The sequence below is a fragment of the Macaca fascicularis genome, chromosome 7 (genome assembly GCF_037993035.2).
Source record: "Macaca fascicularis isolate 582-1 chromosome 7, T2T-MFA8v1.1".
NCBI lineage: Eukaryota > Metazoa > Chordata > Mammalia > Primates > Cercopithecidae > Macaca > Macaca fascicularis.
In genome coordinates, this window is record NC_088381.1 from 145,457,074 (window position 1) to 145,601,252 (window position 144,179).

The 144,179-nt window shown below is 42.4% G+C and overlaps 1 protein-coding gene across 1 annotated transcript; it reads right to left on the reverse strand.

Annotated features, from left to right (window-relative positions):
• Positions 1-3,223: 3,223 nt before the first annotated feature.
• SPTLC2 (serine palmitoyltransferase long chain base subunit 2) lies at positions 3,224-115,118 on the reverse strand. The gene is made up of 13 exons (XM_073997960.1): positions 114,786-115,118; positions 96,093-96,287; positions 77,160-77,314; positions 74,613-74,761; positions 69,245-69,369; positions 62,000-62,093; positions 56,298-56,403; positions 54,259-54,478; positions 51,013-51,139; positions 18,940-19,075; positions 15,767-15,896; positions 6,368-9,922; positions 3,224-6,047 (listed from the first exon to the last, which is right to left on the reverse strand). The coding sequence occupies exons 1-12, from the start codon at positions 114,909-114,911 to the stop codon at positions 9,803-9,805; spliced, it is 1,683 nt and encodes a 560-aa protein (XP_073854061.1). The 5' UTR covers positions 114,912-115,118; the 3' UTR covers positions 3,224-6,047; positions 6,368-9,802.
• Between the last annotated feature and the right edge of the window lie 29,061 nt (positions 115,119-144,179).

Genomic DNA, 144,179 nt, shown 5'->3' on the forward strand with positions numbered 1-144,179 from the left:
TCTGTCATCCATGCTGGAGTGCAGTGACTTGATCTCGGCTAACTACAACCTCCACCTCCAGGGTTCAAGTGATTCTCCTGTCTCAGCCTCCCAGGTAGCTGGGACTATAGGCACACGTCACCATGCCTAGCTAATTTTTATTATTTTTAGTAGATTTAGTTTCACCATATTGGTCAGGCTGGTCTTGAACTCCTGAACTCAGGTGACTCACCTGCCTCGGCCTGCCAAAGCACTGACATTACAGGTGTGAGCCACTGTGCCCTGCTGACTTCATGCTTTTTGGAAAATTATGTTTTAATAGTCCCTTTGTATAGTTAATCCCTACCTCCTTCTATCCTTGGCTCCTGGCAACCACTGATCCTGCTGTTACCATAGAATATTTTTGCCTTTTGTAGAATTTCGTATCAATGGAATAATATTTATGTATTCTTTTCTTTGGCTTCTTTCTCTTATCTTGTTTCTTTCCCCCTTACACCACGTGCACTAGCATCAGCATGTGGCTGAGATTCGTCCATCTCGTAGGTATCAGTAATTTGTTCCTTTTCATTGCTGAGTAATATCCATTATATGCACATACTACAATGTGTTTATCCATTCACCATTGTGATTTTTGAATTGTTTCTGGTTATGACTAGTGACTATATTCAAGTGTAAGTCCTCATGCAGACATGCTTTCATTTCTCTTAACTATCTATAAGTGGGCTGGGTGTGGTGGCTCACGCCTGTAATCCCAGCACTTTTGGAGGCTGAGGCAGGCAGACTGCTTGAGCCTGGTAGTTCAAGAGCAGCATGGCCAACATGGTGAAACCCTGTCTCTACCAAAAATACAAAAATTAGCCAGTCTTATAACTCAGTCTCAAAATAAATAAATATTTTAAAATAAAAAATTTAAATTTATCTATGAGTGGAATTGCTGTCTCAAACCTGCCAAATTATTTTCTTACGTGGATGTACCATTTGCATTCCCACCAGCAACCGGTGAGAGCTCCAGTTGCTCTACATCTTTGCCAACACTTGATATTGTAATTCTTTTCAATTTTAGCCATTCTGGTGGGAGTGGTAGCAGAATTTTTTTTTTTTTTTTTGAGACGGAGTCTCGCTCTGTTGCCCAGGCTGGAGTGCAGTGGCCGCAATCTTGGCTCACTGCAAGCTCCACCTCCTGGGTTCATGCCATTCTCCTGCCTCAGCCTTCCGAGCAGCTGGGACGACAGGCGCCCGCCACCAGGCCCGGCTAATTTTTTGTATTTTTTTCATAGAGATGGAGTTTCACTGTGTTAGTCAGGATGGTCTCGATCTCCTGACCTCATGATCTGCCCACCTCGGCCTTCCAAAGTGCTGAGATTACAGGCGTGAGTCACTGCACCTGGCCTTTTTTTTTTTTTTTTTTTTTGAGACAGTGTCTTGCTGTCTCCCAGGTTGGAGTGCAGTGGTGTGATCATATCTCACTGTAGCCTTCAACTCTTGGGTTCAAGGGATCCTCCCACCTCAGACTCCCGAGTAACTAGGACTCCAGGCATGCACCACCATGCTCGGCTAATTTTTCAAATTTTTAGTAGAGACGGGGTCTTGCTATGTTGCCCAGACTGGGGTGGTAGAATCTTATTGTAGTTTTTATTTGCACTTCCCTGACGACTAATTATGTTAAGCATTTTTTCATGTGCTTATGGGACTTTAGTATACCTCTTTTGTGAAATGTCGTTTCCATCTTTTACCTATTTTTATGAATAGATTACTAAGTGTTAAGGGTTCTTTAGATGTTCTGTATAGAGAGCCTTTATGGAATACCTGTATTCTGAATATCTTAATCCAGCCTGGCGTTTGCTTTTCATTTTCAGTCTTTCGAAATTTTCATTTTGATCAAGTCCAACTTACCAATAATAATGCTTTTTTTTCCTCAGAAATCATTCCTAAAGTCACAGATTTTCTTTTCTGTTTTCTTCTAGAGGTTTTATAGTTTTAATTTTTGTGTTCAGATGTATCATTTATTTTGAATTATTGTATATCTGTGAGTTAAGGGTTGAAATTCATTTCTGCCCATATGGATATTTAGTTGTTCTGGGACCATTAGTTGAAGTAACTGTACTTTCCTCACTGGAACTACTTTGGCAACTCTGTTGAAAATCAACCAGCCTTCTACGTGTGGGTCTGTCTATTTCTGGACTCTAGTATGTTTTACTGTCTACACGACTATCCTAATGCCATTGACAGTGTCTTGATCACTGCAGCTTTACAGAAAGTCTTCAAATCAGGCAGTGTAAATTCTTTTTCAAAATTGTTTTGACTATTCTAGGTCCTTTAGATTTCCATATAAACTTTATCAAATTGTCCATGTCTACAAAAAAAGATGCTAAGAGTTACCCGTTTCCATACTTTAAATTCCTCACTGGGCTGGGTATCGCAGTTCATGCCTGTAATCCCAGCATGTCAGGAAGCTGAGATGGGAGGATTGTTTGAGGCCAGGAATTTGAGACCAGCCTGAGCAACACAGTGAAATCCTGTCTCCACTTTTAAGTAATAATGAAAAAAAATTTTAAAAACCCAACCCTTTCACTGGTCTGACCCCCACCCCCTGCATAAGAGAAAGACCTCACCAAGACCTACAAAGCCCAGTGAGTCTGCCTCTACACCCTCCCCACTACCTCACCTCACCATAGAGTTTTTAATTAAGCTCCAACTATACTTTATTTCAGATCCTCCACTGATGGTTTCTCTCTCATCCCTGTCTAAACCAGATAGTGGTTACTGTTGTTTTTTTTTTTTTTTTTTTTTTTTTGAGACAGTCTTGCTCTGTTGCCCAGGCTGGAGTGCAGTGGTGCAATCTTGGCTCACTACAACTCTGCCTCCAGGTTCAAGCGATTCTCGTGCCTCAACCTCCCAAATAGCTGGAAGTATAGGCACGCACCACCATGCCTGGTTAATTTTTGTATTTTTAGTAGAGATGGGATTTCGCCATGTTGGCCAGGCTGGTCTCAAACTCCTGACCACAAGTGATCCACCTGTCTCAGCCTCACAAAGTGCTAGGATTATAGGCGTGAACCACCGCGCCCAGCCTGGTTACTTTTACCAAGCTCTTTACTTTTCCTCCACAGCACTTAACAGTTTGTAAAATGACATGTATGTTCATGTGCTTGTTTACTAGCAAGTAGGAACCACAAAGCTCAGTGTGCTGCCCGGCAGAGAGAGACCACTCAATATGTATTGGTTGAATGAATAAAGGCAGATGTATCTTTCTGAATATTTTATTAGGGCAAAACAAGATATTTGCATGGGATGCTTCTTAAGTCATCTCAAGTAGTTAGTTCCCCTTCAGTTCTTAACATGCACTCTCAAAATCAACACACCTACCCCAACCCAATACTCATCGCTTCAGTCATCCAATAAAGTACAAAATAAAAATAAAAAAAATCATCATCTGGCAAAAAAGGGAAAAGGGAGAGAGTGGCATTTTAACACATTACTAAAATGTTTAAGCTTTTATTTACACATCCCCTTCTCTCAGTTTCCCAGGTTATATGAACATTACAGCAATAGAAAGCGGTTATCATCACAGCACCCCCTTGCAAATTCCCGTTTACAGGTAACTTGGTCAGGGGAAAATATGGGCCAATGAAATAAGATCTCAGCTCTCCTATAAGCTACTGCTTTCTTCTCTTTCCCCCTTCTCTTAATGTTAGCTGGCTATTACAGAGAGGGATCATCAAGACTGTGTGGGCCTACTGGCTGAAGCGACAGGGTGGCTTCCAGTGTCCTGTGAAGAACCAGCAAGGATGCTTTTTATAACTCCAATCATCGACTTCACATCACTGAGATAACAAGACTTAAGGGTAAAGACACCACGCCACCCTAGTCAGTGACGTGTACTCCACTTTCCAGGAAGACCTGGGCCAAATGACAAGTTTTGCACAAGAAACCTGGGAATAGTGTTGGAAAAAGTCTCCTCGTGCATGGAAGCATTCACTCATCCATGCAGATGGCAACAAGGCAGGACACTCAGAAAGCGTAAGATCAAGGTACTGCTCTTATGTGCACCTTTCATTTAACTTCCCCTCAAGTGCTCCAAAAGAACAGAGCTTTGGGTATTGCTTCATTAAGAATACAGTAACTGCAGCATAAAAGCCATTGCATTCTTTAGGGTCAGTTTATTATAACCTATCCTACCAGAAAGAATCACAGTTTAAGGCCATTTATCATGTGTACTATGTAGTAAACAAAACCTTGTCCACAGTTCCACCACCAAGCCACTCCCAAGGGTGGACTGTGAATGTGACACTTCCACACTCACCAGAGATTAGAAAAAACATTTCTATTAGGGGCTGAAACTAGCCCCTTGGTTTCCTCCCTAGAAAAGAGCTGCTTGGAAAACGGATGTCACTGGAAATGACAAAAGGAACAACAGCATTTTCTATACAGTTAAAAGCAAAGGGATCATTGGCTAGCACTAGCATTTCTTCTGTGTGATAAGGGAAGCCAGCCCTCTAATTTGGCTCTCTGGCTGGGCACATGGCAATGGCTAGGGGCCTGGGCACACATTTTTTTTTTTTTTTTTTGAGACAGATTCTCCCTCTGTCACCAAGGCTGGAGTGCAGTGGCACGATCTTGGCTCATTGCATCCTCTGCCTCTTGGGTTCAAGCAATTCCTGTGCCTCAGCCTGCCGACATAGCTGGGATTACAGGCATGTGCCACCACGCCCGGCTAATTTTTGTAATTTTAGTAGAGATGAGGTCTCGCCATGTTGGCCAGACTGTTCTTGAACTCCTGGCCTCAAGCAATCTGCCCGCCTCAGCCTCCCAAAGTGTTGGGATTATAGGCATGAGCCACTGCGCCCAGCCACGGGCACATATTTCATGTGGATAAAGTCGAGGCAAGAAAAAGACATGCTTTTCTCCACGTAGAAGGTATTTTTTAAACTGGCTTAATGGATTAAGATGGCTGCTGGGCCCTGAGCATCCACATGAAGCAAATAGCAGTCTATCTGTAGGTTCTGGGACTGAAAAAAAAAATCCCTTTAAGTTCCCTTTAAGTTCTTTTTGGCTTAGTAGCCAAAAAATAATCTTTGCTTTTTATACCTCCCCCATTCACAACCCCTTTGGGCTAAGCTGATTTTAAAAACATTTTTTTTTTTGAGATGGGGTCTTGCTATGTTGCCCAGGCTAGGCTCAAATTCCTGGGCTTAAGCAAGCCTCCTGCCTCAGCCTCTCGAGTAGCTGGGATTGCAGGCTGCATGTGCACCCAGCTCCTAACAATTCTTCTTCTTTTTTCCCCCTCTTATTGAGCCAGGGTCTCACTCTGTCACCCAGGCTGGAATGCAGCGGTGCAATCATGGCTCACTGCAGCCTTGACCTTCCCAGGCTCAAGTGATTCTCCCACATAGGTGGGACTATAGGCAGGCACCACCGTGCCCGGTTAATTTAGAAAAAAATGTTTGTAGAGACAGGGTCTATCATGAAGATTCATAATCTTCATGAATGTGGACAGTTTGAAGGAAAACCACTACTCTCATCTCTTTTTCTAAGCACAAGTAGAGATTATAGCAAGTAGAGATTAAAACTCATTGGCTTACTGAGAACACCAAGAGAGGAAAGACACCTTGGGAATTAGGTCATAGCAATGCTTCAAACAAGACAACAACTGCCCATAACCCTACAAATTCTTGCAAAACAACAGTTACCCTTATTCAACAGTTACCCATATTCTTTCTCCATGGCCTACGGCATGACCGGCAGTTCTGCACTGTTACCCAATCCTGGATCACTAGGAACCGGAAATCCTTATCAATTTGGAAAAAGGGGAAAAACAGAAAAGTAGTGGTAAATGTCATCACTTTTTCCTCCCTGAGAAATCAGGAAATCTCTCCATGGAAGCCACTCATCCCCCTGGTTTTCACCAATAAGAAGGAAGCAAAGGGTATTACACACTAGAACTTTCAGCTAGGCTGAACTAGTTGAGGAATTTAGATGCAGGCTCCCTCAGGTAATGAAGAAATTTGAAAAAAAAAAAAAATTTTTTTTAAAGCCAAAGGAGCTAGCTTAAGCCCCTAATGAAAAGCCTCCTCCTGCTGGGCGCGGTGGCTCAAGCCTGTAATCCCAGCACTTTGGGAGGCCGAGACGGGCGGATCACAAGGTCAGGAGATCGAGACCATCCTGGCTAACCCGGTGAAACCCCGTCTCTACTAAAAAATACAAAAAACTAGCCGGGCGAGGTGGCGGGCGCCTGTAGTCCCAGCTACTCGGGAGGCTGAGGCAGGAGAATGGCGTGAACCCGGGAGGCGGAGCTTGCAGTGAGCTGAGATCCGGCCACTGCACTCCAGCCTGGGCGGCAGAGCGAGACTCTGTCTCAAAAAAAAAAAAAAAAAAAAAAAAGAAAAGCCTCCTCCTGAAATGTAAGGCTAAGTGTACAAACAGAACCAAGGCGTCTGATATGCTATCTTCAAAGCCCAGCACCACCATATATTGGTTTTCTCTAGAGTTGGAATTTTAAAAATCAAGAACTTGAAGGTACAGAAAGAATGAAAGGCCAAGTAAAGGAGGAAGGCATTACGGAGACAAATCACTGGAAACATGTTCAACTCCTTGGTGTCTGAAGAGGCATGACACAAACATAGAGCCCTTAGTAGTTGTGTAGGATGCTTCTGTTCACCTTGACTACAGAAGCAAGAATCCTGTTTTAAAATCCTCGGCCTATCATGAATGTTTAAGATAGTGACTAAAGCACTATGATGGCTGGATTCTTCAAACAAATAAGCAGTACTTTGGGGGTTCTGGAGACTAGAAGCTGTTTTTTAAAGGTAAGGATGTCTTATCCAAAGCAAAGCAAAAAGTTGAAAAAGTGCTATAAAGTCCATTCCCCTGCTAAGTTAAAGCTTTTTAAAAAAAAGATGCAAGAAGAAACCGCCACTGCTGCTTGGCCCACTCTTCATGTGGGCTTTTGATGTCTCCTAGCTATACATTTCCTGGCTTCTGATGTGATCTGCTGAAAGAGGTCTTATAAACCTGAAATAGGTAACAGCAATGCTGAATTAAAAGAGGAATGAGAAAAAGTGCTAAGAACTAGTCACACCTCTATAATCGACTCAGATGATCGGTTTTGGTAGTTATGGTTAACAGACATCTGTTTGAATCCTACCAGAGTCTTGAATCAGGCCATGTTAAACTGTGTATGAAACTATTCTTGTATGCCCCAAATCTCGACTTATTCTCAATGACTGTATTTATATATACACTTGTATTCCTCCAAGTACTTGGATAAACGATGATACCTAGGATATGACTGGACCCTAGATTTATATTACAGTTTCAAGAAAAGACAACCAACCATGTATAATGTATACATAACATTTTGTTCTTTAGAAAGTACAGAGGTCCTGGATAGATCACAGGAGGTTTGTCTCTTCAAAATAAACTTGTAACAAAATCACACTTATCTTGAAGTAACTTTGTACCAACAAAGTTTTGCAGTGACTTCATGCAAGCCAAAATAAAAAGACCAGCAGGTAAGTTCATTGCTTATAAGTCTGTGACTTTTAAAAACCCTACATTTACATTATTAAATAGTAACTGCAGTGCAAAGGCTATCTGGTATTCCAGAGGGATTCTATGCTAGGAAATTAGATGTGCAGGAACGGTTGACAATGTATTTGATTTTATAGTACTCCTTATTTAGTTACCACGACCTCCTTCTTACTTTAACCTATACATGCTAAATATAGTCTCTGCATCTCTCCTTGGTTCTTTCATTCATCTTTTTCTGTTCTTTAAAAAAGTAAAATAAAACTTTGGAATATCTCAGGGGCTTATTAAAGCTCGCGGATGCTGACAGTGAATAAATTTATACTCAAGACATTAAAAACAAAACTTCACAAACAATAATATTGCTTACATCCTCTGCTACATGTAATGTACACAAACATACCACAGCTGATGACAAGACACCCAGGAGAATTTGGATTGATAATCTTTACCAATAAAAGGAGCAATTTCAAAAACTAAAATGTGTAACATGACTTTTACTTTGAGACACAGTTTCACTCTGTCACCCAGGCTAGAGTGCAGTGGCATGATCTCATCTCACTGCAATCTCCGCCTACTGGGTTCAAGCGATTCTCCTGCCTCAGCCTACCGAGTAGCTGGGATTACAGGCACCTGCCACCATGCCTGGCTAATTTTTTTGTATTTTTAGTAGAGACGGGGTTTCACCATGTTGGCCAGGCTGGTCTCGATTCTCCTGACCTCAAGTGAGCCACCTGCCTCAGCCTCCCAAAGTGCTAGGATTACAGGCGTGAGCCACCGCACCCAGCCTGTATGTAACATGACTTTCATACACTGCTTTTCCATTCTGTTCCCAATCCTTCTCCTGTAACACTTGATGGATACAAAAGGACAAGCGGATCCTGGGTATAACCATGCCAAAAGTCCGCTTCACTTACACTTTGGTTCAACTAAAAAAGAACTTTAAAATGGTGATTTTCAGATTTGTTCTTTGGTCAGGCAGTATAAAGCTCTCTGAAAAAAGTCCCTTTACCTGGTTATAATATGAAAACAGTCAAAATAGAAAATGTCAGTTTAGGAAAGAGATCTATGTGTTCAGAATTTCTCAGAAAAAAAAGAAAAAAAATGTAGACAGGCAGACCCTAGCCCCAGATGCCAGATTCAATTGTCTTAGGACATCAAGAATAAAAGAGAACTAGCATTCAGAAGAGTAATATTTAAGTGGGTTAGCTTCCAAAAGGCCTAAATTAATAAATCTAATCCTTAAATAGGAACATGATAAATGATTTCTGAGCAGAGGATTTACCACCATTTTCCTTTATCAGTTTAAATCCTAATCTGGACCCAGACCCAGCCAGAGACTGTCATAATTTTCAAACGTAGAAATCAGTAGGAAATGCAAGCCACAGACTCTGCAAGGAGTAATCAATTCTTTCCACACTGCCCCTGCCCCTCACCCACCGGGAGTGCACATCACTCTACGGAGCGGCTTTGTACCCAACACTCAGATGTGAGAGTGGCCTTCTAACCAGCGGGGCATGTGGGTGCTTTGAAAACAGTAAGTGCTTTAAAAAAAACGGGGTGGGACGTGTTATGGCTGGAGCTTGGCAAGAACCAGAATTTGCGCACATCCTCAGACTGTGACCATTATGAAGAAATATTTGATGGTAAAGGAAGAAATCATCTGGTGACCAGAACAAAATGGATTAAGACCAAACCCTTGGGAGATTACACAATAAGTCTTTCAGCAGTCATCGCTTACTGTTTTTCTTAAAAGGCTAAACTTAAGATTAAAGGGTGAATACTTCTATTGATTACTTGAATGGTTAAATAAGGATTTCAAGGCTGGCCACCTCTGAGACCTGGATGGGAAGTAAGTGGAAGGCACTTGCTCCCTAGGGAGGAGGGCCAGGTAAGTCTCCAGGCTGTGGAGACAGCGCCAGCAGTAGCTCTTGATGGGCCCAAGTCTGCGAGGTGCTGGGAGGGGGGAGTGGCCTGTGTGGTTAGCCAGAGACAGGCTAGGGTCAGTGTGATTTCACAAGTAGAATGGTTACAAAATAAAATGTTTTTTTAATGGACCGAAAAAGCAAAGTGAGTCACCTTCGTTTTTAAAGGTGAGACTTAGCAAAGGAAGGATTTGAAGCAGTTTTTTACTATTTACAAAATGTCATTTAGAGTGGAGGTGGCCACCTTCAGTAGTTGAGGCAATGTCTTTCACATGAGATGGCCATAGAAGTGTGGTTCCTGGAGCTGGCTCACAAAGGCCACAGGCTGTCCTGGGTGAGGAAGAGTTCCTCTGAGGGAGCACCAAAAAGGCTCAGTCTTCTGTTTCTTCATATGTTGTCTCGTCAAAGGGCCTGTCCAGTAGAGGTACCAACCGATGGCGGGAATACTTCAGCTGCAAAAGGTCCCCAACTTCATCTATCTCCTTTAAAGCCTAAAATATGCAAGACAAAGTAGAGGTCTGTCAGAGCCAGTAGGATGCAGGCATGCCTGGTGTTTTACTTTGCTAAAAACAATCATGGCAAGATTATCCTTCAGCAGGACTTAGGTCTAGTGCATTTACACGATCAGACTACAATACAGCTGTGGAAGGACCTGCTTTCTGAACAAGGCTTTCAAGCTCACCATGAATAATGGGTTGTGAATAGCCAGGTATGCAGAATAAAGGCTATAATTCAAAGTATGATATGCTTGGTAGAAAAAGTTATATGCACTCTGAACACACAAAACCGACTAAAATTTGTCATCTCTCCCTTTTGTTTTTGAGATGGAGTCTCGCTCTGTTGCTCAGGCTGGAGTGCTGTGGCATCATCCAAGCTCACTGCAACCTCCACTTCCCACGTTCAAGTGATTCTCCTGCCTCAGCCTCCAAAGTAGCCAGGACTACAGGTGCCCACCACCATGCTCAGATAAATTTTGTATTTTTAGTAGAGATGGGGTTTCACCATGTTGACCCGGCCGGTCTCAAACTCCCAACCTCAAGTGATCCACCACCTTGGCCTCCCAAAGTGCTGAGATTACAGGTGTGAGCAAATGAGCCCAGCAACTTTTTTTTCTTTTTGAGACAGAGTCTTGCTCTATTACCTGGGCTGGAATACAGTGGCACCATCTCAGCTCACTGCAACCTCTGCCTCCTGCGTTCAAGAGATTCTCTGCCTCAGCCTCCTGAGTAGCTGGGACTATAGGCATGTGCTATCACGCCCAGCTAATTTTTGTAGAGACAGGGTTTTGCCTTGTTGGCCAGGCTAGACTCGAACTCCTGGCATCAAGTTACCCACCCACCTCTGCCTCCCAAGGTGTTAGGATTACAGGCGTAAGTCACTACACTGGGCGTCTTAAACCTCATTTTTTAAAAAAATCAGTATTTGGAGAGAGAAAACCACCAACAGTATTACTGATATATTCCAGCACAAGAAAAAATATTCTTCATTTCGAAATGTGAAAAATATAAAGCAAATAAGAACTGAACTTCAATGCGCTATCACAACAGCGGCACCACTGAGAAGAGGTGTAAGTGAAAGCTCCATATGGAAACAATTTAAGTCTGAAATTAAGCTGGGAAAACCCACTGACCATTTATTCACCTGACCTCTGTGATAAGATTTATTAATTTAAGACAAAAGTCAAAGCTGGCCGGGCCTAGTGGCTTATGTCAGTACCCAGCACTTTGGGAGGCCCATGTGGGCGGATCACCTGAGGTCGGGAGTTTGAGACCAGCCTGACCAACATGGAGAAACCCCGTCTCTACTAAAAATACAAAATTAGCTGGGTGTGGTGGTGCATGCCTGTAATCCCAGCTACTCAGGAGGCTGAGGCAGGAGAATCGCTTGAACTCAGGAGGCGGAGGTTGCAGTGAGCCGAGATCATGCCATTGCACTCCAGCCTGGGCAACAAGAGCAAAACTCTGTAAAAAAAAAAAAAAAAAAAAAAAGTCAAGGCTGAACACACTGACTCAAGCCTGTAATCACAGCACTTTGGGAGGCCAAGGCAGGCAGATCGCTTGAGCCCAGGAGTTTGAGACTAGCCTGGGCAACATAGCAAGACCCCATCTATTAAAAAAAAAAAAAAGCCAGGCATAGTCCCAGCTACTCTGGAGGCTGAGGTGGGAAGATACCTTGAGGCCGGGAGGTGGAGGCTGCAGTGAGCCAAGATCATTATCACTGTACTCCAGTCTGGGTGACTGAGCGAGACCCTACCTCAAAATCATAATAAGACAAAAGTGCACATGACTAAGATCACAAAGGAATGGGCATTTATAAACTCTGACTTCAGAAGAATCTAGAATTTTTTCATCAATGTAGAAAAGTAATCATTAGAAAAAAAAATTCCTCAGTAGCCCAAGGGGATCTAGATTACAAGATTTCCTCTGATCCCACACCAAATATTTCAGACAAATCAGTATCATGTGAATAAAAGATGCCATTCTAGTAAGTGCTGACTCTTGTGTGGGGTGTGTGGGTATGTTAGGGACAGGGAGCCTGTACATGTATCACCATTCATTAACAAATAATCTACACAGAACCTCTAGATCACAGGTAAGGTGGGTTCCTAGGAGAAAAACATGTATTCATTATAGAGCTGAGTAACCCAATCCTCTAGGATAGCCATCCTGCCGCTCCCCTGAGCCAATATCCTTGCACTTCCCATTTTAAAAAATAACAAAATTACAGCTTTGAGATACAATTTACATTCAACAAAATTCATTTTTTTTTTTTTTTTTTTTTTGAGACGGAGTCTCGCTCTGCCGCACAGGCTGGAGTGCAGTGGCCGGATCTCAGCTCACTGCAAGCTCCGCCTCCCGGGTTCACGCCATTCTCCTGCCTCAGCCTCCCGAGTACCTGGGACTACAGGCGCCCGCCACTGCGCCCGGCTAGTTTTTTGTATTTTTTAGTAGAGACGGGGTTTCACCGTGTTAGCCAGGATGGTCTCGATCTCCTGACCTCGTGATCCGCCCGTCTCGGCCTCCCAAAGTGCTGGGATTACAGGCTTGAGCCACCGCGCCTGGCCCAAAATTCACTTTTAAAGTATACGATTCATTGCTTCTAAGTATATTCCGAGAGTTGTGCAACTTTTGTCACTATCTAGTTTTAGAGTATTTTTATCACCCTAAAAAGCAACCCCATACTCACTCCTCCCTCCTCTCAGGCTGGCTGCCACCAATCTATTGTCTGACCCTATGGATTTGCCTGTTCTGGACATCTCTCATAAATGGAATCGTAAGTTACGTGGTCTTTGTTTTGGCTTCTTTCATTTGGCCTAATGTTTTCAAGGTTTATCCATGCTATAAGGTCAAAGCTTCCTTCTTCTGCATCCAGCTGACCTAGTACTGTTTGTTGAAGAGACTGTTCTTTTCTCATTGACTGGTCTTGGCTCCCTTGTTGAAAATAAAGGGAGATGGCCATAGATGCTTGTACTTTATTTCTGAAATCTCAATTCTACTTCACTGGTCTATATGTCCATCCTTATGCTAGTACTCGACTGTTGTAATTACTGTAGCTTTGTAGTAATTAGCTTTGTTTTAAAATTAAGAAGTGTGAGACCTCCCACTTTGGTTTCCCTTTTCAATACTATTTTAGCTATTCCCTCCCAGTTCCATATGAATTTGAGGATCAGCCTTTTAATTTCTGCAAAAAAGGGCCAGTGGCTTAGGGTCTCCCAGTCCATTTTTTTCTGAGAAATGCTGAACACTGGATCTGCAGGTTGCTATACTGCCATCTTAACAATATTAAATCTTCCAATCCATGAACACAGGATGTCATTCCATTTCTTTAAGTCTTCTTTAATTTCTTTCAGCAAAGTTTTATAGTTTTCAATATACACATCTAAACATACAGTGTGCAAGTGTAAATTAGCCAGTGGACAAGAGAAGGGCTTTCTTTTTCTTTTTTGAGACAGAGTCTCGCACTGTTGCCCGGGCTATAGTGCAATGGCACAATCTTGGCTCACTGCAACCTCCGCCTCCCAGGTTCAAGCGGTTCTTCTGCCTCAGCCTCCCGAGTAGCTGGAATTACAGGCGCCCGCCACCACGCCCGGCTAATTTTTTGTATTTTTAGTAGAGATGAGGTTTCACTACGTTGGCCAGGCTGAACTCAAATGCCTGACCTCCCAAAGTGCTGGGATCACAGGCGTGAGCCACAGCACCCAGCCCGGAAAGGCTTTCTTGATTAAGTTTATTACTAGGTATTTTATTCTTTTGAGTGTTACTGTAAAAGAAATTTTCATTTCTTCATTGCTGGTGCACAAAATCACTAATTTTTTGTGTGCTGATCTTTTACCATGCAACTTTGCTGAATTCATTTATTAGCTCTAGCTGTGCGTGCGTGTGTGTGTGCGCGTGCGTGTGTATTTTATAGCACTTTCTATATACAGAATCATGTCATGGGGCCCATTATTAAATGAAAATTAATTTGTATTTCATAATGGTCTAGTTCATGTTAGTTCCATGAAACATCATAAGACAAAATAACTTTAACAAATCCATGGTTTCAAAAAATGCACTTTATGCTTTAAAAACTAAATGGGAGGCAAAGCCCAACAATCCCTCAAGTGAATCTTACGAAAAGGATTAGAACTCTCAGTTGGCAAACATATTTGTTGGCAACAGAAATCTCCTTAGATATCCTAAGGAGATATCCTGGTTCCATCTAAATTCCTTCATGAATGTGTACAGTTCTCAGGAGTCAAAGTTGTTGTCAGAAGGCATGGATTACTGCCATAGACGCTGCTCATAGTTACATGAACTTTTTTTTTAAAGGCATGTTGAAACTCTGAGTTAACAGGTGAACATGAGAAAGAAAAAAGAAAACTCTTAAAACATCAATAGAGTAGGAGGGAAAGAAAAGCTGAAACCTCTAAGTTAAAAAAAAAAAAAGCAGAAATTCACCAGTAACATTTCTGAGAAATGAGAAAAATCTATTGGAAAAATCTGACAGGCATAATCAAAATAAAGAAAAAAAGAAACGATATCAAAAAGCCAAATCTAATTGGATATTGTCAGAATGTGATTAAGAATAGGCTCACAACACTGTGCCTATAGTTAACAATACTGTATTCTACATGGAAAAATTTGACAAGAGGATAGATCTCATGTTAAGTGTTCTTAGCACAATTCTGTTTTTTAAAAGGGAATACACTTATAGTCGTAGAAATTTTGCTGTGTAGAAATAGAGAAAAAGTCAAAAGTCTTCGGCTATTCAGGAATATAAAATGTCCATCAAACTGTTATAATGAACTTTTATAAAGAAGCATTCATAATGTTCTTTATTAGTAGCTCTTGCCAGGCGGTGGCTCACGCCTGCAATCCCAGCACTTTGGGAGGCCGAGGCAGGCTGATCACCTGCGGTCGGGAGAATCCCAGCTACTCGGGAGGCTGAGGCAGGAGAATTGCTTGAACCCAGGAGGTGGAGGATGTAGTGAGCTGAAATCGCACCATTGTACTCCAGCCTGGGCAACAAGAGTGAAACTTTGTCTCAAAAAAGAAAAAAAAGAAAAAAAAAAGTAGTAGTTTTCTAACTCATTAATAGATATTTCTAGCAACCAATTTTATGCAAATGTCATGTTCTAAAACTTTGTAAACTCCCAGAGGGCAATACTGATTTAAACTCTGCAATCTTAGATTTGAAACAATAACATATTAAGAGAATATACAGCGATGAGAATATATTGAGATCATAAATAATTAAGCTCACTAATAATGATCCCCAACTAGATGCCTGGCAGTGTGGTGGGTGCTGGGATATAGAATGAGTAAAACAGATTTGTTCCTATCCTCAATATTTATCTAATGGAGAAGACTGCTATTAAGTCATTATAGGTGTGAAGAATTTAGTCAGGAAGACTCTCAGGATTCCAAGGGAACACAGAGCAAGAAGTGTAGGGCATCCCTGAGCAATTTTCCTTTACGTGGAGATTGAAGAATGAGTGGCAGTCAGCCAGGCAGAGGGGAGAGAAAGCTCAAGAGAGAAAATTTTAGACAGAACAACATACGAGAAAGCTTCGTGTAGAAATAGGTAGAGTGGAAAGAGAACTGTGGAGTCCACAGTGGGGGAGACAGTGGAGCAAGACACAGCCGGAAAATTCTCCAGAGCTCTGATGATTCCGGTGACAGTGTTTTTGTAAATGCCAACGTTTTCAGTAGCACTGTCACCTCCTTTGTCTTACTAGTAAATATCTTAGGTGCTCACAAGAACATCAAGGTCAATATATTATGAATTTCATCTAATATACAGGCCCTTTTAATAAAAGGCATATTTCTATCAAGGTGAAAGTGCCTACTTACAGTATCAAGTATTTCTTTGGTGTGAGCTGCTGACAGGCAAAACCTGGCTCTGGACTCAATAATCGGGGTGGCAGGAAATCCAACCACAACGACACCGATGTTCCGCTTCAGCATCTCCCGTCCAAAGGCGCTGCAAAGGGGAAAACGAGAAACAGAAGCCAGGAGGAGTAAGAAAGCACTCATTGCAGACGACTTGCTGTCCCCAATGATTTCAACTTTTTGGTGATGCAGGCATTGGAGACTTCTAATAAGAGCTTCTTTTAACTTCTTTTAAAGTTAAAATGGATAGCTCACAAATACGTTTAAAGTCAATCCTGAGGCAGTCTTCTCCTATATGGTGTCCTTCACAAAACTGAAATAACCAGCCTGGGCAACATGGCAAAATCCCGTCTCTACCAAAAATACAAAAATTAGCTGAGTGCGGTGGCATGCACCTGTAGTCCCAGCTACTCAGGAGGCTGAGGCATGAGAATCTCTTGAAGCCAGGAGGCGGAAGCTGTAGTGAGCCATGATCACACCACTGAGCCTGAGCGATAGCCTGAGCAACAGAGCAAGATTCTGTCTCAAAAAAAAAACGTATCCCTGATATATATAATAGTGGTTCAGAGGCTTCAAAATGAACCTGTATTTAATTAAAATCTGGTCCTTGAAATGTTAAGCTTGGCAGTTTAACATGAGTCCTCAAATTCTGAGGATTCTGCAGCTGTGGGGGATCTGCTATAACATGGCACATCTTTTCTTCTAGCAGAATGGCTGACTGGCATGAGCTCTCCAGATCACGCACTTCTTTGATTGTCTTGGGAATAACACTGCTTCAGAATTCAGGGCTTCCTTTGGTGTCTGTAAGGCCAGTTCACCTGCTGGCTTCAACCGATTACTCAGACCACACAATTCGTGTTTCACAATCCCCCACCCCTACCAGAAGCCAAACTGGAGGCCTGTGGCCTTACTCCACATCTGTGTCTTGTCTAAATAACACATTCTAACTTTTATTTAATTTTGTCTACTAAATTATTTTATTTTATTATTTTTTTTTTAGTCTCTCACTGTCGCCAGGCTGGAGTGCAATGGTGCGATCTTGGCTCACCACAACCTCCACCTCCCGGGTTCTAGCAATTCTCCTGCCTCAGCTTCCCGAGTAGCTGGGATTACAGGTATGCGCCACCACACCCAGATAATTTTTGTATTTTTAGTAGAGACGGGGTTTCACCATGTTGGCCAAGATGCTCTTGATCTCCTGACCTTGTGAGCCACTGCACCAGACCCAAATTACGTTGTTCTTTGTCTTTTCCTCTTGTTGACCTCCCTTATGTTTTAACTTCTCCTTTAAGCTATTTACAGCATTTGTTTGAGAATTAAAAAATCTGGCCGGGCCAGTGGCTCATACCTGTAATCCCAGCATTTTGGGAGGCCGAGCTGGGCAGATCACCTGAGGTCAGGAGTTGGAGACTGGCCTGGCCAACATGGTGAAACTCCATCTCCACTAAAAAATACAAAGATTAGCCAGGTGTGGTGGCACACATCTGTAACCCAGCTACTGGGGAGGCTGAAGCACAAGATTTGCTTGAACCCAGGAGGTGGAGGTTACAGGAAGCCGAGATCACGCCATTGCACTCCAGCCTGGGCAATATAGATCCTGCACATTTGGCATTACATTAATGCCAGCCTTTTCAGCCTTTTCCCACTCTCTGTAGTACTGGTACATCTTCCTCAACATACCTCCGTTGTGTCAGCATGAACCTGGGTGCCCTGTAACTTCAGCACAGGCTCCCAAACTGTCTAGTGCCTTATTCTAATTCTTCTTCACCTTCTCTAAATCTTTCCTAATTAAAGTATACACAGTCAGTTGCACCTATATAGAATAAAGGAGACACAGCCTTCTTTAAAGAGAGAGCTCTAGACTGAGTCCTTTGGATCTGATAACTCTTCGTGTTTGTTTATGAGAATTCCACTTAAAGAAGAATGAAGAAAATCCTTCCCCATATCCCCTCTGAAGCCATAATACTAACTACCCATATGACTTCATGTTGAAACCCGAATTCCTCTTTTTCTCTCAGGGAGGACCTTTTCCTTACTTCCCTTTCATTTTCTTTGAATCACATTACTTCCAGGCTCCCTGATTTAATTTCCTCCCCCTTTTCATTTCAGTAAACACTTACTGAGTGTTGGAGACTGTGGTGGACACGGGGGATTAAAAAATTTTTAAAAATTGCTCCTTCAATGAGTTCAAACTGGAGAAATGCTTTAAGATCCAGCTCAAAACTCACCCATCCAACGAGATGTGCCTTTCTTACTGAGCCTGTACTCAGCAGGTCGCTCCTTTATTCTGCATCTGCAGGGCCACTTTGCATATAATAAAATTTGTTCAGTATAATTACTGTTCATTTGCTTTTCAAATGTCTTCTGGTTTCATTATATATCTGGACTTCTCAAATACATTGAAAGCTATCGTAGGGCAAGACTTTCCATTATGTATGCCTCGTACAAACCAAAGAAGCTGGTGTAATCTGCACACCTGGCAAGTATCCAGTAACAAACACACTCTGATAAAATCTCTCTGACCTCATGGCCCATTGCTCCCCCTGGGACACTGTGCTGCAATTCTAGGGACCTCTCTGCTACTCTTAGGTCACCTAAGCAAGCGCGCTCCTGCACTGTGGCCTTTGCACAGATGCTTCTTTCTCCAATGGTTAACTGTCAGCTCCTTCAAATCATTTTTCCTTCCCATGGAGGCTTACTTACCCTGACCACGCTATTTAATAGTGTTATCTGCCCGCCCACAGGGCACTCTCAACTCCCCATATAGGTCCTGCTCTATTTTTTTCCATAGCACTTGACACCTTCTAACATAGTACACAGTTCATTTATTACGTCTGTCTGACTGTTGCCCCTACTAGACTGTAAGCTCTACAAGGACAGAGATGTTTGTATTTTATTCACTGATCTATCCCAGGCCCCTAGAGAGTACATGAAACTCAAATGTTTAATGAAAGAACAACAAATTAACATACCTAACAATTTGGAATTCACTATTTGATCTATGTCATATGTACCAAATGAAGGTTAACACAATAAGGACAAGACCGTTTTCCCTAACGAAATACATAAGCCCTAGTCTCACATCACAGATAAGTATAAGGACAGACTAGTCTGTGATCTGCAACAAAACATACCCAATTTTGGCAGGCATGTAGAGCATCAAAGGCACTACTGGAGAGTCTTCATTTCCATAGATGATGAAGCCCATCTCCTTCAGGCGTCTCCTGAAATACCTGGTGTTTTCGGCTAACTGCTGTACACACTCTTTACCTGCAAAGTCGTGGTGAGAGAAAACAAAATAATATTAAGTAAAAAGGAATGGAAAAAAAGACAGCAATCTCCTCTATCTCCATTCTACCTAATCAGTTCTGTTTCGTTTTTTCCCATTTCACCATAAAATATTTTACACAGTAAACTGAAAGGACTATAAATGTAAAATGTCTCATTTTGTATTCTGTCATTCTACCTGTTAACAGCAGAAGTTATAATAATGTAAAAAACGTTTAATGGAGCGTTAGCATCCTCAAAGAATTTCAGCCATACCCCCTCACTGAGCACTCCACAAATCCCTTGACAGTAGGCAGGGTATTTATGATTATCTTCATATGATAGGTCAAGAGACTCTCACCAAGGTGGTGACATGCCTACAGTTGCACAACAGTAGGTGCCACATTACAAGTAGCAAGTGGCACAGCTTCAACTAGAATTTACGTCTTCTAACTTTAAGATTCATTCCAATCAACTGTGATGCAAATAAATTTTACACATGAGACCAGAGATGAAGCAATTTAGTCCCTCAAATTTTCATCTTCTGAGTTTCATTTTGTTGTTTCCTTACAATTTTTTTTTTTTTTTTTTTTTTTTTTGAGACGGCATCTCGCTCTGTTGCCCAGGCTGGAGTGCAACGACACGATCTCAGCTCACTGCAATCTCTGCTTCCCGGCTTCAAGCAATTCTCCTGTCTCAGCTTCCTGAATAGCTGGGGTTACAGGCGCACACCACCACTTCCAGCTAATTTTTGTATTTTTAGTAGAGACAGGGTTACGCCATGTTGGCCAGGCTGGTCTCGAACGCTTAACCTCAAGTGATCCGCCCACCTTGGCCTCCCAAAGTGCTGGGATTACAGACGTGAGCCACTGCACCCTGCCTGTTTCCTTAAAACTCTAATCAGACAGCAGTAGCATATTTGTAACAGTATAAAGTCGTATCTTTAATCCTATTGTGCTCATCTTCCCTAAAACACAAATGGATTAAAACGCACATTTCTGTAACTGCGAACTGACTAAATAATTGGGCAGGTTTTGACATTATGGTAAATTGATCTTTGAAAAGATATCCAAATAATTGTTCTGTTATACAGAGCAATGCAATAAATTTAAAAGATCCACTTGTAAAAGGCTAAGAACTATTTTAGAATCTTCTCAACCATAAATACTCATGAATAAAAAAGGCTGCAGTAATTTTCATATATAGATTATAAAATCAGCAATTTTTTTTTCTTTTTTCTTTTTTTTGAGATGGAGTCTTGCTCTGTCGCCCAGGCTGGAGTGCAGTGGCGTAATCTTGGCTCACTGCAAGCTCCGCCTCCCAGGTTCACGCCATTCTCCTGCCTCAGCCTCCCAAGTAGCTGGGACTACAGGCGCCCACCACCTCGCCCGGCTAATTTTTTGTATTTTTAGTAGAGACGGGGTTTTACCGTGTTAGCCAGGATGGTCTCGATCTCCTGACCTTGTGATCTGCCCACCTCGGCCTCCCAAAGTGCTAGGATTACAGGCGTGAGCCACCATGCCCAGCCAAAGTTCTTATTTTTAAAAATCCAAACATGATACATAAGTTCTTATGACAAATTAGCCAGACATACAGATAGCTAACAAATGTCCTTAGAATTGGAATACTAACATATCCATCATTCATGGGAAGCTACTCTAGATAAGTTGGCCACAAATAAGTCAAAATTAATACTCTTTATGCAGATAATTTCAAGTTGATCAGAGAAAAACACTCAAGCTTAGATTAGCCTCGTGTGAACACTGAAGAGCATCATTTATGTCATCATTTAAGTTACAAAGAAGAAAGCAGATATTAAAGTGTGTTATATTTAAGTATGTTGGGAACTGATGAGCCAAGTACCCTAATTTCCCCCTAGAAATATCAATACCTGCTTAATCTACATTTAGAAGATGAGACTTCTTTCAGTCATGGAGTACTAGAGACTGGATTTACCTTCCTGCTGTAAACAATAGGAAACTGGACAAAGTACATAAACAATGACTTTTAGACACTGAGCCACGGGGAGTGCCAGACTGCGTTGCCTGAAGGCAGGCCACAGGCTGCTGCACAGGGAAGGAGGGCCCAGTCTTGCCAGCTGAGGACATCTGAGATTGGAGTGGAGAGCTGTCCGTTGAGATCAGAGCTGGGGAGGCTGCGGGGGCTAGAATTTGCTGGGCAGTGTACAGGAGCAGGGAGCGGGGGTGTGATGAGAGCACTTTAGGGATCTGCAGAGGGGTCCCTTTGAACTTTGGGAAGAGTACTGATTTGTATACACACGAAGGGAAGCTAGCAGAGGCTGGGGAAAAGATCCATCAGAAAGCAATAGGCCAAACAATCCTGCACTCACATGGAGCTGGGAATAGTTTGTATTTTTATCCACCAAAATGTAAAGATCTTATAATATGTGGGTTATCTAACAGAGTCCTCAGAAGGGGACTCCACTCCTATCACCTTAGTAGTGGAGACAAATTAACCCTAGACTAAAAATTGGTCTGAACCCACCCTAACCTTAAAAGCAAGCCTTGCAAGGATCCTGTTGATTCCAGGAACAAAGTCCAACATTACCTAAAGGAAAACAACAAGATATAGAACCTACCAATGTAAAATTAACAATGTCCAACATATAATTTTAAAATTCTAGGCATTCAAAGAAACAGGAAAATATGATGTACAACCAGCGGAAAAGTCAGTTAATAAAAACTGACCAGAAATAACAGAGTGTTAGCAGATACGGATGTTAAAGGCCATTATAAATATGATCTATATGTTCAAAAAGGTAGAAGAAACATGAGGAGAGAAATATATAAAAAGGAACAAATGATTACTAAGGCAATAATGCTGATGAATCTCAAAACTTATATAACGTTCATTGAAATAACCCAGACATGAGACTGCATACTGTATGAATTTGTTTGTATGAAACTCTAAAAAGACATACTATAATGACAGAAAACAGATTCATGGTTGCCAGAAAGTATGGGAAGGGGGCTAATAGCAAAGGGGCAGGAGGGAACTTTCAGGAGAGGCGATGAAAATATTCTAACTTTGATTGTGGCATGGTTATAAGATTGGATACATGGGGCTGGGCGTGGTGGCTCACGCCTGTAATCCCAGCACTTTGGGAGGCCGAGGCAGGTGGATCATCTGAGCTCAGGACTTCGAGACCAGCCTGGCCAACGTGGCGAAACCCCATCTCTACTAAAAATACAAAAATTAGCCAGGCGTGGTGGCGGGCGCCTGTAATCCCAGCTACTAGGGAGGTTGAGGCAGGAGAATTGCTTGAACCTGGGAGGTGGAGGTTGCAGTAAGCTGAGATCGCCCCACTGCACTCCAGTCTGGGTGACAGAGGGAGACTCTGTCTCTAACATAACATAACATAACATAACATAACATAACATAACATAACATAACATAACTAAAATAAAATAAAATATAAAAAGACTGGATATATGTCAAAACTCAGGGAATTTATTAGTTGAGTGTACATTAATTTTTTCTGCATCCAATTTACCATTTTACAACTCACCACCCTTTTTTTTTTTTCCTTTTCTTTTTTGAGACAGGGTCTTACCATGTCACCCAGGCTGGAGGGCAGTGGCACAATCTTGACTCACTGCAACCTCTGTCTCCCGGGCTCAAGGGATCCTTCTGCTTTATTCTCCCGAAGCTAAGACTACAGGTGTGTATCAACACGCCCGGCTAATTTTTTGTTTTATTTTTTGTAGAAATGAAATTTCACCATTGTTACCCAGGCTGGTCTGGATGTCCTGGGCTCAAGTGATCCACCTGCCTGACCTCCCAAAGTGCTGGGATTACAGGTGTGAGCCACCATGCCGCCCAGCCATCACCTTTTAAAAAAATCACAAACCTTTTAGCTATCTAATCACAAATTAACTAGCCTCTGTTAAAAAAAAAAAAAAAGTTTTTTCAAACTAAAAATGGAACTACCATACAATCCAGCAATCCCACTACTGCTGTTTATCCAAATAAAAGGAAATCAGTGTATCAAAAGGATATGTGCACAGCTGTATTTACTGCAACACTATTCACAATAGCCACGATACGGAATCAATCTAAGTATCAGCAGATGAATGGATAAAGAAAATGTGGCAGATACACACAATGGAATACTATCCAGCCATGAAAAGAATGAAATGCTGCCATTTGGCCGGGCGCGGTGGCTCAAGCCTGTAATCCCAGCACTTTGGGAGGCTGAGACGGGCGGATCACAAGGTCAGGAGATCGAGACCATCCTGGCTAACACGGTGGAACCCCGTCTCTACTAAAAAATACAAAAAAAAAACTAGCCAGGCGAGGTGGCAGGCGCCTGTAGTCCCAGCTACTCGGGAGGCTGAGGCAGGAGAATGGCGTGAACCCGGGAGGAGGAGCTTGCAGTGAGCCGAGATCTGGCCACTGCACTCCAGCCTGGGCGACAGAGCAAGACTCTGTCTCAAAAAAAAAAAAAAAAAAAAAAAGAAATGCTGCCATTTGCGCAACATGGATGGCACTGAAGGTCATGATGTTAAGTGAAATGAGCCAGGCACGGAAAGACACATGTCGCATGTTCTGACTCATGTGGGAGCTAAGAAAGTTGATCTCGCGGAGGTAGAGAGTAGAACAGTGGTTACCAGAGTCTGGGAAGGGTAGGGAAAGGAGGATTGAAGAGAGGTTGGTTAATGGGTACAAACATATAGTTAAATAGGAGGAATAAATTATAGCATTTGATAGCACAGGATGACTACAGTTAACAGTAGTTTATCGTGTATTTCAAAATAGCTAGAAGAGCTGAAATGTTCTAAACACAAAGAAATAACAAATGTTTGAGGTGATGCATATCCTAAATACTAGATTTGATCAGAGTATTTGATACTGTATGCATGTATCAAAATATCATACGTACCCCATAAATATTATTATGTATCAATTTTTACAAAAAGGAAAGCCAGGCACAGTGGTGTGATTCTGGCTACTTGGGTGGCTGAGGCAGGAGGATCTCTGGAGTCCGCAGTTCGGTGCTGTAGTGAGCTATGATTGCACCTGTAAACAGCCACTGCACTCCAGCCTTGGTAACATAGTGAGACTCTTGTCACTTACGAAAAATTAGCCAGGCACAGTGGCTCATGTCTGTAATCCCAGTACTTTGGGAGGCCAAGGTGGGTGGATCACCTGAGGTCAGGAGTTTGAGACTAGCCTGACCAAATGGAGAAGTTCCATCTCTACTAAAAATACAGAGTTAGCCAGGCATGGTGGCACATGCTTGTAATCCCAGCTACTCAGGAGGCTGAGGCAGGAGAATCGCTTGAACCTGGTAGGCAAAGGTTGCTGTGAGCCGAGATCGCGCCACTGTACTCCAGCCTGGGCAATAAGAGCGAAACTCCATCTCAAAAAAAAAAAAAAAAGAAAAATTAAAAAAAATGTAAAAAGGGCTGGGCTCGGTGGCTCACGCCTGTAATCCCAGCACTTTGGGAGGCTGAGGCGGGCAGATCACGAGGTCAGGAGATTGAGACCATCCTGGCTAACATGGTGAAACCCCGGCTCTACTAAAAATACAAAAACAAAATTAGGTGGGCGCGCTGGCGGGTGCCTGTAGTCCCAGCTACTCGGGAGGCTGAGGCGAGAGAATGGCGTGAACCCGGGAGGCGGAGCTTGCAGTGAGCCGAGATTATGCCACTGCACTCCAGCCTGGGTGACAGAGTGTGACTCCCTCTTAAGTAAGTAAGTAAGTAAATAAATAAATAAATAAATAAATAAAGTGGTCTGTTATCCTTTAAAATTGCTAGGCTGAACCATCAAACTACCAATATGCCACCATTTTTGACCTTAAAACAGGCAATTTCTTACAGTTTAACCTATTAATTTCAAAGAGAGTAACAGGAAAATAAAACTAGTAAAATAAATGTAGACAAATCAGTAAACCCTGGCATTTACACGTTAGAAAATAGTTATCCCTTGCTCTTGAAGTGAAACTGAATCTTAACAGACAACACAGTTACCCACTTTGACTTGAATATCATATAAAATACCAGTTAATATTTATGCAAGAAGACCAATTGCTATTTAACGCCAATCTAGTAGCTCAGTCCTAACGATTTTTCACTGCAGAGTTTCAGCAAGTATCTGGTCTAATACAGACTTGAAACAAAGAAGAAAGTTTCGCATTGTTTAAAAAAATACTAACTCTTAAAAGGTTTTTATCTTTGGCTCAGAAAGAACACAGATGGAAATATAAGAGGTCAGAATTCTTTCCTACTTTTCAAACATAAATCTTTACTTTTAAGGGTGATAAAAAGCATAAAAGCAATTTGGAGGAGAAAAATCTGTACTGACTCTTGAACTTTACAAATAAACTTCACTGTGTGGCTGTCCTTTTGGACTTCTTCAATATGGTTTGTTAGAATACAACTATTTTTAGGAACTCTACTGTAAAAAATCTACAGCTTGGCATGCAAGAGAGAGAGAAAAGTAAATATGTAGTTAATTTCTTGGAAAATGCAGATAACCTTAATAGGTCATTTTTAGTCTTCAACCTCTTTACAATAAATTTTATTCTCAGGAAGGAAAGAACAGATATAAAAGATCAATAGGCTGTAACAGCATCATTAGATTATTTAGTTCTTTTTTTTTTTTTTCCGACAGAGTCTCACTCTGTCACCCAGGCTGGAGTGCTGTGGCGTGCTCTTGGCTCACTGCCAGCTCCACCTCCCGGGTTCATGTCATGCTCCTGCCTCAGCCTCCCGAGTAGCTGGGACTACAGGAATCCACCACCACACCCGGCTAATTTTCTGTATTTTTAGTAGAGATGGAGTTTCACCGTGTTAGCCAGGATGGTCTCAATCTCCTGACCTCATGATCCACCCACCTTGGCCTCCCAAAGTGCTGAGATTACAGGCGTGAGCCACCGCACCCGGCCTCTTTTTTTTTTTTAATTGAGACGGAGTGTCACTCTGTTGCCCAGGCTGGAGTGCAGTGGTGTCATCTCAGCTCACCGCAATCTCTGCCTCCCAGGCTCAAGCGATTCTCCTGCCTCAGCTTCCTGAGTAGGTGGAATTACAGGCACACAGCACCATGCCTGGCTAATTTTTTGTATTTTTAGTAGAGACAGGGCTTCACTTTGTTGTCCAGGCTGGTCTTGAACTCCTGACATCAAGTGATCCATCGCATCCGACCTAGATTTAGTTCTTTTAAGGAACTAGAAGGCCTTAAAAAGGATGGAGGGTAAAGGTTGAAGGAGCACCACAATTATCTACCTACTGGTCACCACTAGATATTGATAACCTTCAATCACGTTTACAAAACAGAGTTAGATTTAGAGAACTATCTTTATTAATCACTGCCAAACAGATTTAAGGTGTAGCCATTGCATTTCAGTTATTTTTAAAAGGAATACTTTATCAAGTCTTAATCCAAATTTCTCAAGATTCTCAGCCATGCATATAATCTTAAAGTTAGAAGGAACTACTACAGTATTACTGAAATAAACTCCATACGCCCTCCTAGATAGGTATCACTTAGAACAGACAGTGTTCTATAAATTTTCTGTATGCTCAAAACTGTTTTTTTTTTTTTTTTTTGGAAACCAGGAAAAGATCCATGTAATAAAGTAAGAGATATAAAGGCAGCAGACATTTTTGTCTTAAACTAGTACTATTTAGCATTATACTTCAAAGAATAGAGCGTGTACTCACCTGCTTAAGTAGTAATATGATTTCCAGTTTAGCTGATGAGCTTTTATACAACTTATACCATAACCAACAAAAACATGTTTGAGCCTGCAGCTTCAAAAATAACATTTCTGGTGTTAACTGAAATCTTTCAAAATAAAGGACACAAATATTAAGGATGTAGGCCAGAGCTGATCCCCTAACTCATATTATACTTCATTACACGCTTCTAATCTTAGATTTTCTGAATATGCTGATATCATCTGTCTTCCAGGGGAAAATAAAATCACTGCTACTCCTCCAACTTACACTTTCCAATTAATTACGGTGCACTGAAAGAGTTAGAAATTGAAGAACTTCCCCGTCCCTCTTTTCTTCTTTTTTTTTTTTTTGAGATGGAGTTTTGCTCTTGTTGCCCAGATAGGAGTGCAATGGTGCAATCTCGGCTCACTGCAACCTCCGCCTCCCGGGTTCAGGCAATTCTCCTGCCTCAGCCTCCCAAGTAGCTGGGATTACAGGCATTGCACCACCACACCTGGCTAATTTTGTATTTTTAGTAGAGACGGGGTTTCTCCATGTTGGTCAGGCTGGTCTCAAACTCCTGACCTCAGGTGATCTGCCCGCCTCAGCCTCCCAAAGTGCTGGGATTACAGGCGTGAGCCATGACACTCAGCACCCCCCTTTTCTTCTTAAAGGTTATATTCTCAAAGCAGGTAAAAGTTTTCTATACCAGTTCAGCGTCCCACAAACAGATAGCTCCAAGAATGGTTTCGATTAGTTTTCAACATTAACTAGGAATTACAGATATAAAGCAGGATAAAATATGGAAAAATATTACCCATCATCTAGCTCTAATATATAATAGCAAACCGAGGCTGTTTCATATCTCTCTCATTTAATAATTTATTATAAGAATTGAAGCTAACTGTCAACATTTTACTTTAACCATCTGTTTCAAAGGTCTTATTTTTGTTGTTTTTTTGTTTGCTTTTTGAGACAGAGTCTCACTCTTGTCGCCCAGGCAGGTGTGCAATGGTGCCATCTTGGCTCACTGCAACCTCTACCTCCCGGGTTCAAGAGATTCTCCTGCCTCAGCCTCCTGAGTAGTTGAGATTACAGGTGCCTGCCACCACGCCTGGCTAATTTTTTTGTATTTTTAGTAGAGACAGGGTTTCACCATGTTGGCCAGGCTGGTCTTGAACTCAAGTGATCCGCCTGCCTCAGCCTCCCAAAATGCTGGGATTACAGGCATGAGTCACCATGCCCAGACTTATTTTTGTTATTTAGAATTCTATACCTTTTCTCATATTTTACTTTGGTTGGATTATACTATAGAGAGAAAAGGAACACATTTCATTCCTGTGATGTTTCTCTTTGAAAACTTTTTTTTTTTTTTTTTAACAAATATGCCTTTTCTAGGACAGTTGAAACCAGGACATGACAAAGTATGTAGAAATACACTTACATAACCTTGATGTTTAACTTCGCCTGTGTTGTGAGTGTGTCCATATTGAAATCTAAAACTGGAACTTGTATCTTAAAGACCTCTTATACAAGTGTTTATAACATCAGATAAGTCAAAGCAAACTATATTTTCAAAGGCTATTACCAAAGTAATTATGGAAGGTCTTAGTACTGACTCCCTTTAAGCAAAGTGAGTAAAGAAAATAGAAAGCGCAGTGCTAGTCCCCATTAATGTTTGTTCTTTTCACTTTTTCCAGGAAAGCAATTTATTTTCTTTTTTTTTTTTTTGCGACAGAGTCACTCTGTCGCCCAGGCTGGAGTGCAGTGGTGCAATGTTCACCCACCACAACCTCCATCTCTTGGATTCAAGAGATTCTTGTGCCTCAGCCTCCCAAATAGCTGGGATTACAGATGTGTACCACCATGCCTGGCTAATTTTTTATTTTTGGTAGAGATGGGTTTTCACCATGTTGGCCAGGCTGGTCTCAAACTCCTGGGCTAATGTTATCCATCTGTCTTGGCCTCCCAAAGTTCTGGGATTACAGGCGTGAGTCACCTTGCCCGGCCCAATAAAGCAATTTCTAAACAGGGGACTATTACATTTTGCTTTGGTTACTACATCTCTAAATATTACTAAGTCAACTACTAGCCTGCCTTATCTCCTGATAAGATGGTACTTTATAGTCTATCATAAACAAAAGAAAGAATATGTTGATTTATATTAAATTTAAATTAACTAAGCATTCTTTTGTATCTATGCTGCTACAGCTAACTCCACAAGTTAGAACAACAGCTTAATCTCATCTTAACTGGAGGTATCTTGGACTTACGTGCAGGAGGAGACAGGAGTGACTGTTGTTATTACATCATTTCCAAGAACTCCAAATAGTGTGCATAGTAGAAAATCTCAGATGAAATCAAGTAACACTTTCAAAAAAAGATAACCAAACCTAGGCTAAAAACATTTCAAATTTCTATCACGCTCAACATTTAAACCACAGGATCCTTTTTTTTTTTTTTCTAATTTTATTTATTTATTTATTTTGAGATGGAGTCTTGCTCTGTTGCCCAGACTGGAGTGCAGTGGCATGATTTCAGTTCACTGCAACCTCCACCTCCCGGGTTCAAGCGATTCTCGTGCCTCAGCCTCCTGAGTAGCTGGGATTACAGGTGCACGCCACCAGGCTTGGCTAATTTTTGTAGTTTTAGTAGAGGCAGGGTTTTGCCACATTGGCCAGGCTGGTCTCGAACTCCTGACCTCAAGTGATCCACCTACCTCGGGCTCCCAAAGTGCTGGGATTACAGGTGTGAGCCACCAGGCCTAAACCGCAAGATCTTTCAATACACCATATAAGTAACTTCTGAGAGGAAGAACAGACTTAGTAGGCTTTTCCACCTCTCCCTTTTAGAAACAAGGCATATTTCAGAGTTATGTTACAGCTAAGAAACTAAACTGATGCCCAGTGAGGTTACATATCTTAAAGTAGAGAAACCAAGACTTGACTCCCTGGTTCTTCTGGTTTCAAAGACTGGACTCTTAACCATGACTCAATGATGTACTCTAGCTCCTGTATTGCTAGGATTGACTAAAAGGGGATGTTAAGTACTTAACATAGGAATTTAGAAGAGGAACAAGTGAGAAACTGTTTCATTACAAATAATCGACAATGCATGTTGGCTCACCCTGTTGAGACTCATCTACCTACTGTGAATTCTTTCCTAACACTGCCTCCGCCACATCACACTGCTTCTCCTTCACTCTCCGGCTCTACTACATCGTGCAACATTCCAGGGAAAGAGGTGGTGCCCACAGATTTCCTTCCATCCTGCATGTTCAAAAGAGGGCACCCTGCAAAATTTCAGTCAACCATTTCCAGTGTTTCTCAGTAAGGTTGTTGTTGGCATTTTGGGCGGGACAGTTCTTGGTTGTTTAGGCTGTTTAGTGCCTTGCACAACATTTCGCATCATTGGCCTCTGGGCTGTGCATGCCAATAGTGCCACAGCAATCTAGTCTGTGACCAAAAATACCTCTAGCCTGTTCCACATGCTTCTCAGGAAGGCGGTAGTCTTCCTGGTTGACTGAGAACTACCATAGGCCCTGAAAGTTATTTCCTCACAGGAGCTATGACTTTTTCTTCTTCTTCTTCTTCTTTTTTTGATGATGGAGTTTTGCTCTTGTTGCCCACGCTAGAGTGCAATGGCGCGATCTCAGCCCACCACAACCTCCACCTCCTGGGTTCAAACGATTCTCCTCCCTCAGCCTCCTGAGTAGCTGGGATTAAGGCATGCGCCACCATGCCCAGCTAATCTTGTATTTTTAGTAGAGACGGGGTTTCTCCATGTTGGTCAGGCTGGTCTTGAACTCCTGATCTCAGGTGATCCACCCACCTTGGCCTCCCAAAGTGCTGGGATTATAGGCATGAGCCACTGCACCTAGCCTGGAATGTTTTATACTGCAATCTGGGTGGTGATTAGATGAGTATATTTATTTATGAAAATTGTAAGTCTAAGATCTGTACACTTCATTGTATGAATGTCAATACTTCAATAAGAATAAAAATAAAATTTAAAATACTTGGAAAATCACCCAAAGTTAAACAAAAATGGAATTGAGGTTAAATTTCTCATCTCTCTATTCAAGATTTTAAATAGAGCCAACTACTACTTAATAATACTGCTTTTACTAAAAAACAACAACAAAACAGAACCATCTAAATAGTACAGGTGTGGGCTCGGGAACTCTCCTCTTAGCCTTCGGTTTTAAGACAAATCTGGAAAAATACTGAAATTTTCGGTGCTGGGTATTTCAGGAATTTGTAAGATGGGGTAAGTGTTAGGAAAACAGCACTTCAAACTTAAATGTCCTGAGGCGAGAAATGAAAGCTGGCCTTCCTTTCTTTTCCCTTCTCTCTTTAAATGCTCATGTGAATGAATACACAGAATAGAAAATCCTGGTAATAAAAATATCCATTTTTTATCTGTGCATTTGCTTTAATTCCCACGAAGACATTTTCCCTAGATATTCTGCTATTAGATTTTTCTTCTGTATACCCTGCCAAGATGGGGAAGCTGATGGACGGCTGGCACAAAAAATTAGCAACTTAATATAAAAATCTGATTTTGACTGCCTTTTTTGGAGGGCTACAGGACAACTGAAATTATGAGGGTACAATGGAGTACAAAATTATTCAGCAAAGAAAACGTTAAAATGACACCACCATAGTAGCAAAGCATGAACAAATGCTTCGTGTTAACAGAAAAGGTCGATTTCAGATTAAAAAATGTAAACGTCAGCTGGGCACAGTGGCACACGCCTGCAATCCCAGCACTTTGGGAGGCCGAAGTGGGTAGATTACCTGAGGTTTGGAGTTTGAGACCAGCGTGACACATGGTGAAACCCCGTCTCTACTAAAAAAACACAAAAGTTAGCCGGGCATGGTGGTATGCGCCTGGAGCTCCAGCTACTTGGGAGGCTTAGTCAGAAGAACTGCTTGAACCCGGGAGGCGGAGGTTGCTGTAAGCCAAGACTGTGCCATTGCACTCCAGCATGGGGGACAAGGGCGAAACTCTGTCACACACACACAAAAAAGAAAAGCAAATGTCTCTGGGTGAGTATAATAGCAACGTATAACAAAGTCCTCCTAAAACAGTTTTTGTAGAAATAATATGCTCTCTAGGATGACTGGAATCTGAAATTCTGAAAAGCAAATATGGTAATATTAACAAAGTAATAATTTCTCAGGACCTAACACCTTTACCAAATTAGAATGTTTGACTTTCATTTTAAAAGGGGCGAAGCTGAGCAGGGAGTGTACATGCAAGCAGACAGTTTTGGGAAGGCTGGACTTGTACCAGGGCTTACGGTGTTCCTGAGCTAAATAAACCTTAGGTAAACAGACCATTCTTTACGTGTGCAAGCATGTCCTTTAACAGTAAGAACTGCTGGGATTCCCGACTCCATTTATTGAGGAAATCAGATTTCCAAAAGTAATTTTTACTTCTTTCAAGAAAGGGGAAGTGGGTTGGGCAAATGAACGTTTAGATTTGATACCAAAAGTAACAAAAAATATTCCTAAGTCTCTGGGGTTTGCTGGTGCCAACTGAATTTTAAATTCCCATTATAACCTCTACTTTCTTTCAGAATAAATATAGGCTACGCACAGTGGCTCATGCCTGTAATCCCAGCACTTTTGGGAGGCCGAGGCGGGAGGATTGCTTGAGCCCAGGAGTTCAAGACCAGCCTGGGCAACACGGCGAAACCCCATCTTTACAAAAAATACAAGAATTAGCCAGGCGCCTGTGGGGTGTCCGCGCTCGCCCCGTCGTGGGCAGCACGCACGTCTCCCCGTGGAAGTGAAACCTTCCGACCCCTCTCCGGAGGGCCGGGCGCGGTGGTTCATGCCTGTAAGCCCAGCACTTTGGGAGGCCGAGACGGGCGGATCACGAGGTCAGGAAATCGAGACCATCCTGGCTAACACGGTGAAACCCCGTCTCTACTAAAAAATACAAAAAACTAGCCGGGCGAGGTGGCGGGCGCCTGTAGTCCCAGCTACCTGGGAGGCTGAGGCAGGAGAATGGCGTGAACCGGGAGGCGGAGCTTGCAATGAGCTGAGATCCGGCCACTGCACTCCAGCCTGGGCGACAGAGCGAGACTCCGTCTCAAAAAAACAAACAAACAAACAAACAAAAAAAAAACAACATATGTTAAGTACTCACGATGCACCAGATATTACTCCAGGCCCTGGACATACTGCAGCAAATGAAACAGACAAAACTCCTGACTTCACGCAGCTTACATTCCAGTGTGGGAGACGGACAACAAACAAAATTAATACTCACTAAAGAAATGTTTCAGGAAAGACCTGATGCAGCCAAGTGCTATTTCTTTCTTTTTTTTTTTTTTTTTGAGATGGAGTTTCACTCTTGTTGCCCAAGCTGGAGTGCAGTGGCGCCATCTTGGCTCACTGCAACCTCCGCCTCCTGGATTCAAGCGATTCTCCTGACTCAGCCTCCCAAGTAGCTGGGATTACAGGCATGTGCCACCACACCCAGCTAATTTTGTATTTTCAGTAGAGACAGGGTTTCTCCATGTTGGTCAGGCTAGTCTCGAACTCCCAATCTCAGGTGATCTGCCCGCCTCAGCCTTCTAAAGTGCTGGGAGTACAGCCATGAGCCACCACACCCAGCCCCAAGTGCTATTTCTATAAAGTGCCAAGGCCCAGAAGCAAAAAGCACACTCAAGCATATCTAAGCAAAAAGCACACCCAGCATATGCAAGAAATATGAAACAGTGAGTGAGGGGAAGGGTGGGACAGAGGAGGTCAACAAGGGCCCATAGGTAAGAAGGCCTCTGGGAGGGTTCTTAAACAGAAGATAGACAGGATCTCCCATCAGGATCACACTGAGAGCTATCTATATTTAGAATAGATGCGAAGAGGGAAGCAGAGATACCACAGGAGGAAAGATGGTAGCTTGGATGAACATGGTAGCAAGTGATAGAAAGTGGACTGAGGATACATTTAGAAGGCAGACAGAAGTGTTACAAACAAGGTATGAAATAAATATTTAATGAGTGAATGAATCCTGCATATGAGGGATGAGACCAACATGGATCAGACTGCTTAGGAAAGGGGTCGTGGACTCATAAAATTTTACTGGAACTCTCTGCATGGATATCTACAGTTCTGGATTTTCAGCATTGCTTATTTAAATCTTTCAAAGCATTTTTGCTTGACTGATTCCCCTACTATTATGATTGGCTGGCTATTAAAACCAGGTGAAAGTAGACAGAAATCTAAGTCAAGCAAATAACAATGAGATACTGAGAAGTAGACAGGTTCAAAGAGACTAAGGAGGCATGATCCATAGGCACTGGTGACTAAATACAGGGGATAAAAGAGAGAAAAGATGACAGGGATTTCTTGTTTGGACAACTTCATGAATAGTAATGCCATTACCTGAGATAGGAAACACGAAAGAAAAAGTTGGTTTGAGGGGAAACAAGCAGAAAGGCTAAAAACTGTGGAGACACAACTCAATTTTGGTGGAGCAAGTATTTCTAGAGCCTAGAATTTGAAATGCAGTAGGTCAAGACTACTGCTTCCAAACTTGAACTAGAATATTAAAAATTATTTTCTGAGATGATGAAAAGGGTCTATAAATGGATAGTGATGATGGCTGCCCAACATTGGATGTATGTAATGCCACTGAATTGTATGTACGTAAAAATTGTTAATTTTGTTATATATGTTTACCACAATAAAAAAGTTTTAAAGTTATCTATTATAGGTGACACTGTTTGCTCACTGTAAGTCAGGTAGCTTTTTTTCTCTTTATTTTTGACCAATGGATTCATGTCACCAGGTGTTTTTTTTTAAATAGCTTTATTGAGATATATATTACACGCCATAAAATTCACCCATTTAAAGCATACAGTTAAATGTTTTTTAGTATAGAGTTCTGCACCCCTCATGACAATAAATGTTAGAATATTTTCATTACCCAAAAAGAAACCAGTACCCATTAGCAATCCCCCTTTTCACCCCAGTCCTTCCAGCCTATAGGCCGGGTTTAAGCAAAACTTTTGTGGGAGGCAGGGCGAGTAAAATAATTTATTGCAAAGCCACACTTTTCTGTGTAAACAAAAGACAAGTGATAACTTTAAAAAAAAAAAAAAAAACTTCTCTTAGAGCTCTATTTATTTTTCTACCATTAGATCAGTGGTAAAGATAAAATACTACTAGTAAAAACTCCTGTGGACAATTTTCTGCAGTTTAGATTAAAATCATGCAAATCAGTAAGCACAAGCAATTTTTAAATTTTAATTTTGTTTTTGTTATTTTCTACCAATGTCTATGTATTTCCTTTTTTTTTTTTTTGAGACAAAGTCTCACTCTGTTGCCCAGACTGGAATGCAATGACACAATCTCAGCTCACTGTGACCTCTGCCTCCCGGTTCAAGTGATTCTCCTGCCTTAGCCTCCTGAGTAGCTGGGACTACAGGCACCTGCCACCACACCCAGCTAATTTTTGTAATTTTAGTAGAGATGGGGTTTCACCATGTTGGCCAGGGTGATGAACTCCTGACCTCGTGATCCACCCGCCTCAGCCTCCCAAAGTGCTGGGATTACAGATGTGAGCCACTGCACCTGGCCTATGTAATTCTTATCTTTAAAAACCCCAAAGGAACCAAAGAGCACTGTGAAAGACAAAGGGCACAAGTTTAAAAAAAAAGTTATGGAAAGATTCCCTATGGCACATTTTAAGACATGTCTCTACTTTGTAATTCATTAACTTGCTCTTGTTTATAAGTTCCTGTTACTGTACTTATGCCGTTTATGTGTGGTCTAGTGTTGCCAGAACAAACTGCAAACTCTGAGGACAAATACTGTTATATTATTTTCCCTAGTACCTCCCCCAAGAATACTGAGCAGATAAGCCAAGTTGAAATATGCTGGGAAAATGAAAACACTTTATGTATTCAAACTAATTTAAATTACAAAGCAAAATGACCTATATATTCAATTACATTAAGGCAAACAATCATCTAATACATTAGTAAATATCAAGTACACAAAAAGCATTCTGGAACTGGATCCAAGAGTTCAAACTGTTTCCACCACTAGTAACTATGTGTCCTTGGGTAAGCAACTTAACCTCTTTGTTTCCTTAACCTCTCAGTTTCCTCCTTTTGTAAAAGAAGGAAAATAATGTTCAACGTTTAATATTATTTTTTTTTTTTTGAGACGGAGTCTCGCTCTGTCGCCCAGGCCGGAGTGCAGTGGCCGGATCTCAGCTCACTGCAAGCTCCGCCTCCCGGGTTCACGCCATTCTCCTGCCTCAGCCTCCCGAGTAGCTGGGACTACAGGCGCCCGCCACCTCGCCCGGCTAGTTTTTTTGTATTTTTTAGTAGAGACGGGGTTTCACCGTGTTAGCCAGGATGGTCTCGATCTCCTGACCTCGTGATCCACCCGTCTTGGCCTCCCAAAGTGCTGGGATTACAGGCTTGAGCCACCGCGCCTGGCCCAATGTTTAATATTTGCTCTGAGAATTTAATGAAAAGCAGTTAGAACAGTGCTAACTACATGGTAAGCAGATAATAAATGGCCACTGTTATTTCACTTGTTTATGTATTCTTCCCTTAAAATCAAGCTATTCGTATCTTCCATACAACATGTTCTGACCCTTTGGCTTAGCTTTAACTTTGAAAAATGAAATGAACAACTATCTTACTTCCCTTGTTGTTTCTAGTTCTCCATTTTCTATTTCCTGTGCACTCTTATTAATTTTAACACGTAACACAAGGACACAGCTAACTTTACTAACATATAATCACTTCATTCTCTAACGCTCTGATTTACAGTTTATAAACAAGCTTCATATATTTTACCCTCTACAATGCTACGAACTTTCCAAAGCTTTTGAGGTTTTCCTTTATTCTCCAATTTAGAATATCTCTACCATCACATCTCCCAGTAATTATCACCCAGGTGAGGCAAATTACCTTTGCAAATCTGAGGGTTCAAGATGGAAAGCAGACATCCTCCTTTTCTGAAAACTACCACTCATGCACACCCCATCATAACAGGGATGGAACCCCATCTCTACCTGAGCTAATTTTATTTTCACATCTAATAATCTAGAATAGGCATAGAGATATGCTTGCACGGAGGACATTTTTAACTTGAAACAATAAGACAGTCATTCTGGATGTCATACATCAAAGCAGTAATGCAGTTCTCAGAAAGAAAGAGAGAACTAATAATTCCACTATCTTCCTGAATTTCACTTATTATTAACTTTAATTTGGTTATTTGGTGGTATATAAACTTTTATTTATTTATTTATTTTTGAGACAGAGTCTTGCTCTGTTGCCCAGGCTGGACTGCAGTGGCTTGATCTTGGCTCACTGCAACCTCTGCCTCCCGGGTTCAAACGATTTTGTGCCTCAGCCTCCCAAGTAGCTGGGATTACAGGCATGTGTCACCACGTCTGGCTAATTTCTGTATTTTTAGTAGAGATGGGGTTTTGCCACATTAGTCAGGCTGGTCTCAAACTCCTGACCTCACGTGATCCATCCGCCTCAGCCTCCCAAAGTGCTGGGATTGCAGGCATAAGCCACCGTGCCCAGCCTGTGGTATATAAACTTCCGAAGTCAGACTATCCAGGTTTGTATCCTGGCTTGAGCATCTAGTAACTGTATGGCTATGGACAAGTCACTTAACCTCTGAGTTTGGTTTCTTCATCTATAAAATGGGAATGGCAATGGGGATGATGACGATGACGATGATAACTACCTACTCGACAAGGTTGTTTTAAGAAAATGGGATACTCCATTAAAGCACTTATTGAAATGTTTAAACACATGGTCTTTAAAAACTCATTATTTTATATTTACATATGTAAGATCATTTATATTATTATTTTTATTTTCTATTTTTGTTATTTTACCTATAACAAGACCTATCTATTTTAAGGCCTATTCTTCTATCATCAAATTGGGAAAAAACAGAACTAAATGGGCATATATCCTTTTTATCTTCTAGGGAGATATTAAAGACGTTGAGGAAAAAGAGAAAAGGCAAGCCAACAGGAGGCAGTTTTTTTCTAACTCTAAGGCCCACTCAGATACCAAAAAGGAAAGAGAAAAAATGAATAGAAAACATAGAAGGATCTAAGTGGTATTAAGAAATAATTGGAATCTAGCACTAAGAAACTCTTGTTTACTCTGAGAATTCAAAAAAATGAACATTTTACCTTAAGAAGCTTTTTTTTTTTTTGAGACGGGGTCTCTCTGTGTCGCCCAACCTGGAGAACAGTGGTGTGATCTCGGCTCATTGCAACCTCTGGCTCCTGGGCTCAAGTGATCCTCTGGCCACAGCCTCTCAAGTAGCTGGGATTACAGGCGCCCGCCACCATGCCGGGCTAATTTTTGTATTTTTAGTAGAGATAGGGTTTTGTCATGTTGGCCAGGCTGGTCTCAAACTCCTAACCTCAAGTGATCTGCCAGCCTCGGTCTCCCAAAGTGCTGGGATTACAGGAACGAGCCCAGCCCCTTAAGAGGCTTTTGAAGCTGTGTCATTTTTTTGTAGCTAGCACATGGTAAGTAGTCAAAGATTGCTGGTTGAAGAAACTTCTTAATTGTGGCTTGAACTAATAAAAGAACAGAATCCAGCCAGGCAAGGTGGCTCATGCCTACAATCCCAGCACTATGGGTGGCTGAGGCAGGCGGATCACCTGAGGCTAGGAGTTCGAGACCAGCCTGACCAACATGAAGAAACCCTGTCTCTACTAAAAATACAAAATTAGCCAGGCATGGTGATGTATGCCTGTAATCCCAGCTACTTGGGAGGCTGAGGCAGGAGAATCGCTTGAACCCGGGATGCGGAGGTTGCAGTGAGCTGAGATCATGTCATCGCACTCTAGCCTGGGCAACAAGAGTGAAACTCTTGTCTCAAAAACAAAACAAAACAAACAAACGAAAAAACAAACCAGAATCAAATGAAAGTAATAAGAAGGTCCCTCTGGATATGTTTTGAAGATCAGATAGCAATAAAGGAATAATATACCTTAAAAGGTCTCAAACATACAAAAAAAAAATTAATGGGCAGAGTTCTTATCTGCTACTAAAACAAATTTAATTCCACATTCTCAATTAGCTGTGCATATGTGGGAAGAGGAAGGCACAGCAGCCCAGATCATCAAGAAATGGTCTCCATTTGATTTTGAAATACATTTTATTTATTTTTAATTTTTAAATTTTTTAAATTTTTTGAGACGGAGTCTTGCTCTGTTGCCCAGGCTGGAGTGCAGTGGTACGATCTTGGCTCACTGTAACCTCTGTCTCCCGGGTTCAAGCGATTCTCGTGCCTCAGCCTCCCGAGTAGCTGGGACTACAGACAGCCGCCACCACACCTGGCTACTTTTTGTATTTTTAGTAGAGATGCGGTTTCGCTATGTTGTCCAGGCTGGTCTCGAACTCCTGACCTCAAGCGATCCGCCCGCTTTAGACTCCCAAAGTGCTGGGATTATAGGCGTAAGCCACCACACCCAGCACACTTTATTATTTTAAAGGTAGAGTTCTCTCATTGCTAACATTTAATTCTGGCACAAGTCCATATAAACCAGTTCCACTGAGAGGGGAAATGAGTGATAACGCATGTTTAGTTGCAGAAGCAGTTTAGAATTACAAATGGGCCATAGATAATCTGTTCACGGAACCAAAAATATGTGTAGCATATAAAATCTAAGAATAAGGCAAAGTGTAACTGTACTGAGACGGTATGTTTGCAAAACATTATATATATTTTTTTATTCACTTTGTCCCCCAGGCTGGAGTGCAGTGGTGCGACCTCAGCTCACTGCAATCTCCACCTGCCAGGCTCAAGTGATCCTCCTGTCTCAGCACCTCAAGTAGCTGGGACTATAGGCATGAGCCACCGCGCCCGGCTAATTTTTGTATTTTATTTTATTTTATTTTTTCGTAGAGGCAGGGTTTCACCATGTTGCCCAGGCTGGTCTCAACTCCTGGGCTCAAGTGATCCAACCGCCTTGGCCTTCCAAAACGCTAGGATTACAGGCGTAAGCCACCAGGCCCGGCCTACAAAACAGTTTAAATATAAGTAACAAACTAATTCTTACCAAAAGCAGCACATTCATCTATCAACAGTAACCTCTTCTTAACAATGCCTTATGATGGCCTACTTTCATTTAAATTACAGTTTTGAACTTAGAAATGCAAGGACTCTATGTACACAGACTGGATGATCTGGATATCCACCCATTTAGAAGGGGTGGGGTCCATGTGGAAATGTGTTCTAACACTAAGTAATCAAATTTTCTTTTTTTGAGATGGAGTTTTGCTCTTGTTGCCCAGGATGGAGTAAAGGGGCGCGATCTCAGCTCACCGCAACCTCCGCCTCCCAGGTTCAAGCAATTCTCCTGCCTCAGCCTCCCGAGTAGCTGGGATTACAGGCATGCACCACCATGTCTGGCTAATTTTGTATTTTTAGTAGAGACGGGATTTCTCCATGTTGAGGCTGGTCTTGAACTCCTGACCTCAGGTGATCCACCCGCCTTGGCCTCCCAAAGTGCTGGGATTATAGGCATGAGCCACTGCACCTGGCCGCCAAATTTTCTTTTTTAAAAAAGAAGCAGTCTTTCCTTTGATCATCTTTTAAAATGATCAATTGTCACTTTCTTTGAACAGCTCTAAAGTGGGGGGAGAAGGCAGTAGATAACACTTTAAACTCTTGTCATTATACTTTCCAGATCAGTTAATTATATACTCGTTGCAAGTATCTAGATGGGATGTATCATGAATATATCCAAGAATATCTAGGCCAGGTGCAGTGGTTCATGACTGTAATCCCAGCACTTTGGGAGGCCAAGGCGGGTGGATCACCTGAAGTCAGGAGTTTGACACCAGACTGGCCAACATGGAGAAACCCTATCTCTACCAAAAATACAAAAAGTAGCCAGGCATGGTGGCACGCGCCTGTAGTTCCAGCTACTCAGGAGGCTGAGGCATGAGAATAGTTTGAACCCGGAAGGCGGAAGTTGCAGTGAGCCAAGATTGTGCCACTGCACTCCAGCCTGGGCAACAGAGCGAGACAGACTCTGTGTCCAAAAAAAAAAAAAAAAAAACAACCCACAAAGAATATCTTTTTTTTTTTTTTTTTTTTTTTTTTTGAGACGGAGTCTCACTGTGTCTCCCAGGCTGGAGTGCAGTGGCGTGATGTCGGCTCACTGCAAGCTCTGCCTCCCGGGTTCACGCCATTCTCCCACCTCAGCCTCCCAAGTAGCTGAGACTACAGGCGCCCGCCACCACGCCCGGCTAGTTTTTTGTATTTTTAGTAGAGACGGGGTTTCACCATGTTAGCCAGGATAGTCTCGATCTCCTGACCTCGTGATCCACCCGCCTCGGCCTCCCAAAGTGCTGGGATTACAGGCTTGAGCCACCGCGCCCGGCCACACAAAGAATATCTTAAAGTACCAAGTGAAAAGTGAAGAAGGAAGTAGGGTAAGAGGGAGAGTAGAGCATGTAAAGAAAAAAAAAGTCAATGAAGATATTTTAAAAACCAGAGTATACTGGTATTTGAATTTATTTCTTCTTTTTTTTTTTTTTTCTCACATTATCTCAGAGAAAGATAATCTTATCTAAAAGCTCAAAATGAAAATAAAAGAAATATTAGCTAAAAGACAGGACAGATTGATTTTAACAACACGTTTCCCGTAAGTCCTAATTAAAAGGCACTGGAAAATCTTTCTGTTAAGAAAAGGAGAATAAATGGACCTTCAACGGGCTCTTTACAAGCGAAGGCATTTTCGTGACCCAGTGAACAGTCTTGTAAAAGGGAGATTTATAAGGGACTTCCAGGAAGGAAGAGTTCAGTAATTTTCTAACACTGAAGCAAAATAATGGGAACTAGGTTTACCATCTCCAAGACACAACCCCTATTTTGCTAGACTGGCGACAAATATCAAAGTGCTCAGCCAGGGCCACTGTCAAGCTAAAGAACATCAAAGCCGACAGATCTGCCTCTTCATATCCTAGGGATACTGTTCTAAAGCAGCCCCTGGTTTCCTATCTCCCTGTAAGAACTAGAACTGCTTTTGCTAACACCAAGTACTGCACAGTAAATTCCTCTCAAAAGCACGGTTTATCACCCCCACCCTCTTGTGGCTTAATCCTTTAATTCATTTCAATGCCAAAAACTAGGATTTCCTGAGGACTGCCACAGGATGTACAACAAGCAGCAGGGGCCAAGCTTAAAGCTGCTGGTTCAATATAATCAGAAGTTTAAAAGAACGGTTGCTAATGCACAGCCAGAAACAGAGCGCCCTCTATAAAAGGCAGAAAAGAGACCAAGTGCCTGTGAAAGATCAAGGAACTGAGTTTTAACGGGTGCCAACCCACAGGCAGGACAGAAAGTCTTTTGTTTGTTTTTGAAACCAAGTCCCACTCTGTCGCCCGAGCTGGAGTGCAGTGGCACGATCTCGGCTCACCGCAACCTCCACCTCCCGAGTTCAAGTGATTTTCCTGCCTCAGCCGCCTGAGTAGCTGGGATTACAGGCGTGCGCCACCACGCCCGGCTAATTTTTGTATTTTTAGTAGAGACGGGGTTTCACTATGTTGGCCAGGCTGGTCTCCAACTCTTGATCTCAAGTGATCTGCCCATCTTGGCCTCAGAAAGTCTTAATAGACTATTCTACTGTCCTCTGTTGGGGCCGGAACATATCACAGGCTACTCTGAGACAAAGAGATAAGGAATGTGAACACTGTAGTAATGTATCTACCCACAGATGAAGACAGCTAGCAAATAAACGTAATCTCTGGTAAAGGCTTGGCTTGGATTTAAATGAACAGTTTTAGAGGTAGAAGGCAAGACAATAAGACAATCAGAGTTTCACAAAACGATTAATACTAAACATTTTAACAACTTTATAGTGGGCAGGGCCATTTGTAGGTTATGTACTAAAGAATTTGAGGATTAATAGGTTATAAAAATACAAGTAGCCAAAAAAAAAAAATCAAGTAAAACAAAATAATTATTTTGTTAGTTATATTCCAACTAGCCTTAGGAACCATGACCACAGATCTCTGAATCCTTAGTTCTGTTTTCTTCCTGCACCTAACTGGTTTCTAACTTCTCCACCTATGCCACTGATTCAATCAGCAAGAATCATCAGTTGTTCGGAAGGGAGTGTCAGCATCCCAGGCATTTAGAGTTCCAGAAACAACCAGCAACTTAGCTCTGCCACCAAATGCCTGTCTTACAAGCCAAACATTTCCCTCATTTATATCTTGACATCCAATTTATTTTCCTTTTTCAATTACCATCAATCAGTAGAGTTGCTTTGGTTCTCTCTGAGGTAAACAAAAGAAAAAAAAGAGTTGTCAAAAAGACAATCCTCTTTTTCTTCTTCTAGTCCTCATCCAAGCTGGAATGCAGTGGCGTGATCATAGCTGGGCTTGTGCAATCCCCCCGCCTTGGCCTCCCAAGTAGCTATGATTCCAGACATGTACCACCATGCTTGGCTAATTTTTAGAATTTTTTTGTAGAGACAGAGTCTCACACTATGTCATCCAGACTGGTCTCAAACTCCTGACCTCAAGTGATCCTCCAGCTTCAGCCTCCCAAAATGTTAGGATTACATCCCAAAATGTTAGGATTACCACATCCAGCCTAAGGTTTTCTTTTCAATGCATATTCTAGGGCCTCATCCACCAAGACTCAGTAGTGTGGGTGGAACAAACTAGAATCTTCATTTTTAACAAGCAGCAATGGTTCTGAACTGGGGCCTTACATTAGAAGCATCCGAGGTGCTTTTAAATAATACCATGCCATGGCAGGGAGGCCTCGCCTTGAGATATTCGATGGGTTTGCAGAAGGTCTCTAACATTGGCACTATTTTTTTAAGCTTTCCTATGTGTAAGCAAGGTACGAACCACTGTACTAAAAGTACCGCTGATGCAGGTGGTCCATGGACAAAGTTTGAGAACCAGGGCTTCAAAGAATTCATGTTAATGAGGTCCTTCTGAACCTCTGACAAAGACTCTCTCCGTTGACCAAACTTGAGTCAGGCTCCTCTTGGAGTCCTTTCTGGTAAGGGCTCCTTATCAGAAGGAGACCTTGGGCCTCCCTCTCCATTCTTGTAGAATCCAGTTTGAGCAATAATCCTTCCAAGTCAGATTAGAGAAAATCCCCTGTATGACTACCCCTGGTATCTTATCACCCTGGCCTACCTTCAACAAGAATGCTGAAGGCAACCATCATCCCCCTTACCCTGATGTTTTGTCTGAGTATTTTTCTATCCACTCACTCACACCCTGTTCCCTGGCTGTAAATTCTCACCTGTCCTTACTGGAGTCAGACTACAGCCCACCCTCTCCCCCACTGGAAGACCCCACTGCAGTGGTCCCTATGCTTATTATCATGGCCCTCTTGAAGGAAGTCTGTCTTATCATGTTTCACAAGTGCCAGGAATAATTTTTTCTTTAACACCTCACTCTACTGCCAAAGTAGATGGCAGGGAGATAGATACAAATAAAATATTTAGATAATTAGAAAAACCATAGGTGACAATTTTAAAAAATCAATTCCTTTTTGGAAAGCTTTCTAATCTGGCAAGCTCTTAGAAGGATCAGGCTCTTTTCTTTTCTTTTCTTTTAAGATGGAGTTTCGCTCTTTTCTCCCAGGCTGCAGTGCAATGGCATGATCTTGGCTCGCTGCAATCTCCACCTCCCAGCTTCAAGCCAGTCTCCTGCATCAGCCTCCCAAGTAGCTAGGATTACAGGCAGGCACCACCATGCCTGGCTAAATTTTTTTGTATTTTTAGTAGAGACGAGGTTTCGCCATGTTGGTCAGGCTGGTCTCAAATTCCTGACCTCAGGTGATCCACCCGTCTCAGCTTCCCAGGGTGCTGGGATTACAGCGTGAGCCATCGCGCCCGGTGGGGTATCACGTTCTTACTGAGAGCAGATTCCATCTATTAGGTCACTTGTTTATACATATTAACTACCTGCTATAAAGTTGGGGAACAGCTAGGATCAAGTCTATCTGATGAAAAATAAAGCCCTCAGACATAATTCTGGGTGGGGGGGGGAGCAATTCCAATCATGTGAAGGTTTAGAAAGTTAGAATTATTCTTCAACAAACAATAGATGCTGGGCATCCTAATAGCTAGCTTCAAACTAACTCTGAAACAAGACACAAAAGGAGAGAATGCTCTTGTTGCAAGAAACTTTTAATAGCATTTGGATCTGGAAGAAAGAGACAGCAGTGGAAGAAAAAATAGACATACCATGTTGCAAAAGCTCTTGAGTATTCGGAATCGATTTCTGATCCATGGAGAGAAAACCTGGAGGCAAATGCCCAAAAGGGCTTTCATTTTTTGGGCTGATTACTCACAATTAAACTTTGGAAAATCAGCAGATTTGGAAAATTAGCAAAAATTAGAGATTATAAAATAGTCTTGTTTCAACAAAATGCTAACTATCATCATGCAACCTCAGAAGAAGCAGATGGAGTTAGAAAAGCTACATTCTAGCTGGAGACAAGATATTGAGGAAGCGTGTCCCATACGTGAGCCCAAACTTCTCCACCTGTAAAGTGGTCATATTGCTTGCTGATTTCAGAAGGCTTAAGCCATTGGTTAAAAGGCCTTTTGTGCTCAATAATGAAGCAGCTACTTCACAAAAGGAAAATCTTTTTTTTTTCTTTGATTGCTGATAATTTACTAGAGTGACAGTATCCACAGAAAAATTTCATTTATATAGAAAGTTATTATATAAGAAACTTAAAATATGAGTTTGCTTCAAAAAATTAGCTGGTTTTAAGGAAGTTGAAGGTTTTAGGGGAGTGGGAGTGAGTGAAGGAGGAGGCTGTAGAAGGGAATGGAAGAGGAAACTGAGAAAAGACAAGCTGAACAAAGGAAGAATTTATCTGTGGCTCTGAGACTAGTTCTTCCCAGGAATCTTACCTCTACTACTGGACTGTTTTTTCAAAGGCAGAGAACAACTATTGTTCAACTCTGCATCTCCCACACAGCATATCTACCACTACGTATAGTAGTTGCTTGATAAATGTTTAACAAATGGTGACACACTTTTTTTTTTTTGAGATGGAGTTTGGCTCTTGTTGCCCAGGCTGGAGTGCAGTGGCACATCAGCTCACCGCAACCTCCTGGGTTCAAGCGATTCTCCTGCCTCAGCCTCCTGAGTAGCTGGGATTACAGGCATGCGCCACCATGCCTGGCTAATTATTGTATTTTTAGTAGAGATGGGGTTTCTCCATGTTGGTTAGGCTGGTCTTGAAAGCCCGACCTCAGGTGATCCACCCGCCTTGGCCTCCCAAAGTGCTGGGATTACAGGTGTGAGCCATGGCGCCAGGCTAAAACAAGTATTTTTTTTTTCCCCCAAACAACAGCATTCTAAGCAGAAAGTCACAAAACAGGAGGAATCTAGTCTGATTCGTGGCATCAGATAAACTGCTAAACTGTACTGTGGGTAAGAACAAAACAGTGCTTACCAGAAAACTTAATTTTCATTCCGATGAATTTCTAATAGTGAAATAAATTACTTTAAAGCACAACAAAGAAGAAAGTCAATACCCAAAACTTCCTAGGCTCAGGAAGCATGGTGCTTGATGGGAGAGTTAAAAGCTGTCAGCCCGAAGACAGGCAGGGAAGTCTCGATGACCCCCTCCTGGAAAGGCTGCGTTTTCTCAACACTTCTAACCCTTCGGCACGGGAATCTTGGAAAGCTTTTTTCTTTTTTCCCCAAAGAGACAAGGTCTCACTATGTTGCCCAGGCTGGAGTGCAGTGGCTATTCACAGGCGTAATCCCCCTACTGATCAGCAGGGGAGGTTTTAACCTGTTCCGTTTCCAATCCGGGCCAATTCACCCCTCCTTAGGCAAGCTGGTGGTACCCTACTTTCGGGAGGTCATCATACTGATGGCTGAACTTGGTGCAGACATGTCTCTGGCAGAGTGTGCTATAGCCCAGGACTCTTGGGCTCAAGCGATCCTCCCGCCTCAGCCTCCCGAGTAGCTGGGACTCCAGGCATGTGCCACCGCACTGTCCTGGAATGTCTTTTTTAAGTATCTCAGTTCTCTTAGTTTTTGACAGTTCCCTGGTATTCTCAAGGTGATCATTTAACACTTCATTAACAAGTCTATTACTGGAATTAATTCAAATGAGCCAAACCTAGTTTTAATTAAACCTCAATCTGCTCAGGGTAGTCTTTTTTCTCCTGTATCAGTAGCTGCCTGCATGGGCCCAGTTCCTTTCAAAACAAGGAAGTATAAAACTCTATAAAAGTGTTCTGACATTATTTAAAAATTTATCTATTAAAATATACCTATCTAGTTAATTTGGTTCCGTAATTTGGTCATTCTGGCTCAACATTCAACTATTCAAGCAATGTTACAATAAAGTACTTGAAGAACCCACTGATTTTCTGGTATTTCCAATCATGCGTGCATTCATTCAGTCATTCAATAAATTTACTGAAAGGATCCCAGATGTCACACACTAAGCTGGGTGCTATGCATGTTATTATTAACTACACCTTTGGACAGAAATAAAATGCATCAAAGCACAGCTCTGGAAAATGGAAAAGCAAAATTTTAGTTGATTTGGTCAAACATTTTGCCTTGACTCGTACGTAGATATTACAGCTAAATTTCCGTTAGTGGACATGGATTAGTGATGTATAAAGTAAAAGTCAGAATTTCAAATGTCTAGTGGAATTTACCAGAATTTCCTAGGCCTCATTTTTTCTACTCCCTGGCCTATGCTAACTCAGTATTCCCACTCCAGGTACAGGCAACCGGGCAGCACAATTCCCATTCATTATTACCTCACCTGGAATCCTATTGAAGTTGCCTTGCAATATCGGTCAACCTAGTCATATGTCCTGTTCTTCCTTGGGAAAAGGATAGAAACTGGAGGAGAAATGTGGAAAAAGTTGGGAGGAAGGGGAAAGGAGTCTCCGCTCACAAAGTCGCGTGGAAACTGGATCTCACCTTCCCTTGCATGCTGCAGCTTTTCTGAAGGCTCTGTACTCTCACCAAAGAGCAACATTTCTTCACACAAAAAGATGAAAACACTTAACAATAAGCAACCACATACTGTCTATGTATGTGTTTAAGCCTTACTTTCAATACCAGGTGCTTAATGTACTCTGGAATCCCAACAATAACAAAGTTTTCATGATAAAAGTAATACATTCACTGACATGGTCTGGATGTTTGTCCTCTCCACATCTCAGGATGGAATGTGATCCCCAGCGACGGAGGTGGGGCCTGGTGGGAGGTGTGTGTGTGGGTCATGGGAAGGATCCCTCATGAAGGCCTTGCTGCCATTCTTGGGTAATGAGTGAGTTCTCGCTCTGAGTTCTCCCAAGATCTGGTTGTTTAAAAGAGCATGGTACTTCTCCCTTTTATGAGACTCCATCTCAAAAAAAACAAAAAAGGCTACAAATTCTTTGACATGCCTCCACTGGGGAGGTGGAATCTAGTTCCCCACCCCTTCAATCTGGGATGGCCTTAGTGACCTGCTTGTTAACAACAGGTCAGAAAAGGTCATGCGGCTTCCGCCAGGTTCTTTGGAATGCTTGCTCTCTGAAGCGTTCTTTCTGGGTACCCAGTCACGATGTTATGAGGAGCCTAAGCCACATGGAAAAGATACATGCATGAAGGTGCTCTGGTCAACAGCCTCAGCTGAGGCTGGCTCCAAGTCACTCCAGCCCAGGTGACGAGTGGAGAAGCCTCCAGGTGATCCCAACCATCAGCTATCTCAATCTTTCCAGACACTTGAGTCTTCCAGGCCAGCCCCAGACAACGGAGCAAAGACAGGTCATCCCTGTTGTGCCCTGACCGAATTCCTGACCTGTGGCACCTGTGAGCATAATCAGATGGCTGTTGTGTCACACCACTAAGCTTGGGGGGTGGCTAGAGGCAAAAACTAGAAAACGGGTGCTGATCCAAAGTCTATATATAATCACCATGTTTCATTTCCTCACTACCAGCACAGCCCAGATTTTATCATTTAGTACAGGTAAGTCATTTATCTGGGGGTAATGTGTCACACAGATCCATGTTCTAGAACAGGGCAAATAAATTATCCAGTGTTAACTTTGATAGCACTTAGCCATTTCTTAGTCACCTAAACCTGTGTGCTGAATCAGTTAAGGTAAGTGTGCCTATGTGAAGTACCTAGAGAAATGATAGCTATATGTATACATATGTGTGTGTATATGTCTGTCTCTCAGATTCACACACACAGTTTCCACTAACACCACAACAGAAGGAGAGCAGATATAGTTATAGCTGTTATCAACAGGGAGCTACTCACAGGCTCCACAATGTGTTTGCAACATTAATAAGACAACTTCTTCAAGAAATTAATTCGCAAAACTGAAAATGATCACATTTCACTACTTCCAAAAATCTCTCATTAGAGATAACAAGGATCTAGCACAGATCAGAAAAAATGTTAACGTAAAATTCTGATTTAAGAAAACAGTCGACTGGGGGTGGTGGCTCATGCCTGTAATCCCAGCACTTTGGGAGGTTGAGGCAGGTGGGTCACCTGAGGTCAGCAGTTTGAGACCAGCCTGACCAACATGGAGAAACTCGGTCTCTACTAAACATACAAAATTAGCCGGGCATGGTGGCACATGCCTGTAATCCCAGCTACTCGGGAAGGCTGAGGCAGGAGAATTGCTTGAATCTGGGAGGCAGAGATTGTGGTGAGCCGAGATCACACCATTGCACTCCAGCCTGAGCAACAAGAGCAAAACTCCGTCTCAAAAAAAAAGAAAACAGTCAGCTGGGCACGGTGGCTCACACCTATAATCCCAACACTTTGGAAGGCCAAGGCAGGCAGATTGCTTGAGCCCAGGGGTTCAAGACCAGCCTGGGCAACATGGTGAAATCCCATCTCTACAAAAAATACAAAAAAAAATGGCCAGGTGTGGTGGCAGACTCCTGTGGTCCCAGCTACTCGGGAGGCTGAAACACGAGAGTCATGTGAACCTGGGAAGTGGAGGCTGCCATGAGCTGAGATCATACCACTATACTCCAGCCTGGGAGACAGAGCAAGACTCTGTCTCAAAAACAAAAACCAAAAAACCAAAAAAACAAAAAAACAAAGAAAACAGTCAAAACCAATCAAAATCAGACGTGCCACTTTATTCGATGCAAGCCAAATCAATCTTACAATAAAGTATTACGTAACTGTAGAGTGGAGAGCTCATGGCTGATAATGTGAAATCTTTTACAAATGCCAAACTGACTTTATAAGCATTAAAAAAGCAACAAGTGAAATTATTGTCTTATACATGCAATGAAAATATTTTTTAAAGTAAAAACAGACACCCACTTGCTCCCCTTTTAGTATCACTGTTCTGCAGTCAATACTGCCCTCTGGTGTTGCAGAATAAAAGTCAAATGTCAGAAAGTGAACACTGCACTTTATTGTTCACAGTAGTATGTTTAAATCAAGGCATCTAGTTGGGACTACAAATCCCATCAAAGACAAAATAAACAGATTCAGGATGTCATTTATTATCTCCCGTATATGAAATTAGAAACTCTTTATAAAGGCATTAAATCAGGAATACTAATTTATGAAAACAGCAGCTCTAAACCATGCTGTTAATGAAACATCACTAACAGTGAATTACACCATCACATAAAATTATGCAATTCAAGAAAAACCCCAAAGGCATATTACCTCTGAGTTAAGAGGGTATGTAGGATAGTAAGAGTAAAGCCTCCCATCTATAAACAAGAAAATTCCACAGGAAGTGAGCCAGGGTCGTTCTCATGGCATATATATCAAACGCACTAAAAAAGTGTCCACGGAGGCCGGGTGCGGTGGCTCATGCCTGTAATCCCAGCACTTTGAGAGGCTGAGGTGGGCGGATCATGAAGTCAGGAGATCGAGACCATCTTGGCTGACACGGTGAAACCCCATCTCTACTAAAAATACAAAAAATTAGCCAGGCGAGGTGGTGGGCGCCTGTAGTCCCAGCTACTCGGGAGGCTGAGCCAGAAGAACAGCATGAACCCGGGAGGCGGAGCTTGCAGGGAGCCGAGATCCTCGCGCTGCTGCACTCCAGCCTGGGCGACAGAGCGAGACTTGGTCTCAAAAAAAAAAAAAGTGTCCACAGAAACCACATACCAGCCAGCTCTGCCTATCAGTAAACCTGACTATTTATTTTAGGAAAAAAGCTCAAGAAAAACAGCATGTTTGGCCGCTAGGTGGACTTATGCAATGTTTCAAGAAAAGAAAGACTTACCAAGGCTGGTGCCATCCTGCCCCATGATGCACTTCATGGAGGTGATGATCTGCTCCACTACAGGAGGTGACAATGACGTGGCATACACTGCACTATGAGAATGTGTGCGCAGGTAGTCTATCAGCTCCTGGGAAGTTCACAGAGGCAGATAAATAAAGACAATTCTTGCATTCACTGGCAATGTCAGTGCTTTCCTTCTAAGTTCTAGAGGACTCCTTGTTTCAATGGCACTGGAACAGGGACACTAATCTGAGATGCAAGGTCAACCAACATGGTCGAAGCATACCGCTGGCAACAACTGGGTCAGAGACATGGCAGAGTTCTTAGGTTTGGTTTTGTTTTTTAAACATGGAACAACATAGGAAAAAAACTAGTTTTAAAACAATCCTTCTAAATTTGGAGAATGTATCATTTAAAGTTAGAAATATGGCCGGGCATGGTGGCTCATGCCTGTAATTCCAGCACTTTGGGAGGCCAAGGTGGGTGGATCTCCTGAGGTCAGGAGTTCAAGACTGGCCTGAACAACATGGTGAAACCCCATCTCTACTAAAAATACAAAAATCAGCTGTGCGTGGAGGCGGGCACCTATAATCCCAGCTACTCAGGAGGTTGAGGCAGGAAAATCACTTGAACCCAGGAGGCAGAGGTTGCCGTGAGCTGAGATGGCGCCATTGCACTCCAGCCTGGGGGACAGAGTGAGGCTCCATCTTAAAAAAAAAAAAAAAGTTAAAAATAAATGAACAAGGCTGAGTTAAACAGCCTTTGTTTGGATTGCTGATGTGTTTGGATTGCTTTTTACATATAATGATTTAATTCCAAGTATCATAGAAAATGTCATCTGCAGCTCTCTGTGCCTGTAAAGCCCATCCTTCCAACCCTAAGTAACAGTTCTCTAACATCAACTTTAAGAGCATTAGAACTTCCTCCAGATATGCAGAAATGTACAAAATGATACAAATGTGAAATAAAACAGAAATGTATAAGGTCTTTCATTAAAATGCCAATGACATCTCACCGAATAAAGTAAAACTGTCATTTACAAGGATTTCAAAAAAAAATTAATTGTATATCCCTATTCTCTGATATCTTTTTATTTCACCAAATCTTTAAAATGTACGTACAAGAAGCTTTTGTACCAGAACAAATTAGGGAGACACAAATTTGGATATAAAACAGTTTTATCTCAAAAACATTAAAAATTGTACTAAAAAAACCAAAAGCACAAATATATTGTACTTAAATGATCTCCCAGAGTATTATTTTTCTATCCTTTGGTTCACAGTCACAAAGTTTACTAAAAAACAACAAACTCTCCAAAGTGAGCCTTGTCTCATTAACAAAAAGGAAAATTTGAGATAAAAAAATCTATCAAACCTGGCCGGGCGGTGTGGCTCATGCCTGTAATCCCAGCACTTTGGAAGGCCGAGGTGGGCGGATCACGAGGTCAAGAGATCGAGACCACCCTGGCCAACACGGCGGTGAAACCCTGTCTCTACTAAAAATACAAAAAATTAGCTGGGTGTGGTGGCACGCACCTGTAGTCCCAGCTACTTGGGAGGCTGAGGCCGGAGAATCCCTTGATCCCGGGAGGTGGAGGTTGCAGTGAGCCAAGATTGCGCCACTGAACTCTGGCCTGGCAATGGAGTCAGGCTTGGTCTCAAAAAAAAAACAAAAAACAAAACAAAAAAAACAACAAAAAAAACTCTATCAAAACTGATTAAAAGTCACTGAAAATGAGTTCTCTCTAAAAGACAATCAATTATTAAACGAATGACCTTTTTTTCTGAAATAGGGTCTTTTTCTGTTGCCCAGGCTGGAATGCAGTGGTATAAATACTCACGGCTCGCTGCATCCTTGATCTCCCTGGCTCAAGCAATCCTCTCATCTCAGCCTACTTGGGACTACAGGCATGTGCCACCACACCCAGCTAATTTTTTTACTTTTTTGTAGAGATGAAATCCCACTATGTTGCCTAGGCTGGTCTTGAACTCCTGGGCTCAAGTAATCCTCCCACTTCAGACTCTCAAAGTGCTGGGATTACAGGTGTGAGCCACTGTGCCCAGCATAAACATTCTTTAAGACTCCCAATATTGAGTTTTGAAGCAAAATTAAGAACATTTATGAGCACCTCCTCTGTGTCATATACAAACACCTGACATACATACATTATTTTTTCCCTAACACTGCAGTGTTCAAAAATAACAGCTTCGTTGAGATATAAGCCACACACCACAGAATTCACCGTTTTAAAGTACAATTCAGTGGTTTTCAGTATATCCAGAGTTGTGCCACTTTGACTACTAATTTTAGAACATTTCCATAACCCTGAAAGGAAACCTCATACCCATTAGCATTCACTTTCCATTTCCCCATCCCCTCCACCTCCGGCAACTACTAATCTACTTTCTGTTTCTATGCTTATTCTAGATATCACATATTTTAAAACATGCAATATGTGACTTTTTGTGACTTTTTTCACTTACCATAATATTTTTAAGGTGCACCCACGTTGTAGCATGGACATATATTACTTTTTAAACCCTTACTACAATCTTACAAACTAGGCATATTTACTTCTATTTTACTGACAAGGAAACTGGGAGGTTAAATGTTTTCCCTGAGGTCTAACAAAGTAAGCAGAGAAATATTCAGACCCAGGCCTGTGTCCTTATGGTTGACCACTTCCACCACACCACAGATTCTTACCTACATCAAAATTCACCATATGATTTTTTTCTGACTACAAAGACCCAGCAAAGGCAATTACGTCGTTAAAAAATTGAAAATACAATGCTTTGTAGTACCCCACCGCTGGCACAACTTTTTTCCTTCCTGTCTCCATGTTCACTCATGATACGTTTGTGTCCAAGAGCAAGGTGACCTGCTATTCCCATGCGCTCCCATGACAACCCCACTGTTTTTGAAACTGTGAGCACAATGCAAACCCAACAGAAGGCTGGGGCGGGCAGGGAGCACCACTGTGTGTTCTTTCACACAAGAGGGTATTCTATATCTCAGATCAGCATGTAGCTTAGAAAGAAGCTCAAATAAGAAAACAACAAACAATGAACAGAACCAGCCTTTAGTTCAGTGAGGAGACATCAGAATCACTCACTGGTATTAGAGCCTAAACCACAGGCAAATTTGGGGACATCCCAGTTCAGGGCCCCATCTGCTAGGCTTGAGGTACCAAATCTAGTTGCCAGTGATTTTATCTCTAATCGCTCATTCTCACGGCTCGTTTACCTTCTTGCCTCCAATATATCCTCCAGAAGCACCAAAACTCTTTGTGAATGTTCCCATCATAACATCCACATCCTCAGGATCTAGGCCGAAGTAGTCCACCACACCCCGGCCTGTGGGGCCCAAGGCGCCAATGCTGTGAGCCTCATCCAGATACAAGTATGCCTTGTACTTCTTCTTGAGGGCAATCACTTCAGGAAGACGAACAATAGATCCCTCCATGCTGGCAAAACATGAAAAAAATATATATACACATGTACACTGAGACTTTTTAAATCAAAATTAGGAGTTTGGCATTTCGTTATTATTCAGTTTACTGGTTTTTTTTTTTTTTCTTGAGACAGAGTTTTGCTCCGTTGTCCAAGTTGGAGTGCAGTGGCGTAATCTCGGCTTACTACAATCCCTGACTCCTGGGTTCAAGCGATTCCTGTGCCTCAGCCTCCCAAGTAGCTGGGACTACAGGTGCCTGCCACCACCACGTCCAGCTAACGTTTGTATTTCTGGTAGAGATAGGGTTTCACCATGTTTCCCAGGCTAGTCTCGAACTCCCAGCCTCAAGTGATACACCGCCTTGGCCTCCCAAAGTTCTGGGGGTTACAGGCATAAGCCAAAATGCCCGGCCGAGTTTATCTGTGGTTTAAACTGAAAAAGGCAGAGGAAGCCATGGTAAGGCAAAAGACTAGGGGAAAGAAAACTGGACTTTAAAAATGAGCACTGGCTGGGCGCGGTGGTTCACACCTGTAATCCCAGCACTTTGTGGGGGCTGAGGTAGGCAGATCACTTGAGGTCAGGAGTTCGAGACCAGCCTGGCCAACACAGCGAAACCCTGTCTCTACTAAAAATACAAAAATCAGCTGGGCGTGGTGGCGCACACCTGTAATCCCAGCTACTCAGGAGGCTGAGGCAGGAGAACCAGGAGGCGGAGGTTGCAGTGAGCCGAGATCATGCCACTGCACTCCCGCCTGGGCGACAGAGCGAGATTCCATCTTAAAAAAAAGCCCACCGGCCGGGCACGGTGGCTCAAGCCTGTAATCCCAGCACTTTGGGAGGCTGAGACGGGCGGATCATGAGGTCAGGAGATCGAGACCATCCTGGCTAACACAGTGAAACCCCGTCTCTACTAAAAAATACAAAAAAACTAGCCGGGCGAGGTGGCGGGCGCCTGTAGTCCCAGCTACTCCAGAGGCTGAGGCAGGAGAATGGCGTAAACCCGGGAGGCGGAGCTTGCAGTGAGCTGAGATCCGGCCACTGCACTCCAGCCTGGGCGACAGAGCGAGACTCCGTCTCAAAAAAAAAAAAAAAAAAAAAAAAAAAAAAAAAAAGCCCACCAAAACCACCAAAAAACAAAAAACAAGCACCAAATACAAGAGATCTTAATTCACAACAAAAAGAATTAAGATCACAGCAGATTCTTCTAAAGCTTGTAATTACAGGCAACAAGAGACTTTGCATCACATTGCACAGGCAATGAGAATGACACAAAAGAACAAAAAAAATTAGGTGGTAAAAATACGTGCAAAAGCTGTAAATGTTAACCAAAATAAAATATTTCTTTTTAATTTTTATTTATTTTTTATAGAGACAGGCTCTCACTATGTTGCCCAAGCTGGTCTCAAATTCCTGGCCTCAAGCGACCTCCCACTTTGGCCTCCCAAAGTGTTGGGATTACAGGCGTGACACACTGCACTCAGCCTAAAACAAAATATTTATTAAAATTAAATGATGTATAATTTGTTTTGACATATTAAAATATATATTCCAATTCTTGCCCTTACATATACGTTCCCTCTACAAACTAGAAAAATAAAAGACCCAAATAGAAAGGGAATTTGGTGACCATGTGGTATAATGGAAAGAATAATGAAGAACCAGACACAAAGACTTCTGTTCTAATGCTGACTCTGTTTCCAGGTATTTTAGCGATTTATAAACACTGTCTCCTTAGTTTCCAGAGGGGGACAGACTAATGTTGCCTTCAGTTAAAAAATTCTATGACTTCATGGGGCCAAGTCATAAAGGTAAGAATAATAAAGTAGGATTACCTATATATTCCTTCCACAAGGATGAGAATTTTCTTCCAGGGCCTTCGTGTCCGAGGCTGACCATAAACAATGGCATCTTTCAATAGCTTCTCTAGGCTTTGCATATCTACGACACACAAAAAAGAACAGAGTCATACCACATCTTCCTCTTTCCTAACTTTATTCTGGAAATGCAGAGATATATTTCTCATTTGGAAAGTATTCCTCAGATAGCAAAGGACATAATTAGAGTTAGGCAGAAAAAATCAGGGCAAAATTTGTGCATTATTGCCACCTTGAATTGAAATCCAAAACGTGACAAATGTTCAAAACCATCGAAACGTGACTGAAGGACTGTGGTGGTTGATTCAGTTCGTTAGCTTGCTTATGAAATGACCGGTGTCTCATGTTAAGTACCCTGCCATTAAGTTAGCTTCTCTATGTTTATCGAAAAATATAGAATCAAACTGTATCTCTAATCCTAGTGAGTCATTCGGAAATAAATGCGTAAAAAAGACAGAGTTAGAGTGTGAATAAACCATCACAGATACATACACCTCCTAAAAAAACAAATGCAAGGGGTAAAAAAAACTTCACAGTGTATGCTCCATTTCCTTTCACCTAGGACGTACTCAATAAATGCTTGTTAAAGAGCTCTGTTTTGGTACTGGGTTACAAATACACCCGTCTGGGGCATGTTTAAGTCTGTGTGTTAAGCAAGCCTGACAATTGGTTGAAATTGTTCCATGTTTGACTTCATCAGTTGTCTATTAACAACCAAGTTCTTGTGGTTCTCATGGTGGTTAATGGGCCTGGAAACAACTTGGCTGCTACTGCCATTAATGATGATCACAATTTCCCTGTTAAAGACAACTGCTTTGAAGACCATTGTTGCCACACTACAGATTTCATACTTAAACTACCTGCCCTGAAATGAAGTCCTTAAAAAAAACTCCCCAAAATTTAAGCAACATTAAGTCTGGGGAATACTTAATAGGGATGGGAGACATCCTATCATAAAATCTTTTTTTTTTTTTTTTTTGAGATGGAGTCTCCCTCTGTCATCCAAGCTGGAGTAAAATGGCGCAATCTCGGCTCACTGAAGCCTCCACCTCCAAGGTTCAAGCGATTTGCCTGCCTCAGCCTCCCAAGTAGCTGGGATTACTGGCACCCGCCATCATGCCAGGCTAATTTTTGTATTTTTGTAGAGATGCGTTTCACCATGTTGGCCAGGTTGGTCTTGAACTCCTGACCTCAAGTGATCCGCCTGCCTCAGCCCCCCAAAGTGCTGGGATTACAGGCGTGAGCCACCAAGCCTGGCCCCATCATAAAATCTGATTTTGTATTCTGTATTGCTTGTCACTGGAGGAAGGGGTTATAAAAGCATATGATTTTGCTCTTTGCAGAAAACAATTTTGACAGAAAAAGAAATAAGGTAATAAAAACAAAGAACACAAACACAAATAAGATAGTCTATGGTTGTGATTGTGCTTACGCATTCAGTAATTTTTAAGAAAAAAATCTGCATATGACCTAATCAAGATTCAGCACATGTACCCTACAGAAGTAAATTATGTCCTGACTCAAAACTTTCATTTTTTTTTTTTTTTTTTTTGAGACAGAGTTGCCAAGGTGGAGTGCAGTGGCGTGATCTCTGCTCACTGAAACCTCTGCCTCCCGGATTCAAGTGATTCTCTGGCCTCAGCCTCCTGAGTAGCTGGGATCACAGGTGTGTGCCACCACATCCAGCTCATTTTTTTATTTTTAGTAGAGGCGGGGTTTCATCATTTTGGCCAGGCTGGTCTCTAACTCCTGACCTCAGGTGATTCACCCGCCTCGGCCTCCCCAAGTCCTGCAAAGCCTCCAGTTCTTAGGCAGAGAGCAATGTATGGCAATCAGTTAAAGACAAGTAAAAACATATGAATTATTTTAGTTTTCTATGCTTATATACAGAAGGAGGAGAAAAATAATACTGGTCAAAATTTTAGATAAAAGAAATATCAGCCAGGTGTGGTGGCTCACGCCTATAATCTCAGCACTCTGGGAGACCGAGGTGGGTGGATCACTTAAAGTCAGGAGTTCGAGACCAGACTGACCAACATGGCAAAATCCCGTCTCTACTAAAAATACAAAAAAACTTAGCCGGGTGTGGTGGTGGGCCCCTGTAATCCTAGCTACTTGGGAGGCTGAGACATGAGAATCGCTTAAACCCAGCAGGCAGAGGTTGCAGTGAGCTGAGATTATACCACTGTACTCCAGCCTGGGTGACAGAGCAAGACTCTGTATCAGGAAAAAAAAAAAAAAGAAATATCTACAGCAGAATGCTTAACCGTATTATCTACTCAGAAAAAAAAAAATTCAACCTCTCTCCAATGTTATGCCCCCAAATTCCACATAAATTTAAATTAAAAATATATCGCAAAATTTCCAGAAGAAAACATGAAAGAATCATCTTGTGATCTGAGAATGAGGAGGGTACTGTGTAAAATCCAAAAGTTGTAAGACAGTAAGTGTGGCAACAAAAGCATTTTAATGAGTCTGCACGAGAAGACACTGAAAACAAAGTCAAAAATATAAAAATAGTGCAGTCTGGGCATGGTGAATCACTCCTGTAATCCCAGAATTTTGGGAGGCTGAGACAGGAGGATCGTTTGAGCCTAAGAGTTCAAGACCAACCTGGGCAACACAGAGGGACTTTGTCTCTATAAAAAATAAAAAACACTAGCCCGGCATGGTGGTGCATGCCTATAGTCCCAGCTACTTGGGATGCTGAAGCAGGAGAATCCTTTGGGCCCAGGAGGTCAAGGCTGTGGTGAGTTGTGGTTGTGCTACTGCACTCCAGCCTGGGTGACAGAACGAGACCCTGTCTCAAAAAAAAATTAATAAAATAATGCAACATAAAGGAAAAGCTAATTCATATAAAGGGCTCTTATAATCAGTAAAAAATAGAAACAATTTGAAAATGGCCAATTTATAAGGAAATACAAACACATTAACTTACAAGTAGGGTTTAAAAAACAGATATAAAAATACAATAAAAATGTAAAAAGTTGCTCTATACCTAATAAGCAATGAAATAAAAACTAACATAATATTTCCTCATTAGATTTGGAAAGATTTAAAATGATTCACTGAGTGAATGGCCAGTGAGCAGGAACAGTCAATCTCACACTGTTGAGTAAAATTCATACAGGATGCAAGCATGTGTATGTTCATTGTAGCACTATTCACAACAGCAAAGACACAGAATCATCCTAAATGTCCATCAACAGTAAACTGGATTAAAAAAATGTGGGGCCAGGTGCAGTGGCTCATGCCTATAATCCCAGCACTGGGAGTCCAAGGTGGATGGATTGCTTGAGCCTAGGAATTCAAGACCAGCCTGGGCAACATGGTGAAACCCCATCTTCACAAAAAATACAGAAGAAAAAAAACAAACCAACCAACCCTGGCCAGGCATGGTGGAATACACCTGTAATCCCAGCTGTTACGTGGCCGAGATGGGAGGATCGGTTGAGCTGGGGAGGTGGAGGTTGCAGTGAGCTCAGTTCATGCCAACGCATGCCAGCCTGGGTGACAGAGCAAGACTCTGTCTCAAAAAAAAAAAAAAAAAAAAAAATATATATATATATACACACACACACACACACACACATACACATACACCATCGAATACTATGTAGCTATAAAAAAGAATGAGATAATGTCCTTTGCAGCAACAAGGATGCAGCTAGAAGCCATTATCCTAAGCAAACTAACACAGGAACAGAAAACAAAATACCACATGTTCTCACTTGTAAGTGGGAGCTAAACACTGAGTACATACAGACACGAAGAAGGGAACAACAGACACTGGGGCCTACCTGAGGATGAGGCAGGGGAGGAGGAGGGTAAGGTTTGAAAAACTACCTATCAGGTACTATGCTGATTACCTGGGTGACAAAATAATCTGTACACAAACCCCCGAGACATGCAATTTACCTATATAACAATCCTGTACATGTACCCCTGAACCTAAAATAAAAGTGAAAAAAAGAGTTCATATAATGCTTAGAGGCAATTCGGAAAACTATTAAAAATGTATACTCTTTTAACCACGCATTCTGAGACTACTAAAAATTTATCCTAAGGCACTAACCAGATGACTGTACAAAACTGTAAGTGTAGTGCTATTCCCAGTAGAAAAACTTAGAAATGCCCTGATGTCCAATTGAGGGAGCAATTAAATGAAGGCACATGCAGGCACTGACTGCCACACTGGCATTTAAGAATGAGGTAGAGTCAGGCCGGGCGCGGTGGCTCAAGCCTGTAATCCCAGCACTTTGGGAGGCCGAGACGGGCAGATCACAAGGTCAGGAGATCGAGACCATCCTGGCTAACATGGTGAAACCCCGTCTCTACTAAAAATACAAAAAATTAGCCGGGCGAGGTGGCGGGCGCCTGTAGTCCCAGCTACTCGGGAGGCTGAGGCAGGAGAATGGCGTAAACCCGGGAGGCGGAGCTTGCAGTGAGCTGAGATCCGGCCACTGCACTCCAGCCTGGGCGACAGAGCGAGACTCCGTCTCAAAAAAAAAAAAAAAAAAAAAAAAAAAAAAAAGAATGAGGTAGAGTCACATGTAATGACAAACAACAATCACAGTGTATTGTAAAAAGGGGCCAGCCGTGATGGCTCACACTTGTAGTCCCAGCACTTTCGGAGGCCAAGGCGGGAGGATCAACTGAAGTCAGTTCAAGACCAGTCTGGCCAACACAGTGAAACTCCGTCGCTACTAAAAATACTAAAAATTAGCCAGGTGTGGTGGCGTGCCCCTGTAATCCAGCTACTCAGGAGGTGGAGGCAGGAGAATCGCTTGAACTCGGGAGGCGGAGGTTGCAGTGAGCCAAGGCTGAGCCACTGCCCTCCAGCCTCGGTGACAGAGCGAGACTCTTGTCACAAAAGAAAAAGAAAGAAAGAAAATAACAGGTTACATAGGGATATTTAATAAGATCTCATTTCTCACTGTAAAACATTTTAGACAAGATAAAAACAAAAACAAAAGCAAAAATGATGTTATCATCTATGATCCTTCCATCCAGGGGTACACACCTAACATTTTGGTATACATTCTTCCAAACCTGTCTGTGCCTGCACACCATTCTGGGAAAAGATTATATTAAACATACAGTTGGGTTATCTTTTCTGCCTTTGTGTGTGTTTTAACTATGAAAGTTATACATTTTTATTCTAAATAATCATTTTGATAACACGCAAAGATATTTCCACTTAGGGAGGAAAGGTCTGGCTCAGGGGCACCCTCCTCCGTGCTCCCACAGCATCTATTCATGGCTGTACTTCAGCACCTGTCTGCTGTACTGTAAACACTGGCTTATCTATTAAGTCTCTTCATTAACCAGTCAGAGACCTTGATTTATTCATCTAAACACCGCTAGTCTTATGGCAAGATACACTATAGACATCGAGTAAATGTATTTGAGTAAGGGATTTGTAAACAACGAAATGGGATGGAAAACTTAATGGTCAAATAAAAGAATGGTATTATATTTGTACAAGAGGCTTCCTTCAACCTCTAATTTTAAAAGACTGGACCAGAAGAACATTTTAAAAGTTGCTACTTTGGCTTCATTTATATTTTCAACTGCTAATATAACTCATGTTAATTCCCACCATGGATCCAAAGAATAATAAACACCAAGGCCAGCAGTGAATTCCGCAGCAAACTCACTGTTGTGTTTGAAGATTCGAATGGTTGCTCCTGACAGTCTGGCTCCTAGAACCAGTGATGCATGGTTCAGCTCATCACTCAGAATCAGGCAACCCTGCAATATCACAGGAACAGAAAGGTAAGAAGCTAGGAGGGAAAGGGTTAGTTACACAAATCACAAAATGCCACACGCACTAATAGCTGTATCTTATTAAGGAAATCGTGCACAACAGCACAGTGATCAATTTTAAGAAGAGGAAAAAAGTATACATGATCATTTGCTTTTTGTAAAGACACCTTAAAAGTAGATGCAAAATTCTAGCCTTTTAATTTAATATCTTCAGTCCCATGACTGAGGTAAATAGTCAGATATACGGCAACAGGTCTTTATTCATATTTAAAACATGACACATCAGTCTCTAAAATGTTTTGGTTTCTTTACGTGAGAGAATTCCATGTAGTTTTAGTATGATGTTCTGTTCATCTGTGGGAAATGGCAGCTGATGGGGTCATGTCTGTGGAAATGGTGCATTCTCTCACTACTACTCATATCCAGAGTCCAGGGAAGAACCTACTTGGAAGATCCTACTTATTAACCTTTTCCCCACATAACACGGACTGTAGGCTTCAGTTTTATCTTAAAAATCTCCAAACAAGCTTTGCTTTAACACACAAACATCAGTTTCTGCTAAGGCAACAAGGCTGAAGGTCTCAGCTTTTTTTTTTTCACTGCAGTTCTTACTCTTCCATCTCTCAGGGGGCGCTTCAACCTGTCAGATCGGAACCCAGAAACAGGTTTTTCTCTGTCAAAAATGGCCTCAAAATGTCCAATTAGATGAAAAAGGTGCAGAAAGTATCTAGCATGCTCCCATGAGAATAAAAAGAAGAGAGAAGATACACAGACACACAGTCATCCCTCAGTCTACAGGAGGACTCGGTTCCAGAACTGCCTCACCCCCACACTTATCCAAATCCATACATGCTCATGTCCTGCAGTTAGCCCCGTGGGACCTGCTTATAGGAAAAGTAGGCCCTCCATATATTTGGAGTTTGTGTTCCATAAATACTATGTTTTGTGTGTGTGTGTGTGAGACGGAGTCTCACTCTTGTTGCTGGAGTGTAGTGGGTGCAATCTTGGCTCACTGCAACCTCTGCCTCCCAGGTTCAAGCAATTCTCCTGCCTCAGCCTCCCAAGTAGCTGGGATTACAGGTGCCTGACACCACGCCTGGCTAAGTTTTGTATTTTCAGTACAGATGGGGTTTCACCATGTTGGCCAGGCTGGTCTTGAACTCCTGACCTCAGGTAATCCACCCGCCTCGGCCTCCCAAAGTGCCAAGATTACAGGCGTGAGTCACTGTGCCTGGCTGAATACTGTATTTCTGATCCATATTCGGTTGAAAAAAATCCATGTATAAGTGGACCTGCATAGTTCAAACCACGTTGTTCAAGGGTCAACTATATATATATATATATATATGCTTATTTATTACAGAATATTCTTAAAGGAATACTTAAGAAACTTGTAACAGTAGTTGTGTTTGAAATTTTTATTAAGCACATAGTATTTATTAAGATAAAAAAGCTACCCTGGTTAAAAATATACAGATTAAAAATGAAGTTGCCAGGCATGGTGGCTCATGCCTGTAATCCTGGCAATTTGGGAGGCCAAGGTGGGTGGATCACTTGAGGTCAGGAGTTTGAGACCAGACTGGCCAACACGGCAAAACCCCATCTCTACTAAAAAAAAAAAAACAAAAAAAACAACAAAAAGAAAACCCCCCAAAAATTAGCTGGGCTTGGTGACGGGCACCTGTAATCTCAACTACTCAAAAGGCTGAGGCACGATAATCGTTTGAACCCAGGAGGCGGAGGTTTCAGTGAGCCAAAACTGTACTGCTGGACTCCAACCTGGGTTACAGAGGGAGACTCTGTCTGAAAAAAAAAAAAAAGAGGAGGAGGAGCAGGAGGAGCAGGAGGAGCAGGAGGAGAAGACAGAAGATGGGAGGAGAAGAAGGAAGAGGAGGAGAAGGAGGAGAAGAAAAGCAGAGTTGGCAGTATCAATACAGACTCCTGGCTTTCAAATCTTTATGCATGCACACACACACACACACACACGCACACGTGTATGCATGAGTTAGCATACATACATACATACATTTTCTAGCTGTAGTCACTGAGAGGTGAGAAGCAGTGACACTCCTGCAGCAATACACACACCTAGTTCCCAGACCTTGGTTTCTAAATACCATTCTCCAATAAAAAGAATCAGGGCTTCTTGGAGAACTGGTTAATTCCAAAACTGGGATAGGGAAAACATAAGATGATCCTGGAGCATTTTATTATGTCAGAAAGTATGAGAATGCTTAAAAAAAAAAAAAAGTTATTATATAGTCCAAGGACACAGGTACCCACCTGAAGGAGCTCCCAATGGCCAAAACTAAAAGTCCAGCAACAAAAAAGAAGCAATTGTGTTGAATTATAAGCCAAATAATAAAAATATTCACAAACCCATAATTACACAAATAAATAACGGAGAAGCAAGAACTCTTCCTTACACGAAAATTCTAATTAGTAAGTATAGAAGGAATGAGAAAAATAGAAAAACCACCATTAGAACACCAAGGTAATAACTGCCACAGGCAAGATCAGAGACGCCTACTAAAGTTAGTGGGTGAAAGTTTAATCCAAAATGCTATATACAGTCCCAAAGTATCTCTGCCACAATATATGGTGATTACAAAGGGAAACACAGTACGTTGGTAGCAGAAAATCCCTGCTGACACCTGAGCCAAGTGATTAAGATTTACATCATCAGTAATACATATTGAAACCACAGTCTCTCGCATGATTCACTGAGAAGGGTACCACCTCTGTGGTAGCTTTCTCAATAATGCATGGGCTCAATCAAACCATAACAACACAGCAGACAGACCCAAATTGGAGACATTCTGCAAAATAAGGGACCAGTACCCTTCAGAAGTATCAAGGTCATGAAAGACAAAGAAAGACAGGAACTATTCCAGATTGGAGGAGACCAAGGAGCTACAATAGCTAAAGGCAATGTGGATCCTCACCTGGATCCTGAAGCGGAAAAAGGACATCAGTGAAAAACCAGTGAAAACCAAATACGTCCTGTACTTTAGTTATAGTATTGTATCACAGTTAATTTCTAAGCTGTAAGAAATGGTTCCACTGTTATTCAAGATGTTAACATAAAGGGAAGCTGAATGAATGGTATACAGGAACTCTCTGTACTCTTTTGTAACTCTTTTTGTAAGTCTAAATTTAAGTTTCAAAAAACGTGTTAAAATTGAAAAAGTGAAACTGCGGGAGGAAATAAGGAGAGGTCAGATTTCTCTTCAGCAAGTCTTCAAATTCTTTACTTACCACTCTTGGCAATCAACTCTATCTGAAAAGGTATCCTCCCTTCCCTTCCCCTCCACACAAAATTTTATTTTCTCCTCTTTCCAGCTAAATATTTTTCTGGCAAACCTGCAAAAGCATTATGTTCTTTTCTTCTGGCAAAAAGGAACTCTTTTTAGACAGTCTCTTTTAGACAGCCTTATTCACCATTTCAATGTATCAATCTGTCTTTTTCCTTTAGAACTTATTCTGAAAAGCTTTATTAAATATTTGGTTCAAAAATAAAATAGATATTCACACTAGTAGTTAACATCTAAGTGCTTAAATGTTTCAGGTATGATGTTAAAAGATTTAAAAGCATTATTACTTGTAATCCTCACAACAACTCTATGTAATAGACCCTATTATCACTCCCACTTCACATATGAGGAAACTCTTGTTCAGGAGTTTAAAATCTTGCTCTAGGTCACAAGCACGGTAACAAAATAATAATACTTATATTATTATTATTATTATTATTATTATTTTGAGATGGAGTCTTGGTCTGCCACCCAGGCTGGAGTGCAGTGGTGCGATCTCTGCTCACCGCAAGCTCCACCTCCCGGGTTCACACCATTCTCCTGCCTCAGTCTCCTGAGCAGCTGGGACTACAGGCGCCTGCCACCACGCCCAGCTAATTTTTTGTATTTCCAGTAGAGATGGGGTTTCACCATGTTAGCCAGGATGATCTTGATCTCTTGACCTCGTGATCCGCCCGCCTCGGCCTCCCAAAGTGAGCCACTGTGCCCGGCCACAAAATAATTATTAAATAAGACAAGTGTCTGCCTCCAGAACTTATGCTTTTAATCAATATACTGCCCCATCCTGCCATTAAACTGAGCAATTAACCACCTCACATGGAAATTCAGTATCAGATTCAAAGGATCATTTAAACTGGATAAGTTACTGTCTTTAACAGATTAAATGATATTTAATAATATTTCAACTATAGTCTGATTTGGAATATAAATCTTTATGGTTGTATCTTTCAGGTCTGTGTAGAAAACATCTAATTATAGATAATCCTTTGTTAGAGTTTGTAGGCATACAGAGAGAAGAGCAAGATGAGATCTTCTAATCCTCTAGTGTTAAAAATTCTAACAAAAAAGAATCTCAGGTTTGTACTTCAAAATGCAGGACAGCAACGTATTATAATGTGAAGTCACGGAGCCATACATTTATGTCTTACAAGGAATTTTGTGTATTTTATCTAAGTTGTTGAATTTATTGGCATGAAGTTGTTCTTAATATTCCCTTATTATCCTTTAATGTCCATAGGACGTGTAGTGATGTCCCCCTCTCTCATTCCTGTTGCTGGTAATATGAATCTTCTCTCTTCTTATCCTGACCATTCTGGATAGAGATTTATCAACTGTATTCATTTTCTCAAAGAATTAACTTTGGTTTCACTAATTTCCCTATTACCTATTTTCTAATTCACTGGATTTTACATTTATCTTCATTATATTCTTCTTTCTGCTTAGTTTGGGTTCAATTTGTTCTTCTTTTCCTAATTTTTTAAGCTACAAGCTTTACTTTTTTCTAATACAGGTTGAATATCCCTTATTCAAAATGCTTGGGATCAGATGTGTTTCAGTTCAGATTTTTGTGGATTTTGGATTATTTGCATTATATTTACTGCTTTAGCACCCCTAAGCATTTTCTTTGAGCTGTCATGATGACACTCAAAATATTTATGAGTTTGAAACATTTTAGATTTCAGATTTTGGGATTAGGGATGCTCAACCTGTATAAACATTTAATGCTATACATTTCCATCTGAGCACTGCTTTAGCTTCATCCAACAAATTGTAATAGGTTACATTTCCATTTAGTTCAAAATATTTTTATTCTCCCTTGTTTCTTCTTCTCTGGCCCATGGGTTATTTACAAGTATGTTGTTTAATTTTCAAATATTCAAAGATTTTCCAGGTATCTTTGCGTTATTAATTTCTCATTTAAATTCCACTGTGATCACAGAACATACTTTGAATAATTTTAATACTTTAAAATTTACTAAAACTGGCTTAATGGCCTAGAATATGGTCTTTGGTAGTAAATGTTTTGCTGTTGTTGAGTGAAGTGTTTCAAGACTCTCAACTAGGTCAACTGGTTGACAGTGTTTTCCAAATGTTCTATATCATTACTGATTTTCTGTTTCATTCCTCTGTCAATTAAGAGAGAGGGGTTAGGGCCGGGCGCAGTGGCTCACACCTGTAATCCCAGCACTTTGGGAGGCCGACGTGGGCAGATCATGAGGTCAGGAGATTGAGACCATCCTGGCTAACACGGTGAAACCCCGTCTCTACTAAAAATACAAAAAATTAGCCAGCCATGCTGTATATTTTACTATCCTTTTCCTTTTAACCTGTGTCTTCATATTTAACATAAGTTGCTATTTTATATTAGGAAACCTACTTAATTTTATCTGACAATCTTTGTCCATTCTCCCTGGAATGTAGAAACCATTTATATTTAATGTTTATCAATACAGATGGGTTTAAATCTCCTATCTTGCTGTTTGTTTTCTATTTGTCCCACCTGTACTTTACAGACCCATACATTGCATAACTAAAAAGGACTTTAGAGTTAATCTAGCTCAACCACCTCATTTTACAAAAGAAATGTGGAGGATCAGAAAGATTATGTGACATGCTCACAGTCACACAGCTAAGAGTGACCATATAAACAACCAAGAAACAAAAACTCAATTCTCCTGCTCGAGTTAATCCACCGTATTTTCAATATACCATTCCTAGATGTCATGTTAAACATGAAAATAAATAACCTCAAAGGGCCTTTCAGGATGAGAGCACCAATCTGCTGAGACATAATTTACATTTACATACAGATTGTGCCCTCTCACACACGCTACCCACTTGGGGATATATATATAAAATATGTATATGTAATACGTATATCATATATAATATGTATATCACATATATGTATATTACATATATCATATATAATATGTATATTATACGTATATATAATATGTATATTATATGTATATATAAATATATAAACACAGGCTGGTCTCAAACTCCTGACCTCAGTTGATCCGCCCACCTCGGCTTCCCAAAGCACTGGGATGACAGGTGTGAGCCACCGCGCCCAGCCACAAATTGTTTTTCATTTAAAAAATAAAATAGGCCGGGCGCGGTGGCTCAAGCCTGTAATCCCAGCACTTTGGGAGGCCGAGACAGGTGGATCACGAGGTCAGGAGATCGAGACCATCCTGGTGAACACAGTGAAACCCCGTCTCTACTAAAACTACAAAAAACTAGCCGGGCGAGGTGGCGGGCGCCTGTAGTCCCAGCTACTCGGGAGGCTGAGGCAGGAGAATGGCGTGAACCCGGGAGGCGGAGCTTGCAGTGAGCTGAGATCAGGCCACTGCACTCCAGCCTGGGCGACAGAGCGAGACTCCGTCTCAAAAAAAAAAAAAAAAAAAAAAAAAAAAAAATAAAATAGAGATGAGGCCTCACTATGTTGCCCAGGCTTGCCAACGTGGTGAAACGTCGCCTCTGCTAAAAATACAAAAAATTAGCCAGGCGTGGTGGCACACACCTGTAGTCCCAGCTACTTGGGAGGCTGAGGCAGGAGAATCGCTTGAACCTGAGAGACTGAGGTTGCAGTGAGCTGAGATGGCACCACTGCACTCCAGCCTGGGCAAAAAAACAAGACTCTATCTCAAAAAAAAAAAAAAAGAAAAAAAGAAAAAAAACAATTTGTGGTAGAGATATCTTTGGCTCAACTATGTTTAGTCTAAAGTTTACAACAGCTTTTAGCTCACTCTGAATGCTTTTCAAAACAAAAGAAGATATACATGAGTGAGTTTTCATAAATCACAGAGTTCTTACTTTGCCAACAAGAGCAGGAATGTTCATTGAATTCGTTGCAAATCCCATGCCATACGCCATAGCAGCTTCTACTCCTAAGAACCTTGCTACAAGCTCCTCTAATTCTTCATGCTTGTCCAGGTTTCCTGTGTGAAGAAGTTAAGAAAGTCAGTATCACAAAATCCTGAATTTAAGAATTACTCATCACTTTATTGAAAGAAATCATAGTGTATGTGTTGTGTCCTTTTCAGACTAAGATCTATGAAGGAGTCAATATTATGAAGAGTAATATTCTTCAAAATATTGTGAAGAGTAATATGCGCTCATAAAGAACACAATAGTTGAATAAAATCTGATTCAGCACCTGCAGTGGAATTTCCCCAAAGGGGGTTGCCAATAATTTCTCCCATTCCTGTTTGTGCATACTAGTTCCAGGTTTAGGCCTCAGGAGGCCTAGCAAAATCTGCTTTTATACTTTTGAAGTCAGCTGCTACATAAAACAATCTAACTGGCCTGTTGCAAAAACAGAACATGGGCGGGGGGTGGGAACTGGAGGATAAGAGACTATGGAAGGAGGAGAGAAAGACGTAAGGAGAGGGGGAGACAGACAGAGAAAGAGAAACAGAGATGCCCAGCCAGCCTTTAGCCCCTCCTGCCACCCAGCTGAGGTGTCAAACATGTGAGTTAAGACATCTGGGATCCTCTGTACACAGTCATAACTGCCTACCCAATACCACATGGAGCTAAGATAACATTAAGCCCTCCCTAAATTGCAGAATCATGAGCAAATAAATCTGCTGCTGTTTTAAACTACTAAGTTTTGAGATGGCTTTTATACAGCAAGAGATAGGTAAAAACGTTTCTTCCCGGCAGGGTGCAGTGGCTCACGCCTGCAATTCCAGCACTTTGGGATGTCGAGGAGGGCAGACTGCCTAAGGTCAGGAGTTCAAGACCAGCCTGGTCAACATGGCGAAACCTTGTCTCTACTCAAAATACAAAAATTAGCTGGGCGTGGTGCTGGTGCCTGTAATCCCAGCTACTCGGGGGCTGAGGCAGGAGCATCACTTGAACCTGGGAGGCAGAGGCTGCAGTGAGCTGACATTGTGCCACTGCACTCCAGCCTAGGCAAAAGAGAGAGACTCTGACTCAAAAAAAAAAAAAAAAAAAAAAAGTTTCTTCCCTCACTGTGAACTGACTGGTAAATTTGTACTGCAATTTTATATTGGTACTCAAATCTTTAAGGACTAAATGATATTACAGAGAGAAAAGATGCTGGGAAAGAAGACTGCTAAACTTGGATGCTATGTGCCCTTACGGCTTGCTTAATCAAAGCCCTTAGGAAGTCTCTGGGCTAAATACTTCTAAATAGCAGTAATAATTTGCCCTATCTACCTAATGACATTGTTGTGAGGATCAAAAGAGATAATATGTTTGAGCTTTTTTTTTTTTTTTTTGAGACAGAGTCTCACTCTGTTGCCCAGGCTGGAGTGCAGTGGCGCAATCTCAGCTCACTGCAACCTCTGCCTCCTGGGTTCAAGCGATTCTCCTGCCTCAGCCTCCCAAGTAGCTGGGATTACAGGTGCACGCCACCATGCCCGGCTATTTTGTATTTTTAGTAGAGACAGGGTTTCACCATGTTGGCCAGGCTGGTCTCGAACTCCTGACCTCAAGAGATCTACCCACCTCGGCCTCCCAAAGTGTTGGGATTACAGGCGTGAGCCACTGCACCCAGCCGAGTACTTTATAAAATATAAAATGCCATAAAGGTATAAGGTATCCTTACTATATGTCATCACTGCACAATGCTCCTTTAACCACAGGATTAGATCAAAAGGCTTGTCATTTCTGGAGTGCCAGTTAGAAACTCTGTTTTAAAGATGGGGGAAATAAAAATGTTCTACTCCCATCTTCCTCTTGAAAATCATCACAAAACAGCTGGATAACCAAGAAATAAAAGCAAAAAGCTCAATTTTTTATTAATTAGTAGACATCTATAATTCTGAACACAATTAATGAAAATGGAAAATATATAGAAGGATAGTGTTATGGGTTCAATTGTGTCCCACCAGAAAGATATTTTGAAGTCCTCATTCCCAGAAGAATGTGACCTTCTTTGGAAACTGGGACATTCCAGCAGTAATCAAATTAAAATGAGGCCATTAGGGGGATGCTAATGTCTTTATAGAAAGGGGAAATTTGGACACAGAGATAGACATGCACAGAAGGAACACAGAAGACGACAATGCTGCTTTTTTGTTTTTTTTTCTTGAGACAGTCTCACTCTGTTGCTCAGGTGGAGTGCAGTGGTGTGATCTCGGCTCATTGCAACCTCTGCCTCACAAGTTCAAGTGATTCTCGTGCCTCAGCCTCCCAAGTAGCTGGAATTACAGGCGTGCACCTTCCATCATGCCCGGCTAATGTTTGTATTTTTAGTAAAGACAGGGTTTCACCACGTTGGCTAGGCTGGTCTTGAACTCCTGACCTCAAGTGATCCGCCCGCCTCGGCCTCCCAAAGTGCCGGGATGACAGGCATGAGCCACTGTGCCCAACCAGAAGACGACAATGTTTGACACACAGGAAGACAGCCATATGGTGGGGTGATGCACTATAAGCCAGGGAACGTCATCGATTGCTGGCAACACCAGAAGCTAGGAAGGATTCTCCAGAGTGTCAGAGAGCATGGCCCTACTGACACCTAGACCCCAAACCTATAACCCACAGAATTATGAGACAAGACTTTTTTTTGTTTTACGTCACTCTGTTTCTGATATTTTGTTACAGCAGCCACAGGAAACTAATACAACTGGAAAATGACAGAGTTAGAAGAAGGTCATATCTATGCCCTTATAGAGTGGAATTCTTTGAAAACCAAGTAAATTCACTGTATGGAACCCTAGAGAAGTTTAAAAACTGGAGGGAACAGGCAGCAAAGTAAGCAAGGGTTAAAGTTGGGCTACATACAAGATGACTGGAAGACGATACAAAAATGAGCAGGAACCCTCACGCATTGATGGAGAGATTGTAAAACACTGTAGTCTCTTTGGAAAACAGTTTAGCAATTCCTCAAAAGGTCAAACACAGAGTTACCATACGACCTAGCAATTCCGCTAGTAAGTATAAACCCAAGAGAAACAAAAATACATCATACAAAAACTTGTACACCCACGTTCACAGCAGCAATGTTGACAATAGCCAAAAAGCAGAAACAACTCAAATGACCATCAAGTGATAAGTGGATAAACAAGATGTGGCACCCTCACACAAAGGATTATTATTCAGTCATAGAAAAGAATGGAGTGCTGTTAGATGCTACAACATGGATGAATTTGAAAATACTGTGCTAGTGAAGGAAGCCAGACAGAAAAGACCAAATGTTATAGAATTCCTTTTATATTTAATGTCCAAAATAGGCAAATCTACATAGACAAAAAGTAGACTACTGGTTGCCAAGGACTTGTAGGGGGAAGGGAAACAGTATCCAATGAATGCTACTGAGTATAGGGTTTCTTTTAGGACGAATGAAAATATTTAAAATTAGATGGTGGGGCCAGGCATGGTGACTCACACTTATAATCCCAGTGCTTTGGAAGGCTGAGTTAGGAGAATCACCTGAGGCCAGGATTTCAAGAATACCCTGGGGAACACAGCCTCTTGAAAGAGATCCCCAGCTCTACAAAAATTACATTTAAAAAATCAGCTGGGCACGGTGGCGTGCACCTATAGTCCTAACTACTTAGGAGGCTGAGGTGGGAGGATGGCTGGAGTACAGAAGTTTGAGGCTGAAGTGAGCTATGATTGCACCACTGCACTCCAGCCTGGGCAACAGAGACCCTGCATCTATCTATCTATAAATCCATGTATCCATCTATCTAAATAAATAGATATAAAAATCTGCACAATTTTATTTTTCCTTTTTCCTTTCTTCATTCTGTTTTAAATTTCCTGAGTTGACAGAGTTGCCATGGAAGATTAAATAAGGATGCAAATTCTTTGTTACTCTTCCCATTCGGAGTTGGAGGAGGGCAATCCCCACAACCCTTGAATCTGGGCTGACCTTAGTGACACTTTGACCAACAGGAAGAGGCATAAGCGATATTCTGGACCTGTACAGCTAGTGCCTAAAAAGCCTTCCAGCTTTCAACTAGGTCTCCTTGTTTTTGTTGTTTTGACACAATGTCTCACTCTGTCACAGGCTAGGGTGCAGTGGCACGATCACAGCTCACTGCAGCCTCAAACTCCTTGGCTCAAGGGATGCTCCAGCCTCAGCCTCCTGAGTGGCTAGGATCACAGGCGTGGGCCACTATGTTCAGCTACTTTATCTTTATTTTTTGTAAAGACCAGGTCTCACTATGTTGCTGAGACTGGTCTCAGACTCCTGGCCCCAGCTGATCTTCCTATCTTGGCCTCACAAAGTGCTGGGATTATAGGCATGAGCCTCCGTGCCTGGCCTCAGTCAGGTATCTTTGCATGCTTGCTCTAGAGGGCTGCTGCCACGCATGATGAACAACTCTCCAAGACCACCATGGTATGAAGAAGCCCAAGTAAGAAACATGGAGAGGCCACACAGAGCTCCAGCCACCCCAGCCTAGGTGAAACAAGTGAATGAAGAAGGCTTCATATGTCTCCAGCCATACAGCCACCACTGAGTGAACCGTGAGAGGAACCTTGGGTAAGAACCACCCAACTATGCTTGCCAATCCCTAGAACCCTGAGAAATAACTAACAATGAACTGTCCTTTTAATCTACTGTGCTTAGGGATATTCACAGTAATAGGCATTTGGAAAGTTTTTGTAACTTCTAGGGTTATCAGTTCTCTGAAACAAATTAGAAAAATCTGAAATCTTCCTCTGAAGTAAAATAAATTGAATCTCTTTATATAAAGCTATTACTCTATATTTTATAAATTTAAAACAATAATAAAAAGAGTTTATATTTATTGTCTACTATGTTCCAAGTGCTCTACATGGATTAGCTTACGTAAGTCTTAAAAGAGCTCTATCAGGCAGCAATTATTATTAGCCCCAATTTACCAGTATGAAAGCAGATTAACTCTCATATGCCCAACATCCTAATAAGTGGCACTCAACCACTAACATTTGCATAAGCCAATGAAATCAACATCAAAGTTATAAATGAAACAAACAGTGGCAGGACTTTTCGAGGGACAATCTATATGTATAACACATTGGGAAAGATAAACACATCTCAAAATGTGTTGAAAGCATTAAAATCATCCATCACACTTCAGAAAAACAAAGCATTCTTCACCTTATCTAAATGACATGACAAAGTGTGGATACTTAATACTTTAGGTCAATATCACTATTATTTGTCCCTGACTAAAACAAGGTCAAAAACAGCAGCTGGCCAAATATAGCTTTCACTTACCAATTTCCTGCCGAGTACTGCACACTCCAACTCCATATTCCTCTAGGATTTTGGCGGCTGCTTCTTGACATGATCCAGTATTCCGTGCAAATCCAAGATAGTTATAGGAACCCATGTTTATAACACCTTTTATTATATTCCCTGTATACCTGTGTATCAACAGCATAAAACAATGAAACTCATGAGCAAAAAAGTACTTAAATGTAATAGCAAATCCACTGGTAACACAAAAGGAAGCAGAGAGAACAAAGTCTATATAAAAAAATCTCAAACACACTACCAATTATGGAAATGGAAGTTAAAATAACCAATTTTCATTTATTAATAGTGATAAAGATTTTAATACTAATGATATCCAGTGTTGGCCAGGACAGTCACTTATCTTACAGGACACTGTACATAAGAATATCAGGTTTTCTCTTGTTCATTCTTTGGAGGGCAGTCTGGCAGTACTTATCCATTAAAAGATATACATACTCTGGCTCAGTGACTCCCGTACATGATCATATATACACATGAGGATCCTTTGAGAGTCACTGCACAATTTGCCACATCTGTTCCCCAGGTACAGGGACCAGTGACATTTCATACAATGGAAGCTGAGGCAGCCTGGGCCCCTAAGGACTAAATGGTTCAGGGGCCCCACCGATCTAGGATGAACATGAAGTATGGACAAGGATAAACTGTCACTGTTTTAATTCCCTGAGATTCTGAGATTATTAATACAGCCCAACCTGTCGCACCATGGCACATCTATACTGTAAAATACGATGTAGTCATTACAAATAGTAAACGTGCTGTGAATATACACATGAGAAGGGGTGTCACCAATATGTGACCAAGCTAAGAAGGCAAGGTGTAGGCCGGGCACGGTGGCTCACGCCTGTAATCCCAGCACTTTGGGAAGCCAACGCGGGCGGATCATGCGGTCAGGAGATTGAGACCATCCTGGCTAACATGGGGAAACCCTGTCTCTACTAAAAAAACACAAAAAATTAGCTGGGCGTGGTGATGGGCGCCTGTAGTCCCAGCTAGTCGGGAGGCTGAGGCAGGAGAATGGCATGAACCCAGGAGGCAGAGCTTGCAGTGAGCTGAGATGGCGCCACTGCACTCTAGCCTGGGCGACAGAGCGAGACTCTGTCTCAAAAAAAAAAAAAAAAAAAAAGAAGGCAAGCTGTAAAATAAATTTTTGTTTTTTGACATAGAGTGTCACTCTATCCCCACAGAAAAGATCTTGAAAAACAATACAAAAAACAATACAAAATAAAGTGATAACAACAGTCACCTCTGGGGAGTGAAGGAGGATCTGCAAGGGGGTGGACGTGCAGAGGAAATGGGGTTAGCTGTCATGGGAACTAACACTTTATCTGTATTATTTATCTTTTTTTTATAATGGCAATTCAATCATGTAATACTTGTGCAATCTAAACAATACAATGTTAAGGCCAGACACACTGCCTCACACCTGTAATCCCAGCACTTTGGGAGGCCAAGGTGGACAGATCACTTGAGGCCAGGAGTTCGAGACCAGCCTGGCCAACATAGTGAAACCTCGTCTCTACTAAAAATACAAAAAGTAGCTGAGCGTGGTGGTGCATCTCTGTAGTCCCAGCTACTAGGGAGGCTGAGGTGGGAGAATCACTTGAACTTGGGAGGTGGAGGTTGCAGTGAGCTATCATGACACTGCACTCTGGCCTGGGCAACAAAGTGAGACTCCGACTCAAATAAATAAACAAACAAACCAATACAATGTTAAAAATACAAAAAGTTTTCCAAACCATTCAATCCATTTAAGTAAAAACACTCCACATATCATCCTTAATCATTTGAAAAATCAAAATATCCAGAAATAAATTCAGATACTTAATTCTGATAAGTGGCATAATGGAAAGGAGAGCTTTTCTTCCTTTTTTTAAAAAAAAAATAAGACCAAAAATAAAACAGACTAAGCTTTTGTACACTATTTATTATCAACAGGAGTTATTTTTAAAAATAAATAAGCCAGGAAAGGCGCGGTGGCTCACACCTGTAATCCCAGCACTTTGGGAGGCTGAGGGGAACGGATCACTTGAGGTCAGGTGTTCGAGACCAGCCTGGCCAACATAGTGAAACCCCATCTCTACTAAAAAAAATACAAAAATTAGCCAGGTGTGATGATGTGTGCCTGTAGTCCCAGCTACTTGGGAGGCTGAGGCATGAGAAATGCTTGAACCTGGGAGGCGGAGGTTGCAGTGAGATGAGATCACACCACTGCACTCCATCCAGCCTGGGCGACAGAACAAAACTCCGTCTCAAAATATACATACATACATACATACATAAATAAGCCAAATTTTGTTCTGAACTATAATCCAACACAGTATCAAATGTAATAGAAAGATGTATCTTTAAAAGCTCAACAATGAAGAATAAGGAAACCAATCGTACTGTATCCTCAGCTGCTACTCTTATTTTGAGAGAATACTCAATTCACAATAACATATTTTCTCAAATGAAGAAACCCTTTTGTAGTTGTTGTCAAGAAATAATTTCCCAACCAAGACTCACTTGAAGGACCAGTTATAATCATAAGACTGTCTCTCCATGATGTCCACCCTGGCTCCAGGCACACTACAGATTGGCCGATTCCAGTTGTCTCTTATTCTCATGTACAGGTTCCTTGTATAAAAGTTTTCAAAATCTTGATACAATGACACAAAGTCCTGCCAAGAAATGTTGACATACCATAAATTTACCTGAGTTACTTTATTAAAACTTTTTAACAGATGACATGACTTTTTCTTTATGTAAATTTATGGGGCACAAGAGCAATTTCATTATGTTCAAGATTGTGTAATGGACAAGTCAGGGCTTTTAGAGTATCAATCACTCAAATAACACACATGGTACCCATTAAGTAATTTCTCATCATCCACCCTCACTCCCTCACCCTTCTGAGTCTCCACTGTCTATCATTCCACTGAGTTACTTTAAAAACAATCTTTACAACTTCCATTTTCATACTGTAAGAGCACCTGAGAATGAGAGGCCACTTATATTTAATTAACTCCTAAATCAGGATAGGCTTGGTGGCTCACACCTGTAATCCCAGGACTTTAGAAAGCCAATGCAGGAGGATTGCTTGAGCTCTGGAGTTTGGGACAAGCCTAGGCAACATAGCAAGACCCTGTCTCAACAAAATCATTTTAAAAATTAGCCAGGTGGCCGGGTGCAGTGGCTCAAGCCTGTAATCCCAGCACTTTGGGAGGCCGAGACGGGTGGATCACGAGGTCAGGAGATCGAGACCATCCTGGCTAACCTGGTGAAACCCCGTCTCTACTAAAAAATACAAAAAAATAGCCGGGCGAGGTGGCGGGCGCCTGTAGTCCCAGCTACTCAGGAGGCTGAGGCAGGAGAATGGCATGAACCCGGGAGGCGGAGCTTGTAGTGAGCCGAGATCCGGCCACTGCACTCCAGCCTGGGCAACAGAGCAAGACTCCGTCTCAAAACAACAACAACAACAACAACAACAACAACAACAAAAAATTAGCCAGGTGCAGTGCACCTGTAGTCCCAGCTACTAGAGAGGCTGAGGCCTGAGGATCCCTTGAGCCCAGCAGGTTGGGGCTGCAGTGAGCTATGATGGCACCTCTGTACTACAGGCTGGATAACAGAGACCCCATCTCAAAACAAAAACAACAACAACAAAAACCCTGATGTATCACGAAAACATCTGGAAAGGCATCAATTCTCTGTTTACTTTAACACAACTCTTATCAGATAAAAGTCACTTAACTTTGATAGCTGACATACATTACATGGTTTCAAACAACTGACTTCATGAATGTAGAGCAAATGAATGTAAATTAACAAAGTAGTCCTCATAAAAATAAAATGTAGATGTACCATTCTGTCATTAAATGGTTTCCCTTCCTAACAATCTCAAAAAGACCACTCCTCCCTCCCCACAAGCCTCCCCCCACATTAAAAGATTAGGAGAAATGCCCTAAAAACCACTATAATTCCAATTTCAACCAAGAAAAATAATTCCCAAATTAAGATTCCATCCTTTGCATATCGTCAAGGATCAAAATGAAACAAATCCAAAGAGAAAATAATAAACAAGAAACACTATAAAATAGGATATAGGGGCCAGGTGTGGTGGCTCACGCCTGTAATCCCAGCACTTTGGGAGGCTGAGGCAGGTGGGCGGGCGGATCACCTGAAGTCTAAGGAGTTCAAGACCAGCCTGACCAACATGGCGAAACCCCATCCCCACTAAAAATACAAAAATTAGCTGGGCATGGTGGCGTGGGCCTGTAATTCCAAATACTCGGGAGGCTTGAGGCAGGAGAATCGCTTGAACCCGGGAGGCAGAAGTTGCAGTGGGCCGTGGTCACTGTACTCTAGCCTGGGCAACAGAGTGAGACTCCATCTCAAAAAAAAAAAAAAGGGTTATAGGAAGCCACCCACCTTAGGCTCTTTTCTCTTCAGAAAGAAATTTTTTTAAAAAGAAAGAAAGGAAAAAAAAGAGGCCAGGTACAATGGTTCATGCTTGTAATCCCAACACTTCGGGAAGCTAAGGTGGAAGGATCGCTTGTGGCCCGGAATCTGAAGTGACAGTGAGCTGTGACTATACCACTGCACTCCGTCTGTGCAACTGAGCGAGAGCCTGTCTCAAAAAGAAAAGAAGGCAGGACACAGTGGCTCACACCTATAATCCCAACACTTGGGAGGCTAAGGCAGGAGGATCACTTGAGTCCAAGAGTTCAAGATCAGCCTGGGCAACATAGTGGGACCCTGTCTCTACAAAAAAAATTTTAAAAAGAAAGAAAAGAAAACACATTCCCAAAATGAATTCCTATGCTCAGGAACTTAAAGGCTCTGAGAGATTAAGTTGTACTAAAATAAAACTTAAGTCTGTAAAAAATCAAGTCACAGTGGAGAAGAAATGCTATGCCTGGTGTGGTATGACCACTACTCAGAACACATGTGACCAGACCACACGAGATCTACTTAAACTCTTGAATGTAAAGGGGAAACCAAACAAGAAAACGAAACTACAGTTTTACTATATCAGCCAACTACTGAGTTTACAGCCATCAGATCTAGGCTTGGTGCCAATATAAATTAACCTGTTAACTAAATTAGTCAAAAACATTGAAAAAGCTTAAGTCTTATTCTGTAAAAGATTTTCATTGCTAAAGAAGGCTACATATAACTCTGAAATTAACCACTTTCTATGACACCAGACTCTCAAGCGCCTACTAAATGAGCCTCCCAGTAGATAAATCTTATAAATAAGGCTGAGCAAAGTCAGAAGCTACTCTAAGAATCTGCAGTACCTGATACCATCTCTCTCTCTTTTTTTTTTTTTTTTTGAGGCAGAGTTTCGCTCTTGTTGCCCAGGCTGGAGTGTAATGGTGGGATCTCGGCTCACTGCAACCTCTGCCTCCCAGATTCAAGCTATTCTCCTGCCTCAGCTTCCTGAGTAGCTGGGATTATAGGTGCCCGCCATCACGCCCAGCTAATTTTTTGTATTTTTAGTAAAGACGGGGTTTCACTATGTTGGCCAGGACACTCTCAAACTCCTGACCTCAGGCGATCTACCCACCTCAGCCTCCCAAAGTGCTGGGATTACAGATGTGAGCCACCGCACCCAGCCGCCATCTCTCTTACAACTGGTTCTAATAGTTAATTTTCCTCAGGACAGAAAATATCCATAAATAACATGTCTATCACAATTGGAAATTTTTCATTTAAATGGTATGTCTGTTTTGATAGCCTTCCAACAAGTATACTGGTTGAATTAAAATAGGAATAGAGATATCCAATTCTAATTAAAACTTTTTATTTGGCTGTTATTACCCATGCATTTATTTCCCAAAGGAAAAAAAACAAAAAGTAGTCTTCAATCCTTTTCATTCACATCAAAAAGGATAACAGTAGTAATCCTTCTAACGAAGGAAATGACAGTACTGATTATCTCATCTCTCTTTTTTTTTTTTTATTTTTATTTTTTGAGACAGAGTCGCTCTCTGTCACCCAGGCTGGAGTGCAATGGTGTGATCTCGGCTCACTGCAACCTCCGCCTCCTGGGTTCAAGTGATTCTCCTGTCTCAGCCTCCCAAGTAGCTGAGATTACAAGTGCCCACCACCACACCCGGCTAATTTTTGTATTTTTTAGTAGAGACAGGGCTTCACCATGTTGGTCAGGCTGGTCTTGAACTCCTGACCTCAAAGGATCCGCCTGCCTCAGCCTCCCAAAGTGTTGGGATTACGGGCGTGAGCCACGGCGTGTGGCTGATCTCATTTCTTTATAACCTTTCTAAACACTGCACATTAATGTTCGAAGTATTAACTCCAATATTAAGAGAAATATTTCCTTACAGACAAATTTCTATTTAGCAACAAAAGCAATATTTTTTTGTTTTTACTATACAAAACAGAAAAATCTTAGAGTCTGCTCCAAATGCCAGAGGGGTTATCAAACCCCAAGATAGAGAAAAGGCTGCAGGACCGAATGAAGTAGAGCTTCACCCCTCAGCCTTGAGCTAAACAAAGAAAACCAGAGGCACAGTTGTCTGAGGTTAGGAAGGAAGCAATGGGTTCCAATTTCCTGAACAAAGAATTGTGCCTGTCATGGTCACGCATTTCCATCTCTCCTTAACAAATGATTTAAGTCACATTAGCACAGGGTAAAGGAGGAGAAGCTGTCACAATGAGGGATGTTAGAGACCAAAAGCAGGTGGCATAGAATGGTAGGAGAGAGGGACTCATGGCCGAAGTCTCCGCTCCCCTTTACTCCTTAGCTAAGCTCCAGGGTGGTAGCTCTGATCTCAGTCCGTAGGTTCAGCAGAAAGATCTGATGGGCATGGCTGGGTGCAGCGGCTCATGCTGTAATCCCAGCACTCTGGGAGGCCAAGGCAGATGGATCGCTTGAGCCTAGGAGTTTGAGATCAGCCTGGGCAATGTAGCGAAATTCTGTCACTACAAAAAATACAAAAATTAGCCAGGTGTGGTGGCACGTGCCTGTAGGCCCAGCAACTCAGGAGGCTGAGGTGGACGGATCACTTGAGCTCAGGAGGTTGGGGTTGCAGTGAGCCAAGATCGGACCACTGCACTTTAACCTGGGTAACAGAGTGAAAAGCTGTCTCAATAATAAATAAATAAATAAATAAATAATTTTTAAAAAGATGCGAAGGGCAGCAAACCAAACTCCCCGCAGCTTAGCCATGAGAAAAAGGAGGGGAGGCGTCACTACTTGCAGTTCCAGTTCTAGGCAATGGGAGTGTATTTCCAAAAAGATCAGGTTAACTTCAAATATTCTAAGACCACAGTTAAACTGGGGGGGGGGAGGGGGCGCGCAGGTATCTTTTCATTCATTCATTCAAATATATTTTACTAAGTACTTGATACATACCGGATTGTATGCTAGACTTTCAGGATACATTAAAGAATAAGACAGTTCTCTCCGCAGAGTAATACCCCCACGATTCCAACCCTCATTCCCCCATCTCCACCACTCTTTTCCTCCTCCTCAGTTTGGTCACTGTGAAGTGACTTTAGTTAAGGCTTACTCATCATCATTGACCTAATACTCAGTCGCCGAACAAACATTTACTGAGCAGTACCTTCCAGGCACTAAACTGGGCACTGGGAATAAAAATGAGTAAGAACAACCTCTACACTCCCTAAGAACTCTTAAGTGTGGTGGAGAAACACACAAATAAATACAATATAGTAAGTACTATAAAAGGGTGTTTGTCCAGAGAAGGAGCAAATACCTAACTGATAAGGGAGTGACAACGATAAAGTCAAGTTCAAGCAGCCTTAAGGATATACTCATAAACATTCTTCCTGAAGATCCTCACAAATCCCATATCCTAGCACATGTAAGTGGAGGAAAAACAACACCTACTTACGACTAAATGCTGTATCACTGGGCTTGAAACACTCCTCACTTAAGAGCCTTCTCAACTGAAGAGAACAATTCCAACTCTTGGATTTGCTGCTTAGAGACTGATGAAGACCTCACCAAAAGTAGTCTAGGGACATCTCAATAACAAGCCAATAAATATTCTTTACTAGTTAAGCCTATTTAAGGTGAGCCTTCTAGAAAATATCCTATATTGTTTAATATAATATACATGAGTACCACCTATTCTAGTGCCTATACAGGCATTAAGAACACAGGGGGCAAAGCTGGATGCTATCACTTTCTGAAGTCCACTTTTTAACAACTGTCCCTTTGTTAAGCATCATTCTGGTCCAATACAGATAGCCAAATACGTTTACATGATAATGATAAAGATGATGAATAATCACAACAGCAGCAAGAGTGCCCATCTACTGAGTATTTATGACATAACAGGCACTTGCCAAGTGCTTTATATGCACCTATATTTATATACTTATATATGTAAGTATGTAAATATACATACTCTGCACATTCTTACGGAAGATATCATTTCTTTTTTTTTTTTTTTTTTTTTTGAGACGGAGTCTCGCTCTGCCGCCCAGGCTGGAGTGCAGTGGCCGGATCTCAGCTCACTGCAAGCTCCGCCTCCTGGGTTCACGCCATTCTCCTGCCTCAGCCTCCCGAGTAGCTGGGACTACAGGCGCCCGCCACCTCGCCCGGCTGGCTTTTTGTATTTTTTGGTAGAGACGGGGTTTCACCCTGTTAGCCAGGATGGTCTCGATCTCCTAACCTTGTGATCCGCCCGTCTCGGCCTCCCAAAGTGCTGGGATTACAGGCGTGAGCCACCGCGCCCGGCCGGAAGATATCATTTCTTACGCTTTCAGAAAGGCTAAATGGCTTTCCCACTTAGGAAAGCAGCCAGAGGTAGAGCCAGGAACTGATAATCCAGGCCTTCTAATTTTACTCTGTGCTCCTAACCCCAATGCCACACTGCCTCTCATTTGGTGATGCTACTAAATCAATCTGAAATACTTTGATAGTGTTCAAAGCACTTCAAGACCACTGTGCTATTGTCCTTCCCATTCTTTTCCTATGTTCTGCATATGACCAACACACACATTACAAACCCCCTACAAGACACATAGACACACACACACACACTTAGGAGCTGGAAAGCTAAAAACTGTATTTCCTGGACACCCTTGTGGTCGGGTTGTAGATGTGATGCAGTGTCTACCAGTGAGAAGCACACACAAGAGCTGGATGGCAGGGGCCACGCTTTGCACCAGCGTAGGAGGACAAGCCCCCGCAGACCTTGGTGCTGGATTGGCACCAGCGCGATTCTATGTGCCACTGCCTATTCACCAGCCTCTGGCAGTGCGACAGTTGTGATGCCAGCACTCAGAGTACTCACAGCAGGAGCAGTTTCCTAGTTTGGGGCAGCTGCCTAGTTAGGAGAGGGAGGCCCTAACCTCACTGCTCTTGCCCCTCCACAAAGCCATAAATGCCTAATTCCCTGTTTGCCTGAATGACCTACAGTGTTTTTGGTAACTCTACCAAAAATTTGACGATTTCAACAACACGGTCATTGTAATTATTGTTGAGAAACAGATGTTTAATAACTTATTAGCTGTATTTTACAGATTCACTGAATAAAATTTAAATTATTTGTCCAAGTCACATAACAATACAGTGACAAAGCCAAAACTGAAACTCTAGTATTATTCCAAACTAACACTATTAGTGGTAGTGCTACTACTAATTCCATTAAGAATTCTCAATGTCAGTTCTAATTTAATAACTTTTACTTATTTTAGAGTCTAGGGCACTAATCTCAACATAACAAAAGGCAAAATTTCTCTCAAACATGAGCATTTGAGGCAAACAATCACTGCTTTGATGTTAGGATAAAAAGCTTGGAAAACATGCTTAGAACTGTCTCAGCGTCTTCTCAAGGTCAGGATGATTTTAAGTTCGACCCTTGACCTATGCATCCGGTGCAGGGAAAAAAAACTGGGACAAGTAAACCAACTCTAGCAGTCTTTAAGGGACAAATTTATTTCAGCTTTACTTCTATTCAAAACTTGCTAAGTAAAGGAAAAAGTGGGAGAAAAATTAAAATCTACAAAACTATAAACCTTCACAGATTACTTTTAAATGCTATACTTGTTTTAAAGACACTAAGGCAGCTGGACATCCACTGGCCAAAAAAATGACCCGACCTAAACTTCATACCTTATACAATTAACTCAAAAGAAGCACAGACCTAAATGTAAAATATAAAACTATAAGACTCAGAAAAACGTTAATACATTGCTGGTGGACATGTAAAATGGCACAGCCAAGGTGGAAAAGTGTGTTGGTTTCTCAAAGGTACATGTAGACTTTGACAATGAAGAACCTGATAAAAAATTTTCTTTTTTTTTGAGATGGAGTCTTGCTCTGTCACCCAGGCTGGAGTGCAGTGGTGCAATCTAGACTCACTGCGATATCCACCTCCTGGGTTCAAGCAATTCTCATACCTCAGCCTCCCGAGTAGTTGGGATTACAGGCATGTGCCACCACGTCCAGGTAAATTTTGTATTTTTAGTAGAGACAGGGTTTCACCATGTTGGTGAAAACTCCTGGTCTCAAACTCCTGACTTCAAGTGATCCACCCACATCGGCCTCCTAAAGTGTTGGGATTACAGGTGTGAGCCACCTCACCCAGCCAAAAAAAATTCTTCTAAAGGTAAATATATACTTTCCATGTGACCCAGCAATTCCATTCTTAGGTACATACCAATTGGAAACAGACACTCAAACAAGTTACTTGTGTGTGAATGTTCATAGAAGCACTATTCACAACAGCCAAAAGGTGGAAACAAAATGTGGTATATCCACATAATGGAATAGTATACAGTGATATGGGAATGAAGTACTGTTACTTGCTACAACGGCACATGAATCTTGAAAACATTAGGCTAAGTGAAGGACAAGTCACAAAAGAGGGACTGCAGATGCAAAATACTTCTAGGATACATAAGTATTTCCTAAAAACCACTTAGAAAAATACACAAACCCAGTAGAAAAACGGACAAAAGATTTGAACAGGGACTTCATGAAATCAGCACTTCCAATGGTCATTAAACATATAAAAAGCTGTTCAGCTTCACTGGGCAATACAGAATTGCAAATTAAAACCACAATGAGATACTAGTACATATATACCAATGGAATTGGCAAAAATGTTAAATTCTGGCAATACTGAGTGTTGGTAAAGAGATGTGGAACAAGAATTCTCAGTTGGGTGTGGGGGCTCACGCCTGTAATCCCAGCACTTTGGGAGGCTGAGGCGGGCAGATCACGAGGTCAGGAGATCGACACCATCCTGGCTAACACAGTGAAACCCATCTCTACTAAAAGTACAAAAACAAAATTAGCTGGGCGTGGTGGCAGGCACCTGTAGTCCCAGCTACTCGGGAGGCTGAGGCAGGAGTATGGTGTGAACCCAGGAGGCGGAGCTTGCAGTGAGCTGAAATTGCATCACTGCACTCCTCCAGCCTGGGTGACAGAGTGAGACACTGTTTCAAAAAAAAAAAAAAAAGAATTCTCAAACACAGCTGGTAGATGTACAAACCAGTACAATCACTTTGGAAAACAATTTGGCACTATCTAGTGAAACTGAAGACATGCATACTCTATAACTCTGTAACCCAATAATTCCAACCCTGGAGAAACGCATATTTACATGCAGGAAATGCATCTATCAGAACATTTATAGTAGTTTTATTCATCACTGACATAAAATGAAAAAAGCCTCAATATCCATTATTATAAAAATGAAGGAAGGCCAGACACGGTGGCTCATGCCTGTAATCCCAGCACTTTGGGAGGCCGAGGCGGGTGGATCACCTGAGGTCAGGAGTTCGACACCAGCCTGGCCAACATAGCGAAACCCGTCTCTACTATAAATACAAAAAATTAACCGGGTGTGGTGGTGGGCACCTGTAATCCCAGCTACTCAGAAAGCTGAGGCAGGAGAATCGCTTGAACCCGGAAGGTGGAGGTTGCAGTGAGCCGAGATCATGTCATTGCACTCCAGCCTGGGCGACAACAGCAAAACTCTGTCTCAAATAATAATAATAATAACAACTAATGCTGTTTGCTGGTACTATAGTACTACTGAAAGATTTCAAGACATTTCATTATAAACATAATATTGCATACCAAAGACAAGATAGCAAAAAAAAAAAAAAAATCTGTAACGTTTTGAATTTTTTATTTGGGCAACATTTTTATTTTTGTTGTTGTTGTTGTTGCTGCTGCTGTTGTTAGAAATAGTGTCTCACGGCCGGGCGCGGTGGCTCAAGCCTGTAATCCCAGCACTTTGGGAGGCCGAGACGGGTGGATCACGAGGTCAGGAGATCGAGACTATCCTGGCTAACACAGTGAAACCCCGTCTCTACTAAAAAATACAAAAAAAAACTAGCCGGGCGAGGTGGCGGGCGCCCGTAGTCCCAGCTACTCGGGAGGCTGAGGCAGGAGAATGGCGTGAACCCAGGAGGCGGAGCTTGCAGTGAGCTGAGATCTGGCCACTGCACTCCAGCCTGGGCGACAGAGCGAGACTCCGTCTCAAAAAAAAAAAAAAAAAAAAGAAATAGTGTCTCACTCTGTAACCCAGGCTGGAGAGGAGTGGCATGATCATAGCTCACTGCAGCCTCAAATTCTTGGACTCAAGCTATCTCCCCACCTCAGCCTCTCAAGTAGCCAGGACTACACACAGGTGCACACCACCATGCTTGGCTAATTTTTAAATTTTTTGTAGAGACAAGATCTCTCTCTGTTGCCCATGCCAGTCTAAAATCCTAAGCTCAAACAATCCTCCTGCCTCTGTCTCCCAAACTGCTGGGATTATTGGTATGAGCCACCACAACCCAGCTGGAAAATGTATTTTCTACTAAAGAAGGAAACAGCCTCATGAGATAGATTTAGAAATAACTGAAACATGACAAAGTTGTTTCAAAACTTAAATTAAGCATTTTAAAATCCCAAATAATCCCCACCTGAGGAAGTGTTGAAAATGGAGTCATGACATGGTTAAAATGCATTATAGCTGGGCGTGGTGGCGGATGCCTACAATCCCAGGATTTTGGGAGGCCAAGGCAGGTGGCTCGCTTGAGCTCAGGAGTTCAATATCAACCTGGGCAATAAGGCGAAACCCTGTCTCTACAAAAAAAATACAAAAATTAGCCAGTTGCAGTAGTGTGCGCCTCTAGTCCCAACTACTCAGGAGGCTGAGGTGGGAGAATCGCTGGAGCGTGGGAGGCAAAGGTTGAAGTGAGCTGAGATTGTGCCACTGCACAACACCCTGGGCAACAGAACAAGATCCTGTCTCAGAAAAGGAAAAAAAAAAAAAAATCTGGCCCAGGCACAGTGGCTCACGCCCATAATGCCGGCACTTTGGGAGGCTGAGGCAAGCGGATCACTTAAGCCCAGGAGTTCAAGATCAGCCTGGGCAACGTGGCAAAACCCAGTCGCTACCAAAAAAATACAAAAATTAGCAGGGCATGGTGGTACGTGCCTGTAGTTCCAGCAACTCCGGAGGCTGAGGTGGGAGGATCACCTGAGCACAGGGAGGTTGAGGCTGCAGTGAGCTGAGATTGTGCCACTGCACTCCAGCCTGGGTGACAGAGTGAGACCCTATCTCAAAAAAAAAAAAAAGAAAGAAAAGAAAAAGAAAAAGAAAAGAGAAAGCATTATAAATTCTAAAAGTATTTATTTTATAAACCAACAATTCTGTTTTTACCTCTACTTAATGAGGAAACGTAGGTAAAATACTCAGTGAAAGGTTTTCAGACTGCAACTTTTAAACCCTTGAACCATGGTTAATTAACGACTTTCCTTACTGTTCATATTGGTCATACCACTGTCTGTCCTTTCCTGTTTTTAACGTTAAAAACAGGAAGCCACTTCCTCGCTACTTCTGTGCTGTCCATGAAAGTGTAGAATGAGATTTCAAGATAAAAAACAATGGTTTTTCCTACATCTAAAACAGCCATTTGCATGTTTGCATGTGCATGTGTGTACGTACACACCCACCTCAACTACAAATACTTCAAAATCCTTTACATTGTTATTGTTACCACCACTCACAATATCATTCATATCTTAAAAAAATTTTTTTTTTTTTTAAGAGACAATGGGCCGGGCGCGGTGGCTCAAGCCTGTAATCCCAGCACTTTGGGAGGCCGAGACGGGCGGATCACGAGGTCAGGAGTTCGAGACCATCCTGGCTAACACGGTGAAACCCCGTCTCTACTAAAAAATACAAAAAACTAGCCGGGCGAGGTGGCGGGCGCCTGTAGTCCCGGCTACTCGGGAGGCTGAGGCAGGAGAATGGCGTAAAAACCCGGGAGGCAGAGCTTGCAGTGAGCTGAGATCCGGCCACTGCACTCCAGCCTGGGCGACACAGCGAGACTCCGTCTCAAAAAAAAAAAAAGAGACAATGGCCTGGCACGGTGGCTCACGCCTGTAATCCCAACACTTTGGGAGGCCGAGGTTGGCAGATTACCTGAGGTTAAGAGTTCAAGACCAGCCTGGCCAACATGGTGAAACCCCGTCTCTACTAAAAATACAAAAATTAGTGATGGCGGACACCTGTAATCCCAGCTTCTTGGGAGACTGACGCAAAAGAATCACTTGAGCCCAGGAGGCAGAGGTTGCAGTGAGCCAAGATCGTTCCATTACACTCCATCCTGGGCAACAAAGCGAGACTCTGTCTCCACACACACACACACACAAAATTAGCTGGGTGTGGTGGTGCATGCGTGCAGTCCCAGCTACTCATCAGGCTGAGGCATGAGAATCACTTGAACCTGGGAGGCAAAGGTTGCAGTGAGCCGAGATCATGCCATTGCACTCCAGTCTGGACAATGGAACAAGACCCCATCTCAAAAAAAAAAAAAAAAAAAAAGACAAGGTCTCTGTCACCCAGGCTGGAGTGCAGTGGCACAATCACAGCTTGCAACAGCCTTAAACTCCTGGGTACAAGTGATCCTCCCACCTCAGTCTCCCAAGTAACTAAGACTATGGGTGTGGGCCACCACACCCAGCTAAGTTTTCAAATTTTCTTGTTGAGACAGGGTCTTGTTACATTGCTCAGGTTGGTCTCAAACTCCTGCGCTCAAGCTATCGTCCCACCTCAGCCTCCCAAAGCGCTTGAAATTACAGGTGTGAACTATCACACCTGGCCTCTGGCCTCCTATCTTAAACATTTACTGAGTGTCTAATATGTGCCAAGCACTCTGTAGTATAGAGTAGTAAACAAAAAGGTAATAATCCTTGCCCTCTTGGAATTTGTATTCTGGTGGAAGAGATAAACATATAGAATATAAAGTTTGCTAGTCCAGGCTCAGTGGCTCACACCTGTAATCCCAGCACTCTGGGAGGCCGAGGTGGGCAGATCACATGAGCCCAGGAGTTCAAGACCAGCCTGGCCAACATGGCAAAACCCTGTCTCTACTAAAAACACAAAAATTAGGTGTGGTTGCACATGCCTGTAGTCCCAGCCATTCTAGAGGCTGAGGCAGGAAAATCGCTTGAACCTGGGAGACAGAGGTTGCAGTAAGCCAAGATCGTGCCATTGTACTCCAGCCTGGGCAACAGAGCAAGACTCTGTCTCAAGAAAATAAAAATAAATAAAAATAAAAATAAATAAAGTATGCTAGACAGTGACAAATACTAACAGAAACAAAAGCAAGCAGGAAAGGGGGAGTCATGCTGCAAATCAGCTGGGGTGCCCTGGGTAGAACAGAGGACAAAACGCAAGTGAGGGAGCTAGCCAGGGACTATTTGAAGGAAAAACTTTCCTGGCATGAAAAACAGGGAAAACAGGTTACAGGGAAACTCTTGCAAACCTAACACTGGCATTAGTCCAAATGGATACAGTGGTAAACCTACTACACAACTTCTTTGAAAGGTTTGAGTATCGTTTCGTACCAGTGAGAAATCCCTACAGTAAATAGAGATGACTGCTCCATATGATGAAATATTATTCAACAATAGGAAGCAATGAAGTACCGATACACGCTACAACATGAACTTCAAACACATTACACCAAGTGAAAGGAGCCAGGTACAGAAGAACATACCCTGTATGAGCCCATTTATATGAAACGTCCATTTACATGAAATGTCCAGAATAGGTAAATCTATAGAGACAGAAAGTAGATTAGTGGCTGCCGAGGGTGGGGAGGGTGGATGAGGAAGGAGTGACCGCTAATGGGTTCATGAGAAAAACTCAAGAGAGGGGGTTTCTCTCTTTTTCAGAAGAGAAAAACATTACAAAATTAAATTGTGGTGCTGGCTGCACAACTCTGTAGATATACTAAAAACCATCGTATTGTACGCTTTAAATAGGTAACTTTTATGATATGTCAATTACTTAAAAACACTACTGCTGTCCTGAGCTCAACTAACACAAAACAAATGTGGTGCTCTTTATTTATTTTTTATTCTTCTTATGTTTTTTTAGACAGTCTTGCTCCATTGCCCAGGCTGGAGTGCAATGGTGCAATCTCGGCTCACTGCAACCTCTGCCTCCCTGGTTCAAGCGATTCTCGTGCCTCGGCCTCCCAAGTAGCAGGGATTACAAGCATGTGCCACCACGCCCCAGATAATTTTTGTATTTTCAGTAGAGACGGGGTTTCACCATATTGGTCAGGCTGGTCTGAACTCCTGACTTCAGGTGATCTGCCTGCCTCGGCCTCCCAAAGTGCTGGGATTATAGGCGTGAGCCGCCATGCCCGGCCAGTAGTGTTCTTTTTAAATGTAAAATCACACACAGAATTAAAGAAGACAAACCAAATGATCCATCCCCTAGCTTAATGCACCAAGCAATTATACTACATTAATAGTTTACTAGGATGCTGCTAAAATGACAGGTACCAGAATATTCTTAGTACTTTTTTTTTTTTTGGAGACACAGTCTTGCTCTGTTGCCCAGACTGGAGTACAGTGGCAAGATATCAGCTCACTGCAGCCTCCACCCTGTGGGTTCAAGCGATTCTTCTGCCTCAGCCTCCTGAGTAGCTGGGATTACAGGTGCCCTCCACCATGCCCAGTTAATTTTTGTATTTTTAGTAGAGATGACGTTTCACCACGTTGGCCAGGCTGAACTCCTGACCTCAGGTGATCTGCCCACCTCGGCCTCCCAAAGTGCTGAGATTACAGGTGTGAGCCACTGCCCCGGCTGTATGCTACTTTTTGAAGGAGGTCAAGAATAAAATCCCTCTGGGAATTCCTAGTAATGTATTTCAATTAATTTCTTTCTTTTGTATCTTGAAAATAAGCATATTGGGATATAGACATATAATGTCCCTTCCCTGTATCCTATCTCTCCCATTTTTTATCTACTTATTTTTTGTAACTTTTATTTTAGGTTCAGGGGTACATGTGCAGGTTGTACAGGTAAACTCGCATCACAAGGGTTTGTTGTACAGATTATTTAGTCACCCAGGTACTAAGCCTAGCATCCAATGGGTTACTTTTTTCTAATCCTCTCCCTCTTCCTACCCACCACAAGTGTTGTTTTTCCTCTTTGCACCCATGTGTTCTCATCATTTAGCTCCCACTTACAAGTGAGAACAGGCTGGACACGGTGGCTCACTCCTGTAATCCCAGCACTTTGGGAGGCCAAGGCAGGCTGAGGTCAGGAGTTCGAGACCAGGCTGGCCAACATGGTGAAACCTCGTCTCTACTAAAAATACAAAAAATTAGCTGGGCGTGGTGGTGCATGCCTGTAATTCCAGCTACTTGGGAGGCTGAGGCAAGAGAATCCCTCGAACCGTGGAGGCGGAGACTGCAGGGAGCCGAGATCACACCACTGTACTCCAGCCTGGGTGACAGAGTGAGATTCCATCTCAAAAAAAAAAAATATATATATATATATAATATATACACACATATATAACATATATACATATATAATATATACATACATATATATAAATATAAAAAAATAAGTGAGAGCATGGTATTTGGTCCTCCCATTTTTAAGTATCTGATCATGAACAAGCTGTGGAGGCAAAATGTTAGTTTAAAATGTAGTAAGTGTGTGGTAACTACTTACCATAATTTACTCCTTACATTCCTAGCAATTTCCTATCTAAATATTAGAATTTTTTTTCTGAATTAAGTTTTTTCATTTTGTAGAGATGTTTCATTATGTTATGTCAGCTGGTCTCAAACTCCTGGCCCTGAGTGATCCTCCTACCTCAGCCTGGAACATTTTTATTAATTCAAGCTTTTGCTGTTATCTGTCACGTACATGTTTCTGAACTACTAGCTTCACCTCACATCACAAAGAAATAAACCATAGACTGAGAAAAACAACATTCTCATCCAAAACACCACGAATAACAGAGGATTAAGGGGTAAAAAATTCCAAGAATTGTATGCAATTTATATAAAATAGAACAGACTCATGGTAACTCATCTTTATTGGTATGACCATGTGATTTAGTTGTATTCAAAGCAACATACGGTATTTCCCTGCAACAAAGAATTAACATAGTTAAACTGGGCTCTCTTTTAGAATGAAATGAGGAAGAAAACCAGGATGTGGTTATGGATACCACTCTCTCGGTGAAATGAGGAAGTAGCAACATTATATTTGCATTTTATGATCCCAAGCAACCACTTTCCCTCACCTCTTTCCAGTTTAACACTTAATTTGCCTCCCTCCTTCGCCATACCTAATCCAGCATTAGAAAACAAACATGATCTGTCACAGGAAAGGAATGACATTCCCTTTCCCTCTACGAGCTGAATTTTTGTAAGAAAATGGCAGAAGCTGGCTGTTTTAACTGCTAATGTTATCTACTGGGAATATTCTATTGAAATGAATTTGAATAATTTAATACAATCCTCTCCATAACCTGCAGAGGCAAATGCTCTCCTCAGCACCCCCACATTTCCTTGTATTACTTCCTCCAAGAACTGTTTCCTGATTAACCCTATGCTACTCAGATATTTTTTTGTTCTATATCTTCATATAATCTAAGCATTATTTACTTGTATAATGGTTTTGCAAAGGCCCATAACTTTAAAATGTTTGTTTCCTCAACAAAATTAGAAACTACTTAAGAATGAAATCTGTGCGTTCTAATTCTTTCACACAAAGGATACACAGGCAGCTCCCAACACTTAAACCACCAATTTACTTTCTGTAAACATGAAACAAGTTCCAAAGATAATGTACTCACAGACAAAGTAATTCAGATGCATCTTGTTGGTTTCATTCATTCATCACACTTTGAGCACCAGCTGTGCAAGCTCTATGGACAATCCCCTGATCAAAAATTGCCCTTGGGGTCATGGTGGCTCACTCCTGTAATCCCAACACTTCGGGAGGCCAAGGCAGGAGGATCCCTTGAGTACAGGAGTTTGAGACCAGCCTGGGCAACATGGCGAGAGCTGTCTCCATTTAAAAACAAAACACAAAAAAACTACTCCTCATTGCCTACCAAACTTCTTACTTTGATTTTCAAAACACAATTTCTCTTCTATCTGCATTCTAGATTCTCCCAAACATTCTTCATGCCTTTGCCTATCCCCTCATCCAGGAATGTGCTGTCTGCACCACAATCAGCACTTGCCTCACCACCAGCTAGCTATACATGTCAATTATTAAGTTTCGACTATGCATCTACACTAGGAGAGGTCCTTGCAGATGGAGTTTTTAGTTTGAATATATAAATAAAACTTCAGCTACCATCGGTCGTAACTGCCATCAACTCAATCTAGTAGGAGGATATAGGCCTGTGAACAAGTAACTGTAATACTACACAACCTAGGAAGGGTATGGTAAGCTGTCACTGAGGGCTATACAAAATCAACGTACTGTAGATGCACTCTGGGTGGACAAGCTCAGGGGTAGAAGGGGGATCAAAAAGTGTTAAAAATGTGGGCTGGGAACAGTGGCTCCCATCTGTAATCTCAGCACTTTGGGAGGCCGAGGCGGGTGGATCGTTTGAGGTCAGGAGTTCGAGACCAGCCTGGCCAACATGGTGAAACCCCGTTTCTACCAAAAATACAAAAATTATCTGGGGAGTGGTAGCACATGCCTGTAATTCCCGCTACTTGGGAGGCTGAGGCATAAGAATTGCTTGGACCCAGGAGGCAGAGGGTGCAGTGAGCCAAGATCACACCACTATACTCCAGCCTGGGCGACAGAGCAAGACTCTTGTCTAAAAAATAACAATATTAAAATAAAATTTAAAATGTTAAAAATGTGTTTGGGTTTTAAAAGATAAAAATTAGTTAGGGCCACTGGACCAATTTCTGAATGCAGGGCTTTGCCTGCATTAGGTATTCAAAAAACTTATTTACCTTGTTTGTAAATTAACTTGCAGGGCAATGAGTAGGATGGCCAACTTGTGCTGGGGCTCAGATGGAGTACAAGATGGTTGAGATGAAAGGAAGAATGCCTAGTCTTGAGTTCTCCCAGGAGCTACTTTTGAATCCATATATCTCCTGACTGGTTTTGTCTTCCTAGTAACTGACAATGTTTTCTTGATGCACTCTTCCCATTTCCACATGACCACTATCCATTACCTGAATAACTGTTTCTTCTACAATCAATGTTCACTGGCTCGTCTCAGCGGTGACTGTGCTCACCCCACACCTGCCTCTTTTCCTCAGACACACAGGGACCACAAAAAAACTATAATGTCTTAAGTCCTTCTCTAATCCGGTACATTCCCCTGGGCTAAAAGACAACCTTTTGCCATGGGGGACATGCCAACAACACAGAGGTTTTATTTTTAGTAAAATCAAGCATCGTTAACCCTCATTTTATTTATTTATGGAGATTAAGTAACACAACAATAATGTATAAAACTCCAGAAGTGAACTTCAAGTCAATAACAAGTTAAAAAAACAAAAAACCCTTCAGAGGTACAAAGGAACATGCAGAGAAAAATGAAGTGAATGAAGCCCTTTTCACCAGAGACAACCATGCTCATAGGTTTACCATTCCTAAAATAAGAGTGTTTTTTACTGTAAATAGAATTGGTTGGCCATATTCTGTATTACAGCTTGTTTGTCTGGGGAGAGGAGTTGATGTGTGAATCACCCAACTATGTATAATTTATCTATGAGAAAACACATTATTAATTCCAAATCATACAACCTTTTCAGAAAATTGTAAACACAACTTGGGATTCAGCACAGGGGTACGAATAGAAAGAGCATGGCTTTTTCACTTCACAGTCCTCTGTCCACACAGCAGCTCTGACACCAGGCATCTCAGGAAATATTATTTAACTTGTGACTTTTTGATTTCTAATCCATAAAATAGGGATACTGCTGCCTACCTCCTTAGGTTCTTCTTGATTAAACACATGTTGAATACTTTCATATCTTTAACCTTGTTTTCAGCTTTCTTTGTAGAATGTTTTCATTTAACTACATCTGGAATATTTTAATTTTTATGTGTACCCAAATTTCCAAGAAAAAACTTTTGTGCAAAAATACTAAGATTTCTATAAAAGGTTTTCATTTACCTTTTATAGAATCAAAAACTCCCTAATAATTACCTTTTGTTCTTCTCTTTCTGTTGCATGGTGACACTTCTCAATTCTCCAATGCCTCAAGAAATCTCGAAGGTATCCAAAGAGGGTGAGTACGCCATATCCCACATATGTGAGCACAGCAACCAGCATTGGTGTTTCTTCAAAAGCTTCATTAAACGGTCTTTTATATAGTCCTCCATTTTGTGTAACATGATGGATCTAAAAGAGAGGTTAAATATGTTTATTTCCATCATGGTAAGAAAAACATTCCTACCTAAAATCTAGGTCCTCAGAGATTTGCTGAATTATACCTTAAGAATTTTCTTTTCTTTTTTTTTTTTTTTTTTTTGAGACGGAGTCTCGCTCTGTCGCCCAGGCTGGAGTGCAGTGGCCGGATCTCAGCTCACTGCAAGCTCCGCCTCCCGGGTTTACACCATTCTCCTGCCTCAGCCTCCCGAGTTGCTGGGACTACAGGCGCCTGCCACCTCGCCCGGCTAGTTTTTTGTATTTTTTAGTAGAGACAGGGTTTCACCGTGTTACCCAGGATGGTCTCGATCTCCTGACCTCGTGATCTGCCCGTCTCAGCCTCCCAAAGTGCTGGGATTACAGGCTTGAGCCACCGCGCCCGGCCACCTTAAGAATTTTCTAAGTTCCACCGGGCACAGCGGCTCACACCTGTAATCCCAGGACTTTGGGAGGCTGAGGCAGGCAGATCACTTGAGGTCAGGAGTTCAAGACCAACCTGGCCAACATGGTGAAACCCTGTCTCTACTGAAAATACAAATATTAGCCAGGATTGGTGGCACACACCTGTAATCCCAGCTACTTGGGAGACTGAGGCAGGAGAGTTGCTTGAACTTGGGAGGTGGAGGTTGCAATAGGCCAAGATCATACCACTACACTCCTGCATGGGCGACAAAGCAAGACTCCACGTCAAAAAAAAAAAAAAAAAAAGAATTTTCTAAGTTCCAACCTCACTGGAAACAAGGAAAAAAAAAAGAATTTTAGGCCAGGCACAGTGGCTCACACCTATAATCCCAGTACTTTGGGAGGCCAAGGCGGGAGGATCACCTGAGGTTGGGAGTTCAAGATCAGCCTGACCAACATGGAGAAACCCCATCTCTACTAAAAATACTAAACTAGGCGGGTGTGGTGGCGCATGCCTGTAATCTCAGCTATTCAGGAGGCTGAGGCAGGAGAATTGCTTGAACCTGAGAGACGGAGAGATCTCGATGAGCCGAGATCACGCCATCGCACTCCAGCCTGGGAAACAAGAGCAACACTCCATCTCAAAAAAAAATTAAAAAAAAGTGATAGTCAAATGTAACACTAAGAGGTGATCCCAAAGAAAACGCTACTTGTTTTCTTTTGGATCAAGGCCAGGATGGTCTCGATCTCCTGACCTTGTGATCTGCCCGCCTCGGCCTTCCAAAGTACTGGGATTACAGGCGTGAGCCACCGAGCCCGGCTGGGCTACTTGTTTTCAATAGAAATAATTTATAAATTATATGCATTTCAGATGAACAGTAAAGGAAGGGGAGCAAGAAGGGCTGTGTAAGAACACCACCTAATACTGATCTTTACCATTATTTGATTTTCTTAAATAGATCCTAAAATGCTAGCTTAATTTCTTTTGTTCTAATAAAAAAAGCAAAAAACGTAAATCAACAAGAGAAAGCCTATCCCAAGAAAAGTACTATATTAGCTTACAGACGAAGAGATCAAAAGTTCAAAAGTAAATTCAGCTTTAGAATGTAAAATATTTGTAAATGTTTTACTACCACACATTCTCAAAAGCCACCCAGCCATAGTATTCCAAATAATTATCAGCAGTAGGCCCCTGTAGAAACACGTAGTTCAAATTAACCTTTGTCGGTAGTGATAACACAAGTAAATCATGCAAAAAACTAAGATGTTATATTACGTAAGTGTGGTCTAGGCTGGGTGCACTGGCGCATGCCTGTAATCCTAGCACTTTGGGAGGCCAAGGTGGGCAGATCACCTGAGCCCAGGAGTTTGAGACCAGCCTGGGCACATGGTAAAATCCTGTCTCTACAAAAAAAAAAAAAAAACAAAACTAGTTGGACATGGTGGCACATGCCTGTAGTCCCACCTCCTCAGGAGACAGGTGGGAGGATCACCTGAACCCAGAAGGTCGAGGCGGCAGTAAGCCATGATCGTGCCACTTCCCTGCAGCCTGAGTGACAGAGTGAGACCCTGTCTCAAAAAACAAACAAACAAACAAAAAAAAAACAACAAAGTGTGGTCCAGCATTATATAAAAGTAAAAGGAAAGTGAAACCCAAAACAAGGGGAAAAACTATTAGTAACCGTCATGAATTCTTCTGTCCGCCTTCATCTTAAGTATTCATTCCCAAAAATTGTGAGATTATCCCTTGTTTTAACTTTTGGGACACTTGGACTTTAATATACAAAAACCAAGCTACTTTACTTTTGATCTCATAGATGATAACTTTTTGCTTCTTGGTCAATTTTAATGGAAATCTTGCTTTACAGAAGAAATCTGCTAGACAAGTTTGTGTGTTGACTTTAATCTTAACTTTGGAACAACTGCAGTGAGGATGGTTAATCAAAATTTACCGGAGGCATATTGTCAATTAATCATCATGAAAAGTCCCAAAGAACTAAAAGATCCTTTCTTGCCCTCTCAGGCAATCTGATCAGAGATATGATATAAACAAATAAAAACAAAGTAATGAAATTTACATAACTATACAATCAATTGTTATACATATCCAAGGGGTAAAGATATTTTAGAGTATCCTATCCTGGTAATGTTAGTTTTGGAAAGCTGCTTCAGTGTTACAAATTGGAACAGTTTGGAAAGACACAGTTGTATGTGACAAAGGACAGACACTCAGATAGGCACAGCAGATGGATGGAATCTGTTGGTACTGGTTCAACTTGATGATCTAAATAACTTCTGAAAACTATTCACAAACTTATTTAGGTCTTCATCAATCTCTTCCACACAGGAGAAAGTTTGGTGTCAATATTTAATACTTAAACATTTATGTGGGAGTAAGGTTGTAATGTGTTTAGAACAGAATAGCTAAAATTGAGCCAGTATCTGAAGACAGAAAATTGTTTAAAAATTAACAACATAACAATATAAAAAAGTTATTAAGCCAGACAAAGCAAAATGAAAAGCAATTTAAAAGACAAAAAAAATTAACATTCTGATCATCTCTTTAAAAACTGTATCTGAAAATATTTTGCCTTAAGAACTCTGTTTAATACCAGTGCCAAACTCTCCCTAACTATGAAATTATTTAAACTATTTACTCTCAACTGTACACATCATTAAAAAGCCTGGAAATCACAGAGCCCCCCTGCAGTCTCTAACCAACGTGCAGCGAGTTTACAGGTCAGGAATGCTGTGGGTGGGTCTCTGAAAGATATTCGCCTTAATTTCAGGCACACTCACACAGGCAGGATCAAGTCAATTCATACTGTAGGCTGGACTCTCTAGGGAGGAGGATGCTAAACCATTATGAAGAACGGTGTGATTTTACCAAAGCCTTATTCAAAATTAAATGTATTTTAAAGAATTAAGGTTCAACTAGGAAGTGGGTGGGGTTTCTTTTTTTCCACCTTTAGAACCTGTGAAAAGAAGTGACTCTGGAATGTGGTTTCAGTCAAAACAGAGTGACTGATGTTGGGGGGGGTGGGGGGGCGCAGATGGGCACGCCAACTGACACACGGGTCTCTCAAAGGTGAAAAGTCTTTAAACTCTGAGAGAATAAAATCACTTCACCTTTAAGAACTGATGCTAAATCGTATCTTTCACATGATTCAAACAATAATAATGGTATTGCTCTCTTATACATAGGTAATAATCCTTGAGGAAAAACACCAGGTCTGTTTTGCTCATCATTGCACATCTAGCACCCGGGGTAGTATTTATGAAGTCTTAATAAATAGTTAACACTTAATAACATTTCGTATCAGTCTGTTCACAGTCTGCTCACGTTAAGCAAAGAAGAATGTGACACTATCTTAGCACTATTAATCAAGGAAAGATTTAGGAATATCAAGAAATCTTTGCTTGAACGGTAATATTACTGTTGAAGAAAATACAAACGCAAAGGAAGAAATTTTTTTCAGACAAGACTACAAGCACATCACCGTAAAACACCTTACAGAACAAGAGAAGGAAAAAAAAAATCAAACTAATGAGCCATTTTGTCCACATGCCTGTGGGCTGTCAACTATGTTTATTAAGCAGCTGAAAAGGTACTCCTAACCAAAGCAATAATGGGAAGTATAATAAAAGATAAGCCATATGCGTAATACATATATTTCCATGTGACTAAAATTGTCTGGAAGGAGACACCAGAAACTAGGGTAAGGAGTGGGGTGGGAAAAGAAGGCATATTTTTTGTTCATAACCTTCTAAACTGGTTTGATTTTTCTTCTTCTTGTTTTTTACGAGTATGTATTACTGAATTTTTACTTGCCTTTTTTTTTAATGCTTAAACTAAATTTTGTCATTGACTTAATTCACCATTTGGACTAAAACAGAGTTAATAAAAGCAAAACATGCCTATTATCACAACCTCAGTCACCTCACTATCGATAGCCTCTCTAGTGAATTCTCATCTACTTATGAGTTCTCAGCTAGACCTTCCATGCTACGAGTAAGCTCAAGCCTACACTGCAATCCCAGATTCCTTTCCAGAACTCCACACTCACATTTCTACCTGCCTCCTATATAGCTCCACTTAGACTTCATGGGCACCTCAAACTCAACAAATCTAAAGCTGAACTTCTCACCATCCTAACCCTCCCTCTCAGTGAAAACCTGACACTCCTCTTCTATTACCTATTTTGGTCAACAGCATCACTATCCAGTCTACCCAGTCTCCCAAGTTTGGAGTCATCTTTGGCTCCACCTTATTTTCTGGCTTCCAGATAGAATTAGTAATGACTTTCTGTGCTTCAGTCCAAGAGCTTCTTGTGGGGCACAAGAGAATTTTAAGGAGGTAGAAAGTTGTTTTTTTGTTTTTGTTTTTGACAGCATCTGACTCTGCCACCCAGGACGGAGTGCAGTGGTGCAATCATGGCTCACTGCAGCCTCTACCTTTCAGGCTTAAGTGATCCTCCAGCCTCAGCCTCCCAGGAAGTTGGGACCACAGGCAAGTGGCACCATGCCCAGCTTATTTATTTACTTATTTATTGTAGAGATGGGGCTTCACTACATTGCCCAGGCTGGTATCAAACTCCTGGGCTCAAACTATCCTCCTGCCTTGGTCTCCCAAAGTGCTGGGATTATAGGCATGAGCCACTGTGCCCAGCCTAGTCTACAACTTTATTCAGTTGTAGACTTATTCAACTTATTCAGATTTTGCCAGACGTCCTAATGATATCCTCTATAGCAAAAGAAAACCCTGGATTATATGTTGCCTTCTGTCTTTCTCAAGTCTCAGGAAAAATTTATTTTAAACAATTAAAATAAAAAAGTTTTTAGTGCACTGTAAACTGACTTAGGAGAAATGATCCTAAGTAAAGGTTTCAAGAATCCCACGAAAGGACAGGGAGTAACTATGTTACCATGCGGTAACGGCGAAGTAATTATTAGGAAACAGAAGCACACATTTCTGATATGAATACAAAATCACAAAAGCATGATCTCCTTAAGCAAATAAGCACATTCCAGCTGCATGCTACAGCAGGATAACAGAACCTGCCTAGCTGGTGAATGGTTTGGAACATTATTTTTAAAAACTGAATGTCTAATGTGAACCACCCATTATTCTTCAGCAATCAAAGAACTGCTATCATGCTTTGTCCATTAAACGAACCCTACTCATTTTCAAGTGGTGTGTTCCTGTTGCTCCTTAAAATCCGTTCTGCTGAAACTGTCCTTTCTTGGAATTTTACTGAAATGTACTGGCCTCTCCCTACTGCATACCACACATATTAAAGAGAACAGTTTGGAGCTTTACACAAATCACATAGGCTATACCATGCTCTGAATGTGTATGTTCAGAAGTGTCTCCTTTTTTCAGCAAGGAAATTTTGAAAAGGAGGAAGTCCACAGTTTTTCTTGTAATCGGCATAAATTTCTTAATTTTTGTCAGTAAGTATCTCATGCAGAATGGAATGAAAAATGTTTCCAAAACTAGCTGTGAAACACATTTATATTTTGACATTATCATTTTCCTATTGAAAACCCCCAAAAGGAGATCTTCAAGCATATATGGAGAGGAACATTTCCATTTCAGTTCAGTGGCATCCCGTATGCACTGGGCACTGATGTCTGCCCAGGAGTTATCACACTCACTGGCCACCCAAGCCTCTGCTGTAACACTTTTCCATCTCTAGATAAGCATCGCACTGTAAGAGATGCAAGAGCCGGAAGACTGGAGTATAAGTGCAGCTCTGCCACAAATTCTGCATCTTCATCTGAGCTCTCCTCCACTGCTGACATGTTCTGAGCCTGTAATACCATACCCTCCACTCTGCCCCCTCCACGTGCTCCAATCTGGTTTTGTGCTGCACACCACTGCAGAGGCAACCCAGTTTGTGTCAATTTCCCTTCTCTGGAAATACTCCCTGATATGCAGGGATGGGCCCCTGGTGGTCACGTGTATGCTTTGTGATCATATTTCCTGAACCATAACTGATGGACACAGCACCGACACCTATGCCAAAAGAAATCCAACAACCCTCTTTTATGGGGATTTAAAATGTCAGTGGGGAGAGAGTCTGAAGGGCAGTGGGTCTCCAATGTCCTGAAGAAAGGGTTCACAAACTCCTGCCGCTGAGGTCCCAAGAGCTGTGGCAACTCCTGCCTTTCTGAGACCAGTTCAATTTCATCCCCCATCCCTTTTTTGCATACCTATTGTCCTTCCAATAAATCACCTTTTTGCTTAGTTTAACCAGAGTCAGTTGCTGTTACTCTCAACTAAAAAAGTTAACAGACAGAGATTCTATATTAAAATCTCTTAGAACTTCTTTTCTACATTTTTATTGGGTATTTGTCATGTTAGCAGAGCCTGTCAACTTTAAGGGCTTCAAGAAATTTTTAAAAAATATTTCCCGGGCGGATGCGGTGGCTCACGCCTGTAATCCCAACACTTTGGGAGGCCAAGGCGGGCGGATCACCTGAGGTCGGGAGTTTGAGACCAGCCTGACTAACATGGAGAAACTCCATTTCTACTAAAAATACAAAATTAGCCGGGTGTGGTGGCACATGCCTGTAATCTCAGCCACTCAGGAGGCTGAGGCAGGAGAATTGCTTGAATCTGGGAGATGGAGGTTGCGGTGAGCCAAGATCCTGCAACCACATTCCAGCCTGGGCAACAAAGCAAGACTCTGTCTCCCCTGTCCCCACAAAAAAAAGGTAAAATGACAAACTCATGTACACACATGCTAATCTGGAATGCTACAAACCAAATTAAAAACACTGGTTATTTTGTAGTGGAATGGCTGGCCACCTTGACTTCCTACTTTAAACATCTGGCCTATTTATTCATTTTGAGACAAGGTCTCACTCTGTTGCTGCCCAAGCTGGAGTAGAGTGGCGTAACCATTGCTCACCGTAACCTCAAACTCCTGGGTTCATGTAGTCCTCTCACCTCAGCCTCCAGAGTAGCTGCGACTATACAAGTGCTCGCCACCATACCTGGGTAATTTTTTTTAGATAAGGTTTCCCTATGTTGCCCAGGCTGGTCTTGAACTCCTGGCCTCAAGGAATCCTCCCAGTTTGGCCTTCCAACGTGCTGCAATTGCAGGCATAAGCCACCATGCCTGGCCCAGAACAAACTTATTCTTATGTCATGTTTGTGGTAACAAAAATTCAAAAAACAATGAGACTTCCACTTCTAGGTTAGCTTTAATAGAAAGAGGAAAGCTATTGCTTTCACAGTAACAACGAGATAAACCATATAGATTATTCAAATAAATAAATGGCTTTAAAGATTGAAGAGCTGTCTTCTATGCATAGCAAAGAGGACTAGCAGAATTAAAATTCCACAGGGGAAGAGCCCTTTCTAGGTGAGCTGAAAGTGCCAGCCATTTTCTCTCTCCTTGTGGTATTTGCAGAGCTTCAGCGTGAGTGATGATAACTGGGGCTTGCCATAGGCAGAACTCCAAGAGAAAGAAAAACCAGCAGAACTTTTGACAGCTGTATGGGTTGGTATGACAGACTAAATTCCGTAAGAGCCCTACATTTATGACCAGTTTTCTACACAGGACATTTTCCTCCAGCTGGGGAGGCTGGAGGCCTGAACTAGAAAGGCAAAGTGAAATCAAGCACAATCTCACAGTGCTTAGCAGATAAAGCTAGAGGGAGTGGCCTGTAACAAACATACAATGGATCCCACCCTTGAGATACTACACTGAACTGAAGGACTTAAATCTTCAGCCCAGTCCAACTCAGGTGTTTGGATAGAGGTGTTTTACACCTCACTGTATCTGCCTAAGACTGCAAAAGGCAAAAACATTAACTTTAGAGTCTAAAGGTCTTTACACACATTGTCTAGAAATCTTCAAAAACTTCTGCTGCCGGGCGCGGTAGCTCACGCTTGCAGTTCCAGCATTTTGGGAGACCAAAGCGGGCTCCCTTGAACTCCTGATCACTAGGTCAGGAGTTCAAGACCAGCCTGACCAACATGGTGAAACCCTGTCTCTACTAAAAATACAAAAATTTGCCAGGCATGGTGACACACGCCCATAATCCCAGCTACTCGGGAGGCTGGGGCAGGAGAGCCACTTGAACCTGGGAGGTAGAGGTTGCAGTGAGCCGAAACTGTGGGCCACTGCACTCCAGCCTGGGCAACAGAGCGAGACTCTGTCTCAAAAAACAGTAACAACTTTCGCTTTCCCAGGAGGCAGGGGACTCTGTGTGTGTTGGGAGGGGGTGGGTACAGAATACAGCAGTCTACATGTTCACCTTCTTGCATCACCACTGCTAGTCTAGGCAATCTCTCACAACTTGATCATCCCTCCCTTTAATTTCACGTGCCCAGAGAAGTGGAGATTTCTCATGTTCAATTTTTTAACATTTTCAAAACTACAAAATAATTTTTTGACATTAAAGTTTCTCTAGGAACCCAAAGCCCTATTCCACTAAGAAACTCAAAATCAACATAATCATTTCATTTTTTTTTTTCACTCATTCTACAAATACTTAATTTCTATCTATACGTCAAGAACCGTACTCTAGGCTGGGCACAGTGGCTCATGCCCGTAATCCCAACACTTTGGGAGGCCAAGGCGGGAGGACTGCTTGGCTCCCAGGAGTTTAAAACCAGTCTGGGAAACACAGTGAGACCCTATCTCTACACAAAATGTTTAAAAATTAGCTGGATGTGGTGGTGCATGCCTGTAGTACCAGCTACTGGGTAGGCTGAGGTGGCAGGATCTCTTGAGCCCAGGAGGTTGAAGCTGCAGTGAGCCATGATGACGCCACTACACTCCAGCCTGGGTGATAGAACAAGACCCATCTCAAAAAAACAAACAAACAAAAAAACTGTACTCTATATTTGATGATACAAATAAGAGGTAATCCTTGTCTTCAAGAATTGTGCAGTATTTCTTTTTTTAAAGAGAACATGGGCATAAATATAAAAGGGAGTTAGGAAATCATTTTAAAGAATATCGCCTAAAGGAATTTATATTTAATATGCAAGATGAAAAACACATACAAAGTAATAAGCATTTCTCTTACAAATGTTTCTCAAGCTGTCTCTTCCTCTTCACTTGACTGACAAAATCAAGGAAAGTAGATTAAGCAATTTGTCAACAGTTGTGGGAAAGTTAAATACCGAAGCTGGAACTAGAGTCCAATTATTTATAGTTTGGTGCAAAAGTAACTGACATTACACGGTTTTTGCCATTAAAAGTAACGGCAAAAGTAATTACTTTCAATGGCAAAAAACGTAATTACTTTGCACCAACCAATACATATTCCATTTGCCATTCCTTAGTTTATATTGCCTGAGATTTTCTTTTTTTATTTTATTAATTCCATGGCCTTCCAATGAATTGAGATGTCCTAAGAATCAAATTTTCCTTTAATTATTTCAGAGGTACAACAATTTAATCGGATTGTTTTAAAATAATCAGTGGCTTAATATTAGAATTTTACTTCACATTCATCTTCCATACTTATTTTTGCTATTTAAATAATTAGCTCTTTTTGTTATTCATGTTATTAGCTACACTTAGATGGAAACAGACGGTTATATGGGTTTCCTCTACTAAGAAAATGTCTGTTTCTAGGAAATGAGGTTTGGCACCAACTAATTTAGTTGTCCTGGAAATAACCTGCTTGCCTATAAAAAAGTCAAGCTTATACAGGAGGCAATAAAGACACTACCCTTTAGCACAACCCGCGGAGTTCTTCAGCACGTGGTGGACTGCAGTCCAACCAGGATCACAGGCCCGGTTTCTCAGCCCAGCTTCTTGGCGTTTGAAATCAATGTGAGAAAAGAGCAGAGAAAAGAGCTGACGCATTTCCCCTTCCTTGTAGCACCAGCCGGCGTCTCATAGCTGAAGCCCTTGGTAAGACAATGGAGAGGGTGCTGCAGAAGTCACCACTGGCCCCACTGCCCTGTAGGGAGAGCTCAGGGAGAGGTGATGAAGTACACCAGAGTGTGCCAGACCCCCGGGACCTTCTCTGGCCTCTTCCTATTTCTCACAAGCTGTCCCCTGATGCTAGTAAGAACATTCAACAAACCGCTATCGTTTTAAACCACTTGCAAACCTGATATACCATAAATGAGGCTATGGGTTTCTTTAACGGCTTATGTATCACCACAATTCATTTCTTTCTTATGTCTATAACATTATTTTAGGGAGCTAGTTTTTGTCAACCAGGAGCGTATGTATGAAATACGACACAAAAATTATCATCAAAAAATAGAAATAAAACTGTACTCAACATCTAGCTTTATCAAAACTTAAGATTTAGCTTATATGCTTTAGATCTTTTTTCCATTAAATAAAACATTGAAGTTATCATTCATTCATTTAACACTTATTGAGTCCCTGCTATGAGCTAGGCATGATCCGAGCACTAGAAATACACTCCTGTGAGAGAGGCAGACATTAGATAAGCAAACAGATACACCGTATCAGGTCACACTGCTACAGTGAGAATAAAACCGTGGAAAAAGAGCATTTTAAACAGGGTGGAGGTAAGGTGTAAGCAGATGGACTTGGAGTAGGGAAGAGAACTCTGTAAAAAAGCTTTCCAGGCTGAGGTAACTGTAAAGGCTAAAGTCCCAGGGACCCCAGGCATGGTGGCTCACACCTGTAATTCCAGCACTTTGGGAGGCTGAGACAGGAGAATCGTTTGAACCCAGGAGATGGAGATTGCAGTGAGCTGAGATCGCACCACTGCGCTCCCAGCCTGGGTGACAGATTGAGGCTCCATCTCGAAATAATAATAATAATGATAATAACAATAATAATAAGGCCCCAGGGAGGTGTGCTTGATGGCAACGTGTTTGGGGAACATCAGAAAGCCCAGACTGGCTAAAAAGCAGCGACCTGGCAGGATATGAAGTCAGAGAGGCATGGGAAAGTTCATGGCGGGCCTTGTAAACCCTATTTTGTATTTTGTTATCAGTGACAGGAGGCCATCCTGGACATCAGGACAGTGTCAAGATCTGACATGTTTAAGTAGTTCTCCAATCCTTTTAAGAAGTCTGTCCTGGGGAAATACTATATTTCCTTTCCTCCCCAGAGGAATTGGGAATTTGATGTTTATCATTCTCCCGCATTTTTAAATACTTTTACTATACAAACATATGGCCATAAACAAGGTAGTATTCTCCTGCATGTATTAGTACTGCATTCCTTCAATAGTATTGCTGAATAATATCCTTTTATATGGATATACCATATTTTATCTATTCATCAGTTGACAGACATTTGGATTGTTTCTACTTTTTGGCTATTATAAATAATGCTGGGCTAGACACAGTGGTTCACGCCTGTAATTCCAGCACTTTGGAAGGCCGAGGTGGGTGGATCACTTGAGGTCAGGAGTTCGAGACCAGCCTGACCAACATGGTGAAACCCCGTCTCTACTAAAAATACAAAAAAATTAGCTGGGCGTGGTAGCGTGTGGCTGTAGTCCCAGCTACTCGGAAGGCACAGGCAGGAGAATTTTTAACCGGCGGGGTGGAGGTTGCAGTGAGTCACACTGCACTCTAGCCTGGGCGACAGAGTGAGACTCTGTCTCAAAAAAAAAATTGCCACTCATGGTGGCATATGCCTGTAGTCCCAGATACTTGGGAGGCTGAGGTGGGAGGACTGACTGAGCCCAGGAGGTGGAGGCTGCAGTGAGCCATGTCATGCCAGCCTGGGTAACAGCAACACCCTGAATCAATCAATCAATAATGCTGCTATTAGAATTAATATAAAAGTTTCTGTCGGAACATATGTTTCATTTTTCTTGGGAGTAGAATTACTGGTCCACATGCTAACTCTATGTTTAACTGTTTCCCAAAGTGGCTGCATCATTTTATAAATCCACCAGCAATGTATTAGGATTCTAATTTCTCTATATCCTCATGAACACTTAATACCTGGTTTATTATTTTAGCAATCCAAGTGGTGTGAAATAGTATCTCACTGTGGTTTTGTTTAGTTTTGTATTTTTGAGACAGAGTCTCACTGTCGCCCAAGCTGGAGTGCAGCGGCACCATCTCGGCTCACTGCAACTTCCACCTCTTCCGTTCAAGCGATTCTACTACCTCAGACTCCCAGAGTAGCTGGGATTATAGGCATGCGCCACCACACCCGGCTAATTTTTACATTTTTAGTAGAGACGGGGTTTCACCATGTTGGCCAGGCTGGTCTCAAACTCCTGACCTCAAGTGATCCACCCATCTCAGCTTCCCAAAGTGCTGGGATTACAGGCGTGAGCCACGGTGTCTGGTCATATACCTTAATATTTTTTAATTAAATAGAGATAGGGTCTCGCCATGTTGCCCAGGCTGATCTTGAACTCCTGGGCTCAAGCAATCCTTACACCTTGGCTTCCCTTAGTACTGGGATTACAGGTGTGAGCCACTGTGCCTGGCCCTTAATATGTATCTTTTGGAGTAAGACTGGATCACATCCATAGTCTCTGTACAACTGCATATTTCACTGCACTTAGAATTTATCACAAAATAGTCTGGCACAGTGGCTGTAATCCCAGCACTCTGGTAGGCTGAAGCAGCAGGATGCTTGTGGTCAAGAGTTTGAGACCAGCCTGGGTGGCTGGGTGTGGTGGCTCACACCTATAATCCCAGCACTTCAGGAGGCCAAGGCGGGAGGATCGTGCCTAAGAGTTTGGGATCAGCCTGGGCAACACAGTGAGACTCTGTCTCCCTCTCCTTTATATTTATTTATTTTTTGTTTGTTTTTTTTAAGTAAAAAAGAAACTAGCCTGGGGAACACAGCAAGACCCATCTCTCCCAAAAAAAAAAAAAAAAGGCTAGGCACTGTGGCTCAAGCCTGTAATCCCAGCACTTTGGGAGGCCGAGGCAGGCTGATCACGAGGTCAGGAGATCGAGACCATCCTGGCTAACACGGTGAAATTCCATCTCTACTAAAAATACAAAAAAAAAAATTTGCCGGGTGTGGTGGTGGGCACCTGTAGTCCCAGTTACTCGGGAGGCTGAGGCAGGAGAATGGTGTGAATCCAGGAGGCGGAGCTTGCAGTAAGCCGAGATCGCGCCGCTGCACAAGTAGCTGGCATTATAGATATGAGACACCTGGGTGACAGAGCGAGATTATAGGTATGAGCCGCCTGGGTGACAGAGCGAGACTCCATCTCAAAAAATAAAAATAAAAAAATTAGCCCACTGTAGTGGTGCACACCTGTGGACTCAGCTTCTTGGGAGGCTGAGGCGGGAGGATCGCTTGAGCCCAGGAAGTTGAGGCTGCAGTAAGCTATGACTGCGCCATCACAGGCCAGGCTGGAGTGAGACCCTGTCTCGCAAACAAAGAAAACAAACAAACAACAAAAAAGAAATTATCAGAAAGTAGCAGACCGATTTACAATAGACCACATTAAAAAAACAAACTTCCAGCTGGGCACGGTGGCTCACGCCTGTAATCCCAGCACTTTGGGAGGCCGAGGCAGGTGGATCACCTGACGTCAGGAATTCGAGACCAGCCTGGTGAAACTTCCACCTTGTCTCTACTAAAAATGCAAAAATTAGCTAGGCCTGGCGGTGCATGCCTGTAATCCCAGCTACTCGGGAGGCTGAGGCTGGAGAATCACTTGAACCTCGGAGGTGGAGGTTGCAGGGAGCTGAGATGGCGCCACTGCATTCCAGCCTGGGCGACAGAGCGAGACTCCGTCTCAAAAAAAAAACCTAACACAGAGATTATCCCAATGCTTTACAATCCCACATTAAACGTATTATTTCTATAATGAGAAGTAAAAGTGATTTTTTTAAAAAAAAAGGAAAAATAGACGCGTCAAGCTTTGTAATAAAAAGTAGTCTTAAAGACAAACTTAAGATAAATTTTCTAACAGTAAATGGGTCAAGAGCAAAGGATTTACTTTTTAATCGGTCACAAATTGTGAATTATATTACAGAAGCTTCTCAGAAACTACCCAGAAGGGAACTGCCTTTGAGTCCACAAACCATTTATTTAATCAAGTGTGGCACACCCACTCAGAATGCAAACACTGCCTCTACCCATCCCTCTGAATTGCCTATTCTACCAATAAACACTGCTTCTTTCTTTCAAAAATTGAATCTAATTAAATCAACCAATTAACTGTCTTGGTCAAAGCACTGCAAGTTTCTATGGCACCTGGGCAAACCCTAAAAAGTGGGCAAGTCTGACTTTTCTGAACATCCTAGTTCTAAAATACTATCTTAAGAACATAGTTGCTTACACATTTCCCAAGAATTCCTGTTAAAGAAAATTCCTAAGTACCTCAAATAACTGGAATTCTTCAGCTGCAGTTATGTAAAAATCAAGATATGCTTCCCCTCAGAGCAAAAATTGAAACGAAAATGTTGTCCTGCAAGTTGTAATTACATTATTTCTGAAAAGCCTTGAGGAATCTGAGGTATCTTATCAGAACCTGCTAAATCTAAACAGGTATATGACCATTCTAACTATTTCTACTGTTACGGCCTCATAACTATCTTCTCCTTTTCCTTAACTATCACGTTAAATCCCCAGTTACTGTTTCCCCTCAGTGGAAACAAAAGCTAGTAGCTATTCAGTAAACCAGCTTTCTTTAGTTATTTATTTGCCCTCCTCCTAAGAAGCAAGACTAACACTTTGTTCTTTCTACTTTGCTTGTCTTATTATTCAACATAAGAACATAACTTTTGCCCCAATTCCTCAAGATAGAATTTCTTATTCTGACAGCCAGAGAGCTCTCATCCTTCTAATATCTCATTAAAACTACACCCAGGCCGGGCGCGGTGGCTCAAGCCTGTAATCCCAGCACTTTGGGAGGCCGAGACGGGCGGATCACGAGGTCAGGAGATCGAGACCATCCTGGCTAACACGGTGAAACCCCGTCTCTACTAAAAAATACAAAAAACTAGCCGGGCGAGGTGGCGGGCGCCTGTAGTCCCAGTTACTCGGGAGGCTGAGGCAGGAGAATGGCGTGAACCCGGGAGGCGGAGCTTGCAGTGAGCTGAGATTCAAAAAAAAAAAAAAACACACACGAACAAACTATTGTATTTCAAGGACAACCAAAACATGGCATTTACTTAATCAAATGTTAAATCCACAGGAAGAAATTTGGTAATTAAGATCACGGAATAATGCAATTTGCTATAGAGAAAAACTTGCTGCAAATCCCCTGGAGATCTTTAAAAACAGCATAGAATTTTCTATCAGGGCTGATTTTAATAAAGTCCTACAAAGAGATAAAGGACTGAATTACATAAACTCTCAAAGGTTCTTTCCAATGCTAATGTAAAAGTTTCCCTTGGGCAAATTGCCACACTTTACCTCAAATAAAGGTTTGTGCTCCTCCCACTCATCTGAATAGCAAAGAGGAAAAATTACTGCTTTATTGTTCAGCTGCTACTATTGTGAAAACTGTGTGTCTACTGTCATCACTAAACAGCAATGTCTGATTGTTTCATAACTCCTTAACACAGCATCTAGCTAATCAAATTCTAAACCCAAATCCAAGAGTTGTTCTTTTACTATATACATTCATTCATGCCTTCAAGCATAGAAACATACTCCAGAGTGTAAACTGATCTTAGACGTTTCTGACTTCTCTCCTGTTCATTAAAAGACATGGGAGATGGGAGGAAAATAATTTACATCTCAACCATCTTATACTCTAAATTCATATTCTAGTAAAAGCATGACACACAGCTGTTTGCGTATTTTTGATGGCACAGTTGGCAACATTTCCCTCAGAAAAATGGGAAAGACAGGTAGAGGTTGGAGCACAGGCACATCGCTTTAATTAAAATGAAAACAACTTTTAAAAAATGTTAAGATATTGTATAGCTCTCATGTAGTTACCAAGATCTCTCTTTTGTATAAAAAAAGAAAGAAAAAAATTCACAGACAATATTCCTCCATCTGAGAGTGTAGAAAGCTCCAGATCTGAAGTCTGTTTAAAAAATACTGGTGAGAAGTAAGTTTTCTAGAAGGGATACTGCAGCCCTCACAGCATTCCAACAGACCATTCTTTTAAATGCCACCAATGTGCCTTGAGTGAAACTTTTATAAAGCATGTCCCCAAAAGTCAACCAAATGTTATTTATACAGATTTTAAAATGTCATGTTAGTACCTTGATATTTATTCACCTTATTAGTTGACAAGCTCTGAAGAAATATCATTCTACAAATGCTAAATTGTTAGAGATTATGGGAGAAAGGTCCTTGATTTCCTACTAAATCAGAACATAACTCACAGGGATTGAAAGCAGCATTTTAACACAAAGCACCTCTGAAGGGTGAACACCTCTCTTGACTTCCTTTTTCATTAAAAAAAAAAAAAAAAAAAATCATACCTCGGCCGGGCGCGCCTGTAATCCCAGCACTTTCAGAGGCCAAGGCAGGCGGATCACCTGAGGTCAGGAGTTCCAGATCAGCCTGGCCAACATGGTCTCTACTAAAAATACAAAAATTAGCCGGGCGTGGTGACGGGCGCCTGTAATACCAGCTACTCGGGAGGCTGAGGCAGGAGAATCGCTGGAACCCACGGGGTGGAGGCTGCAGTGAACCGAGATCGCGCCACTGCACCCCAGCCTGGGCGACAAGAGCGAAATTCCATCTCAAAAAAAAAAAAAAAAAAAAATCATACCTCACTCATTCACCTACAATGTATTTTCTAACTCCTACCCGTTAAATTTCCCTATTACATTCTATATCACAACAATTTTGTCTTATAAGTCGTTTACATTGCTAGAAAAACAACAAACCATTCCACTGCTTATAATGAGCTCATTGTTATCACTTCCTCCCTCACACAATTATTTCTTTAAAAGTGAAAACAAATCTTTTGATCTGTGTATTACTTCGCTTTGACAACTTACAACTTCAGGGGAGGTCAAGTCTGTTTTACTTATTTTTCCCCTCAACTCTCAGTCTCAATATCTCACATGACCTGGAAAAATGCATTATTTTCTGCTTCACACCAAACAGTAACAGATCTATCCATCATAACTATTCATCTCGGGTGGAGCCTGCCAGATATTTCTGTTAAAGCCAAATGAAGATCACCATCCTATCACACTCCTGCTAAAGGGGAACAGGGTACTTTCTAAATGTTCCTGAGTATCTGTACAAGACTTAAACGTATTAAAGTCAACTGGAAATTATCCCAACACTCTCTTCCAGGAACACCGATCTTGCATCTTTTTAACCAGCTCATCTTTAAAAACACATTTCAACAGAATACTTGTCAGTCTAGAGCACTGTAAGGTTGATAATAAGCACTGTCTTGAATTTAGAACTTTTCAAAATATTTTAGAACTGCCTGAACTTGGTTGATGATTCAGCATGGTTAATTAGTACAGAGTCATCGCAAGTCACCACCAAGCTAAACAATCCCCTTGTGTGATAGCACTCGTGTTCAGAAAAGGGTCGAAAGGGCCACCCAATTCAATCTGGAGCCTGGGGTAGAGTCACACCACGGGCAGAGTTAAGAGAATAATGCTTTCGAGGGACCAGCTTGGATTCCCTGCCAGATCTACGGACCAATGTCCTGCTTGGGGAGCGAACGTGGTACTCCAGAATGTGGTTGGGAGAGGCTGGGTGTGTTTCCATCTGACACCACCGCCTAACTTTCTTTGCCTCTTAAGGACCCCATGGGTGGTTTTCTTTGGAAGGCTGCAGGACTTTAAGAAGAAGCAACAACCTCGGGGGTTTGAAGGGACCCTCGGGAGCCCTTGGGTGGCTCCCACTGGGGTCCGAGGGGTCCCTCATTGCTTCCCCTGGGGGTGGCATACACTTCTGGCAGGATGGGTCAGAGAAAGGTACCCGGGGCTCTGAGCAGAACCCAGAGCTCCGGGGGGAAGGGAGGAAGACCTCCAGGCGCGGGGACGTGGAGGAGCCCCCGAGTCGTCCTTGAGCCTCTATGCTCGTGGAGGTCGGGCCAGCGGCCGGACACTGCCGCCCACACCTGCGAGCGGCGCCCACCCGGCGGATTGCCCAGCGGATGGCCAGGAGACCTCGCCCTGCCCGGCCGCCCCTCCGCCAGCCCGCACCGCCACCCCGGCCCCGCCGCGCGGGCCCCTCGTACCTGGCTGGCGGCGGCTGCGGCTGCGGCGCTGGTCCTCACGTACCCGTTCCGTACTTCCCCGTTCGCCACGCAGCCATTCGCCCGCACCGTGCGGCGACAGCAGCAGCCTCCGGGCCCCGGCCGCATCTTCCTGGCAGCACCAGGCGCAAGGCAGGCTCTGTGGGCGGCGGCAGCGGCAGCAGCGGCGGCGGCTCCAAGTCCCGCTCCGCACCCCACCCACCTCCCCGAAACCGGAAATGGCTGCAGCGCCGCCGCCAATTCCCGGGCGGGCCTTCACAGAGGGCGGGGCGCTCTCCGCAGAGGACCGGGCTCGCCCAAGGCCACGCAGCGAAGGGAAAGAGCGGCAGGGACCGGCCGAAAGGGATGTGGTCCTGAAGACCGCTGACCTATCTGGAAGAGAAGGAGGCGGACCCCATGCTGCGCCTGGCCAATCACGGACGAGAGCAAAGCGCCTCGCCGGAGAGGGGGCTTCTCTAGAGGGATTCCAGGGCCTGGCACTTGATTGGAGGCCGCTTCCAGGTCCTGGGTAGGGCTTGCCTGTTTAATGGTCCAGACAGAGAAGGAGGCGGAGCCCAGGGAAAAGTAGCCAATTAGAGTGTGAGGAAAGAAAAGGGGCTGAGCCCAAGTCTCTAGAGCGGGTTCCCAGGTTCTCCAGGACAGGTGGCGCAGTCGGTTCCTTTGCCTCACGGGAAGTTCTGGGCTTTATGTCCTAGCCCAAGACCCGCAGCTCCCGTATTTAATTAGCTTATTCCTCTGTGAGTATTTACAGAATAGATTTTTTGACAATCTCTCACCATTCTTCAATATGCGCCACACATTGACTATTTCTGAATTATTATAAGTAATAATTCAGATGTCTTTTCACGTGCCCTTCACATTTGCCCTTGGCAGGGTTTTCCATACAGTCTCCTTTAAAGTCTTTCCTTCAAAGTTAGAAAACCTGGTCTAATTCCAGCTCTGCCCATAACTGGAAGCTAAAACTTGAGCACTGTATTTAACCACTTTAGAAGCCAAATTCTTTAAAACGGAGTTAATACTTCCTGCTTCCTAGACTTATTGCAAGAATTATATCATTAACCCATTATGCACCTCTTATAATACTTGACTCATAGTAGGAGTATAATAAATATTTTCTCACCCTTTTAGTTGCATCTTCCCATTGGGTTAGAAAGCAAAGAAATTGATCTACATTACAATTAGAGGCTTTCTGTTACCCATAAAGAATTTAGTGTCATAATTAAGAGGATGGACTCTGGAGTCGGTCTGGGTTTTAAATCCTAGCTGCGCTACTTACTAGCTGAGTGACCTCTATGTGTCTTCATCTGTTCAGTGGGGATAATAATAGTTGTCATGAAGATTGAATAAGTTTATGTATGTAATGTATTTTGTACAGGACCTAGCAATTAGTAAGCATTCATTAAGTGCTGGTTACTAGTAATTGCTAAATGCACCTATGAGAATCCGTGCATTCTTCCCCCACCCTGCAGGAGCTTTAGAAAGGAGGTCCACAAGGTATCGGTTTTGCATGACTTAGGAGCTGAATAATCTAACAGAAGGTGGGATCATGCATCCCACACACCCTATTTGAGTTGACAAACACTATTGATCCTAAAGTGAATATACGTCTGAGTGTATAAGGCTAAAAAAGAAGCATGTGGCTGTGCTTCATGGAGCTTACATTTCAGTGAGAGACAAGAAAACAACAGTTAAAGACCAACCTAGGGCTGGAGAGATTTGGCAACAGGAGTTCTGATGAGGGAAGCTGAATGGCAGTGATGAGTCTAACCATGTAGAAAGTTTTCAGAGCAGGAATCTGGATGGAAGCAAGGCTAAGGGATTTAACTGAAGCTTGAGGAGTGAGCTGAATGAATTTGGAGAAGGCTTGCGAGGAAGATGCGCAATGAGATAGATCTTGGAAGATGAGTGGTACTTGGAGAGCTGGAACTGAGAAGGATGGGGAAGGTATTCTGAGGAAACCTTCAGAAATTCAGATGCCACGTCTGGAAAGAGCAAAGCCTGAACTGCAGGCTAAGAGGAGTAAAGGAGTCTGGCTAGATTAGAGGAATCCTGTTAGCCAATCCCTCCTCAGGGGGCTGGCCCCTTGTCTTGTTCTACCACTTACTCACCATGTGTAGTTTTGGACAAATCATGCAAACTCAGCCCTGGTTTCCTCACTCATCTTACAAAGTGTATACGTGTACTACTTACCTTACAGGCTTCTGTGAGCATCGGTGATATACAGATGATCTGATTACTTCACATGCCATTGCTAAATCACAAAAATGATGCTGCAGTAGGCAGTAGGAAACACCCCAGGCTCCATGTAAACAGGAAAACAACTCCTTCCAGAAGCATAAGCTGCTTAATCATCATTTTACAGTGTTCATATGCAAAGTTCTATGCTAGGCACCAGGAAGACAACCCTTCTCTTCCTTCAAGATTACTCAAACCTCTTCAACTGTGAAGCCTATTTTGAACCCCAACCTCCCCACAAAATTAGTTGCTTTCTCCTCTGTGAACTTTATACACACCTGTGTAAGCATATATCACACTGCTTTGAGATTCTTTGAGAGGGAGGTTACACACAATGCTTAGAAGCAAGAGCTCTGCAGTCAGATATACCATAATTGAAGACCAGTTTCGGCACTTAGAATCCTTATGATTTAGGCAAAGCTGCCTAACCTCTCCATGACTCAGTTCCTTCATCTGTAAAATGGGATATACCTCATAGAGTTGGAGAATTAAGAAAAGCATTTAGGGCCGGGCGCGGTGGCTCATGCCTGTAATCGCAGCACTTCGGGAGGCCGAGGTGGGCGGATCGTGAGGTCAGGAGATCGAGACCATCCTGGCTAACACAGTGAAACCCCGTCTCTACTAAAAATACAGAAAATTAGCCGGGCATGCTGGCAGGCGCCTGTAGTCCCAGCTACTCGGGAGGCTGAGGCAGGAGAATGGCGTGAACCCGGGAGGCAGAGCTTGCAGTGAGCCGAGATCGTGCCATTGCACTCCAGCCTGGGGAACAAGAGCAAAACTCCGTCTCAAAAACAAAAACAAACAAACAAAAAAACCCAAACAAGTAGCCAAGCCTCAGGCAATCACAGAAACCATACTTCAGCCGCTCAACAGACAGCCAACTGTTCAGTGTTCAAATAACGCAAAAGCCAAGCTATAACCATTCCAACTGTTTCTGTGTCTCACTTCTGTTTTCTGTATGTTTCTTTCCTTTTTCTATTTATAATTCCTGTCTGACCATGTGACAGTGCTGGAATCTCTCTGAACGTTCTGATTTTGAATGGGGGCTGCCCAATTTGAGGATTATTATTTGCTCAGTTAAATTCTGTTAAATTTAATTTCTTTCTTTTTTTCTTTTCTTTCTTTCTTTCTTTTTTTTTTTTTTTAGATGGAGTTTTGCTCCTGTCACCCAGACTGGAGTGCAATGGCGCGATCTCGGCTCACTGCAACCTCCACCTCCCGGGTTCAAGCGATTCTCCCGCCTCAACCTCCCAAGTAGCTGGGATTACAGGTGCCTGCCACCACGCCCGGCTAATTTTAGTATTTTTAGTAGAGGTGTGGTTTCACCACATTGGCCAGGCTGATCTTGAACTCCTGATTTCAGGCGATCCACCCACCTTGGCCTCCCAAAGTGCTAGGATTACAGGCGCGAGCCACTGTGCCCCGCCTAAATTTAATTTCTTTGAATTTTTTCTCTTAGCAACACCCCTGCCAAAATAAATGACTTCCAACTATCCCTTCCATTCTTGGGTCACTTGGTCGAGAGTCAAATACTGGAGAGAATATCTGCTCACTTGAGTTTAGGTCGCATTGGTCCTTACAGGTGCAAACAGAAGAAAAAAATTTCCTTCACCTTTCATGGTGGGAGGTGCCTACCAAGACGCACCCTCTTAAGAAGAGTACATTAAATGAGAACAGATGATTTCCTAAAAGGAAATGGGGGACCTAATAGAAAAAGGGAATGGACACTGGGCAGGCAAAAATGGCCAATGTCCTTTATATCAGTTAATGCTGCAGATGAATCACAAGATAGAGCTGCGTATTTTGGTATGCACCTGTAATCTTAGCTCTTTAGGGGCCTGAGGCAGGAGGAACACATGAGCCCAGGAGTTCAAGACCAGCCTGGGCAGCATAGTAAGACCCCATCTCAAGAAAAAACAAAAAAAGAAGAACCACAAGATGGAATGGAAAGGGCCCTTCAGAAGTAATCTGCTTTTGCACAAAAACCAGAGATAGACAATGCAGAATATTATTTGAACCTGACTCTGAGAGCATCATTTGGTCTTCCCTTTTCTTTTTCTTTTTTCTTTTTTTTTGAGATGGAACCTTACTCTGTTGCCCAGGCTAGAGTGTAGTGGCGCAATCTCAGCTCACTGCAATCTCTGCCTTCTGGGTTTGAGTGATTCTTGTATCTCCCAAGTAGCTGGAATTACAGATGCCTGCCACAATGCCCAGCTAATTTTTGTATTTTTAGTAGAGACAGGTTTTTGCCATGCTGGCCAGGCTGGTCTCAAACTCCTGACCTCAAGTGATCCACCCACCTTGGCTTCCCAAAGTGTTGAGATTACAAACATGAGCCACCGCACCTGGCCTGGTCTTTCCTTTTCAAACTTTTCATGCTTCATTCATTCATTTATCTATTAGGCCAATCGCACAACAAGTATTTTTTGCTGGCCATCATGTTGGGTGTCACAAATACAATGATAAATAGAAAGAAACATGGTCTTTGCGCTTGTGGAGGTTTCAGTCTTGATTTACAAGAAATGCATCTGCTCTTTCCCCTTTCATTATTCCTAATCTAATAGAGTAAGTGAAATAGACTAATTCTCTCCCTGGGTTTCTGACCCTACTTTTGCTGGAAAATCTTGGATAATGTTTTTGGATTATTTTCAGTGGCAATATTTGCATCCACAAAACTGGGCAGGTCCTGGGACAAGAGTTTAGAATTGCATTATGATCTTGAGGCCTGAGCTATTTAAATGAATGTTTGCATGCAAACATGAAGCTTTAAGAGGAATGATGGTTTCTGATTATACACCTCCAGGGTGCCAGCTGAGCACTTAGTAGAGATTTTAATCTGTACCCAACAAAGCATTTGCAATGGGAGTTCTGCAATAATACAGATGAGTACTCCAGGAATAGGCAGCCAGAGCCTATGTCTCAATGGCAGGTCTCTGGCCTTGAGTTACCTCTGCTCCAGAAGCACCTGAGAGCTTCCTCCACCACACCCCACACTGCCACCCTGGACTTCCTGTGGGCACTCACCTGACTGAATGTTGCAGTCATTTCAGGTTCTGCTTCAGGAAGCAAGTGGACTTTTGCTTCTGGCTTCAAGAGGGAGGAGAGAGGATGGTGATGTAGACTATGATAATGGTGGTGGTGTTAGCCAAGACTCTGAGTTGCAAGTTTTGAAACCGAATTTAAATTGGATTAAGCATAAAGATGATTTACTGACTCACATAACCAAAAACTAAGGGTAGATCTGATTGGACCAGGTACTCAAATGATATCATCAGAAACCTAGCTCAAAAAAAAAAAAGGGAAAGAAATCTATCTCCATCCCCAGCTTGGGGTCCCTCTGAATTAGCTTTATTCCCAGAAAGGCTGCCACCATGTGATGGCAAAGATGGCTTGTGGTGGGCAAGCTTCCATTCAGTCAGCTTTAAAACTTCAGCCGAAAGACACTGCCTGTTTTCTGTAGTCTTCTCGAGATTCCTAAGTAGACTCCTGTTGGCCCAGCTTGGGCCACATGCATCAGGTGAGTGTTGAATTGATTGGCCAGGCCTGAATCTTGTGCCCACCCATTCCACCATTTCTGAGCCACAGGCTCAGAGAAGGGAAGACCAATGGTTTTCCAATGGGAGAAGATGGATGCTGTTGTCAGAAAACATGGTACTGAGTAGGCATAAGTCACAGATGTCCATTGCACTGATCATGTTATATATGATTACGACAGTAAGAAGCAGGAAGTAGGAATGCCTCGGACAGTCTCAACATTTTCAGATGATATTACTAGGAACACTGCATTTCAACTCTCCCTCTCCACAAATCCGACCTACAAAATGTATCTCAAATTAATCCCTCCCTATGGTCACTCTCTGTTCTGTGTGTTTACTTAACTGATTTAGGTGATTGATATCTTCATCTTCATCAAATCATTATCCTAAAGCCATTAATAAACATTCTTTGTATATGTAGTTGTATAAGAAAAATAGAAATACAGACAGAGAATTAACTCTCTAAGAGAGCAATAAAGGGCAGGCCACAGTGGTTCACGCCTGTAATCCCAGAACTTTGGGAGACCGAGGTGGGTGAATCACCTGAGGTCAGGAGTTCAAGACCAGCCTGGGCAACACGGTGAAACCTCATCTCCCTAAAAATACAAAGAATTAGCCAGGCATGGTGGCACATACCTGTAATCCCAGCTACAAAGGAGGCTGAGGCAGGAAAATCACTTGAAGCTAGGAGGCAGAGGTTGCAGTGAGCCGTGATGGTGCCACTGCACTCCAGCCTGGGCAACAGAGTGAGACTTTGTCCCCACCCCCCAAAAAAAAGAGCAATAAAGGACTCGTAAGACAATATACCACCAACTCTGAATGTTATATATTGTGAATGGCAAAAATTGAGTTGCACCAAATGTGAAGTATATCTCCATAAAAAAAAATTGCTTTTTTTTAAAAAAAGAAGACATAAATAAGAAATTGCATATGTTCCTAGGCAATGTGACATATGCATTCAATGGTGTAATGGAATTTGCATATTTAAACAGAGTAAGTGGAAGGTAAAACTGTCATTCTTTTCCACTTCATCATAGAACCCTTAGAAGATTTAGCTATTGTCCCCATCACTTTCTTTATATTTACTTTGCAATGTTACATATTCATGGACAACATAACTTCTTTTAAAATGGCCTTTGGGGTTCTTCCTCTACCCTCAATATTTTGCTAACTTTTTCTCACATTTTTTCTCTATCTTGTACCACTTCCAAAACCAATAATTTTTGGTGCCTAATATTTTGGGGGGTCATTTTAACCTATATCTAGAAGAAGACTATTCTGATGGTTATGCTCCCAATGACTCTAAAGCCACATGACAGGTTCTTTCAATAAATGTCCTGAAAAATATGGGAATTAGAGTAGGCAATGGGAATGCAACAGGGATGCCAAAAAGAGTTGACAGGGAAAGGAACTTTTTTTTTTTTTTGGAGACAGAATCTCACTCTGTTGCTCAGGCTGGAGTGCAGTGGGCACAGTCTTGGCTTACTGCAGCCTCCACCTCCTGGGTTCTAGCGATTCTCCTGTCTCAGCCTCTTGGGTAGCTGGGATTACAGGCACTTGCCACCATGGCTGGCTGATTTTTGTATTTTTAGTAGAGATAGGGTTTCACCATGCTGGCCAGGCTGGTCTTGAACTCCTGACCTCAGGTAATCCACCTGCCTCGGCCTCCCAAAGTGCTAGGATTACAGGCGTGAGCCACCCCTCCCTGCCAGGAACTTTCTTGTATCGACTTTAAGGCCTGACCTTTGAATATTTCAACATATAGTACATTTCTCTATTATATCAACAGCATATTTTAAGGCATAAATGACAACTTTAGAGTCACCTTTTATTTTAATCCAAACTGGCCTTTCCCATGCTGACCACCCCATCCTTATCTACTGGTCCATATTTCAGGTGGTTGCTTCTCCAGCATCTATTCCACTCCTCCTTCACTGGTGAGCAGTCATTTATTAGAGGATTGACTATTTCCCAGGCCCTGACAACAGGGAGTGGTTTACGGACAGACACAAGAGTGTAGTTGATTCAATCATACTTACGACTGGAGATTTTGGTTCAATGACTGGGGGAAGGAAACCTATCTGTTTTCCCAGAAGGTGTGGTATGTGAATGTGAGACCTACAACTGCTACAGCCATTTGGTTACCACGAGAAAAACCCTACTAAGAATAAAAGCAACATCAGGAAGTGAGCAGAGAAGCTCACAGACACACGGAGCTGGTGCTCTGATCAAACCACACGTGAGGCCCACACTAGACATTTCAATTACGCTAAGTCAAGAAATTCTCTTTAGTTGTTTATGCTGGTTGAAGTTTTGTGTTTTTTAAAAATTGGAACTTAAAGCACCTTAACTATTACAATCCTTCAGTACAATATTTTTCACAGCATTATTGAAGTATAATTAATAGCAAACTGCATATATTCAAGTGTATAATTTGATGAGTTTTGACATATATATATATATATCTACCTGTGAAATTATCTCTACAATCAGAATGATGAACATATCCATCATCCTCAAAATATTCCTGGTGTCCTTTTGGAATCCCTCTCCTCCTTCACTGTTCTCCCAGACTTCCTGTCTTATAGACTAGTTAACATTCTCGAAAATGTTATATAAATGAAATAATGTAGTATATTCTTTCTTTGTCTGGAAAATTTCATTTGGCATAATATTTTGAGATTCATTCATGTTGTTGCTTGTATCTTTCTTCCTTTTTTTGCCGAGTAGTTTTTTTGTTGTTGTTGTTTGTTTGTTTGTTTGTTTTTTGAGACGGAGTCTCGCTCTGTCACCCAGGCTGGAGTGCAGTGGCATGATCTCGGCTCACTGCCTGCTTCGCCTCCCGGGTTCACACCATTCTCCTGCCTCAGCCTCCTGAGTAGCTAGGACTACAGGCACCCGTCACCACACCCGGCTAATTTTTTTGTATTTTTAGTAGAGACGGGTTTCACCGTGTTAGCCAGGATGGTCTCAATCTCTTGACCTCGTGATCCACCCGCCTTGGCCTCCCAAAGTGCTGGGACTACAGGCGTGAGCCACCGCGCCTGGCCATTGTCAAGTAGTTTTAATTGTATGGATGCACACAGTTTATCTATCCACCGATTGATGGACATTTGGATTGTTTCTAGTTTGGAGCTATTACAAATAAAGTTGCTATAAATATGTGTGTACAGGCTGGGCGCGGTGGCTCATGCCTGTAATTCCAGCACTTTAGGAGGCCGAGGTGGGCGGATCACAAGGTCAGGTGATCAAGACCATCCTGGTTAACACGGTGAAACCCCATCTCTGCTAAAATTACAAAAAAAAATTAGCCAAGCATGGTGGCAGGTGCCTGTAGTCCCAGCTACTGGGGAGGCTGAGGCAGGAGAATGGCGTGAACCTGGGAGATGGAGCTTGCAGTGAACCAAGATGGCGCCACTGCACTCCAGCCTGGGCAACAGGGCAAGACTCTGTCTTAAAAAAATATATATATGTGTGTGTGTGTGTGTATACAAATCATTCTGTGGACGTAAACTTTCATTTCTCTTGGTTAAATAGTTAGGAGTAGGCCAGGCACAGTGGCTCATGCCTGTAATCCCAGCACTTTGGAAGGCCGAGGCGGGCAAATCATGAGGTCAAGAGATCGAGATCATCCCGGCCAAACATGGTGAAACCCCATCTCTACTAAAAATACAAAAATTATCTGGGTGCGGTGGCGCACGCCTGTAATCCCAGCTACTCGAGAGGCTGAGGCAGAAGAATCGCTTGAACCCAGGAGGCAGAGATTGCAGTGAACCGAGATTGTGCCACTTCACTCCAGCCTGGGCAACAGAGCGAGGCTCCGTCTCAAAAAAAAAAAAAAAAAAAAAAGGAAAAGAAAATTTTAGGGAAGGCGAACAGGATGAGCAGTGACCAAGAAATAAAACAACCTCAAAAGTAGGCAGACAGCACACCACTCCTGAGCAGAGTCCTAGAGGGGGCGTCCACTTTCTGCAGTCCCATAATGAGATTATAGCACTCAATATGTGCTATTTTATATTCAAGCTGTTAGTGTACCTGATTGTGTTTGTTTTCTCATACACTAAGTAGGAACTAGTGAAACATGCTCAGTTACTCCCGTGGGGTTATTTATGTATCTTTTCTTTTCATGTATTAGTTTCATGCAAAAGTGTTTGCAGTCATCGCCATCACTTTCAACTGCAAAAACCACAATTACATTTGCACGAACCTGATATTTGTAACCCAAGGAATCAGACCCGAAAATCTTGTGTTCAGGATGTAAATGGTTCGATGTCTTCCTGCCTTTTGATACTTCCCAGTTTTTTAAATGAGGTATCTGTTTATAATTATAATAATTAAAAACCTCAAATTGACAGAGTGAGACTGTAGATTGTTTCAATATCCAAAAACAATTAACCTAATATGTCATCTTAATAGAATTAAGAACAAAAACTACACAGTCATTTAACAGACACAAAAAAGGCATTTGATAAAAAAAATCTAACACTTCTTTGTGATAAAAGTGCTCAACACACTAGGAGGGGAAAGGAGTTCCTCAACCTGACAAAGGACATTTACAAAATATGTACAGCTAACATTATTCTAAATGGTGAAAGACTGAATGCTTTCTTCTAAGATTAGGAAGAAGACAAGGATGACCACTTCTTTTTTCTTTTTTTTTTTTTTTTTGAGAGGGAGTCTCGCTGTGTCGCCCAGGCTGGAGTACAGTGGCCGGATCTCAGCTCACCACAAGCCCCGCCTCCCGGGTTTACGCCATTCTCCTGCCTCAGCCTCCCGAGTAGCTGGGACTACAGGCGCCCGCCACCTTGCCCGGCTAGTTTTTTGTATTTTTTAGTAGAGACGGGGTTTCACCGGGTTAGCCAGGATGGTCTCGATCTCCTGACCTCGTGATCCGCCCGTCTCGGCCTCCCAAAGTGCTGGGATTACAGGCTTGAGCCACCACGCCCGGCCAAGGATGACCACTTCTATTCAACATTATACTAGGCTAGTAAGGAGGAAAGTAAAATAAGAAGCTTCCAGATTAAAAAAGAAGAAGTGAAATGATCTCTACTCACAGATAACATAATCTTATACATGAACTATCCCGAAGAATCTAAAAGAATGATTAGAACTAATAATCAAATTAAACAGGTTAAAGGATACAAGATTAATAAACGAAAAGGAGTTATATTTATATTTTTTATTTTATTTTATTTTGAGATGGAGTTTTACTCCTGTTGCCCAGCCTGTAGTGCAATGGCACGATCTCAGCTCACTGCAACCTCCGCCTCCCAGGTTCAAGCAATTCTCCTGCCTCAGCCTCCGAGTAGCTAGGATTACACGTGCACACCACCATGCCCAGAACATTTTTGTGTTCTTAGTAGAGACAGGGGTTTCACCATGTTGGCCAGGCAGGTCTTGAACTCCCAATCTCAGGTGATCTACCCGCCTTGGCCTCCAAAAGTGCTAGGATTATAGGCATGAGCCACAGTGCCCAGCCAGGAGTTATATTTTTATACACTAACAATAAACATTCTGAAAATGAAAGTAAGAAAACAATCCAATTAACAATAGCATCAAACATAATAAAATAGGAAAAAATTAACAAAAGTGCAAGATTTGTATACTGGAAAGTATAAAATAATGTTGAAAAATTAAAGGAGATCTAAATAATGGAAAAGCATTCCATGTTCAGTGATTGGAAGACTTAATGTTGTAAGATGGCAATACTACCCAAATTGATTTACAGATTCAATGAAATCTCTATCTAAACCAACCTGCCTTTTTTGGAGACATTGCTGATCCTAAAATTTATATGGAAATGTGGGACTGAGAATAGCCAAAAGAATCTTGATAAAAAAATAATAAAGTTAGAGAATTCACATTTCCAATGTCGAAACTGACTACACAGCTGAAGTAATTAAGATAGTATGTTATTGGCATGAAGACAGATATATAGATCAATGTAATAAAATTGAGAATCTAGAAATAAACCCTAAGATTTATATTAAACTGGTTTTGGACAAGAATGCCAAGAAAATTAAAGAGGACGATGAATGATCTTAATTACAAATGGTGCTTGTAAAACTGGATCTCTACATGCAAAAGAATAAAGTTAGACCCCTACCTCATACCATACACAAAAAAAATTAAGTCAAAATGGATCAAAGACTTAAATGTAAGAGCTAAAACTTTAAAATCCTTAGAAGAAAACATAGGTATGAATCTTCATGACTGTGGATTGGACAATAGTTTTGAGATATTTCACCAATCAATGCAATTTTGGATGTGCATAAGTATCCAAAGAAAAGATAGAAAAACGGGACTTCATTAAAATGAAAAAAATTTGTTTTTCAAGGGACAACATCAGAAAATGAAACAATAACCCAGAGAATGGGAGAAAATTTTCACAAATCATATATCTGTTAAGAGTCTTGTATCCGGGGCCGGGTGCAGTGACTCACACCTGTGATCCCAGCACTTTGGAAGGCCGAGGCGGGTGGATCACAAGGTCAGGAGATCGAGACCATCCTGGCCAACATGGCGAAACCCAGTCTTTACTAAAAATACAAAAATTAGCCAGCCGCGGTGGCAGGCACCTATAGTCCCAGCTACTCAGGAGGCTGAGGCAGGAGAATGGTGTGAACCCGGGAGGTGGAGCTTGCAGTGAACCGAGATGGCGCCACTGCACTCCAACCTGGGTGACAGAGCGAGACTCCATCTCAAAGAAAAAGAGTCTTGTATCCAGGATACACAAAAACTCTTACAATACTCAATAATAAAAGGATAAATAACCCCATTTTTAAATGGACAAAAGAATTGAATAGACCTTACACCAAAGAAGATATGCAAAAGGAATAGAAGGAGGGAAGGAGGATGAAAAAGGAAGGCATTGATATGATTATGATATTTTGGGGGTTCAAAAGGACCAAATAAATAACACTTCCTTCCTCACTATGCTAGCAGCGGCAAATCCAAATGAGTCTGCAGCAACCTCAATTCTTGCCTCCTCAGAGGAAAGAATTTGAACAAGGGGCATAAGGCAGAGGGAGAGACTGAGGCAAGTTTTAGAGCAGGAGTGAAAGTTTATTAAAAAGTTTTAGAGCAGGAATAAAAAGAAGTAAAGTACACTTGGAAGAGGGCCAAGTGGGCAACTTGAGAGATTCAAGTGCGCAAATTGACCTTTGACTTGGAGTCTTATATATTAGCATGCTTCCAGGGTTGAGTTACATCTCCCCTGATTCTTCCCTTGGGGTCAGCCATCTACATTGCAGTGGCCTGCTAGCACTTAGGAGGGGCCAAATGTGTGGTGTGTTTACTGAAGTTGTATACATGCTCACTTGAGGTGTTCCTCTCTTACCAGTTGGCTGTTCCTAGAAGAAGGTCATATACCAGTTAAAGTCTGCCATTTTGCCTCTTAGCGCACAAGCTTGAGTCCACTTGCCCACCTCCTGAGATCTTATCAGGAAGCTGCTGATCACCAGTTTCAGGTGTTTCTATTTATTGGGAGACTGTCTTTCCCTGGTGCTGGCTGCAGCCAATTATTATTTTAGAGAGACAGTTTAACAACCGCCTGACCATTACCTGATGGTTGCCTGACATTCCTGGTCACAGGAAGAGCCCTCTCCTACCCTGCTCGTGTCTGACTAATTACCTACTATAACATTTCCCCCCTCAAGAGTCCAAGACCCCAATTATTTGAGGAAAATGAATGAAGGTCAGTCTTCTGTAACTGCTTCTTGCTGACAGAGGGATGGTGGTGGTTGTTCTGTGAGTCTTGGCTTCTTGCTAGCTGTCAGGGCAGGATGGCTCCGTGGATTAATGAAAGCAGTGTCCATCCAGGTTCAAGAGAGACAGGGGAAGGATTTTGCCTCTGTTGTGTCCCACTAATGGGCAATCAAGGGGTCCTCTGTAGAAGGGTGACTCTTTTTTTGAGATGTAATCTGACTCTGTCACCCAGGCTGAAGTGCAGTGGCACCATCTTGGCTCACTGAAACCTCCATCTCCCAGGTTCAAGCAATTCTCCTGCCTCAGCCTCCCGAGTAGCTGGGATTACAGGTGCCTGCCACCAAAACTGGCTAAATTTTTGTGTTTTTAGTAGATATAGGGTTTTGCCATGCTGACCAGGCTGGTCTCAAACTACTGACCTTCAGTGATTTGCCTGCCTCAACCTCCCAAAGTGTTGGAATTACAGGCATGAGCCACCAAGTCTGGCCAACGGTGACTCTTGACTATTGAGAGGATGGTATCCCTCACTGAGGATCATCTGGAGCTTTGTGGCTTGAAGGCCAGAGGAGACAAATCAGGTTATTAGATTTAGAAGAATGTCAAATGGAAATAAGGGGTGTGGACAGCTCCAAAATATCTCAAGATTGCTGACATGCCCAGGTAACTGGAGGATATAGTCATGCCTGCTAAGATTTAGGTGCATGGGACTGCTAACAAATTCCAATATGTGCTCAGAATTTTATATATATATATATATATTTTATATATATATATTAAAAAAAATATATATATATATATATATCACCCAGGCTGGAGTGCAGTGGTAGAGTGATCTCGGCTCACAGCAAACTCCACCTCCCAGGTTCAAGCAATTCTCCTACCTCAGCCTCCTGAGTAGCTGGAATTATAGGTACCTGCCACCATGCTTGCCTAATTTTTTTTTTTTTTTTTTTTTTTTTTTTTTTTTTTTTGAGACAGTCTCGCTCTGTTGCGTAGGCTGGAGTGCAATGGCGCGACTTCAGCTCACTGCAACCTCTGCCTCCCAGGCTCAAGTGATTCTCCTGCCTCAGCCTCCCAAGTAGCTGGGATTACAGGCATCCACCACCACGCCCAGCTAAGTTTTGTATTTTTTAGTAGAGAAGGGTTTTACCATGTTGGTCAAGCTGGTCTCAAACTACTGACCTCAGGTGATCCACCTGCCTCGGCCTCCCAAAGTGTTGGGATTACAGGTGTGAGCCACTGTGCCCAGCCCAGAATTAGAATATTGATCAAGATTTTTACATTACCCATTCCTCTGTTTTTTTCTGAGCTACAGCCAGAGATCACTGGTTGGTTCATAGGAATAAGCAGAGTTAAACTAAATTACAGACAAAAACTCAAAAGCAACTGATGACACTAGAATATAATAACAGGTGTACCATAGTTCTTGAAACATAATTTTTCTCTCTTCAGTTCTTGTTTTCATTAATAACATATCATGATATGACTGATTTGTTTGCAAAATAAACTTTAGTCTTTTATACTCAGCCAGATTATTTGCACAAAGCACAGCAAGAATAATTATTTGACATATAGGCTCCTTTTTAAATTGACTTTGATGGAATTTCCTTCCATAAGGAATCTCAGATAAGACTTTTTGTTTTTTTTTGAGACAGAATCGCACTCTGTCACCAAGGCTGGAGTGCAGTGGAATGATCTTGTCTAACTGAAACCTCTGCCTCCCGGGCTTAAGTGATTCTCATGCCTCAGCCTCCCAAGTATCTGGGACTACAGGTGTGCACCACCATGCCCAGCTAATTTTTGTATTTTTAGTAGACATGGGGTTTTGCCATGTTGGCCAGGCTGGTCTCAAACTCCTGACCTCAAGTGCTCTGCCCGCCTTGGCCTCCCAAAACGCTGGGATTACAGGTGTGAGCCACTGTGCCCAGCTTCAGATAAGACTTTTTAAAGCATTAAGACAGCCATGGGTTGATGACAGTAAATACCTGTGTGAGTTGGGTGAACTTCTCTCCTCTTGAAGTTGCAAGATAATTTGGGGCTCCTGGGCCTGTTAGAGGTGACATTCTTTACTTACCACAGGTCAAGAATCCTGTACAAGGACTGTGAGAAAAGGTATGAGGCCTGTTTTACCAAGGGGCTTTATTGGTTCTCTAAGTCAATTTTGATTCCTTAAAGGAAAGCATGACATTCCAGTCAAACCCTTGATAAAATAACTAGTTTCTCCAATTGTGTCCTGTTGCAAAAGAAACAGATTCTTACTGCATTTATATAAATAATTATATTGCCATAAGTTAAGAATACTCACAAATCATTTCCAAATTCTGGAGAAATCAGGTAGAGAGAAACAAATATGCTCCACATTTTGTTTACAGGAGTACTCAATTTTCAAAGCTGTAAATAGCTCAAAAGAAGAGTTTTCTTGGCTTTGAAAAACAAAGGATTAGCAATGTTTTAAGCAAAGGTAAAAGAGATTACTTCACTCAGTTCCAGTTTTGCTTGATATTTATGAACACATTAGTTTTCCAAGAGAGTCTTGGAAGTTCTTTCCTCTTCATTTTAATGTCAAAATCTCCAAAGAGCACCTGTTCCACAGCTTATTATAAAACCACCTTTTTTTCTGAGATAAAGTCTCACTCTGTAGCCCACACTGGAGTGCACTGGTGTGATCTCAGCTCACTGCAACCTGCAACATCTGATTCCCAGGATCAAGCCATCCACCCACCTCAGCCTCCTGAGTAGCTGGGACTACAGGCACCCACCAGCACGTCTAGCTAATTTTTTTATGTTTTTATAGATACACGGTTTCACCGTGTTGCCCAGGATGGTCTCAAGCTCCTGCACTCAAGTAATCCTCCTGCCTCAGTCTTTCTCCCAAAGTGCTGGGATTACAGGCATGAGCCACCATGCCCAGCCTGTAAACCCACCTTTTAAAAAGGGTTAAAACAAGATGATGATTGTCTGTGGATGGCGAAAAGTCTTAAGGCCACCACAGTCAAAGATGCAATTGACAAGGAAATGTGTTACCTCTGTGGTACACAATAATTTAACATAACAATTATAATTATTACTGATAACATATACTAAGTTATATCAGAATTACAGGAGTTTCACACATTTGGAACACATACCAACAACTTGCTTATACAAATACAGTTCAAAGAAAGCCAAAATTTACCTTTGCATTAGAGTACTATTGATGTTAAACCCGATTCTTAATAAAACCTTGTAGACAAATCTATCCAATCTTAATCCATTTAACCATAGATAAGATTATCATAAAACTTTTATGACCCTTTATAATTTTCTGTTAAAGAGCAGAACAACGCTCTAAGAAAACTATGTTATGCTTTTTTTTAAATTTTTTATTTTTTTTTTGAGACAGAGTCTCTCTCTGTCACCCAGGCTGGAGCACAGTGGCCGGATCTCAGCTTACTGCAAACTCCGCCTCCCGGGTTTATGCCATTCTCCTACCTCAGCCTCCTGAGTAGCTGGGACTACAGGTGCCCGCCACCTCGCCCGGCTAAGTTTTTTTGTATTTTTTAGTAGAGACAGGGTTTCACCATGTTAGCCAGGATGGTCTCGATCTCCTGACGTCGTGATCCGCCCGTCTCGGCCTCCCAAAGTGCTGGGATTACAGGCTTGAGCCACTGCACCTGGCCTATGCTTTTATTCCAAATGTTCAATTTACAGATAAACTGAATAATATACACCTTTAATTTTAGCCAATATGTTCACATACAGATTAATCTTTTGCAGTCCTTCCACAACTTGCTCAAACCTTCAGCTTTATTTCAACTTAAAACTATCCTTTAACCCTCTAAACGAGGCAAAAAAAAAAAAAAAAAAAAATCCACATTTCATGCCTCCTTTTTTTTTTTATTACTTATTTTGTTTTGTTTTGCTTTGCTTTTTTGAGGCAGGGTCTTGCTCTGTTGCCCAGGCTGGAGTGCAGTAGCATGATCTCAGCTCACTACAACCTCTGCTTCCCAAGTTCAAGTGATTCTCCTTCCTCAGCCTCCTGAGTAGCTAGAATTAAAGGTGTGCACCACCATGCCTGGCTAATTTTTTGTATTTTTAGTAGAGATGAAGTTTTACCATTTGGCCCAGTTGGTCTTGAACTCCTGACCTCAAGTGATCCAACTGCCTTGGCCTCCCAAAAGGCTAGGATTACAGGCGTGAGCCACTGCACCTGGCTCTTGTGCCTTCTTATAATCTTTTACTAAAAGCACATTCTACTTTTCTTATACAACTTGCATGAAAAACTGTTTTCTCCAGTAGTCTTAAGTGAATGTTACACAGTTAACTCTTTTTTATTCTTTTATTTTTGAGACAGAGTCTTGCTCCATCACCCAAGCTAGAGTGCCATGGCATGATCTCAGCTCATTGCAACCTCTGCTTCCCAGGTTCAAGCGATTCTCCTGCCTCAGTCTCCTGAGTAGCGAGGGCTACAGGCTCATGCCACCAGGCCCAGCTAATTTTTGTATTTTTAGTAGAAACGGGGTTTCATCATATTGGCCTACATTGTTAACTCCTAGCAACATTTACTTTTTCTGAAAAACCTGGTAAGAAAACAATTCTAGTTACGTACTAGATTTGGAGCCTAGGACACTAAACAGAAGTGCAGATAAGGTCTGACGTTTTCCAGCATAGTCAGGAGGCATGACTAACTCTGTATGTGCTCAGGCCTTACCTAGAATTTAATGACTTTTTTCTTTTTCTTTTCTTTTTTTTTTTTTTGAGACAGAGTCTTACACTGTCACCCAGGTTGTAGTGCAGTAGCGCGATCTCGGCTAACTGCAACTGCCATCTCCAGCGTTCAAGTGATTCTTCTGCCTTAGCCTCCCAAGTAGCTGGGATTACAGGTGCCCACCACCACATTCAGCTAATTTTTTGTATTTTTAGAAGAGACAGGGTTTCACTATGTTGGCCAGGCTGGTCTCAAACTCCTGACCTTGTGATCCACCCGCCTTGGTCTCCCAGAGTGCTGGGATTACAGGCATGAGCCACTGCACCCAGCCGAATTTAATGGCTTTAAAGAAGGCAAGTTGTAAATTCCTTTCACGAATCTTTTCATGGCTTACACAGACCATCTATGACATGCTTGGACTTTCTGACTTGTCCTAAATATCTGTCTTTTTAAACAACCAGTTATTTTATTTTAGGACAAGAATTTACCATACAAGATCCTTTTTCATACAGAATCTCTTTTCTTGTAACACTCTTTACCAGAAATACCTCTTTACCTTTATAAATTTTGAATTAGACAAAAATCATTTTCTTTCTGTTAGGAAGTTATGGTTTGTTGCTGTGCAAGTCCTGTGAAGTGGGAGCAGATAAGGAGGTTACCTATATATGGTAGAAGTTATCCCCTACTAAAGTAATTGCTCAGTTAGATTTATTGTTCAGGCTTGTTTGAGTAAGTATGGGCTGTTTTTAAACCCCAAAGGTAGAACTGACAAGGTTAAAGTTATTGGTTAAAGATTTAGGTAGCTTTTCTATGAGACATAGGGCTATTAAAGAGAAAGATGAATTCAGAAGTTGGGTAAGTATTAAGTAGGCACCCATCTTGCTCCAAATAAATGTGAATCTTTTCTTTTGGAGGGGGTGTGCCATTTGTCCCCATTACCCGACAGAATTTGGAGAGTTGCTCAGAGAAGGAGATTAGCATAGAGTAGGAAGTTTTTGAACCCAAAAGGGAAATTTGTAATTTCACTTGCCACCTCTGGAGTTTCCCTTGGCTTTCTCCTATTGATGACGATGTCTGATTTGTTCCTAGAAGTGTTCTTAGAGGAAGGTCATATACCAGTTAAATTCCACCATTTTGCCTCTGGGTACATGTGTGCACATGCTTGAGCCTGCTCACCCAACTCCCAAGGTCTTATTGGGAAGCTGATGATCACCAGTTTCAGGTGTTGCTATCTATCTGGAGACTACCTTTCCCTGGGCTGGCTCTGACCAATTATTATTTTAGAGAGACAGTTAACAACTGCCTGACCAACATCCAATGGTCTCCTGACATTACTGGTTGGTAGAAGCCCTCTCCTGCCCTGTTCATGTCTGACCAATTACCTACTGTAACAACCATAGTTATGAAACAAATTGAGAAATAAGACATAGGCTTTAATTGCAACTAAGAAAAGAGAGAGAGAGAGAAATAAGACAAAAGGATCAGCATATGCAGAACTAAAGTGCACGGCTGAATTCATGGGCATGGGACCTGTGTGAGTTGCATAGGGCCCTGCACTTGGTTTAATGCTCTGTTGTTGCCATCTTGAAATTCTTTGTAATTTTTATTTTGCACTGGATTCCCCAAATTAAGTGCAGACAAAAATGTCACCTGATAAAATGTCATCTTTATTATGGGTATAAGTGATCTGGGAGAAGGTGGTTTGAGTGTGAGGTTAATTTCTGATCTCCAGACTAGACCTTGATGAAGCACATCTAAAAGAAAATTTGAAACCCAGCAAGTACATATGCTGCTCTTCCACTTGTCCTGGTAGAAAAGAAGAAAGAGACCAGATCCTCCAATCCAGGATCATTGATAGATCATTCTTATCCAGTGGAGGAATGTGTCCCACACCAACCAGGCACCCCACCCAACTCTCTGGTGAGAAGAAAGGCATTGGGCAGAGGTCAAGAGTGATTAGGTGAGCCTGAGAAACATGGAAAGAGGGAATTCTCTTTTTTTTTTATTTTTTGGAGACAGTCTCACTATATCACACAGGCTGGAGTGCAGTGGTGTGATCTTGGCCCACTGCAACCTCTCCTTTCTGGGTTCAAGCGATTCTCCTGCCTCAGCCTCCTGAGTAGCTGGGATTACAGGTACCTGCCACCATGCCCAGCTGCTTTTTGTATTTTTAGTAGAGATATGGTTTCACTGCTTTGGCTAGGCTGGTCTTGAACTCCTAACTTCAAGTGATCCACCTGCCTTGGCCTCTTACAAAGTGCTGGGTTTACAGGTGTGAACCACAGTGCCTGGCTGAGTCATTTCTCTTTAACCGGAATCCTTAGTCAAAATTCTTTTGGTTAAGAGTGACAAATACAAGTAAACTAGCTTAAATGGAATAGAAAGTTTTGGAAAGGTGTGGCAGATACTGTTTTCTATGTATCACCTCTCCTCTACCCCTTCCCCTCTCCCCTCTTTCCCTCCTGATTTTGTTCAGGGGCAGGGAGGAAATTCACTGATTTCAGAGAAGCAGATGTCCTGCCAGCCCCATGAATCATAATTGGTCTAAGGTAATCATGGGAACCCAATTTTCCTTTGCCAGGCACTTACTCTTCCAACCTCCCTTGCAGGTAATGTAGATAAGTGACACAGTTCTATCCAGTGAGATAAGGAAGTCTGTGGGGTCTCTGAAAATGAGGGATTTTTCTTTAGCAAAAATTGAGTCCTTTTACTCCTGCTCCTTTCCCAATGACTTGATGCAATGAATGGAGGACATGATGTCTGGAGCCATGGCAGCTATTTTGAGACCATGAAGCAACAAGCAAAAGAATGAAGAGTCAACATGCTGAGTGACCAAAAGATGGAAAGAGTCTGGGTCTTTGATGACATAACTGAGCTGAAGAAACCCTGGCTCTACTTAACTCCAGACTGTTTTTTCTTTGAGATGGGATCTTGCTCTGTTGCCCAGGCTGGAGTGCAGTGGTGCAATCAAGGTGCAATCACAGCTCACTGCAGCCTTGACCTCCTGGGCTCAAGTAATCCTCCTGCCTCAGCCTCCCTTGTAGATGGGACTACAAGTGCCCACCACTGCGCCTGGCTATTACTATTATTATTATTTTTTGTAGAGACAGGTTCTTTCTATGTTGCCTAGGCTGGTCTTGAACTCCTGGGCTCAAGTAAGCCTCCTGCTTTGGCCTCCCCACATGCTGGGATTACAAGTGTGAGCCACTGTGCCCAGCCCAGACTTCTTAAGGAAACAACATGTGCTAGTGGTTCAAGTCACTATTATTTAGATTTTCTAACTTTCAGGCAAGTACATCTTAATTCCTACAGACTATAACACATTCACTGTGAGTCTCAATGAACCCAAGGGCAGCTCTTCCTGAAGATCAGGAGGCAGTAACTAGAAAGCAGTCATACCCCTAAGGAATTCCTCTTTCCTCCAGCCTCATCTCTGCTTCTGGGAATCTGGATCCTTTGGACTTTCTACAGACCAGTTTTCACCAATCCAATATTCACATGGCAAATCCCTCCCTATCTACGTTTCCTGCATCCAAGAGACCAACCAACTCAGGCTGCAGCCAGCTTCTCAAGCCTAATTCTAAATTCCACAAAAGAGAATATGCTTGACCCAGTTGTGAGTCATGTATACTCTGTCCCAGTTAATGTCATAGGGGCAAAGTCACACGCCCAAACATAGCTGCCCGGGGCCCATCCCATGCAGGGTATGCGTCTGTGTGTAGGAAATTCTCAGAGAAAAGGCATGCATGGTCTCAAACAGAACCCTAAAGTGTCTACTATATTTCATGAGGCGGAGAGGAAGGGAGATGAGTCAGGTTAGGAATGCTAGGGAGTGGGTGGAAAGGGGACACTAAGCTTGAGAAGAAGGAACAGATTCTTTTCTCTTTTTCTGAGATGGAGTCTTGCCCTGTCATCCAGGCTGGAGTGCAGTGGCATGATCTTGGCTCACTGCAACCTCCACCTCCCTGGCTCAAGTGATTCTCTTGCCTCGGCCTCCCAAGTAGCTAGGATTATAGGTGCATGCCACCATGCCCGACTAATTTTTGTGTTTTTAGTAGAGACGGGTTTCATCATGTTGGCCAGGCTGGTCTTGAACTCCTAACCTCAAGTGATCCACCTGCCTCGGCCTCCCAAAATGCTGGGATTACAGGCGTAAACCACTGCCCCTGGCAAGAAGGAACCGATTCTAACAGCAAGTGGAAAGCTGAGAGAGGTTAAGAGGTAGGTAGGAGGTAGCTAAGAAATTCCTCAATTAAGAAGTCAAGATTCTGGCCGGGCACAGAGGCTCATGCCTGTAATTCCAGCACTTTGTGAGGCTGAGGCAGGCGGTTCACGAGGTTGGATCGTGAGGTCAGGAGATCGAGACCATCCTGGCTAACATGGTGAAACCCAGTCTCTACAAAAAACACAAAAAATTAGCCAAGCATGGTGGCAGGCGCCTGTAGTCCCAGCTACTCCGGAAGCTGAGGCAGGAGAAGCGCTTGAACCGGGAGGCAGAGGTTGCAGTGAGCACAGTGAGCTGAGATCGCGCTACTGCGCTCTAGCCTGGGTGACAGAGCAAGACTCCCATCTAAAAAAAAAAAAAAAAAAGAAAGAAAGAAAAGAAAGAAAGAAAAAAAAAGTCAAGATTCTGTCAAGCCTATAATCCCACCATTTGGGAGGCCAAGGTGGGCAGATTGCTTTAGTTCAGGAGTTCGAGACCAGTCTGGGCAACATAGTAAGACCCTGTCTCTGCAAAAAATAAAATACAAAAACCATGGCTGCTGGGCACAGCAGCACACGCCTGAAATCCCAGTGCTTCAGGAGGCAGAGGCAGGTGGATCACCTGTCAGGAGTTCGAGACCAGCCTGGCCAACATGATAAACCCCGTCTCTACTAAAAATACAAAATTAGCTGGATGTGATGGTGCATGCCTGTAGTCCCAGATGCTTGGGAGGCTGAGACAGGAGAATTGCCTGAACCTGGGGGGCGGAGGCTGCAGTGAGCGGAGACTCCGCCACTGCACTCCAGCCTGAGCTAGACAGAGCAAGATTACATCTCAAAAACAAAACCAAAAACAGTAGCCATAGGCTGGGCATGTGGCTCACACCTGTAATCCCAGCACTTTGGGAGACTGAGGTGGGTCGATCACTTGAGCTCAGGAGTTTGCGACCAGCCTGGGCAACAGCAGAACCCCATCTCTATAAAAAATACATAAATTAGCTGGGTGCGGTGGCACATGCTGTGGTCCCAGCTCCCCGGAGGCTGAGGCAGGAGGATTGCTTGAGCCTGGGAAGTGGAGGTTGCAGTGAGCCAAGACTGCACTGAAACTGCCTTTGCAAAATTATGACTGAGACAGTGAAAGAGATCTAACTTAACCGACTCCATCTTGCTTCTAACATCCAAGCTGTCCTTGTTCATTTGCGGGCAAACTAACTTTGGGAGAAACTTAGTTTATAGTTTAAACAAAGACAGTAACAGCCCTTTCCCAAAGCAGACCTCCTTCTTGCCTGGGGACTAGATTGCCCTTTTAGGACTAACAGTAGCCACAAGATTAGCAATTATGGTTTAGGCCGGGCACGGTGGCTCATGCCTGTAATCCCAGCATTTTGAGAGTCCAAGGTAGATGGATCACCTGCAGTCAGGAGTTCCAGACCAGCCTGGCCAACATGGTGAAACCCGTTTTTACTAATAATACAAAAAAAAAAAAAAAAAAAAAAAAACAGTTAGCCAAGAGTGGTGACTCATACCTGTAATCCCAGCTACTCGGGAGGCTGAGGCAGGAGAATCGCCTGAACCCAGGAGTCATAGTTTGCAGTGAGCTGAGATGGCAGCACTGCACTCCAGCCTGGCCATCTCAAAAAAAAAAAAAAAAAAAGACAAATTATGGTTTAGGAGTCATGCAGCTGAAAGCTACAGGATTCTGACCCTCCCTAAACTGATCCTAAGATCAGTACTTGAGATATTTTGCAGACCCTGCACTTAATGGATCAGCCAGCACCACCCAGATCAATAAACTGGCTCATCTCATCTTGTGGCCCCCCCACCTAGGAACTGACTCAGTGCAAGAAGACAGCTTCCAGTCCCTGTGATTTCATCCCTGACCAGTCAGCACTCCTGGCTCACTGACTTCCCGCTCCAAACCGCCCCCCCCCACCACCAAGATATCCTTAAAACTCTGCTCCCCGAATGCTCCAGGAGACTGATTTGAGTAATAATAAAACTCTGGTCTCCTGCACAGCCTGCGCGCGGCATGAATTACTCTTTCTCTACTGCAATTCCCTTGTCTTGATGAATCCGCTCTGCTGTAGGCAGCGCGCAAGGTAAACCCTTGGACAGTTACAGCACCACTGCACTCCAACCTGAGTGACAGAATGAGACCCTGTCTCAAAAAGCAAAACAAACTAATAAACAAAACAGTAGCCAGGCGTGGTGGTGTGCGCCTGTGCTCGTCCTTGGGAGGCTAAAGTGGGTGGATCGTCTGAGCCCCGGAGTTCTAGGCTGCAGTGAGCCGAGATCGTGCGCCTGCACTCCAGCCTGGGCAACAGAGTGAGGCCCTAACTCATTACAAAAGAAAAAAGAAAAAAAAAGTAAAGTCAATCTCCTAAGGCTTTTTCTTGAATGAGGAATGAGGAAGTGGTGAGAAGAGAAATAGGGAAGGAAAGGAGTGGCCCTAGAGAAGAAAAGCTGTCACTGAGGAAACACTGGGTAGGATGAGACCATCCCCCATTCCCTCCTCTCCCCGCCCAAAGAGTGAAAATCAGGCCGTCTGCTTTATTTTAGGCTGAAGTCCCAAAGAGAACTGTGTTGGTGTGTGTTCCCGGCAATCGCTGGCAACAATCTTTCTCTCTAGAAAAAGGTCACTGAAACAGATTGGGGTCGGCCTCGATCTTTGTTCCCCACGGGGATCAGAAAACTACTGGAGGCCAGAACGTTGCCCTGAGGATGGCCGGGTTTCCACGCGGCCGACCCTGATAAGGATCGCAGGAGGATCGCAGGGCGGTGAGGGTGTGGGCACGGAGCCATTCCGAGAAGGGCGAGCGGGAGCCGGGGTAAGCACGGGAAGGGCGTGATTTCCACCCTCTTTCCCCGCTCCCCGTGTGCTGGGAAGAGCCAAGGGCGGGGAGGATGCGCTGGCGAGAGGCTAGCCCGGGAAAGTGAAGGATGTGTTTGCAGAAAGCGCCGGAAGGAAGTCGGAAGCAAGATAGCGGGGCTTTGGAGGAATAGCTGGACAATTCTGGGAACCCAGGAGCTGGGGTCTGTCTGGATCCAGCTTTCCCTCCCCCCATCCCTCTTTCCCCGAGCTCTTGGGTGGTTCAGGCCGCGGCGCTCGGGGCGGGCATCTTCAGCCACTCCTGCGCCTGAGCCGTCCGCAGCAGAACGTCCAGTCCCGGCCCCGCGCACCGGAGGCGCTCAGCAAACGTTTCCATCATGAATAAGCGAATGAAACTTGGAGCTGACAGGACTCAAGACACAAACAAATGCGCTGACGGTCAGGAAGGGGTTGCTCAAGGAGGACAGTAACTTTTACACCTGTTTCACCACTGCCCCATGAAATGTTACTGATGGAGGCAGGAAAAACGGTTGAACCCCCGGACCGATTGGCAATTTTCCAAAAGTATTTGTAGGAAGGGTACTTTTTGTTTGAATGGAATTTTAAGGCTGGCAGCGGTGGCTCACGCTTGTAATCGCAGCACTTTGGGAGGCCAAGGCTGGAGGATTGCTGGAGCCCAGAGTTAGAGACCAGCCTGGGTGACAAAGGGAGACCTCATCTCTAGAAAAAAATTAAAAATTAGCCGTGTGTGATGGTGTGCACCTGTAGTCCCAGCTACTCGGGAGGCTAAGGCAGGAGGATCACTTGATCCCAGGAACTTGAGGCTATAGTGAGTTGTGGTTGTGACACTGCACTCCATCCTGGACAACAGAGTGACACCCTGTCTCAAATAAATAAATAAATAAATAAATGTGTGTGTGTGTGTGTGTGTGTGTGTGTGTGTAAGAATGGAATTTTGGGCTGAGTGCGGTGGCTAACACCTGCAATTCCAACACTTTGGGAGGCCGAGGTTGACAGATCACCTAAGGTCAGGAGTTTGAGACCAGCCTGGCCAACCTGGTGAAACCCCATCTCTACTAAAAATACAAAAGTTAGCCGAGTGTGGTGGTAGGTGCCTGGAATCCTAGCTACTCAGGAGGCTGAGGCAGGAGAATCACTTGAACCCTGGAGGCAGTTGCAGTGAGCCGAGATCACACCACTGCACTCCGGCCTGGGCAAAAGAAAAAAAAAAAAAAAGCACAGAATTTTACCTGTAAGCCTAAACAGATAAAAGAGATGAAAAACAATAAAACTACAAAACCAACAGTTTCCCTCCTGTTCCTCTCTCCATCCCATTCTTACTGATGATCTGGTTTTGAAAAACACTCATCTACTGCCACTCCAGAGTTACTGGCAAAGGACCGAGGCCCAGAGAGGCTAAGTAACTTAGTGTCACACAGCAAAGAAGGAAAGAAAGAGGGGAACAAAAAGAAGACAGGGACTTGAGCAAAAGCCAACCGAAAACTATGACCTGCCAGCCAAATCCTGCTTGCTGCCTGTTTCCATACAGCCTGAGAGCTAAGAATGGTCTTTACACTTTTGAATGGTTAAAGAGAAGTCAAACGAATAGTAATAGTTCATGAAGTGTGAAAATTATATAAAATTCAAATGTCAGTATTCAGCAATAAAGTGTCATTGGTACACAACCACATTCATGCATGAATGGCTGCTTCATACTGCAAAGGCAGAGTTGAGTAGTTACAAGAGAAACTATAAGTGGCCTGCAAAACCCAAAATCTTTACTATCTGGCCCTCTACAGAAAAAGTTTGCGGATTTCTGGTCTGGAGTTCTCAGCAGTTCTTTTGGTTTTAAACGCTGGGGTCTGAGTCGGGTATGTGAGGGGTGAGTGAGGAGAGGAGACAGGACTCCACAGATACTGGAGTCTTTTGGTTAAAGGCCCAGAAACTGGCAGGTGCAGTGGGATTACACACTTGTAATCCTAGTGCTTTGGGAAGCCAAGGTGGGTGGATCACTTGAGGTCAGGAGTTTGAGACCAGCCTGGCCAAAATGGTGAAACCCCATCTCTACTAAAAATACAAAAATTAGCTGGGTGTGGTGGTGCACACTTGCATTCCCAGCTACTTAGGAGGCTGAGGCGGGAGGATCACTTGAACATGTAAGGCAGAGGTTGCAGTGAGCCACGATCGTGCCACTGCACTCCAGCCTGGGTGACAGAGCGAGACTCTGTCTCAAAAACAAAGGCCCAGAAACTAAGGAAAAGATCAGGGTCAGCTTTAAGCAGTATAGAAAAAGGGGAGGCCTAATGTAAGGTGTTCTGTGGTAATTACAAAATCAAGAACAAGCCAACTTTCTGAGGCTCTCGTATGTTCTAATCACTGTTCTGGGCATGGTGGGGGATTATAAACAAGTTTCTAGGATGCTACACAAGAGCTTACAATGCGGTACGATACACACACCATAAATTATGAGGACAGTCCAGGAATTATGGTTGACACTGTCAGCTTCTCACAGGCCTCTGATCTTTCTCCTGTTACATTAGCTAACACTGAACACTTACTCCGTGTCAAGCACTATGCTAAGTATGTTTCAAGCACGATTTCCCCTACGGGGTAGATTTTAGTATTATTCTGATTTTTCAGATGAGGAAACTGAGGCTTAGAAAGACTAATGTCACACAGCTAGGCAATGGTTGAAGTCAGGATTCAAACTCCAGTCAGCCTACTTTTAGAATGAGTTTCATATGCAGCACACTGTATTAGCAGTGACTATAGCTAGATATATCATAGTGCATGTAATGTCTGCGAGAATGATATAGAGAATCACTCAGGGGTCAACCAGGAAAGAAGAAACCACTTTGAGCACTTGAAACAGAGGACATTTAATACAGTGAATTAGCGACAGAAAAGTTGAGAAGGGCCAGGTGTGGTGGCTTATGCCTGTAATCCCAGCACTTTGGGAGGCTGAGGCGGGAGGATCACTTGAGCCCAGGAGTTCAAGACCAGCCTGGGCAACACAGTTAAACTCCATCTGTACAAAAAATACAAAAATTAGCCAGGCATGGTGGTGTGCACCTGTGGTTCCAGCTACTCTTGAGGCTGAGGTGGGAGGATCCCTTGAGCCTGAGAGGTCAAGGCTATAGTGAGCCGTGATTGTGCCACTGCACTCCAGCCTGGACAAGAAAGTGAGACTCTGTCTCAAACAAACAAGCAAAAAATAAGCTCTCCAGCTCTATAAGTGACACCCATAGCTCAGGCTGTCATAACTCACAGGCTATGTGGATTTTCTACCAAGCACTCACAATGAGTTAAATTATGAATTCAACATCTGTATGATGAAAACATTTCTAAAATTGGCTGGGCACAGTGGCTCACGCCTGTAATCCCAGCACTTTGGGAGGCCAAGGCGGGCGGATCACCTGGGGTCAGGAGTTTGAGACCAGCCTGGCCAACATGGTGAAACTCCGTCTCTATTAAAAATACAAAAATTAGCCGCACACGGTGGCAGGCACCTGTAATCCCAGCTACTTGGGAGGCTGAGGCAGGAGAATCCCTTGAACCTGGGAAGTGGAGTTTGCAGCGAGCCAAGATCACAAGATCATGTCATTGCACTCCAGCCTGGGTGACAAGAGTGAGACTCCATCTCAAAAAAAAAAAAATAAAATTCAAGATGGATATGGCAGAGCATTAAATGAAGTGCGCACGGTCCTTCTGAGTGGGGCGCCTGTATGACTGTATCGGTAACACTCCTGTGAAACCGGCCCTGATAAGAAATTCCTCACATAATTACTTCTGAGAAGTGGCACTGCGGGTTAGGGAAGGGAGAGATAATTTACTTATCATGTATCTCTGGTATGCCTTTTTTGCTATGTACATGTATTACTGCAATAATTTTAAAATATTTCACTCATAGTGGATTTGAGCAGAGATACACATCTATGTTTAAGAGGTAGAATGGCTTCCAGGTTTGTAGTACTTGACATGGTAGGGGAATTAACGCTATGGACCTTCTTCAAGAAAGAAGTTCATTGGCAAGGGGTTGACTGGCAACAAATGCTTAGAAAAGGAGATACCAAAAAAGCCAACATTGACAACTTTCATCTGAGCTTTGTCTTGGGGGTGATCTGCCCCATAAACACCAGAATTTTGTCCTGAGAATTTTATGATTTTTACAAGCAGAA

Excerpts from the sequence above, each read along its gene's own strand:
- SPTLC2 (XM_073997960.1), bottom strand. The coding sequence starts at position 114,911 with ATGCGGCCGGGGCCCGGAGGCTGCTGCTGTCGCCGCACGGTGCGGGCG. Across the intron at positions 62,094-69,244 it reads TTCCTGCTCTTGTTGGCAAA|GGTTGCCTGATTCTGAGTGA; the intron begins GTAAGAACTCTG and ends GTGATATTGCAG. Across the intron at positions 56,404-61,999 it reads TCGAATCTTCAAACACAACA|ATATGCAAAGCCTAGAGAAG; the intron begins GTGAGTTTGCTG and ends TGTGTGTCGTAG.